Source organism: Anolis carolinensis, chromosome 2 (assembly GCF_035594765.1).
Source record: "Anolis carolinensis isolate JA03-04 chromosome 2, rAnoCar3.1.pri, whole genome shotgun sequence".
Taxonomy (NCBI): Eukaryota; Metazoa; Chordata; class Lepidosauria; order Squamata; family Dactyloidae; genus Anolis; species Anolis carolinensis.
Window position 1 is genome coordinate 280,105,691 of NC_085842.1, and position 143,093 is coordinate 280,248,783.

Consider the following 143,093-nt stretch of genomic DNA (forward strand, 5'->3'; position numbering starts at 1 on the left):
AGTTTCAAAAACTTTTTTTGAGCAAGAAAAGAAGTTGCAAAAATTTCTCACTGCTATCTTTTAGAAAATAATAGATAGAGAATTATATCCTTATTTTGGGCCCTAGATTCATATGGATTTAAATTATTTATTTATTTATTTATTTCCAGAATTTATACCCCGCCCTTCTCACCCGGGGGGACTCAGGGCGGCTTACACAGTTGGCAACATTCAATGCCAAGAACACAACAATAAAACAAAAACAGTACACACAATCAATTAAAACTATAAAAATGCATCATTAAAATACATTATAAAAATTAAAACATATGTAAATTAGTTCCAATTGTCTAAAAACCTCATGCTTCAGCCTTCAATCGGAACATGTCGTCGTTATCATATTACTCGTTAAAAGCTTGTGCGCACAGCCATGTTTTCACAGCCTTTCTGAAACCCAGAAGAGTTGGGGCTTGTCGGATATTTGTGGGGAGGGTGTTCCACAGCCGGGGAGCCACCACCGAGATTCACATTGGAATCATATAACACAGTGGGTCCTTAGATGTTTTGGCTTTCAACTCCCAGAATTCCTAACAGCTGGTAAACTGGGTGGGATTTCTGGGAGTTGTAGGCCAAAACACCTGGGGACCCACAGATTGAGAACCACTGATATAACAAGACTAGGAGAAATTCAAAACCAGAACTTACAAAGAATCCGGGGCCAAAAAAGTCATGCAAGCAGCGTTAGCAGTTTCCATGTAATAAGGGGACGACTATACTCTGCGATTTAGTCTAAACTTTAAAGGTACAGAACCTGTTTTGTCAATAGGGCTGAATACTTTAGTTAGCACCTTATAAACACCATCTAAAATCTGTTTTGATTTCTCCATTGGTCTTTCTCTCATATGACTGGGTCAAGTAGATATTCTACTAATGAAAAGAGTATAGATCTTTACTAAGGAGGATTTTCTCAGCAAGCAGGTCCTCTTTCAGTGCCCACTAGCTTATATCCAGTGTTTTGAGTTGATCCCCGAAGTTTTGATTATGATTCTGGCAGGGTAATATACTAACCAACTCTCCAAGTACTGGCTGATGGATAGCTATCTCTTGAGATTGGATTGTGTATTCCTGCAGGAGGTTAGACTGGATGGTCTATGGAGTCTCTTCCAACTCTATGATTCTGTAATTCATACACAATTTTCTTAGGTGGTTTTTAGATCTTTCAATCCAGCCTGAAGCTCTAGATTATATGATGAGAAGGCTTCCTAGGCTTGTGACAGGGAAGTATTACCAATATTTTGCTCTGGAGTCAATCATGCCATCATCATCGGCGATCACTCATGTCTGAGTAGGATGGACTTGTAGCTCAGCAGTCACAACAGTCAGGGGCTGATGGGTTCACTGATGACTTAGATTCAGAAGGGATTTTGGGCTTTCCTGGGATTCAAAGTGATGCAGACCAAGGTCAGTCACAGGAGTCAAGTGAAGAATTAACAGAAAGTTCTCATGAGAAAACACCTGGAGGTATGCAGCTGAGCAACGATCTTTGAAGATTATGACAGAGGACCAGCTCTGTAGATCAACACAGTTCCATGGGAAACAGATAGAGAAGGTCCATGGGAAGTGTCATGAATTCATGTCTGCTTATTATCAGCCAGTTGTTTATCCTAAATTCAGTTCAGGCAACATTGGTGCTCGAGAGAAAATCTAGGCCTGAGTTCTTGTGTCAAGCCAAGCCCTGTTTTTGAATTTAAGTATTTTGGAAGGTTTTTGTATTCTTGTTTCATGATTCTTGCTCAAGTTTTCTAAGGAGATCTGTCACTTACGGCTTTATGCTGCATTTGTGATTTTTTTTTTCTATTCTTGGACTGCGTGATCTTTGGACTTTCATGAGACATTTAAATTCCTGTATGGATATCGCTTCCTATTAAACCTGTTTTGGATTATTCCTTTTCTATCTTTACTCCTTTTTTCATATATTTATGTGTGTTTTTACAATAAACTGTTTGATTATATTTGGACTTCTGTGTGGTGCTGAGGTCATAGGCTCCAGGCCTGGAGTGCAACAGACAGCCTTCCAAGTGTAGGGTCTTGGTGGTCAGTCTGTAGGTGACTGTGGAGACCTATTATTGACCCGCATGTTCTTCCATAGTGAGGTTATCAATTTCCAGATGAGAGGCGGTCCTGGTCAGGGTTGCCGTGATGTGCTTTCCTCTTGACACATTTCTCTCTTTTGCCCTCCATTTGTGCCTCTTCGAATTCCACAGCACTGTTGTTGTTGTTGTTGTTGTTATTATTATTATTATTAACTTAATTTCTATCCCACTCTTCTCACCCCGAAGGAGACTCAGAGCAGCTTACAACATACATTTAGGCAAAAATTCAAAGCCTCATTATACAAAGCAAATAAAACATAACATAAAATCAATAGAAACAATCAACATATTAATACAATCTAAAACCATTAACATTAAGATATTAAAACATAAAACAGCATGTAGATACACCCTACTAGACCCTCCCCCCTTCATGATCTTAAGGTCTTCTTTGGCTCTCTTGAATGGTGCTGGGTGACTGGGCCCGTGCCAGCATCCTCCTTTTATGTCCCAGCCTCTGGAGGCAGCAGGTGTTTATGCTGGGCCTTGCTTCAGCCAGGCAGTCAGGGCCTGAGTCTGCAAGGAGCCAGTCACCAGGAGCTGAGGTCAAAGGCAGCCTGTAGCAGAAAAACACTGCCCGTTCCTCCAAGCTCCCTGTTGCTGATGTTCTTTGGCTCCCTGTTGGTAACAGCTGACCTCCAGTTAGAGTGCTCAAGGGCCAGGACTTCCCAGTTCTCGGTTTCTATTCCATAGTTTTTAAGGTTGGCTTTGAGCCCATATTTAAATCTCTTTTCCTGTCCACCAACCTCCCATTTTCCGTTCTTCAGTTGAGAGATGGTTGGGCATTTGGACAATGTGGCCAGTCCAGTGGAGTTGATAGGGGAGGATCATCGCTTCAATGCTGGTGGCTTTTGCTTCTTCCAGCATGCTTGTTGTGGCCCAGCCTCCATCTGAGCTGTCAGGTGAGCCTGAGGTTGGGCCTGTTCAGCCAGTGATTGTCCCTGTACTTGCCTCCTCTGAAGTGCAGCCAGAGTTTGTTCCTGCACCTGCCTTGCCAGGGGACTCTGGGTTTGGGCCTGAGATGCAGCCGCATTTTGTCCCAGTGGATTCTGGGACCAGAGACAGAATGGTTGCAAATAGGTAGTTTAAACCACATTCCTCAAAGCAGTCAAGGTTGATTCTCCTGGCACCAGCTGGACATTCTAGTTTGGATAAGGTGGATAGGGCTAATGAGCTTGACAGGAGGAAAGTGATAACTCAGCAGAGAAAAGAAAAGGAGTATGTTAGGAAAAGTAGATGTTTGCTTTTGAAACAAAATAATGAGCAACCTTCTCATGGGAAGGGACCTTGAATTCTCCTTAAAAAGGGTTGCTTTCTCTGACATAGTCAGAGGTGGCAACTTTGCTAATCCAAGAGAGGAAGATCTTTGCTTCATGTTCTTGTGACTTTGTATCTTGAATCGAGTTCCAGCCTCGTGTTTGTTCCTGTGTATTCAGTTGAATGTTGCAGTAATTTTGCAGTTTGGATTTCTGTTCCAGCCAAGACCTTTGCCTTGTGTTCCAGCCAAGACCCTTGCTTTGTGTTCCAGCTTGGACTCTGTACAGTGGACTAAACTTGGAGTTTTGTTCCTGCATTCCAGTGTTGCTTCCTGTGTTTTCAGCTTGATTCATGCCTTGGATTAATCCTTGAAATCTTGTTCGGACTATTCATGATATCTTTCGAAGGACTTACTTTGATATCCAGTTTAGACTATGGTTTTTGGGTGACTTTATAGACTCTTGCTTCAAGATTTTCAAGTACTTTGTTCTTATGGATTTAAACCCATTTTATTGATTTTGAACTGTAATTTGCTATTGCTTGCATATAATTTTTAATAAATAGCTTGCTTGCTTATATTCTGGGGCTTCAGTGTGGTTCTGAGGTGCCTACGCAGCCTAGAGGTGCAACAATGCTGACATTTGTCCACCTGTCTTCCCAAGAGATTTGTAGGATTTTTTTGGAGACAGCGCTGATGGAATTGTTCCAGGAGTTTAATGTAACATCTGTAGACAGTCCACGATTCACAGGCATATAACAGGGTTGGAAGGACAACAGCTTTATAAACAAGTATCTTTGTCTCCCTACAAATGTCCTGATCCTCAAACACTCTCTGCTTCATTCGGAAGAATGCTGCACTCGCAGAGCTCAGATGGTGTTGTATTTCTGTGTCGATGTTGATTTTCATGGAGGTAGCAGAAATGGTTAACATTTTCTAACATTACACCATTAAGTTGTATTTCTGGCATTGCAGAAGGATTGGCTGGTGCCTGCTGAAAGAGTACTTTGGTTTTCTCGATGTTCAGTGAGAGACCAAGCTTTTTGTATGCTTCTGGAAAGGGGTTTAGACTGACTTGAAGGTCTTCTTCTGAATGGGCACAAATCACATTATCATCAGCATATTGGAATTCTATAACATGTTGTTGTGACCTTGGTTTTGGCTTTCAGTCTGCTTTTCAATATGCTTTCAGTATTAATCTCCTACCTTCTACCTCATTTTATAATCCGCAGTAGAACGACATTTAAAATACTGCATCAGATTTTATTTTCTTCTTCCTTTAAGGTATACATTTTGAGAAAAAGATATTTTTTGAAATTCAAATTTCTATTGATTTCCTGCATGTTTATTCATATAGGTAGGAAGAAGGAGAACTTGGACATCCTCCTTTTCTCAAAAATGAGGATGAACAAGCAGGACTTTGTGGTTTCATTCTCTCATGAAATCGAGAAGGCATTGAGATCTCTGTGGCATGCTTAATAGACTGCATGGCTGAATTTCACATCTTTTATTAACAAGTGCAGTGGAGATGTCCAAATATAGCCCATCAACTTCTGATCTACAATCTACTCTCATCTTCAGCCTAGAACTGCCCTTTATAGAAACACTAGCCTTCACTGCCAAGTTTTCTTCCCTTGGAGATTCACACAGAAGTAGTCTGTGTTCCTTAATGTAAAACAGGTGTCATTTATGGAAAACTGCCAGCTATGTGAACCTCAACATCAGGACTTAAGACCTCAATAATTTCTGTACCAGTGGGACCTCTAGCATTTTCTTTTTACAGATACAGCTATACTATTAGTATTCAAAAGGCAGTACATACTGTCCAATTAGAATGTCTCCTGTATATATCATCTTGAATGGGACTTGTGCAAAAATACAGCTTTTCAAAATTTCCTATTCATTTCAGAATATTTAGAACAGAAGGCATTCATGGTGTATTACCTCCAGTGAGATCCAAAAGGGGTGGGGGAATGAAAATGGCACTAATAGCAGAATAAAATAGCATGTTCATGAGCTTTCCATAGCTGTTCTGGTTCCACTACTATTTCAGCCACCCATTTTTACAAAAAAAAAAAGGAAAAAAAAAGAAAAAGGAAAAAAAAAGAAAAAAAAGAACTGAAAAGTGGCAAAACTTAAAGTATCTTTATTCCTCACTCCCACAAAGTTGCTTATGAATCTTTTTGTCCTTCACCACACAGGGTGCATCTACACCAGGCATGGACAAATTTCAGCCCTCCTGGTGTTTTGACATTAAACTCCCAAAAACCCCAGCCAGCTTACTGGCTATTAGGAATTTTGGGAACTGAAGTCCAAAACATCCAGAGGACCAAAGATTCCCCATGCCTAAATCTAAACTGTAGAATGAATGCAGTATGAATCAGTTAAATATGGCATACTGTATGTAGTGCACCCACCCCCTACATGCTATAGAATAGGCCAATTGAAACACCCAGATTTATATAATTGATGATTTACTATTTTGCAGTTAATTCAATGTCTCCAATTTACTTGGAACTTGCAATTGGATTTTGGTCATCCCTTGTAACCCTCTCATGCTGATTAGCGTATGTTTGCATGCCTGTTTGAAGTGCACACACTATCTACATACACGTAGAAATTTGCAAATCTTCGCAAGGATATTTTCTAAACTCCTGAAATGTGTGAATTTTTGAACTCAAAGTGTATCTCATTATTTCTGGGTGGGGTTGAGTGTGGGAGCTCATATAAAAGATAAACTATGCAAAATCATTACACATCTTTATCCATCGGATCCATAATGCTGAGTAGGTTTTATTCTCTTTGTCAACCAGTAGGGTTTTTCGTCTCTAGAATTCTCCCTTTGTAAACAACAATTCTGTCTAAATTTAAGATAACGAAGGCTTACCTTAGGATAAGATGCATTTTATTTACTTGAAATTTACTTTTGTTTTTTTAAAGCAAGTACTTATATCTTGTGTGCTTTATATTATACTGAAGCAAAGTACATAAGAGTAAATGTGTTATGAACCTAGCCATTTCCAAAGTCTTCTCCAATAAGTTTGTTAAACATCACAATAAACACTGTCTGCACATAAAAACACTGTTAAATATCTACTTCATACAATATTACAAGCTCTTACACGTTATTACTAGTGGTTCAAATTTAAATGTACAAATTCCCCAATCTTCTTGCAGAATAATGATAATAATAAAATACTTAATATGGGCAAAGCTGCCAATATACATAACTTTCACAGGAAGCATCTCAAGTTTATAAAACATAAATATGCTTATGGAGAAATAATACAATATACATTTGCCAAATTCTCATTGTGTCTGGGATGTTTCCAGAGCTACCAATAAAAACTGGCCACAATGAAGAATCCCATTCATGCTTCTATGTTGAATTTGAATTTCTGAATGGAAGCACATTCTGTTCATGTCAGTAGAAAGATTTAGAACTTAAAAGCATCTCAATTAAAAATATAGAGTTGTTGTATCAACTGAAGTCAAGGAGAGATACTTTTGAGCAGGATGGTCATGTGCCATAGTAGAACAAACAGGGTCCTTGATTGGACAGAGCTTTAAAAACAAGGCTATAGATAGAATTCTCACTATTACCGAATGATGTATCACAAGACTGTATATGATCACTTTAAGATATCATAGTATTATCATGATATCACATTGCTGTGCTTGTGTAGTGTGAATATATCTTTTCCAATCATGCCATTTCACTCATGCTGTGTTACGAGTCAGACGCCAGCCAATATAAACAACTCAGTTTATTGAAAAAACAACACAAAGAAGCCTAAGAAACAACCAAAAGGAGGCTCAAAACACTTTCTCTTCAGTGTGAGGTAACAATGTCCAAAAAGAACTCAAAAGACCCAAACTTGGGATATAATCTGGATTATCCTGGGAAATAATCCAGATTAAAACAAATTTAGTTGAAAAGGCTGGAAACTCGCTCCACCTGCTGGTTGGAGCTAAACAACCACATGAAAGCTACCAGCAGTAACCCACAGTGACCAATGGCCACACAATGCCACAAAACATTGCTAAAGCAAAACCACGTTGTAAAAGAGAAGTCACAGCTGCCACGTCCGGTCCGCGTCATTAGGGAGAAGTCACAGGCGTCGAGTTCCAGTCCAAGTCATTAGGGAGAAGTCACAGTCACCGAATTCCAGTCCAGGTTGTCAGGAAGAAGTCACAGTCACCGAATTCCAGTCCAAGGTAAACACAAAGAGCCAAAGTGACAGAGGCAAGCCGGCAGGTCCCAAAGAAGTCTTCCAAACACGTCTTCTGAAACAGAGATCCCGAAAAGTGCCCAACATAACACCTTGCCATTTGCAAAGTTACATTAGCAACAAAATTACTTTTATCTACAAGTCCTCCTCTGAACTTGAGCCAGCCAAAGCCCCATCCACAGCTGGTTGCTGCAAATCCTCATCAGAGCTGGAGTCACCCAATGCCCCACCTCCAACTGCAGCCCTTCTACGATCTCTCCAGCCAGACCACCTTCTATCCAAACCCATAACTCCCCAGGATCCATCTGTATCTTCTCTGTGCCATCCCTCAAATGTACCACTGCTTGTGGGCTCCTCAAGAATCTCCCGGATCTCCTGAACCTTAGTCCAATCCATCACCTCACTCCCAGAGTCTGACATCCCATCCTCCTGACTTCCAGTCCCACAATCCCCTTCAAAACCCTCAAAAGTATCATCGAGGGCTACATAAGTATTTCCCGGATTCTCTTCCTTTGTTGCTCCTCATCAGAGACTTGCTCACGAGCAGTCTTCCTGCCTCTTCTAATACAACTAGTAGTATCTCTACTTGAAGACTCCATCACAACATGCTGTGATGAAACATTATGCTCCTTCTTTAACAGAAGCCTCATCTAGTGGAAAAGTTACTTCTGAGGCCACAACTTCTATGTCATCTGCATGGAGGTTATAGTCCAAAAAAGGACTTTTTCCAGGCATTTGACCTCAAAACCATTTGGGATTACTAGAGAAAAAACTAGCCCTATATGTTTTTGACCCACATAATCTATAATAAGAGAATGGTGTCACATTTACATCCTTGATACTGCTAATTAGGAGGCTCTAGTCAAAGATGATTTCTGTCTGAGACCCTGGATCAACTTGAATTGATAATGATGGAATAACATTTATTACTTATTTAATAAACAAATTAATAGTTCCACCAAGAACCCATTCACACACAGAATTATAGCATAGTTATTCTGCTTTACACTGCACAATGTCATTTTTTTCTTGGTCTCTTGGTTTTTATGTCTATTCCTGGGGTTATCTGAGGGTGCTAATTCAGAAAATTACATCAGCTCTAGTTTCTTAGATATAGTTATCATGATTTTCTATGAGCAAGCAGATGAAGACTGGTATATCACATATATTGTGCATCTCAAAAACTAGAGCTGATAGGGGGAAACAGGTGCAATTTTTGGAACCAGCATATCAAATATACCAGAAAACAGGGTTAACCAAAATGTGTGTTGGCCAGTATTGTCATAGTTCCAGTTCATGCAATACTGCGATTCACAGTTTAGGAAGGATCACTTAGATTTCTCTGCTAGAGCACTCTGGTGCCTAGGCAAACTACAAACCCTAGGTTTTCATAGGATGGAAACATGTCAGTTAGTGAAATAATAGTCCTGTAATTGTGTGCTGTGAAAAGACCACTGGTAAATGGAAAAACATCTTATTTTTAGAACATATGTATTCTATTTTCCAGGGGTCACATACTATAGAGCCTTATTTCAAGGATTCCTGGTAAGCCTCAGTAATTTCCCAGGTTGTAGTTGATGCTCACTGAAAATAACAGAAGACCCAGGAACAACAGGAACTTCCATACAAACCAATACTAAAGACAAAATAACATTTTCAGAATTTGTGTCAAAGTCACTGTCCAGTACAGTATGAAGAAAGAGCTGGCTGTTGACAAAGCATGGACATGGTTTGAATGAAATTATTCTGTCATATAATTTTGTGAAAATAATACAGTGCTGAAAATATAAACACAATGGGTAGAACCTGGCTTTTGTTGCACCTTATCTCCTGCACACAAACCGAGCAAAGTAAAATATACAAAAGGCTGGGTCTCCTAATATACAAGCCAGGAGGGATGATTACACAATTGCAAACCAAAGCCTGATTAGGCAAGTACTAAAGGTATCAGTAATTGCTAACTACGACATACTGAGGCAGAACTGATTGCCTATGAAAAAGAACACATTGATGACAGGAATAGCTTTATTTTGCACTAGTGGAGGGGAATGCCGCACGTTAAATGAAAGAGCTTGAGACATATCTCTAGATAAAGAGATAACTTTTAAAAAAATGAACTGTGTTCAGATTACCTGTGAAGCTGCATACATGACAAACAGTTGATGCAGGCTTTATTAACATAGTCCCCTATGTACATGACGACTGCCTGACCTTTAAAGAGTAAAATGGAAAATGTATACAAATATTTGGCTTTAGCTCAAAACAGACAAAGAATTCACTTTGGAAATGGGAATAGAATATAAGCAAGTTTCCCTTTATTTCTTTCTCGTATGCAGTTTTTATTGAGAAGGGGCAATATAAATTGTTGGTGAAATCACCGGTGGGGTTTTGTAATTTTAGACTGTGAAAATAATGGAGATATAATGTACATTCAGTGTATTCAAAATGTAATAAGATAGTATCACTGAACAGTATGGACAGGGTGAGGATCCACTATGCCTCATAGCACTTGCAGCTGATAGCCTCTATGTAGTGGATCCAGGTTTTAGTCTGAACTTTAAAGGAGCTATTATAATTTGGTGGCTTATTTTCTTTGCTGCTTTACATCTTTAATATGGAATCATTGCCTGCCACTAGCCCGGAAGTAAGAGAGTGGGAGAGTTGTTGCATACTGCTGGAGTTGAGATATTAAATCGTTATGGGATTTAGCTGTAGAGGAAAAAATGACATTTAACATAAGGAAGGGTGCCTTCATTCCGCCATGATGGAATAATTATAGCTTTTACTCTGCAAAGAAATACAAACTTTCCAGGTTTCCTTTTCCACCTGCAAACCTTAACGAATTGGATAATTCTTCTAAATCACAAGCAAACCTTAGCAAGGTTTGTGTCAGATAGGTGAAATTAAATAATTGAATAATTAAATAAAATAAATATATTTCTTCAGTAAAAATATGATGTTGTGTGACTGCCAGTCATTAGGAGTTATGGCTACCCTGAGCCAATCTTAGTATGGGTTTTGCTTGACAGAAATTGTTCAGTGAACTTGCCTTTGCTCTCCTTTCAAGGGTACGCAACTTCCTCAAGGTCATCCAGTGGGTTTCTATGGCTGAGTAGGGATTTGAACCCTGGTCTTCCACTGTCCTAACCCAACACTTAAGGTTCTCAAAGATAACATACAGATTAAAAATAACATATTTTAAATGGAGAACGTGAATGGAGAGATTATTTTTCATTTTGGAATTAAGATTTTCATAAAATGTACATGGAAAAAGCAAATAACCTGTGAAAAAAGAGTGCAAATATCTGTTGGATATGCAGAAACATACCCCTTGCTTGCATGTTCAATAGGTAACATACCCCTTGCTTGCATGTTTTATGGCCCAGTCATCTGAGCTGTGCCTCCATTTTCCTGGTCCATAAGAAACTGGTCCATAAGAAACAGATGCTTGCTTTTCTAAAATGTCGCTTTGCATCTTTCTTCTATAACTCTTGCTCGACAGTATAGTATATCAATATGCCCCTTTAGTAATTCATATTCATGTATTGTACTCTGTCTTGCTTCCTGATGATATGTTTTTTTTTGTGTGTGTGGAAAGAACTTTGAATATTTTTTCTTTCTGCTGTGGCTTTACTGTGGCCCAGTAGCAGCCCTTGGATGTGTGAACACAGCCCACACTGTTGTCAACAGGAGCTGAACATCAGAGCAGAATGTAACCATGTTTTTGAAAAGAAGCTACAGATTCTTGCATTGTGCCAACAAAACTGTCATAAGCCACAAAATATTGAGGCTTCAAAATTTTAGGCAAGGAGATTAATATCATTCTTCCACCACCACCACTGCCAATTGACATATGTTCACTATTCCAGAACTGAGAATGTGTAAAACATGTCTCTGAATAAGACCCTGAATTTTGTATCTCTTTCCACAAACACTTGTCTTTAGGGTATGTTTGCAAGCTGTGCATTAAAGAACTGTTCGCATAAATCATTTTTTTATATATACAGTCCTGCCCATCATAGAATAAGCACTTATATGAAAAATACAAAATGTGTACTTGACAACTATAGATGGAATTGGAAAAATTTCCAGTGATTGTGACTAGTTAAAAAACTGAACTAGTGCTATTGTTCTAACACCTCTTAAGTCTGAGGTATTTTTATGCACACACTTGCTGATCAAACATGGAATACCAAAGAAAGACACAGATAACTGTTCTGAACAAGGACTACTTAATTTAATTTAGAACCTACTTAGCATGTGTTGAACCTAGAAAGGAGCAAGAAGGGAGAAACCTAGGATGAATCTACACTTACTGATCCTCTGGGCGCGATCTGGTATGTCTTCTGGTTGTGGTTTGTTGCTGCTGGACAAGCACCTTAACTCTCTCCATGTTGTGATGGTCTCAACCTGTGCAATGGGTTCTCCCTGTTTGCTACTGTCCACAGTGGTGTTAGTTGAGGCAATGGGATGAGAGGGGAGAGGAGGAATCCCCCTCATCTTCCCTCTTCCTTCCCAGAACTCCCCATTGCCCCGGTCCAACATTACTACGGGCAACAGCTGGTAGATAAAACCTGTGTTGTGGCTGGAGATCACTGCAATATGAAGGGCAGGAGTGGATGGTAACTGCTATCCCATGTGGGGCAAGGCTGCATTAAGGTGGTCTTGCCCTGCGTTACCCCAGATCAGTTCTGTACAGTGTTTGGATGCCATGAAGGTGACCTGGCCCTGCACCTCAGTGGTCACTATAGATGTACCCCCAAGTGGTCAGTATAGATATACCCCTAGTGGGCTGCCCAAGCTCATGTTTCCCAAGCTTGGTAAACTCAGGGACATGGGATAGCAGTGGGAACAGATAAGGCCATTTCCATTCTGGAATCAGCCCAGCTGTTCAAACATGCTCAAAGTCAGGGGATCGGAAATTCTGGCCCAGAATTGGACTATCCCTCAACTTTGGTTAATGCAAGGCAAAATCCTGGAACAGCTCCATGTGGCATTTGGTTGTCATAGAAGTGATCCAGCCCTACACATCCAAGAGAGCCAATCATTAATGCAATAACTAATGGTGGGAGGACTTAAACGGGACTATGTTTTAACTGGATTTTTGCCTTTAACCAGACTAGAATGTTTTAATTGTTCTACATAAGATAATCACTGTTCCTTTGCACTTTATGAAGGAAGTTTTCTGTTTATTTGTTATATTGTTGTTGGCTTGTATTGATTAGTATTGTTTGTTGATTTAATTTGTTTCTGTTGTTACGTAATGATTTTGTTTATTGCCTCCACTGTTATTGTGTGTAAACCACTCCGAGTCCCTCAGGGGAGATGGTGGTGGGATACAAATAAAGTATTAATACTATTACTATTACTACTACTACTACTACTACTACTAATATTTTATTGAGATATGAGGCAGAAAAAAAACAGGGCCAATGATATGTACATGTATTGGTAGGTTGCTTTGGGAAAATCTAGTCCACATTTCCCTAATTGTCCCTTTCCTCCTCATTACTGTGACCCCCTCTACACTGCAATATAAAATCCAGATTATCTGCTCTGAACTGGATTATATGCCAGTGCAGAATCATATAATGTAACTCAAAACAGATAATGTGGATTACCTGTTTTGATAATCTGGATTATATGGCAGTGTAGAAGTGGCCTGTATTTAAAAGAATAATTATGATATAGCTATATTCTAAGTGTTGCATAAAGTTAAATAACAGACAACAGTTAGTGGCTGTAGGCTGGTCTACACTGTCCTAGATCCCAGGATCTCATCCCAGATTATCTTCTTATCCTAGATTATATGGCAGTGTACAATCATATAATCCAGTTCAAAGTTGATAATCTGGGATGAGATCTGGGGATACAGGACAGTGTAGATCCAGCCATAGAGAACTGTGTTGGAGGAGTAAGATTTTCAGTACTGACTCTCTTGCTTTTATATGAAAATATGTCTATTACTTCTTAAGGGAATTACCTTCTCTTCCTCAGTGAGGAGTCTAGTACTTTATATCTTAGTGCTATACCAACACATTTTAATATGGCAGTGCTTACACAGTATCCAATTTTCTTTTTCTTAGTAAGAGCTAGTTAGTATCTTTGGGGAATATTTTGTAATGCAAAATCTGATAAAAGAACAGCGGTCCCAATGGGGATTGATAATACCAGGTATGTTAAACCTCTAGAGTTCTTATCTTTAGTGCAGCTCTTTGTGTTGAGAAAAAAGTGTTGATTTTCAAGCAGATTTGTATTAAGAATTTTATTTCAAGAAACCAGTAAGTTTACATCTATGATTTCACGAATAGACAAATCCTTTGAATAGCATCATATAAAGGTGCTGAAAGATTTCCATTGGAAGGCAAAAGCAAATTCACATTCAAAATGTAGGGCAAACTGCAAATAAATGAGGGAGATGGGATAGATGCCTGCCTACTCATGTTTTTAATACTTATGAAGAAGAAATAAATATCACTAATTGAGGTTTCAATCCACATAGGTTTTTGAAGAAGAGTTCCATTGTTGTTTCAGTTCTGCAAAAATATCAGTCAACTGGAAGAATTGCAGTACTAAGATATGTTGCATAATGCTGTGAAATAGCTCCAAAGATGTGGAACACAGTACTCTGTATATGATTTGATGTTTTTAAGGATTACATCACAATAACAACAACAACAACAACAACAACAACAACAACAACAACAACAACAACAACAAACTAGAGCTGACAGCTGGCACAACAAAACATTGCATGGAAAGTTCCTTGACAAAATTGAAGGAAAAGCTGATAAGGAGAAGACCTGGCTGTGGCTCACGAATGGGACCCTGAAGAAGGAGTCAGAAGGCCAGATCCTTGCAGCCCAGGAGCAAGACATCAGAACAAATGCAATTAAGGCCAAGATCGAAAAATCAGCTGATGACCCAAAATGCAGACTGTGCAAGGAAACCGATGAAACCATTGATCATATCCTCAGCTGCTGTAAGAAAATTGCACAAACAGACTACAAACAGAGGCACAACTATGTGGCCCAAATGATTCATTGGAACTTATGCCTCAAGTACCACCTCCCAGCAGCAAAGAACTGGTGGGATCACAAACCTGCAAAAGTATTGGAAAATGAGCACGCAAAAATACTGTGGGACTTTCGAATCCAGACTGACAAAGTTCTGGAACACAACACACCAGACATCACAGTTGTGGAAAAGAAAAAGGTTTGGATCATTGATGTCGCCATCCCAGGTGACAGTCGCATTGCCAGCTGCAAAAGGCCACCCTGCTGGGATCTGCGCGCATCATCCGAAAATACATCACACAGTCCTAGACACTTGGGAAGTGTTCGACTTGTGATTTTGTGATATGAAATCCAGCATATCTATCTTGTTTGCTGTGTCATAATAAAATAATAATAATAATAATAATAATCACTTGTTATTCATATTTCACCTTTTCCCCCAAACTAGGACTCAGCACATCATCACAAGGAGTTGGAGGGAAAACGAGAGAAAGCAGGAGAAAGGGTGGAGTTTGATGGGGTTCTGCCTTTAAAGAAGACAAAGAATTTACTCACTCCCATCACATAAGATCGCCTCCTCCAGCTTCTAACTCAACTGTCTGCTTAATTCTCATCACATGAGCAGGCGATAACTCCTCTCATTTCAAGGATACTAGAACACTTTTTAAAACAGGCACCCTTCCACTGAAGCAGATTTAAGACATCTTTCTTAAGGTGGCACTTTCCATGGGGTCGTTTGCACTCATGACCCTTCCACTGAAATAGAAGCACCTTTCATAAGACGGCACTTTCCTTGGGTTGTTTGCACTGAGATTTGTTCCCTCCCATTGTCCCCCCCCCCTTTTTTTTAAAAAAAAAAAATCACTCTGGATCATAGGAAGTGGTTTTAAATTAACCCTGATCTTTCCCCAAGTGTCTGCATTGGCATTCTGTGGAAATGTGCATGTTGGCTCTACCCACACACAGCATCATTGTTTTATTTATAAGCAGGCAACAGGAATTGACATCACATAGGGAAATTGGCCATTTTGCCTGTCTTTATGCGGGGAATTTAAAAATAAGTAAATTGCTAACTGGCTTAGGAATCATTGGATAAACCAATACTTTAGAAATAACAAAATACCTCAACCCTACAGTTGAAGCTTGTGTTGTGGGAAGAGCACCATGGGTTTCCATTTCTTAAATGTGTAGAAATGCTGATTTTCTGCATGTGATGAAATCATCAAAGAAATTTACAAATTAAAATGAGTACAATATAATTAATAAACACACAAGAATCAACATTAAAACAGAATCAAACTGTTAACCATATTAAAACAATTTATAACATACACTTTCAATGTATTTAAAAATACAATAAATATGATACATTTTTAAAGAACACGGCACATTTTGATATTTCCACCTTTCTGCATGGGATGATGCCGTTCTCCTGCCTAATATGGCATACAACAATGCAGAAATCCACAAAAATGCATTATATCTGAAGGAATTGGTTGTATGTGTCTATTAAGAAACTGAAAGCACACATGAGCATATTAGAAAAAAGTCTCCAAGAATGCATGTGCATTTCCTGTTAACTTTCTTTTATAGGAATAGAACAAAAAGAACTTAAAGTTGCAAATGCGAGGAATTAAGTGAAATACAGACCTGATTCTTGCCATTCTTTTTCTGATTCAAATCCCTTCCAATGACAGCTACAATAGACCCTACAATTATAGTATTCCTGACCTACATCTCTCTCTTGCTCATATTGAATCAGGCAACCTGAGCAGAGAGACGAAAATGTTCACCTCATATCCCTTTCTTGTTGGTTTAGCTCCACCTTTCCTCATTAAAACAGTTGAACTTTCTATCTCAAATGAAACTTTTTCAAAGGCCAGAGAGAAGGAAGATGTGGAAGTCCAATGCTATCAAATGGGAATGCAATCTTTTTACTGAGAGCATTGATTTATAAAGCCAACCTCCAGAGGTTCAGACAGGTTTATCATTCTGCTCTAAATGTCTGAATGCATAATGGAATGCAAGGCCTAATTTCTGTAATGTGTTTGGATGATGCATTGCCCATCAGGAGCCACAGATGAAGCCAAAGAGGAAAGCTCAAATATATTCTTTTGAAACTTTGGGCATCTAATGCATTATTAAGTATTTTAGATAAAAAAAGAAGAAAATGCTAAACAAACTTGCTCAATGGACAAAGGGTTCACATGTTAGCATTTGACTGTAGTTTAATCTATATGAATGATTCCTTGGCTTCTGAACATTTGCAAATGTACCAGAAACACACAGCCCCAAATTTAACATTGGATCCAGCCTTTACCAAGAGACATGAAGAATGGATTATTACGGTGTTTTACAATTTTCTAAGAACACATATAGATCCTACTGTGATCTTAGCAAAGATAACATTTGAAATTCCTATTCTAATGATTAATGCAATTGATTACCCTGAAGTCCACATTTACCAGTGTAGCTCTTTTAGATAGTTGACTTTATATACATGCACATATAGTTAGTTAAGTCTAATCTGGAAAACTCTTTAGTTTGGAGGGAGACAGCACAATATTATGAAAAATATTCAATCAAATAAATGTGTGAAAGGGGGAAAACATTTCACTGTCCAAATAACATTTTCAAGATGGTAAAATTATCTTGTTTCAAATCCTGTCAAGCGTTATTACCGATTTATTTTATTTTTTTAAATGTGTTGTGGAAATGTTACCCCCTCAAATGTGCATTTTTCTTAAAATGAAGGAATGGATATTGGAGACTGACATACTTCAGTCTACTATGCTATCTCATGAAGTTTCTGCTTATGTATGTCTTATCAAAATAGAGTTAAATCTATCACTTTCATTATCTTTTCTCATTTATGTTGGCTCAAATAACAACAACAACAACAACAACAACAACAACAACAACAACAACAAAAACAATTTTATTTCTTACCAAGTCTCTTCGTGGCTCGTGGCAGGCTACAACATCATTAAAACATATAAATATTGTTAAAATTCTATATATATACATATTAAAGTGTATTTCTATAAATGTACATAATAAAATGTATTTCCATAAAATACGTATTAAAATACATGGAACAGAGATTAAACACAAGACTTGAGTTTAAAATTCATGCTTAAAACCAGTTGGATAGGCCTATCAGAAGGGATAGGTCTTTAAATGGTTTTAAAATTCTGACAGCTGATTTAGCTGTTGGAGTTCTGACAGGTTGCTCCAAAGTCTTGGGATGGCTGATGGAAAGGTCCTCTGGGTGACGATCACCAGTCAGGTTCAGGCAGGCTGAGAAAGATGCCCCCCAGAGAACTTCAGTGTGAGGGGTGGGTTGTACGGAAGAAGGGGATCCTTTAGGTAACCTGGACACAAACCACATAGGGCTTTAAAGATCAAAGCTAAGCACACAGATGTCTATTATACACAGCAAAAAAAAAAAAAAAAAGGAAAAGTATGGTATATAATACAAAGTAAGTTATGTTGTTGTTATACACTTCTATTGTAATGTAATCACTTATATGTTGCGTTTGTAACATCAACTATTATATAAAATACTGTATAGATGAATAACTACTGTTTTAAACCATCTCGGGTCTGAATTGGGTTTAAATTAACCCGGTAATTGACCTTAACTCCATTCCTGTCGTTAATCCAAATAATCTTAAACTTAATAATGCTATCGATACAAGCAAAGTATAATACAGTATAGGTAACCTGTATATATAGTGTCCAGGTGGATTTATTCAACCCTCAGACTGTATATATACAATATAGTAATAACGAATAGTGTTAACATCACATTGGATTTGAATTCGGATTAAAGCCAATTCAGTCTTTAGTCTTAAATCCAGTATAAACTCATATATTTGTTGGAGCCCCTGGTGGCATAGTGGATTAAAGCCTTGTGACTTGAAGGTTGGGTTGCTGACCTGAAGGCTGCCAGGTTCAAATCCAACCCGGGAAGAGCGGGGATGACCTCCCTCTATCAGCTCCAGCTCCATGCAGGGACATGAGAGAAGCCTCCCACAAGGATGGAAAAACATCAAAACATCCGGGCGTCCCCTGGGCAACGTGCTTGCAGACGGCCAATTCTCTCACACCATAAGCGACTTGCAGTTACTCAAGTCACTCCTGACACGAAAAAAAAAGTTTATTATCGAAACAGTCCAATCGTTATCTTGATAATATTCTCAAGATCTGTAGTAGTATTGTTCAAGGTGAAATCATTCAGGGTAAATAAAATACAGTATAAATTCCTCGTATAAATGATAACAAAGTGGATTTACTCCATGATGGAGGGAGCTCACTGGTAGATTCCAGAGTTTGTATAGTCGATCATTCTTCCTTAATGGTGAAACATTCACTGGTGAGTACCAGAGATAATATGGTCAGTTGTGGGTCCCGGAGATGGTGTGGTCAATACAATATGGTCGATTACGACTGGTTTCCTGGGTATATGTCCAGTTTCGATGGATCTTCCTCAGGTAATATATGTCGTATCTTTAGGTTTCCTTTGTTTACTTGGGGCAGGTTGTAGTATTGCTCTGCTTTCTCATTTCTTATTATAAAAATAAAGAGAAAAAACTTTCTAGTATTTTTAATAGGACCATAATAATATAAACCATACTGAAAATAGACATGTTAAAAATACCCCAACACTGTCTTATATACAATATATATACAAACTCAAAATAATATGAATTAAATGAGTTTAGAACTTACATGTCTGTGGAGGATCCCTACGTATTCTATTTTATCTTGGGTATTTTCTCTTTTATCCAGATCCTCTGTGTTGGTTAGGATCAGATCCAGAATAGCAGATCCCCTTATTACCTCTTCTATCTTCTGGACAATAAAATTGTTTGCAAGGCAAGTGAGGAACTTGTTGAATTTTGTACGCTTGGCAAAGTTTGCTTTCTAACAAATATCAGAGTAGTTAAAATCCCCCATTACTACTATATCTTTTCTTCATGTTTGGTCATCTGGTCAAGGAAGGCTTCATCCAGTTCTTCTGTCTTGCTTGGATATCTGTAGTTGACCCCCACAACTACATCTTTTTCAGTCCTTCTTCCCTTAATTCTTATCCAGATGCTCTCAATCTGGTTTGCAGGATTGAAGTCTTGCATCTCTTCATAGGTGTACATATTTTTGACATGTAATGCTACTCTACCCGTCTCCTGTTTAGTCTATTTCTATGAAATAAGTTATCCCTCTCAGTGCTACATTCCAATTATAGGACTTGTCCCACCAGGTTTCAGTTATGTGTAACTGTTTGTCATGCTAAGAGTTCCAGCTCATCTTGTTTATTTCCCATGCTCTGGGCATTAAAGAAATCTAAGCTTGTGGGACATTTGCCTTAGCTGTTAATTTGAGATTATTGCCCTCTTGCTGCTTGGTACTTGTTGTATTTGTCCAAACCTCTCTTTAGCCTTTTGGCTGTTCACTCTGGGCCTTGATAAACTACTGTTCCCAATGATATTGTCACCCTCCCCCACACAACTGCTTTAATGTTTGCAACTCAATGATTTCTATATTTTTCCTAACATTAGTAGGCTTAATGTGACACCACTATACTTTGTGGACATAAGGACATAAGATGAGCATGTTAGATCAGATGAACAGTCTATCCAGTCCAATCTTTTGTACACATAGTATATAATATATTGCCTATGTGAAGCCCACTAGAAAGACATCTTGAAATCTTCAGAACTGATATACAAAACACACTGCTCTGATACTTAAGATGTTACATAACTAGTCTGAATATTAGGAATTGATGAAAAGGAATTGCTCTTTCGTTCACTTGAAAATCTTATCCTTAACAGCACTTTTCACTTAACAAAACTTTAAGCTAAAAGGCCTTTGGCTTCCTGGATTTCTTTAATAAACAAACAAATAGGTGTTATGTTAATCATGCTCTGAATCAGGGGAGATGTGATTTATCTAAGTAGAAGATAAGGAATTTCACATTTGTGCTCTTTAAGAACTATTGGGTAAATGTCATCTGGACCTGATGATCTGTATGCTTGTAATTTGGCAATGAGATCTTGAAACCTCTGTCTTATCATGGCTATTTGCCTTGCACTTTCCTGTCCCCACTTAACATTTTTCATCAGTGCACATGGATTTCCCCTTTATTTTCACCAATAAAGACAGATGAAAAGAATTCAAGAGTTTCTCAACAGTGTCTTCATAATTTCTTTAAATCCATTGATATTCAAAGATTTAACTGTCTCATTGGCAGTATTTGTGCTTGTGGTGTATTTAAAGAATTATTTATTGTTGATTGTGGAGCTATTAGCAATATATTCCTCAAAAGCATTTTGTGCATTTTGTGCATTTCTTCTCTGGTAAGTTCACTTGATTTCAGGAAGACTTCCAGTTTTAAAAGAAACCTTTTTAAAGCCCCCACCCTGGTAGCATTCAGAAAGAGCTTGAAAATCTGGCTCTTCACTCAGGCCTTTGGATAAAGATTGTTCATACCCATAACAATCCTGTACCTGTGACCATCCTTGTACCAGTTTGCACTTTTTTTTACCTTTGTCAACTTGATATAGACACAGGGTCTACTCCCATCTCAATTTGCACTTCCAAGAATTTGCAGCACTTTATCAGTCTCCTCAAGTTTATAATATTTATATGGTGCACCTTACCCAGTCTACTTTTACAACCTCTCCATTTTAATCCATGTTTTTATTAGTTCTTGTCATTTGTTTTTTATTGGGTAATGTTTAAATTTTTATAATTGTGCATGTCTCTTGTCTATTGTTGTGTTTTATATTGCTATTGTTTTTATTCTGGCTTGACCCCATGTAAGCCGCCCTGAGTCCCCTTTGGGAGATAGAGGTGGGGTATAAAAATAAAATTATTAAGTTATAAACCTCTAATAGCTTATTTCACACTATTCATGGCACTTGGACATTTCACATCCTGTTTAGACCTGTGGTATACATGATATCTGAGCCTCTCTTAATGTGGTTTTGAGTAGGCCCATGCAAGATAGAAATAAATTTGATAGCATTGTAGTCAATTTTATGAGCAGTGGTTTTGAGACACAGTCACCTCACATATTGGGACATTTTACTTCTTGGTTGTAACTGGGATACTTTGTCAGCTTTGTCAGTTTTTTCATATTTCATAAAAGCAATCTATTTCCATCTTGATTTATTTGGAGCCCATCTCCTTTTTTACAGGTCTGCACAGCCTCATAGGACCTAAAGAATCTTTAGTGCTGCCTAAACCATCTTCTCGTCATAAAGAGCTACCTTTATGTTGAGCTAAATGTTTATCAGGCACATAACAAGCCTTCCCATGTTCTCATTGAAAAGAATGAAAGGGGGCGGGGCGGACTGGATGGCAATGCTTCCCCTTCCAGGTAAGGGGTTATGTGAGCGATGTAGGTGATGTGGGGCTTGGGCCGACAGGTTTTCGACGCTGCCTGCTGGATTTGCCACGATGCATGGCGAATCTCCCTGCTTTCGTCCACCATGTAGACCTCAATATGATGACATCCCTTGTCTTCTTCAGTTCAATTACCTTAGCTGTAAAGCAGGAGTGAAGGAAGTTTGTCTGGTAAACTTCATGCAACCCCTAGCCCTTTTGCAGCTCGACAAAACCATAAAATTACCTTTTAAAAAGTTGGTTAGTTTGCCTGCAAAAACCAGAACACTTTCACTGATTATCCATCACTTAGTTGCACAATATATATGAATGATTAACCTACGTGGATGCTGACTTCTTCATCAGCTAATATTTCAACTCTGGGGTTAAGATCTTTCATTATTTGTGGAGTAAATAAGAAGTTGCAGTAACTTAGTAAACACATTTAGGATCGCAATGTATGACTGCACATCTTATAGCCCCTCACCCATTTTATTTATACATCTGCAATCACTCTGCAATCCTGTATCTTATTTATAGAATTTCAGATAATCTTTGACTTTATACCATGTTTGTGAATAATATTGCATTGTCTCAGTGCTTGAGTATTTGATATAATAACTGAGTAGAAAGGGAACAATGGTGCTCATTCTGGTAGAAACTAAATGCTCAGCCTTTAAACATGATTTCATATCTGGCATAAAATGAGATCGCTGTAAAAGTGATATAGTTATGGAGGTAATGCAGAGTAGATCTTTTGGACAATTATTATAGACAATGGTTATACAATTCATGGCACAAGAACAACATCTATTCCAAGTTAGACTGTTAATAGTCTCCAGGAAGGAAATATAGCACTTAGCACCACTTCCAGAGAGAGGTCAAAGGGTATGAGAGCAAAACATGCTGGAATGGCAAATACCTTATTTATTTGTTGAGCAGATTTATAGCTATTGGTTATCAGATGCTGAGTTGTTCTGTGTGCTTGTAAGAAAAATGGATTCTGTTTTAATGGATTTCTTACTGTGAAGTGGAATGCCTTGGGATACAAGGCATGGAAAAGTACCACACTCCTGAAGTACAGTAGCTTCTTTTTCAGCCAAACAGAGAAGGGAGAGAATGACTAGACAACAGGTCTTTGTATCATGCCAGAATTAAGTCTGTACAAAGAAGCAGGCATAGAAATTTAAAGTTTATCTATCAGAAAAATATGCCTTTTTGAGCTTTTATATTAGCTGGAGGACTTGGGGAAAAAAGCCAGTGTTCTGGCTGTACATATTATTTATGTATTTAACATGGCACCACCTATATATAAGCTGGTCTCTCTAGACTTGTGAAGAAAGTTACTCAAGAGCTGCAAAACTACAAAATTATTTTTAGAACAAAACCTTAAGAGAGGATTCTCAATAACCGTTAAATGGTTTTATTAGTTTGTTTTAATGGTTTTTTTGCTGGATCTATTTTAATGATCCTATGAGCCAAATAAAATAACATTTTAAAGTTTTAATTTATTTATAATAAATAAATTATACAAATCACACACAACTAACATTAACACAAAACATTCAATAAATCAGTTAAACAATTAATTATATACTGTATACATTTAATCGTTATGTGCACCAGCCACCCATGGGACATTTATTCATCCTTAATATTAATAATTCTTATACTGACCTCTTCTCAAAATGCTAATATATGTTAATTTGGTTTTATTCCTTTTTTGACAAATAGATATTCCAAGAATTCACCCTATATTGTCTCAAAATCATTTCTTTTCATTAATTCCTTTTTGCATTTTATTTCACTAGTCAGTGTGATGTTCCTCACATCTTTGTATCAATCATCAATTTTATATTAATAATTTCCTTTCAAATTTTTGGCTATAAACAATCTTAGACCAGTAACAAAAATTACTATTAATTCTTTCTTTTGCCATTTTGATCTTATATCTCTAAAATCTAATAGAAGTGCTATATTTGGATTTTTGTGTAGATTAATTGACAGTATGACATCAATTTCAACAAATACTTTCCCCAATTTTTAAATCTTTTCACATGTCCATCATAAATGTATATAAGTTCCAGTTTCCTTACTGCACCTCCAACAATTTTATGGATTGTTTCTATTATAATAACTTTATTGGAGTCATTTACCATTTACAAATTGTTTTGTAACAATTCTCTTTTAATTCTCACAGTCATATTTTTTATAATTCTTTGTTTCTAAATATTTAACCATTCTGTAATATTGATTTCCCATTTTTTTTGTTCAGAATTGTATTGGATCACTTTCTATCATTATTTTATAAATTTTACTTATTAGTTCTTTTGTTACTTCATCTGTTTTAACTGTATTACTAGTTCTTCAAATTCTGTTAATTGCCTGCATTTTATTTATTGCTTTATCAACTTTTTTTCTTCCAGGAAAAATATTCAGAGATAGCCATGTTGGCCATGCATCAAAAGAAACAAATACCTCAAAAGAGTCATAACTTCATTGGGCAACCAAACTGCACAAAACACATGATACAAGCTTTCAAGGCTCTATCAGCTTCTTCATCAGAAACAGGTCTACATTTTGTCTTGGACATTGCTTATGTTCAGTGGAGAAATCTCATGCCTTAGAAAGAAGCCCGTGACTTCGCAAAAGGACAAGGGTGTTGTCAGGGATAAATCGTCGCCCTGACTTATTGATGGGTCAGGTCTCACCTTCTTCTCATCAGTCAGACCACTTAAGCATCGGCAAAGTGACACCAACAAATGACAGCTCAGTCGTAAATTATCTGCTGATCCCAGCAGTACTATACGTTTATTTACTGACTATATACAATACTAAATGCCATCACTCTCTGGACCTTTCCTCGGCAAGGGCAAAGCATGGCGCATCCTCAGTTAGCCGAGTCTGTTATCAGTGCTAGCAGGCACCTCCCAACATTCCACAGTTCATGATGAATGTTCCGTCCACACAGTTGAAATGGAAGTCTTGACCCATTGGCCCTGCAGGCAATCAATCAGGGCTGGCATGTAATTAACTCCTGTGTTGTTGGAAAGCTTGCCGGAACACATAGACACAATCCAACAGCAACAATTGATTGAACCTTTCACACTATAACAACAAAAACACTGACAGGTGTTGCACCGCTAGGCTGCAGGGCACCTTAAAACCACATTGAGCCACAGAGTATAAGCAAGCAAGCTGTTTATTGAAGATTATATGCAAGCAATAGCAATTCAAAGTTCAAAGTCATTAAAATGAGGTTTAAATCCACAAGAACAAAGTACTTGAGAATCTTGGAGCAAGAATCTATAAGAGTCACTGAAAGAACAGAGTCCAAACAGGATATCAAAGTTAGTCCCATTAGAGGTATCAAGATAGTCCAGGCAAGATATCAAGGATTAGTCCAAGGCACAGTATCAAACTGGAACGCAGAAGGTAAGGCTGGAATACACAGAATCAGACTGTAACACAAGAGGCATGACTCCAAGATTAGTCCGAGGCACAGGATCAATATTGGAACACAAGGCAAGGGTCTTGGCTGGAGAAGAAATCCATACTGCAAGATTACTGGAACACCAGTTGGATACACTAAAATCCATGAAAGCAAGACAAGACTGTATCAAGAATCAAGTTACAAAGCTGCAGGAAATAACATGGAATCCACAGAACAAAGAGCAGAGTTCCCTCTTTCATTATTTAGCAAAGTTAACACCTCTGAATCTTTCAGAGAAAGCAGCCCTTCTTATGGGAAACTCAAGGTCTCTTCCCATGAGAAGCCTGCTCATTATTTTGTTTCAATAATAAATGGTTGCTACATCTCAAACACTCCCTTTCTCTCCTCTGCTGATTAATCACTCTCTTCCTGTCAAACTCATTAACGTTATCACTTCCAGAATCCGAACTAGATTATCCATCTGGCAAAAGAAGGTCCAACCTTGACTTCTTTGAGGAATGCAGTTCAAGCTGTCTGCTTGAAACCATTATGTCTCTGGTCCCAGAATCCACTGGGACAAACTCTGGCTGCATAGGAACATGAATCTCAGGCCCAAACCCAGAGTCCTCTGACAAGCCAGGTGCAGGGACAATCACAGGCTGAACAGGCCCAACCTCAGGCTCACCTGACAGCTCAGATGGAGACTGGGCTACAACAAGGGGCATCCTAGATCCCAAGATGGGCTGCTTTACTAATGAGAAATAAGTTAATATTTACTGCTTTTTATCTTGTTCCCCACATGGCCAAAATGTGGTAGCAGCTTCTGACTGCATAGATATCACACAGTAACTATACACTAAGTCTTTGTGTTAATTTAAAATGATCCACACAATTTGTATACACTGGAGCCTTTCTTATCTGCCAAAAGCGGGAGAGACAGAAGGGCCTAGATGGGTCATGTGACAAGGTTCTTAGAGTTTTTGATTCATCTCTCTCTTGGACTAATTATATTCCTGACTTCCACTTTCTCCACATTTCTCTTGGTTCTTTTGGATAGTACATGTGGTTGCATGATGACTAAGGGTTTGTTTACATATGTATATTAATCCCTCAGTTTTCCTTCCATTCTTAAATTTTCTTAAATTTTCTTCCTCTAACAGCTCACTGGAATTCCAGGTATTTGTGTTCTAGGAATTTCTAGGTATTTGTGTTCATTCTAGAGCTTTTCATCCCAGAAAGCTATGAAAGGAATTGTGAATGTGCGGCTACCATTTTGTGACTGAACCAAAATTATAGTTCTAAGTGTCAATGCACACTCTATTTCAGTTTTGATCTGATAACACTTAGAGAACAATATAAGTTACAAAGTACAGGCAGCTCTTCATATTCCATTTTATAGCCCAAATTGATACAAAGAAGAACACTACCAGTTCAAATGCATGTTCCCAAGAACTCTCTAAAATATAAAGGAAAAACAGCACAAACAAGTCCAAGTAGACTGTTTATATAGCTCTAGAGATTCTGATAAAGAAAAACAAACATAATCTTTTCAGCTGTTCCTCACAAGGGAAAAAGAAAATGAAACATTTGATTATAATTGTTTTAATGAGCTGTGATTCCAAATGAAGTCGTAATGGTCTGGCTAAAAAATATTCTGTTAATGAGCTTATACTTCTATCAAAATGTGTGAGATATAAAATTCTCTGAGGATAAAGTTAAGCAGCAAGGAATCTTTAATTGCTGGAAGGAAAACCTGGATATTATACTAGTGCTAATAATAATACCAAAGTTCCAGTACTTATGCAACAGCCTTTAGTAACTTTCATTCTCTGTGACTCTAACAATGAAAAGTTTCCATGGACTGCATAACAATTTGTGCAACCATTTCTTTAACATGTAAAATACGGTGTTTTTGTTTTTGTAAGGAATGATTTACTAGAATAGCCTTCTCGACAGGACTCAAAATGGTGGGGGAAATAGGGGAACAATAGCTTGTTTGTGACAGCTCTTAAGATCTGAGAGGATGGGCCAGAATAATATGGTATGACTTGACAAGGCTGATGATCAAAATGGTTTTGAAAGAATCCTATAGCCAGCCACCAATACTACCAATACAACAATTTCAAATCTATTGGTAAAAGTAAAGAGATGAACACGTATCATTGATTTTTTTTGTATCCTCAATTCAATGTACTGGTGCGATGATAAAGTTATCTCTCGACTCACTTGTATGACCATCTGAAGTTCCAATTTTTAGCCCAACAAACAAAGACCTGAGACCTGTTTACATTATACACAATTACAGCACTATTATAACACGATTATTCCACTTTAATTCCAATGGAATCCTGACCTTTGCAGTTTGGTGAGGAACTGAATCTCTCTAGCTCATAACTCAAAATGCTCCTCTCTAAACTGCAATTCCCATAGGGTAGAACCATGGCAGTTGAAATGGAATGATATCACTATAATACTGTATTCTTCTGCTCAGCTTGACTTACACAACAGATTTCAAATTCTTACACCACTAACATCTGATCAGGAAACACATCTTGTGGAGGACCACAGTTACTTAGATACCACTCAGTGGGCCACTCTTGATCAATGCATGAGGGATAGCCCTGATGGGGATGATGCATTTCCACATTCACACTTACACAATGTTCCATCCCCAATCGTAGACCAGGAGCAACAGGAACACCCTTGGGAGAGGGATGGGCTCTTTGACGCATCTCAATGGATTGTCATTGACGAATGCACTGGGGATGTCGAAGAGGAGGACAACACTTTACATTTACACAATCCACTTCAACAGGAACACTTTTCAGCTGGCCTACACACTATCTTGCACAAAAGAGACCCTGTCAATCCTCAAAGGAAACAGGTCTTGGTAGTAGGCAACTCCCTTCTTAGAAGAAAAGAAGCCATCATTTCCAGACAGGATGGGATGGTTCGAGAAACATGCTGCCTCCCGGGGGCAAAAATGCACCATGTCACTCAGAGGCTCACCAGGCTCCTAAAGCCCCATCATCCTTCCCCCTCATGTTGATTCATGTAGGGACCAATGATATGGCTAGGCATACCTTTCAAAAGATCACAAATGATTTTCGAGCTCTTGGAACAAAGCTAAAACAAAGTAATGTACATGTGGTCTTTTCATCCCTTCTCCCCACTGTATGATGTAGCCTTGCGAGGGCCAGAAAAATAGTACAGGTCAATAACTGGCTCAGAAAATGGTGTCAGGAGGAACGCTTTGGCTTCCTCGACCATGGCGTGCTTTTCGAGGAGGAAGGCCTACTGGCAAGGGGTGGGGTGTATCTCGCACAAGTAGGAAAACACCTTTTTGCTCACAGACTAGCAAACTTCATCAGGCGCACTTTAAACTAGGTCAGCTGGGGGAGGGGGACAATAGCCTTGCAAACAGTATTTTACCCATGACCACAGGGAATCGCCATAAGGCTAAATGGAGGGTTGCACAAACACAACAAGGACCAATTACCAAGAACACAATAATCCCAAAGGAACAGCTCAGGGGAAGGTCCCAGGGGCTTACATGTCTTTACACTAATGCACAGAGCATGGGGAATAAACAAGACAAACTCCAACTTTTAGCATAACACCACACTTACGATGTCATAGGCATCACTGAAACGTGGTGGGATGACTCCCATCACTGGAATGTAGCCATTGAAGGCTATTACCTCTTTCACAGAAACAGAACAAAGGGGAGAGGAGGGGGAGTAGTCCTATATGTCAAAAACATATGGAATACTGGAATACTGTGTCCAATTCTGGGCACCACAGTTGAAGGGAGATGATGACAAGCTGGAAAGTGTCCAGAGGAGGGTGACTAAAATGATCAAGGGTCTGGAGAACAAGCCCTATGAGGAGCGGCTTAAAGAGCTGGGTATGTTTAGCCTGCAGAAGAGAAGGCTGAGAGGAGACATGATAGCCATGTACAAATATGTGAGGGGAAGTCATAGGGAGGAGGGAGCAAGCTTGTTTTCTGCTGCCCTGCAGACTAGGAACAATGGCTTCAAACTACGAGAAAGGAGATTCCACCTGAACATCAGGAAGAACTTCCTCACTGTGAGAGCTGTTCAGCAGTGGAACTCTCTCCCCCAGACTGTGGGGGAGGCTCCTTCTTTGGAGGCTTTTAAGCAGAGGCTGGATGGCCATCTGTCGGAGGTGCTTTGAAAGAGATTTTCCTGCTTCTTGCAGGGGGTTGGACTGGATGGCCCGTGAGGTCTCTTCCAACTCTATGATTCTATGATTCTATGAGTGGAAGATTAATACCGTGTTTCCCCGAAAATAAGACCTCCCCAAAGAATAAAACCTAGCAGGGGTTTGGGGGGATTGCCAAATATAAGGCCTCCCCTGAAAGTAAGACCTAGCAACTAAGGCTGCAGCAGAGTTCCATTGGGAAGCATGGCTGCAGGGCTAAAGCAGCACTCATTCATACACACCGGAGGGAGGGAGGGAGGGAGGGAGGGAGGGAGGGGAAGTGCTTGCTTTCTGTGCCTCCCTCCCTCCCTCCCTCCCTGCCTTGCCTTGCCTGTCCCCCAGCCGAGGCTTGAAAAACCTTCCGTGGCTGCTACTGCGCTGCCGTTTCTTCCTTCGGAGACAAGGCCATGCTGACCATGCTCCCTTGCTTCCCAGAGGCTTCTGATTGGCTCCTGGAGCCAGGGCAAGGGAGGGTGGGAGGGAGGGAAGGAAGAGGTCTTTCGTCCTGCTGCTTTTGCTCCTTAAAAGTACAGGACGCATTGGGATTCTCCTCTCATCTTCCTAACCTATGCCATGAAACTGATTATTTTATACTATTATTCTATTGCCATATTATTATCATCATATTCTGTTACTATTATTATATCCCATTATTATATTATCCTATTAATATATTTTAAATCATTATATTATATTTTTCTATTATTATTATTATATCATTATATTATTATTCTATTATATTTTCATATTATTATATTATTATTCTGTTATTATTAAATTCCATTTTATATTACCCTATTAATATATTTTATATCATTACATTCTATACTATTATTCTATTATATTATCATATTATTATTTTATTATTATTAGCATATTCTGTTATTATTATTATATTCCATTTTATATTATCCTATTAATATATTTTATATCATTCTATTCTATTCTATTATTCTATTATATTATCTTATTATTATTATATTATTATGCTATTCTGTTATTATATCCCATTATTATATTATCCTATTAATACCATATTATTATCATTTTCTGTTATTATTATATCCTATATTATATTATCTCATTAATATATTGTATATAATTATATTATTATTATATTATCATATTATTATAGTATATTATGTTATTCATCATTCATGACTACATTGAAACTAGAATAGAGAGAAATCAGCGTGGAAACCTTGTGAAACCTAAATTGCAAGAGGTACCATAGATTGTTGTACATGTAAATAATGGTAGTAACAAGAAATTCTTGATAGGATTCATAGTTTGTCTGGTTATGCTGGTTTGTGATGACAACTACTTTACAGTATATAATAAATGTCCATTTTGTTGTTCAACAATAAATGTGAGCTCTTTTTCATAGAAAAATAAGACATCCCCTGAAAATAAGACCTAGTGCATCTTTGGGAGCAAAAATTAATATAAGACCCTGTCTTATTTTCGGGGAAACAGGGTAAGTACCAGGGGAAGGGCCTTCGGGTTGAAGAATTCTTGTTTATAGAATTTCTTCCCAGAGAGCTACATCACCCCTCTTTCTTTCCACCTTTAGGTAGGCTTTGAAAACTACACTACAGTGTGAAGAATATATTGTTCTTTTATATTTTACATTAGCAATATCTTTTGAACTCTGTGATATTTGGAAAGAAAAAGGAAGAGAGGCGACCAAGGGCAAGATGGATGGTTGATATCCTTGAAATGACTGGTTTGACCTTGAAGGAGCTTGGGGGGGGGGCATGGCCGACAGGGAACTCTGGCGTCGACTGGTCTATGAGGTCACGAAGAGTCGGAAATGACTAAGTGAATGAAGAAGAAGAAGAAGAAGAAGAAGATACTCTTTTCCTTGCAGTTTTATTATGGTATTTGTTATTTTTACTCAGTGTGTCCCTTGGAGATGTATCTAATTATTTATTTCAATCATGGCTTACATGATCACAATTGAAATACAGTTTTAAACTGAAAATATATGCCATGACTACAAAATACTAAGCATATTTTAAAAGAGGATTTCATGGAAGCAGTGACACCTTTTTGCATCCAACTTGGAAGGAAGTTCATGTTTTCAGCTGGGCTTTCTGAGAACCTGCTGGGCTTGAGTCATTCTAGTCTTAATTATTATCTTTTGTGGGGTCTGTGGCTCATTTGCTCCTTTGCTCCTTTAACATCTCTGCCTCTCTTTCTTTTTTTAAAATAGATACTAGAATGTCAGCTGCACTTTCCCCTCCTTCTCTCCTTGTTGAGAACTATTTATGGGTCCCCTTTCACCCATCCGGAAAGTAAAGAACAAAATGTTCCCTGAATTGTAATTTTACTTGGTGTTGGACAGATTCTGAAAAGCCTAAATCCTGAAGGTGCGTGTGATGGTCTACAGGTTGCCATGGTTACATTCTTCTGTGGCTCAGATGGGGATGGGACCAATTATCAAGTTTTGTTTGCTTGAATTTAAGTAGTTTGTTACCTGGATACTCAACAACCAGGAAAACGGAAAAGACCACTTGTTTTCTTTCTTAACTGAAGAAAAGAGGAAGCAGTCATACTTGTTGTTTTTTAAAGCCCACAATATTTCTTGGCTACTCGGTGACTATTTAGCTGAGATGCAGACTTTGTGAAATGTTGGCTTCCCTTAAGGCTGGGGAGAGATTTCGAATTGAGGTAGGAAGAAACTGCTGTGGGAATGAATTTTTGGCTAAATCAGTTGTCAAGTGTTAACAATAGTTGAATCTCCTCCTCCTTCTCTTCTGCTTCTCACCTTCCTACCATTCTAATATGACAGTTGCATTTTAATACATAATTTAGCAAAAAATGATACCACTTGTCATTTTGTATGAATAGGGAGGGAGAACAGTTATACCAGGGAGGAATATTGTTAAACAGAACATTTCCATCCTACTGTATCACTTGTAATAAATAGATATTCATCTGATTACCAGAGAAATGTGCCTGTTACACGTGTGAAATCTTTTCCTGTGTTCCTTTGTATCAAAATGGTAAGTGGACTTTGAATGAGGAACCAGGAAAACCTAAGACTTTTGTGGGGGTGTCAAATTTCACATGGCCTGTAAATCTAAAAATATGTTGCCAATTCCAATTTCTACTACCGCAACCTTATTTAAATCAAGAGAATGAGATAGATTCTGGATGCTTTGTTTTCAATAATGGTGCTAACGTGCTGCATAATTGTTCATCAAGCTGTCTCAGTACAAACAATGGAGTGTATCAAGCATAACATGACACTACAAATCCATCTCATATCTCAGCTCTCAACTGAATGGCATGCCACACTAAAGTCATTCAAAAGTACACCCAGCTGTTCCCAAAGAGCCTATAAAAATGCCTGAGAGTACCACACGGCTTCTGATTTTAATATTTTATATGACCAAGGGCATATAATCTGTTAAACATTCATTTGATTGTAATTCAGCAAGGTAATTCCAAATCCTAAATGTAGTTAGGCAGCAGATAAACATTCAAAATATGAACTGATCCTCAATTTTAAACTTAATAAAGAAAACATTAAAAATAATATTTGTTTAAAAAACTATTAATCACTATTTGATAGTAAAAAAAACCAGGCACCACATTGGCACAATGGGTTAAACCCTTGTGCTGGCTGAACTGCTGACCTGAAAGCAGTTTGAATCCCTGAGATGGGGTGAGCTGCCATATGTCAGCCCCATCTTCCTATCCAGGGACATGAGAGAAGCCTCCCACAGGATGGTAACACATCCAGGCATCCCCTGAGCAATGTCTTTGTAGACAGCCGATTCTCTCACATCAGAAGAAACTTGCAGTATGTTCTCAATTAGCTTCTGACATGATTTTTTAAAAAGTAAAAAAGCAGAAAAATTAAAAGCAAGGCTTTAAAAGAAGAAATTTCCATAATAATAGTCTCCCCAAGTGAGCCTCAAAGACAAGAAGAACTTATAAAAACACCCCTTGTTGAATAAATGGAACTTGTATGTATCTTGCAAGAATCTAAAGAGTAAGTTGTCAAAAATGAGTCATCAAAAGGTGGGGGAAACCTGTAATAGAATGACTGACTTTTATTTTTTTCATATATCTTCTACTACAACTGTTTCTTGATGTCAAGACAAGCCTCAGTCTATAATGCAGGCAAGAACGAATTCTGACATTTGCAAAGTACAGGAAGTTTACAGTATGGTACAAAATTTCCCATCCTAAAGCAGAAGCTATAGCATGCAAAGATGCCACTAGATCAGGGGTTTTCAAACTTTTTCAGCTGCGGAGCCCTTTTTGAAGCAAAGGTTTCTCATGGAGACCCAAGAAATGTGCGCACACACATACACATTATATTATATATTATATATAATGTATCTATATTAGGCATGCACAAACTTTTTGATCCATTGGATTTTAAAATTTGAAAGACAGGGCCAGTGGCAAATGGATGGAAAATGTTTATGTGAATTAATTTTAAAAAAATCCTATGCATACTGCACATATCTCATTTGTAGTGCAAAAAAAAATAAAAAAGGGAAAAGGGGAAAAGGAAAGGAAGGGAAAAATATAATATTTAAAATACAGAACAATTTTAACCAACATAAACTTAACAATATTTCAGTGGAAGACCCCAGGAGTCATCTAGTCCAACCCCCTTCTGCCATACAGAAAAAGCATAATCAAAGCATCTCAACAGATGGCCACCCAGACATTGTAATAATAATAATAACAACAACAACAACAACAACAACAACAACAGGTGACAGTCGAATTGATGAAAAACAAAAGGAAAAACTCAGCCGCTATCAGGACCTCAAGATCAAATTGCAAAGACTCTGGCAGAAACCAGTACAGGTGGTCCCGGTGGTAATTGGCACACTGGGGTGCTGTGCCAAAAGATCTCAGCCGGCATTTGGAAACAATAAACATTGACAAAATTATGATCTGTCAACTGCAAAAGGCCACCTTACTGGGATCTGCACGCATCATCTGAAAATACATCACACAGTCCTAAACGCTTGGGAAGTGTTCGACTTGTGATTTTGTGACATGAAATCCAGCATATCTATTTTGTTTGCTATGTCATACTATGTTGTTGTGTCAATAATAATAATAATATCAATAATAACAACAACAATAACAACAATAAAAATGTGAACAACCCCAGTGTTCATCCAATCCAACCCCCTTCTACCATGCTGTAAAAGCACAATCAAAGCACCCCCACCAAAGGACACTCAGTCTTTGTAATAACAACAACAACAACAACATCAGCAGCAGCAGCAGCAACAGCAGCAGCAGCAGCAGCAACAGAAACCCAGGGGCCATCTAGTTCAACTCCCTTCTGCCATGCAGGAAAAGAACATTCAAAGCACCCCCTGAGTGGTGGGAGGGAAACAGGGTTTTGGAAGCAAGTAGTGAGAGGGGGAAAAGATCTGGGTGATGGAGAAGGTGAGGAAAAAAGGGATTTTGGTGATGAGGGAGGTGGAGGAAAAGACTTTTTGGCAGTGAGGGTGGTAAAGAAAAAAGGCTTTTGGTGGCAAGGGGGAAGGACATGATTTTTGGTGGTGGGGAAGAAGAATTTTGATGAAGAGAGAAGTGAGGAAAAAAGGCTTTTTAGCAGCGAGGGAGGTGGGGAAAAGGCTTTTGGCGGTAAGGGAGGCGATGAAAAAGCCTTTTGGCAATAAGAGTGGTGAGGAAAAAAGGCTTTTGGCAGTGAGGGAGGCAGGAGAAAGGGCTTTTGGTGGTGAGGGAGAGCACATTTTAAGAACTGCTGCAATAAGGAACAAAATATGCAGCACCAAGATAGAGTATGGAAAAAGAAGAACAGTTTTGCACACATTGGCTATAGCTTGCCCAGTATTAAACTATCTTTACTCTAAGGATCTTGGGATCTCTGAATCCTGAGGAGGGAAATTTGAAGTTCAGTTTTTTCAAGTTCCTGTATAACATGACTTAATCTTGAAGTCATGCAGAAACTGGAATTTAGCTATTCATCAGATTGAACATTTCAATGCAGTTCTCAGCAGTTTAAATTTATCAAAGTATGCACGTTAAATATGTATTTTGAAATAAAATAGACATTTAAATATGTATTCTAAGGGAAGAGAATATTTAAATATGCATTAAAATTAATATTGAAATATACATTTTGAGATTTATTTTTAAAAAATGTAGTTTAGTGCAGAAAAGGGACACATTATGGATAAAAACATGTAAAATGATATAGACTAGACATAAGCATATCATCTAACCTCCAGGGCAGGATAAGAGCAGAATGTACTGTAGCTACCTTGCCAAAACTGGTAATTGTTTGTAGTTAATCCAGCTAACAGTGATTTACTACTAACAAACCATCTCTTTACCAATAACAGTTAATTTATGGCAGGGTGGGTAGAAGGTAGATTATTATGTCTATACTGTTGGTGAAAACCCATGGAGCAAGGAAGCAAGAAGCTGCAGAACCAAGGATAGTTTGGCCTTGATTCAACAATGCCTCGAACTGAACTGACTCCACTTACACTGCTGGCCCAGGGTTATATCCCTCCATATAGTTTCACTGTTTCTTACCAAATAGACAACTTGAGAATCAGGGTGGGATTTATGTGGCCCTCTGGATGTAGCAGTTCCTAACATTCCTCACTGTTTCCTATGCTGCCTGAGTGAGAAGGAGGTTCTGTCTGTAGGAATATTTGGTTTCTGTCTCAAGCTGAGTGCAGCATAGATGCTGCAATATGAGTTTATGGTAGAAAACCAGTAGAGAAATACTTTTAAGATTAAAAATGTTTAAAAATATTGTTTCAGGAAATTCATTTTTTCTTGCAGTCTCATGTGTGACTGCAAGGTATCCTGAAGCAGGGGCCACGTGGATCCACCCTCCCAAGACAAAGGAACATAAAAAGATGAACTAACCTTTAAGGGAGAAGTGGCCTCTGTAGGTAGGCAAGGTGTTAGGTCTTGTTGTCTCAGGACTCTCTACTTCTGGAATGTCAGTTCTCAGAGACTGTATCAAAGAGAGGTGTCAGGTCTGTATTTCGTTTTCTCTTCCAAACCACTGTTGGACTTCAGGATCTCAGATTGTGTTGCTAGAGAAAACTAGGGAAGACACCTGTAACTTTAATCATTGTGTGAAAGAGGAAATTTCAGCAGATGTTGGTTTTATTTGGTGACAAACAATACCTGTTGAGATTCCATCTTCTAAACAACCAAAAAGGGATTACAACCTGCTCCAATCATAGTATCAGAGTGAGTTTGGCAGGGATTGCCCTCTCCACCTTTAGTTATGCTACTAAACTGGAGGAAATGTAGGTTCCTTGGTTTAATTATTGGAATCAGAAATATTTAATTTGAAATGTATAATCAGTGTACTAGATCTTGAAGTTTCTAAAATAAACCAAAATGAACAAGAAACAGGAAAAGCAATAACAATAAAAACAGTTGCACCATGGCCACCAAGTTAGTTCCACAAACCTGAGATCTGCCTACTTCTCCTTTATTGGGGTCAAAGTAACATCTTATTTAAATGTGATGCTGGACGTGGAAGAAAAGTTATTCAAGCAATGTGCCATTGTTAATTGGGCTTTTTAGCCATTACTCAAGGCCTATACGTACAAGCTATACAGTTTTCGTTGGCTTACTTTGATAAAGCTGCAATGTTCTGATATATGGATTGCGAAAACGTTTACCAATTTTTAGCAAGTTGGTCAAACTACACAACAAGTAAAGTGCAAGGACAATGAGGTGCCCAAGGGAGGAAGGCACTGTGGCAAAAATTGCCCTTTCATTCGTCCCTTGCCTGTTCCTGGGCTAAACTATTACTTTGTTATTTAAGTTCCTTCTCAACTTTGTTTTTGATTGTACAAAACAATCTGGCATTTTTATACAACTGCTTCCATCAAAAGCATCCTGCCAGAGAAGACAATGACAAACAATATATTTTTAAATCTTATATCAGTGGTAATAATTTACATGGCTATTGCTACACGTTAACAAGATTATTGCTACCTAATTATTTTTCCTATGGTTTAATTAGAAGGAGGAATACTTCGAATCTTGGGCAAGTTGATGTCCATTGTTTTTAATAGCTGCCTGTTTCAGGTAATATTTGCTCAGAGTGTCTATTTTTTTCAAAGGTTCACAATAGGCTACACAGTTTATTCATTTTAAAATGAATTGGACAATATGGCTGTTCTTTCCCACTGACCTGGGCCTAAACCACATACTCATATGCATTACAGATCTTCTTGTCTATGACCAATACTTTAGGGTTTTTGGGTGTTTGGCAAGAGTCATTTTGTTTACTGCATTCATTAATTCTGTTTGGCAACTTTACAAATGATACCTTGGAGAAGGAAGGTCCAATGTAACCTAGAGCTGAACTGAAAATAAAATATAATTTTGACCTATGTTTACAGACAGTTCTTTCCCTACCAATTGAGCATACCACAAAGAGCAGAATTGTAACCTTGTTACTTCACTTTCTTTCCAAATGCTAAATACAACTTTTTGTGCAAAATTAGCTTTAAACATCATTGAGAATACAAGCATGTCTCACTACCTGGATTTCAAAAGCTCACTGGAACAAAACACCTTTGTAACAGAAAATGATTGTAACTTTTAAACTTAATATGACCTAAGAATGTAGCATCAATCCTCCAAAAAGTCTTCGCACAAGATATAGATATTTATGGCAATTCTAAACAGTTTGAGGGAGACATCTGCATATCACTGGGAGACTAATTTCACTTTCTAATTAGTTCTTACAGATCTGTTCCCTAAATTTCAGCATTAAAGTTAACTTTTCATCTTACAGTTTCAAAGGTCCCTCAATTTCTTAGCTGAGCAGATGATACGCATGTTGTAAACTGGGTCCAAAAATGGTGCTCAGTTGGTGGCCTGTAGAAGAGTTGTATGGTGTGGAAGTTGTCTATATGGGACAGAAGGTTTTTATAGTGATTGGTAATAGTTTAAAATGATTGCTACAATTTCCAAATATTAATGAGATTATATTTTTGTGTGTACTTGCCCTCATCACTACTGCTGTAGGAGTTATGTATCATAAATAGGAAATATAAAAGCAGAATACTGCAAGCATATAAAAGTCCTCCTCATAAAGGTGTTGTTTTTTTGTTGTTGGTTAGTTAGTTTTGCTTTGTTTTACATTATGTGACCAAGGTACTCTGATACAGTGATTAGAAAAATGTAAGATACAAAATGTTGAAAACCACTGGTCTACAAACTTTCAGGTAAATAAGTTCATATCTGATATCATACTCGGGCAGTGGTAGAGTTTTGCCATGAATGGTCCATTAAACAAATGAGAGAATAGAAAAACATGCACCAGCGGAGAGGAGGGAAACAGAACAGACAAATGGGCAAGGGTTTTCTGGGGCTGAGTGAATGTGGCTCAAAGTCACCCAGAGGGTTTCCATGGCCATTGGCTATCCTAGTCTCCAATGCTCAAACCACTATTCTACACCGGCTCTCTTTGAATGCTTGATTCTTAAAGGTCTGGGTCGGAATACTTGCCTATTCAGCCATGTTATAATAACTTACTTCATAGAATCTGAAGAGTCTGATGGAAAAAATCAGATTCTTTACAAAGCTTTCTGGTTCCAGATGATGATAACTTCACCCGACCATGAATCTGAGCAATTAATATCTGGTACAGCTGATGAAGAACTTCAACAGAGTAGTTCTCCACCTTGACTGTAGTTACAGTACATAGAGGACATGCCTCTATCGTTTATGAAATGACATCAGGACAGGGAAATGGACTGAAGAAGCCAATGCCTCTTAACTAAGAAATGTTGAGCAACAAAGCACCTACTGTCTCAAGGTCAAGTGGCAATAATGTTCAAATCTGCGATATAGTGAAAAAGAAAAAAAATCTTAATATGAACTAAGATCTTGTCCATGTTATGCCTGCTCCTTAGAAACCTCTTCTTCTGTATTTTCTTATAGCTGTCAGCAGTGCAAAGAGCATCTCAGCACACATGGACATTGTTATATATCATCTCACCCATTTTTAAATGAACAGGTAATGGAAGGAAGCACTACCAGTCTTAGCCTTTGCTGCATAAGGAATCCATACAGAATAGGACAGAATCACATGGGGGAAGGACTGCACCTTATGGTCAATACCCACAGTAACGGGCAGGGCCGGCCCTAGGTAATTTTAAAGTGTAAGCAAACAGAATTTTGGTCCCCCCCCCCAAAAAAAAACAATCACTGAAAAATAAAAGCATTGGATAAGCAAAAATGTTGGATAATAAGGAGGGATTAAGGAAAAGCCTATTAAACATCAAATTACATTATGATTTTACAAATTAAGCACCAAAACATCATGTTTTACAATAAATCAACAGAAAAAGCAGTTCAATACATGGTAATGTTATGTAGGAATTACTATTTTTGCGAATTTAACACCAAACATTGAACTGGGATATAGGGCAGTGTGGACTCAGATAACCCAGTTCAAAGCAGATATTGTGAGTTATTCTGTTTTGATATTCTGGATTATATGGCTGTGTGGAAGAGCCCTAAGGGTCCTTAGGAATCCATAGGAATTAAAAGGACACCGAAAGGGAATCTGGCCCCCGGTATTAAAAAAAAAACTCTAAAATCAAGACAGTAAATAAAGAACAACACTCTGAAAACAGGGGAAATTCAGACAGGAAACAATCAGAGCCAGCTAACACCTCCCAACCAAGGATGCCCCCAGGGAGGAAGCAGCCAGGCTTTGAATCTGCAAGGCCATTAAATGCTAATCAAGCTGGCCAATTGCAATATTCACACTAGCCTCAAACAGACAAGAGCTCTTTCTCAACCCTGGACTTTGCACAGATATATAAACCCCACTTACCTAGCTTCCAACAGACCTCACAACATCCTTCCTATTCTGACTCCAAAGGGCTCCCCACCCCCTTTTCCCTGCTGACACACACGGTGAAGTGGTGTGATGTCCCCTGAACCCTTGGGCCATGATCCTGCCTCCATTATGGACCAAAGTGACGAGGAAATGGGCTTTGTGCCGATTCAGCAAGATTCTGCCCCTTTCCAGATGCTTCCTATTGACAATTCTAGCCCACAGCTCATTAAAAAGGCCCTTGAAACGGAGCCTTCTCCCACCAGTTCCCCTCCCTTTGATAGACTGATGTTTTGGAAAACTAGTAGGTTTGAGAAAGCTGGCAGAAGAAGGAGCACGCGATTAGCAGCTAGAGAATCTGCTGATTAACCTGTTTTCCCCTGAGAATTCTCAGGGAGGATCGCATCTGGTTGAAGATGTTGTTCATTTGGACACCTGCTCTGTGGAAAGATTTGAAGTTCCTTAAAAGTTCTGTGCGCTGGCTAGCCAGCGTGGAGTCAACGTGTCAGTTGAAGGATCAACTTCACTTCCAGCCAAGTGTGGACCACGTTTGGATCCACTACCTTCCAGCCTAGCCGTGCCTTGCCTAGCCGTGTTTCCTTGCCTTGCCTTGCCGTGATTTCAGCCTTGCCTTGTCGTGCCGTGAATCCAGTCTTGTCTTCAATTCCTTGCCTTGGACTTGCTTTGGAACTCTAGCAAAAGACTTGGATGTTTTCCCCACTCAAACTGCTTGGAAGTTTGAGTGCGTTTCAGTTTTGTGGATTTCAAACTTTAAACTCTAATATTGGACATTGGACAATATATTACTGGACTATATTTACCTTTCCTAAAAGGTCTATTGATGAACTTTACCTTCTGCTTGTTTTTGTTTTATTTCTTTAATTCTTTAATAAAGATATTAGATTGTTTATTGGCCTCAGTGTATTGTTTTCCAGTGCTCTCGCAGCCAGGGGTGTCACAAGTGGTAGACGAAGCACTTCCACCCGGTGAGTCTCTTGAGGAAGTTGTAGACCCACCCTTGGATGTGGCTACGGCTGAGGAGTGGGCGCCGGGTGCTGTAGATGGAGACGTGTGGGTCCAGGTTGAGCAAGGGGTGCGGGAAGTCAGTGTTCATCACCACCTGTGCCACCGCCGCCTCTTCACCTCCTCCCCTGCTGGGCGCCGAGAGCAAGAAAGGCACGTAGCGGGCGTTGGGGGTGTTCTCAGCCAGCTCCAGTGCAGCAGGCTTGAGACTGCCTTTTTTGGAGAGGACGGAGAAGTGCACCATGGTCCAGTGCTGCCGTTTCACCTTCAGGGAGGAAGGGGAAGACGAAGGCGAAGGTGGTGGGGAAGCAGGCATTGTGGGCAGGCATTGTGGCCAGGCAAGAGGCCACCAAGGCCGGTGAGGCTGGTGAGAGGTTGCAGGCCTGGGAGGAGGTGGGGGTGTGCAGGTCAGCGGCAAGAACAGGAACACAGCGAGAACAGGAAGCTAGTGCAGCTGACCTGCGTGCCCCTTGCCTTCCTGCACAAAGAGAAGAGGGAGGTGAGAGGTGTGAACAAAAAGCTGGCTTTAGGGCACTTGGAGGCGCCTCAAGAGATGCCTCAACTGCATCCCCCAGACGATGACACCTTAAGCAACTTCCTAAATTGCCTTACAGTGGAACCACTCCTGGTAACAGGAGAGGTTACCTTTGCTCAAAAATGGTCTAATGTCCTTAAATCTATCTGTGAAATCTATTATTCATTTCCTGTGAGCACTCTTTCTCTCCCTTTCTCAGCCCATCTACATAGGTCAAATGAGGTGTGCTGGGGTGAAAGGACTTTGTGATAGCCAATTTGCTATTTAATTTGTGTTTCCCCATGTTATCCAAAGTTGAAAAGGCTCTGGATCTTCCCTGTACTTTGAGACAGTGTAAACATTTGAGCCAGTAATCATAGAGCACAGAATTGCTCATGGCTAAGAATTGATCATTGGAGGAGGAAGGTGCTAGTGTCAAACCCAGTTTGGTACTTCTGGGCAGTGTAGATTCCTTCCTACCACTGAGGTGGACTCCCCTGGGGTTGACTGGAGTGCTCCACTCTGAATCAGCTCTGGGGTAAGTGGTCCATGTGGATATGACCACATTATCTGTGTTTGTCCCTTCACACATTTTTTAAAAAGCATCCATAAAGCTTATACAGAACAGGAAGTGACTCCTCATTAGATGGAAGGTGTAGGGCTACTGTAAAAAAGATCCCAGAGCCACATGTGGTCCACTGGTTTCACACTATCCATTTTTAATCTACAATATACAGAATAGACTGAGAAGGATATGTTGGTGTTTACCAATTGAATGGTTGACTGCAGACTTTTACTATCCTGCTATGTCAAATCTGTCCTTCACTTCTATGGCAAACTGTCATAAATGCTGACTTCAACTGCAAGATATTTTGGTTAATACTGCCCTCCTCTACACATTTAAGACAACATATAATTGTAGCTTAAATGTACATAGATATCCAGAGGAGGTCCAAGATAGTTTTCAAGTGTAGGCGAACAGAAAATTTGGTGCCCCCCTCCCCAAAAAAACCCCCAATCACTGAAATATAAAAGCGTTGATTCTGGTCATGACAACACACAAATTATTATTATTATTATTATTATTATTATTATTATTGTTATTATTATTATTATTATTATTATTTTATTATGACACAGCAAACTAGATAGAAATGCTGAATTTCGTATCAAAAAATCACAAGTCGAACACATTATTATTAGTAGTATTATTATTAAGATCCAAAGGAGCAGGGTGTGAAAATAGTTCACATTCTAGGATCCCATCCCAGGCTTTTTATATTTAAATGGATTATATGAGTCCGCACTGCCAGATAATCTGGGATAAACAGAAAATTTCTGATTGGATCCTGGGATATAGGTCCTATCTGGAAGGGCCCTAAGTGGCATATAAACGTTAGCAAGCTGGGCATTCCTTCTGCATGCTACAGCAGGCAGAAATGCAAATCATGGGTCAGTTGAGCAACATGACAAAGAGGCAAAGAGAGAGGGCCCTTGCACACAGCCATATAACCCAGAATATCTGCTCTGAACTGATTTATCTGAGTCCACATTGCAAGATAATCCAGCTCAAAGCAGAAAATGTGGGATTTTATTCAGCTATGTGTGGAAGGGGCCAGAGGGAGGACCCTCCCAGAGCACTGTATCCCACAATATCTGCTTTAAACTGGATTATCTGAGTCCACACTGCCAGATATTCCAGCTCAAAGCAGAAAATGTGGGATTTTATTCAGCTATGTGTGGAAGGGGCCAGAGGGAGGACCCTCCCAGAGCCCTGTATCCCACAATATCTGCTTTGAACTGTATTATCTATACTGCCAGATATTCCAGCTCAAAGCAGAAAATGTGGGATTTTATTCAGCTATGTGTGGAAGGGGCCAGAGGGAGGACCCTCCCAGAGCCCTGTATCCCACAATATCTGCTTTGAACTGGATTATCTGAGTCTATAATGCCAGATATTTCAGCTCAAAGCAGAAAATGTGGGATTTTATTCAGCTATGTGTGGAAGGGGCTACAGGGTGGACCCTCCCAGAGCCCTGTATCCTACAATATCTGCTTTAAACTGGATTATCTGAGTCTATACTGCCAGATATTCCAGCTCAAAGCAGAAAATGTGGGATTTTATTCAGCTATGTGTGGAAGGGGCTACAGGGTGGACCCTCCCAGAGCCCTGTATCCTACAATATCTGCTTTAAACTGGATTATCTGAGTCCACACTGCCAGATATTCCAGCTCAAAGCAGAAAATGTGGGATTTTATTCAGCTATAAGTGGAAGGGGCCAGAGGGAGGACCCTCCCAGAGCCCTGTATCCCACAATATCTGCTTTGAGCTGGATTATCTGAGTCCACACTGCCAGATATTCCAGCTCAAAGCAGAAAATGTGGGATTTTATTCAGCTATAAGTGGAAGGGGCCAGAGGGAGGACCCTCCCAGAGCCCTGTATCCCACAATATCTGCTTTGAGCTGGATTATCTGAGTCCACACTGCCAGATATTTCAGCTCAAAGCAGAAAATGTGGGATTTTATTCATCTTGAACCTGCCAGAAAGCAAACCTTTCCCAGGGTCGCGAAGGACAACTCTTTCCTTGCTGAGGATCTCCCGTTGCATTTCATTCCGAGAGAGAGAAAAGGAAGTAAACGGGAGGGCAGAGGAGGAGGAAGAGGAGGAGGAGGAGGAGGAGGAGGAGGAGGGGAAGGGAGACGTCTTCCTCCTTGCTCCCTCCAGCATCTGAGTATCCAATGCTGGCTTAGCCTGCTCCTGCTTGTCTGATTAAGTGGCAGCAAAGGAGGAAGAACCCTGCCTCCTGAGACCGAGGCTGCCAAATCAAAGCGCTGAAGAGGGAAGGCAAGCAAGCACCTCATTGGTGTGAGAAACAAATATGCATGCACAGATCCCCTTTGATTTACCTGGATCCATTGCCCAGCTTTGGCCATGGCTGGCTCCGGACCCGTGGGGCCCTAGCCAGGTCTACAACCGGCAGGCTGGCCATTGGCAAAGGTCCTTCCCTGCGATGGCAGATGCAGCAGCAGCCCAAGGGGAGAAGCCGAAGGCTGAGTTTCCCTGCAGCAAGTGCAGGAGGAGGAGGAGGAGGAGGCAGCTTGAGTTATGGGGGCGAAGAGGCCTTGCGAGGCTGTCCTGGAGGCTTCGCTAAGAAGGCGTTTGGCAGATTGGGGAGTGAGAACGAAGGCATTTGGGGTTTGCGGAGCAGAGAAATGCCGCTTCTCTGCTCCCCGAACCACCAAACGCCTTCCTGGTGAAGTCTCCTGGAAGGCCTTACGAGGAGGCGAGGCCTCATGAGGCTTCTTTGCCCACATAACTCACCGGCCTTGTTTTTTGCCCGGGAAACTTTGCCCCAAACCAGCCAGACTGCTGAAGCCCCGAGGAGGCAAGACTCCTTGGCTGGGCCCCTCGAAAAGCAGGGCTCCGATTCGCTCCGGTCCGGAAAAGCAAGCTCCTGCTTCTGGCAAGAGCTCCCCTAGTGGCCGTGGCCGGGAACGCGGAATTGGGGTTTTCGCCATGTTTTCAAGCCCAGGCCCCGCCCACTGCCCCACCGCCGGCGCCATCTTGCTTTGGGGAGCTTCTCTCGGCTCCTTCCTGTCGCAGGAGACAGGCATTGCCTCAATGGCGCCCCCAACAACATGGCGCCACCGGCAAATGTCTACTTTGCCTGACGGTAGAACCGCCTCTGTAGATATCTCTTCTGTATACTATAGCAGCATTAAATTTTAAATACTCATGCTATTCAAAAGTCACTGTCTAGCAAAGAATCTCCAAATTTTGGGGGAATGCAGGGACAGAGAGAGCTCAAGAGAGCATTAAGCAATTGTCTGTTAGAATGAAATCTCTGGGCATAAAAATGAGTAAATGACACTGAGCATTAGCTAAGTGATGATGCTAGTAGGCTATTCCAAAAGAATTTTAATTGTACAATGAATCTAGGCTGCATCAATATTGAGCGGTGTAATGGTACCACATTATTGTGCTGTAGTGAGACCTCACCTTGAATACTGTGTCCAATTCAAGAAGGATATTGACAAGCTGAAACATATACAGAGAAGGCAATTCAAAATAGTTACAGTTTTGGAAACCACAGCCCTATGAGGAGTAGCTTACGGAAATGAATATGTTTAGCCTGGAGAAGATAAGGTTAAGAGGTGACCTGATACCTTATTTAAAGGATGTAATATTTAAGAGGGAGCAAGCTTGTTTTCTGCTGCTCCAGGGACTATAACACAGGGCAATGGATTCAAACTACAGGAAAAAGTAATTCCACCTAAACATTAGGAAAACTTCCTGAAATGAGTATTGTTTGGCAGTGGAATACATTGCTTCAGAGTGTGGCGGAGGCTCCTTTTCTGAAGGTTTTTGAATATAGGCCCTGTCTACACAGACACTAAAATCCAATTTGAAGTCAGCTCAAAGTTGGGGTGTCTACAAAATGTACACCCCCAATGTGAATTGCAGCACACATTCATCAGGAAATAGTGTATTAAAAAAACTCACTGAAAATTCTAGATCAAGCCATATAATCTACTGAAGCATATCCAATGTAGAGTAGGAATCCAAGACCAAAATGTGCTTGTGAGGACAGAGCTGACGCTGAAGCATTCAGAGGAAGAAATGAGACACACAGCTTGGCTGGAAGGTAAACAAAGACCTCACCTTGGAGAGGAAAGCACAACATTCCCATGGGGATGCTTGCTTTCACTTTTTGCTTTGCTCTGCTTCAGTCCAATGCTGATTCTCATTGGTCAGGCTGATTCTTATCAATGCATCTTATCAAACAGAGTAGGGAAAAATTATTCATTGGATTGGATCGATCCACAACTAGCGGATCTTTGTGGCCACCATCCCATCCCTGTGTAGACACTCTACAGCGAACTGGTTCTCTTTAATCCACATCCGGACTTGGATCAAATAGCTGTGTAGAAGCAGACACAGTCTGTATGGTCATTTTTGGAAGAGCTTTTATATTTTATTCTTGCATGACAGAATGGGGTTAGACTGGATGGCCCCTGTGGGCTCTTACAATTGTGTTCTTTTATGAATCCATAGAAGTCGATAATGGGAAAAAAGCCTTGTGTCATCTGACATATTATAAACTTTTCTGGGCTGCTTTAAAGAACCAATCCAAGATGCTGAACCCTATCCCCAAATAGTTTCAATTTCTTGGATAGTCTTTTAAAGTTTAGAGTAAAGTCCAGAATGGATCCAATATTTCTTTTACAAGGAAGACACCAGCTGCTACTAGTACTGGAGTCATATGATTATTGCTTTGGCATACCTTCAAAATACCAAGCATGTCTCTTTAAGGAGAGTGCAATTGGCATAAGTAAGTTATTGTGCTAATGAATTTCTCAAGTCACAAGAATAATGGCCTTTTTAATCTTAGTAAGAGTAATTAAAGAGACATTTGTTATTAATGATGTTGTTAATGGCAGCAGATATTATACTGTAGATATGTTAGAATAGTCTGCTTTTCAATTAAAAAAAACTATTTAGGCCAAGTTCAGTTACAGAGTAGATCTAAAATATGCCCAGCATCTTTTTTCTTCTTGTAGCTGAAGCAATTGATGTGTGTTTGTGTGTGTGTGTGTGCGCGCGCGTGTGTGTGCGTGTGCTCGCATGTTGTATGCATTAGAGCAACATCTTTCTTTCTCCCATATTCTTACTGGGCTCCAGTTGTCTTTTAAATAACAAGTTACCTTAGGATAGCTTGAACCTTGTCCTTTCGCAGGCTGTAAGCATTGCCACTGTGTTGTTGATAAAGCTTTGTTGACAAACAAACAAAGAAACAAGCTCCTTGCTGTTGCATTACTTCTTCCTTTTCTTGTTAAATCTCCTCTGTTTACAGGTCACCAAGATAGGACCTAAGGTCAACTCAGCTGCTGGAAACCTAAATGTAGAGCATGTTGTGTGACCACAAGGTTAGCCACAGCTCTCTGTGGCTTTGTGTTATCACCATAGATGAAGATAGTACAAAGTTACTGCAGGAACAAGTTGACATGGAAACATAGGGTTCTAAGCTTTATATTTCTCAGGCCTGCTGGTTTATTGTACAAATGTTGTTTCTTAAAGTTTGGGTACATTTCAATATTTCAAAAAGCAATGTCTTTGTTCTACAGTACAATACTAATGAAGCCATCCTTAGAAGCTTTGGAGAACATATTGGAATATCTACATGTGGTTATAGTTTCAGTTGGTAACTTCTTGAGGTGTCCTGTGCGCAAGAAGGGAGAGAGTGGCTATGCATGCATACCACTACCCAGAGCTTAAAAAATGTCCTTTTTAAAAACTGCAACTCTGCTAATCCCACAGGAGAATTCTAGAAAACTTGTCCAAGCATTACTTTTCCAACTTTGTCATTAACATTCTCATTGCTATCTTATGTGAAGAGAGCAATTGTTTATTCCTAATGTTTCTATATGTAATTTATAACACTAGAAATTTAGACTTCTAAAACATGTAGAAAGCTTCCATGATCAGAGTGATGTTACCCTCTACACAGAGAGGCTGAAGAGGCAGTCCATAAATCTAGAATGTCATCCCCACCCTTGATCCTCATGTTTGGGGGCTAGGTGCTTTAGGAATGCTAGAACACAGCTCCAGGAACAATCCCTTGTAAAACCTGAAGCCAAAGGATGGATTTGAAATAGCCAAACTACAGTAATGAAACATTTTCTGCCCATATGATACACTTTAAAAAAATCATGGCAATTCTGGCTTTTTTCCTCTTGGATTTTACATCTTATTTAATCAGAGCTGCAGTGCTGCCTTATGTAAGTAAATTCTGCTGCAATGCCTACATTTATTGGATTGTAACTATTTGTCTTTAAGAGTGAAGTCAGAAGACCTAGAATGAGGACTTCATGTGACTGATACTGAACATGTCTGTACGAACAGCTGAACTTTCATAACATTTTCTCTTTCTCTATTTGCCTCCTGCATTTTCTCCCTTTTTGAAGCTGGTCATATGCAAGATTTAACAAGAAGTTTGAGTGCACTTCCATTTTTTGTCCTCTCTCTCCTCCTCTTCCTTCCCTTGTGTTCTGCATGAGAGGGAAAGCAGATGATACTTGGAAAGCCCATTGGAGCCTCTTGCTGTTGCTGCTTCTTCTTTCCTCTTATTATCATAATACCACCACTGGAACCTCATCCATTACCTGAGGCTTGATCAGAAGCCCTTCGGTCAGTGTTTCAATAATGGATACTTCAGGCTGGCCCCAAGGCCAGTGTACTCTGGTCATGTGTGTAGAGCAAGGTGGAGGAAATACCCCAATAGTCAAAAATCAATTTCAGATATGTTCTCAGGAGCTTTATTCCAATGGTGGATAAAACCCCAGAAAAAACCAGTGGGATCAAAAATACCAGCATCATGTGGATTAAAGTTTTTAGTGCCAGTAATTAAACTTTAGAAAAGACATTTGAGCCTCTTAGAAAGAGAAAAACCTCTACAAAACCCAAGAAAGCTACAAATATTCTTATCATCAGGAAAGGAATATGGCCCTCGGGGGACAGGAAGCACATATTCTCCACTCCTGGCCTAGTTATGCCACTAACTCAAGATAATTATCAACTGAATTGTGACCTCCCCCACACATTTTCCAATGTAGTGCTTGTCCAACATTTTCTCTCAAAATTATAATACCTAATTTTTAGAAGATGACTGGCTCATTCTGCTGTTCTCATATATCCAAGATAGATATCTGGTGAATTCCAGTGTGTTCATTTTAGAAAGGGGTGAGTGTGTGTGTGCGCGGGGGGGGGGGGGGGGGGGGTTGACCATTCTGGCATATTCTGTGTCTACATATTTAATAATAATAATAATCATCATCATCATCATCATCATCATCATCATCTTTATTTGTATACTGCCCTATCTCCCTGAAGGGACTCAGGGCGGTTTCCAACATGTAAGGAAAACATTCAATTGCTGGAAAGAAATAGACACATACCACAATATAGCACAATCTAATTAACTTAACAACCAAAATATCATCATTAAATACCAAAACCTTATGAAAAACACACTAAAAGTAAAAAACATATTAAAAATCCATTTCATTTTAGCTATATATTTCTTATAGAAATTACGCTATTTAGGGATAAGTCTTTCTTTGCCTTTCTAAATCTTGTGAAATCTTTTTTGGCTCATCCTGCCTTTTGAAACATTAGTTCCACTGAAAAATGTTTTGCTTCTTGCTTCTTTTGGGACACTGTGTGTTAGTGTAACTTCCATGCTCTCAAGCTTTTCCAACTCACACCTTTTCAGAATTGTTCACTCTGACTTTGCATTTTCTTGGGAAGATCTTACTATTCTTGTTTTGCGCCTGCTATCATTCCACTTCCCTTTTATTGTTATCCCTAGGAGATTTCATAAAATAACAGCATTACACTACTATCTCTCCCCCCACCCCCCAACCTGGAATTGGTTGCTAATTTTTCTTGTTCTGTCAAGATTAGGCAAGTGGCTCAATGTAAGCCTGCTTTGTTTTCTCAAGGGAGTATGTCTGAAATTATCCAGTGTTTATTTTTATTCAAATTCTCACAGTACTACAAGGTTTCTCTGACTTCCTGGGATGTTTCTAGTTTTTTTCCAGCAGGCCAAAAGGCTATTCTCAGAGGTAGCTCCTTCATGTAAACCTAAAAATGGAACTTTCCCACATTACAGTTTATTGGGGAGTTTAAAGTTCACTTGTCTGTCTCTCAGGAAAATGAAGCAAAATGCATACAGGCAGTTCCCATTCTGCTTTCTAATGAAATTGGTGGCTTAGTCATCCCAACTAGAATATGAAGTGGCTGGTTGGAATGATAGCTTTTACAGCCCTCCAGAATAGAATATTTCTGCATGCAAACACACATATATATACAGAAACATGCACAAGAACTTACTCATACTTTTGTACTCTGTCAAAGGCTTGATTCTATAGGGTCAAAAGAAATGAACACTCATACACTCCTGTCCGCCCTGCTGGAAAGTCCTCTTTTATCCTACCTACACCAGTGGAAACCATAGATTATGGGTGGAGCAGAGATTATAGGAATATCTTTCTTTGCAGTGCTTCTCTGATTGTGGAATGCCCTCCCCAAGAAAATGCAATTGGGACTCATAACAGTGACCTCATATTGGCACCAAACTTGGCTTCTCATCAAGTTTTGGAATTCAGGAGTTACCCCCTGACCAGGTGATGACATGACAATGTAGCATACATTATTTTAAACAGTTTAATTTGGATTTTAGATGCTTATTTTGTTTTCTGTATTTACTCCAAGAGCCTTCAAGATCACATGTGCACACCCTCAAACATTTCACAGAAGAAAACTAGGACATATGTTCTACCAATGTCAGAGTCATTCCTGCTGAGTGCAAACTGCTTTTGAATTTTAATCAGTCTGTAGAAAATGAAGTAAGCTGAGAACAAAGGGAAAAAGTAGAAAGGGGGGGAGAGAAAAACTGGGAAATTTTAAATGCATTTGAAAATGGGATGGCAGAGCATTAATCAGGAATGTTTTTGCCAAATTTGGACAGTTAAGATATAAAAAATTTATTATTAAAATAAAATTCATTTTCCCTTAATGACCTATGTGATCTGTGCATCCTCAGTATAATATTTGAACTCGATGAATAATACTGTTTCCATATGTAGGGACAAGACTGCATGTTACATGGCTGTGTTTCTCCACAATTGACTTTCCATGTAAAAACCAGTGCCTAGGAACAACAAGGGGCACATTTGTAGGAGGGAGTCAGTGGGGTGGGTGGAGTATTTAACCTTTCCTATTGATTCTGCCTTAAAATCTTCTGGATTTATTCCTTCCAAATATACCTACTGCCCTGTTGTCCAAAATTTTGGGTTCTTCCTAGTTTACATCAACTCCTAATCCGGCCAATGAGATTCACATATCAGGAGTTGAACTCAGGACAAAAAACAATTTTATTCACCTCTGTAATATAGATATTACAATAAAATACCCAGAAAGATAAGGGGGGGGGGGCAATGAGTTAATACACTTTTGTACATTCCAGATATATATTCTGCTTTCTATATCTTTATGGACATTTTTGAAGTTGTTAAGGAAATCGAACAAATAAGAAAATTAACATGGCACTACGGAGAAAAGCCCATCTACATGAGCAGAAAGGAAGAATCTAACTTCATGGAGCTGGTATTTCCACAGGTAGAACATGAAACAATTGGGTTTATAGTCTGTAGAAATATGCCACAAACATATTGAGTTTTCTCCTGCCTTATATATCTAAAGACATATGCTTCAAATCTGACAACCACATTTGGATGTAGCAACGAGACATGGCAACACTTGCAAACAATATTATAAAGGGAGTAGTAGAGAAAGAGAACTGAAGTATGGAGGAGGAAGAGAAACTTCAGCCAGGTTAAGATGAAATGAAGGGCTCTGTAATGTTAATAGAAAGGCAGGAAAACTAGTGTGCTGGTGAGGCCAAGGAAACAGCAGTGGAAGGAAGTTAAATTTCACACATTGATTGGATGTAGCCAGCCAAAATTTTGGCTGCAAGTCTCCAATATTATTTCAGTTAGGCAATGGACCACATAAATCTTAGTTTCCCCAAGATTGTGTTTCTTATTTCCATTAATGTTGATGCCTACTATGTAAATGCAGTGAGGTAATGTGGTCTTCCAGCTTTCCAGTGTGTGTGTGTGCGCCTGTAATTTCCTTCCCTCAGCTCTTTTTTTCTTGGCACTTGTTTATATATCATAACTTCAGCCAAAGACATTTTCAGTGTCCGTAAAGGAATAGCCAAAAAGTGCAAATCCAACTCTTGTGTTTCCACCTGACCAAAACAGAACTGTTCATCTGGTATAAACCATACTGTAATTTTGTTGGAGGCTGCCAGAGGGGGAGTGAAGAATAACAACAACAAAAAATCTGGAATGGAAGTCAAGTGTCTAATTTCTCTCAGATCCAAATGTGAGCCTATAAACTGAAAGAAGCCCCACTGCCTTAGAAATGGAGGGAAAATGAGCCATTTCCAATTGTTCCCTTTGGCAGGAATTGAGATCAGTAATTTCCTGAAAGATAATTATGAATAAATTCAAAGGTAATTATAGCCGAAACCTTCTCTTCAAGCATAAGCAGTTGTTTATAATCATTTGATTCAACTTGCATCAGTCACAGAGGAAACAAGCATATGCACTCCACTTGGCACAGTGTCGCTATTAAACAATGCAAAAAGAGCCACGGCTCCAACATCCATGCCCAAACCTCTCCGTATTTCTTTCCCCCAGGGCTCTAAAGCCAGATTGGAACCCCATGTTGGATACATTAAAAGGTCTGGCAGTAGCTGCCGATGTAATGAGTCCTTTGCTCAACATCTTATAGTGGAAATTGCACGATGTATTCCTTTCTTCTGTGAGGGGCACCAGTCCAGTTTGGAATAACACAGAACTGAAAACACTATAAAGACCATGATGAAAGTCATATCAACTCCACATGTGACTGACAACAAGGACCTACGTAACTGAAAACCAATGTGTAGCTTGTCTCTCCATGGGACAGGGAGGCAGACCAAGTGGGATGTGTGGATGGTTGTCATATTCTGCTGTTTAGGATTGAGTAATGGTGTCTTCTGTGATTTCAGGAAGATGCAAAGTAGATTGGGCCTGTGGGATCCAGACCTCAGTATCCAAAATAATGATTTCCCCCCAGGTACAAATGGAGGCTTTATTCAGAAAGGACACAGTGTCTTTGTTTGGGTCCAGATTAGGTAATGGATCATTTCTTTCCACACTTTCTGCTAGTAGAAAAAAATTATCTCTGTATCCCACTGTGGAAGAAGCATGGCTGACTGTAAATGGGCCATCTTTATCACAGTACTCAAAGTGTGGAACAGCTTGCTCTGAGGCTTTCTTTTTTATGCCATTTGGTCAATACTATATATATGTGATCGATGAAAAAAATCCTTCAAAACTCATTACAAAATTAGGAGGCACTGGCATCTCATTTCTAAAGTGTTTATAAAGTGTAGTTAGTAAAAATTCTGTTACTATAACAAGAGCAATGAAATTTAGTTACTTTTTCATTATAGTAATTGCACAAGTGGGGAACCTTCAGGGGCTCCTTTCTCCCTTATTTCTACAGCTATTGAGGTGAAACTTGCTACAATGGTAGAACACATCTAGCACTTCCAAGATTTACAACATTCAAGCAAAAAAGTACAGGATAAGTTTTGACTGTTAAGTTTTTGGCACGGGCCATGCTCATGTGTCTGATCGTAAGTAAGAATTTAACAAATTTGATATGACTTACAATGACTACCAAAAAATTGCACCCCCTAATAGATATACATGCATATACATGTATGTATGCATGTATTGCCAGATTTTGCCTTGCTTGGTGAACCATGTTTCTGTCTGGTATTTTCCTGATATACCTGTCTCTTATATTGGCCTTTGTTATAATGTATGTGAAGTTGTTATTTCATTGTAAATTTTTAATTTTATTTGTGGTAAAGCTTTCCTGAATGATGTGTCACTTTGAAAGGACATAGTAGAAATGCCTATATAAACATGTGAACATGTTTTGGGTGAAACAGAGAGAGCAAGAATGATGTTTTGGTTAGAGCAGAGGCTGTATCTTCGAGAGTTCTTGGAGAACAGGAGAAGTCCCAGAAGATTGGAGGAGGGCAAATGTGGTCCCTATCTTCAAGAAGGGAAAAAAGAACGAGCCAAACAATTACCGTCCGGTTAGCCTCACGTTGATACGAGGCAAGATTCTGGAAAAGATCATAAAGGAAGTGGTCTGCGAACACTTAGAAACAAATGCGGTCATTGCTAATAGTCAACACGGATTTACCAAAAACCAGTCATGCCAGACTAATCTGATCTCTTTTTTTGATAGAGTTACGAGTTGGGTCGATACAGGGAATGCTGTGGATGTAGCCTACCTGGATTTCAGTAAGGCCTTCAACAAAGTCCCCCACGACCTTCTGGCAAACAAACTAGTAAAATGTGGGCTAGACAAAACTATGGTTAGATGGATCTGTAATTGGCTAAGTGAACGAACCCAAAGGGTGCTCACCAATGCGTCGTCTTCATCATGGAAAGAAGTGACAAGTGGAGTGCCGCAGGGCTCCGTCCTGGGCCCGGTTCTGTTCAACATCTTTATTAATGACTTAGACGAAGGGTTAGAAGGCACGATCATCAAGTTTGCAGACGACACCAAACTGGGAGGGATAGTTAACACTCCAGAAGACAGGAGCAGAATTCAAAACGATCTTGACAGACTAGAGAGATGGGCCGAAACTAACAAAATAAAGTTCAAAAGGGACAAATGCAAGATACTTCACTTTGGCAGAAAAAATGGAATGCAAAGATACAGAATGGGGTATGCCTGGCTAGACAGCAGTACGTGTGAAATAGACCTTGGAGTCGTTGTGGACAACAAGTTAAACATGAGCCTACAATGGGTCTTCTTGGGTCTGTGAGGGCGACCACTTGCGCTCTGGATCCTTGTCCCTCTTGGCTGGTTAAACTGGCCAAAGATGGGTTGTTGGAGTGGTTTGTGGCTATAATAAATGCCTCCTTGGGTCAGGGGTCATTTCCATCCTGTTTTAAACAAGCGGTGGTAAAACCGCTGCTAAAAAAATCCTCGTTAGACCCATCGGTTTGTGACAATTACAGACCAATCTCCAACCTCCCATTCTTGGGCAAGGTGCTGGAGCGGGTGGTTGCCACGCAGCTCCAGGGGTTTCTCGATGACACCGATTTTCTGGACTGCTCGCAGTCTGGCTTCAGGCCAGGGCACAGTACCGAGACGGCTCTGGTCACCTTGGTGGATGACCTCCGCAGGGAGCTGGACAGGGGGAGTGTGACCCTGCTGGTTCTCCTGGATATCTCAGCGGCTTTCGATACCATCGACCATGGTATCCTTCTGGGGCGGCTCTCTGGGATGGGGCTTGGTAGCACAGTTTTGCAGTGGCTCCAGTCCTTCCTGGAGGGCTGTTCCCAGATGGTGAAGCTGGGGGACACCTGCTCGGACCCCTGGCCATTGACCTGTGGGGTTCCGCAGGGGTCTATCTTATCCCCCATGCTATTTAACATCTACATGAAACCGCTGGGAGAGGTCATCCGGAGTTTTGGAGGGCGTTACCATCTCTACGCAGATGACACGCAAATCCACTACTCATTTCCATCTGATTCCAAGGAAGCCCCTCGGATGCTAAACCAGTGCCTGGCTGCTGTGGCGGACTGGATGAAGAGGAACAAGCTGAGAATCAATCCCGACAAGACAGAGGCCCTCCTGGTCAGTCGTGCGGCAGATCGGGGTATTGGGTGGCAACCTGTGCTGGACGGGGTTGCACTCCCCCTGAAATCACAGGTCCGCAGTTTGGGGGTCCTCCTGGATTCAGCGCTGACGCTTGAAGCACAGGTGTTGGCGGTGGCCGGGAGGGCCTTTGCACAACTCAAACTTGTGCGCCAACTGCGACCATACCTTGTGAAGTCTGACTTGATCACGGTGGTCCATGCCTTAGTTACCTCTAGACTGGACTACTGTAATGCACTCTACGTGGGGCTTCCCTTGAAGACGGCCCGGAAATTACAATTGGTCCAACGCTCGGCTGCCAGATTAATAACAGGGGCAAGTTACAGGGAGAGATCCACTCCCTTGTTTAAGGAGCTCCACTGGCTGCCGTTCATCTTCCGGTCCCAATTCAAGGTGCAGACCATCATCTATAAAGCCCTAAACGGTTTGGGACCCACCTACCTCCGTGACCGTATCTCCTTCCATAAACCTGCCCGTTCTTTGCGATCATCCGGGGAGGCCCTGTTATCACCATTGTCTATATCCCAGGCCCACCTTGTAAGTACAAGGGAGAGGGCCTTTTCTGCTGTGGCCCCCCGACTGTGGAACTCACTACCTACTGAAATTAGGCAAGCTCCCACTCTGTTAGCTTTTAGGAAAGAATTGAAAACATGGCTCTTCCGCTGTGCTTTCGGTGAGTAATTTCTGTTATATATCTCCGTGTTACTCCCCTCCGAACATCTACCCTCTAGATTACCCCACTTCCAAATGTCCCTGCCCATAGTGGAGTACCCCTCTGTCCCTCTCACTCTGTGTTCACGTGGCCTGCCCTTGTTTTATTGTTTTTTGATTTCTTGATGTTCTGTTTATTATTATTTATTGTATTTTGAATGGTGCTATGATATGTTGTTTTTATATTTTATTATATTGTATTGCTCTGGGCATGGCCCCATGTTAGCCGCCCCGAGTCCCCATTGGGGCCAATTCCCAGAGCTGAGTCTGCAAGCTCTGGAATTGGAGCCATAACAAAGAGCACTCCTCGACGGCTCATGAAAACACCTGGCAGCAGAGCATGGGAACTTGTGGAGTGAAAATCAAAACAATTATAATGAGTAGTTTGTGTGGAAATGGTAGAAATGTGATATGGGGGGTGGGGTTTGGTGATGATATTTACGTGTGATGTGACGTAGTAGCAAAGGTAATAAAATTGATTGTATGTAAACATTATGTCATTCTCGACTTTTCCCAAGTCGTGTATTCTTCAATAAAGATTGGTTTTGATAGCAGCTGTCTTTGATCTGCGTTCATGCTGATCGTTTGAAGTGAGCGTGACATTAAGTCGAGAATCCCATTCTCACCCTCCTGCGAAGTCGCAGTGAAGTGACAATGAGTGGAGGGGGCGATCGGAGCCCGAAGGGGGCAGAGGGGCCACTACCAGATGTTCGACCGCTGGGAGAGGAAACGCTACAGGCCATCGCTTCCTCTACTGGCTACCCCAGACCGAACAGAGTAACCCAGCGGATCCCCAGAGGAGGAAGAGGTGTCTCAGCGGCTGCAGAGACCAGTTGGGGGTCCGGAGGGAGCATGCCGGAGACCGTGGCCCTACGGTTGTCCATCTTGGAGACCAACTTGTCCAGGCTGTCGGAAACCGTGGGTAGATTGGTGCCGTTGTTGGAGGAGAATCTCCAGAGGGAGCCCACTCGATACGGTGCCAAAAGAGAGCCGAGTAAGGACGAGGCTTGGAGCCAAAGGGGCCAGCGCGCATCGACGCAGAGCCCAGCGGCGGCAGGCGGCGACAGAGATGAGGAGTACTGGCAGGAGCTGGAGTTCCGAGAAAGGATGGCGCGCGAGGTGGATCGCCAGCAAGCCTTGGGAACTCTGAGGCCGCCAACTCCAACAGGACTCCCAACCCCCCGAATGGGTGTCGGGGTGGAAAGACCGCTGGGACCAGGGATCGGGTCCAGTGGGTTGGTGGAGGAAGGCGAAGAGGAGCCGGAGATCCACGGAGATGGGGAGGATGCACCGTACGACGAAGGAGGGCGACGCGTGGGGGCTACAGCAAGGCCTGCATTCAGATGGGTGGAAGGGCCGACGGCAGCGGCAGAATTTCGAGGGCCGCGGGGAACAACCGCCGGGCTGGGGCGCGGCGTAGTCAAAGGGTCAGCTCAAGGGAACCCGATGCAACCCCTCCCCAGACCACCCATGCAGAGGCAACGAGCCACAGAATGGATGCCTAGGAGAGAGGAGCTCAAACTGGAATACGGAGGGGAATCATCCGAGCTGAACTTTTTCCTCATTGGCATCAGAGGATATATGGAGGACAATGCGCACACATTCCCCTCCGAAGGAAGCATGATTCGGGCCATTGGTAATACCCTGAAAAGGGGGGCGGCCAGCTGGTATGTGCAATTACATGCCAGATGCGACCCGTGCTTGAGGTCAGTGCCCCAATTTTTAGCCGCACTGGAGAACCGATTTAGAGACCCGCTGGAGCAATTAAGGGCTCGCGACCAACTAAAAGGAATAAAGCAGAGGGACAAGACGGTACCTGAGTACGCAGAATTCCTCCATCTTGCGGAAAGGGTACCAGAGTGGTCCGAAGTGACCAAAGTGGAGATATTCAAAGAAGGACTGCGCCCCGAGGTATTTAGTTGGGCGGCGCACAGAGATGACCCAGAAACGCTACAGGGTTGGATTCAACTGGCAGGGCGCGTCGAATCCACCCTATCCCAAGTAAAGCGCTTTCGGAGCGGCGGCAGCAGCGCCCAGCAGAGACCGGCAGCGAGGGGCCGGGGAGAAACGAGGAAGCAGGAGCGACCCGGAGGGAGGCCCGGGATCCCCTTCAAAGGAGAAGACAACAGACCTAAGCCGGGATGCTTTGTATGTGGGAAGACGGGCCATCGGGCGGCGGAATGTTGGGCCCGGAAGGGAGAACCGCCCAAAGCCACAAAACCCACGCCAGCAGCCGGGAGACGAGCGGAGGAGGAGGTGCGAGCCCCAGAACCTCCGGAGTGGCTGGTGAGTCAAGACAAACGCATGCTGGTAGTGCCAATCTGCTTGTCGGGGGTAGAGAATTGGGCCACCTGTAGAGCATTCGTGGATTGCGGTTGCTCTAGGAACATTATAACTCCGGAATTAGCGGAGGCGCTAAAATGCCAGCAGACAGTGCTTAAAGCCCCAATTGCATTTTCGCAGTTGGATGGATCGGTTGCTGCTGGGGAAGTATCCACGAAGGAAATACAGGGGATCCCATGTGAAATAGGCAAATGGGAAGGAAGGATATCCTTTGTAATAGCCCCTATCGCCACGTACAATGTCATACTGGGGATCCCATGGCTAGAACAGGCGAACCCCGAAGTAGATTGGAGGGTAAAGAGCATGTCATTTAAAGAGCAGCAAACACAATGGGAGATAAGCAAGATAGCAGAAGAAGAGAGCGAGGGAGATGAACCGGAGGAAGTAAACCAAGAACTATTGCCCCCTGAATACAGAGACTTTGTGGATGTGTTCAATCAGAAAGAAGCAAGTAAATTACCTCCCAAAAGGAATATAGAAGTGGAAATCGAAATAACCCCAGGGGCAAACTTACCAAAGCCAAAGGTTTACCCCATGTCTGTTCAGGAGAAGGAGGAATTGAGGAAATATATTGATAAAAACCTGGCGCGGGGCTTCATTAAGCCATCCAGCTCCCCTTTAGGAGCCCCCGTGTTATTTAGGAGAAAGAAAGACAACTCTTTAAGACTGTGCATTGACTATCGAAATTTAAATGCAATTACAAAGGACAAGAAATACCCTATGCCATTAGTAAAGGATCTGATTACCGTGTTAAAGAAAGGGAGCATATTTACCAAACTGGATTTAATCGAAGCTTATCATAAATTAAGAATCAAACCCGAGGATACTTGGAAAACTGCATTTTCCTGCGCATTCGGACTTTTTGAATATTTAATTTTGCCTTTTGGATTAAAAAATGGCGGCTCTTGCTTTATGCAGCTTATAAATGAAATCTTGCACCCACTGTTGTACCGAGGAGTATTCATATTTTTAGATGATATCCTTATCGTGAGCAAGAACAGAGAGCAACACGTTGAACTGGTCCGGGAAGTTTTGCAAAAACTAAGAGAAGCAAAACTGTATGCAAAACTTTCCAAATGTGAATTCAACAAGACACAAATTGACTTTTTGGGATATCGAATATCTCCGGTGGGGTTAGCTATGGACCCATCTAAAGTATCGGACGTAAGGGAATGGGGAGTACCTCAAACGAGGAGACAATTGCAATCGTTTCTAGGATTTGCGAATTTTTATAGATCGTTCATAAAGGGCTTTGCACAAATAACCGCACCCCTTACAGAACTCTTAAAAACAAAGGGGAAAGGGGAGACAGCGAAAGTGAAAGCCCCTGGCGCCAAATTGAGTTGGACGCCAGAATGCCAAAAGGCTTTTGAAACCCTAAAAGAACGCTTTACGGAGGAACCTGTCCTAAAGCATCCCGACATCCAGAGTCCTTTCATAATACATTGTGATGCTTCGGATTGTGCATATGGGGCAGTGTTATTGCAAAAGGATCAAAATGGGAATTTGAAACCTTGTGGATATTTATCACGAAAGTTTAGCGAAACTGAGAAATGCTGGCCCATATGGGAAAAAGAAGCATTAGCTATATTAAAAGCCTTGGAATGCTGGCGGCACTTCCTTGAAGGAAGCGAAATCCCATTTGAAGTCTGGTCTGATCATAAGAACCTCCAGTACTTAAAGTCCCCACGAAAATTATCCCCCAAACAAATTAGATGGGCACAATACTTCAGCAGGTTCAATTTCCAATTGAAGTTTTTCCAAGGAAAGCAGAATGTTTTGGCCAATGCCCTTTCACGCATGCCTCAACACGAGGATGTAGCCGCAGCAAAGGAAGGAACTTTGTTTTCCGAAAAACAATGGGGTTTAGCTGTCAGTACAAGGGCGCAAACTCAAAGGGAGAGCACGGCCGCTGTCAAATTTGACGAAGGTGATAGTTGGGAAAAGGAGCTGATACAGTCATATGAAAGGGACCAGTGGATTTTATCTAACGCAGAAAAAGGGGAGCAGAAGGGGGGATTTTGGTTTGTGAAAAAGAAACTGTACATTCCAGCAATATTGAGGACTAAGATTTTGCATCGTTTTCATAACAACCAGAGCGCTGGTCATATGGGGATTACAAAGACGACGAAGGCGATAGCGAAACACTGTTGGTGGCCAGGGATGAGAAAGGACATAAGAAATTATGTTACCCAATGTGATGATTGTGCCATGAATAAATCGAGGGGAGGGAAGCCAATGGGGCTATTACAACCGGTGGCAGAACCTACCAAGCCTTGGGAATGTGTAGCCATGGACTTTGTGGGGGAATTGCCTGTCAGCAAGGGACATCGCTATATATGGACAGTGTTAGACCTGTTTTCCAAACAGGCTCACTTCATAGCACTTGCGAAATTACCATCAGCAGAGAAACTGGCTGAATTATACATAAACCATATTTACAAACTTCATGGATGTCCTAGTAGGGTGGTCAGTGATAGAGGTGTTCAATTTACAGCAAAATTCTGGGGGAAATTCTTGGAAATGCTAGGAGCAGAAAGGAGCCTAAGTTCTGCTTTCCACCCCATGACAAATGGGGCGGTAGAATGTACCCAACAGACACTTGGGCAGTTCCTTCGCATATACTCTAATATGAGGCAAAACGATTGGTCTAAGTGGCTAGCCTTCGCTGAACTAGCCTTTAATTCTACTATCCATTCTGCAACAAATAAAACCCCATTCGAAGTAGTTTATGGATATGAGATCCAGCCTCTACCCCAATTGCCAAGGTGGGCAGAGAATGAAGAAGCAGGGGCAGGGAAATGGAAAGCACAAATGCTAGAATGTTGGGGTCAGGTGACTGCCTCCTTAAAGGAAGCGCACAAAAAATATAAAACATTCGCAGACAAGAAAAGGATGGAAGGCGATAAACTGGAGGAGGGGGATTTGGTGTGGCTAAGCACGCAGAACATCAAGCTGGGTCTACCTTCAAGAAAGCTGGGCCCCAAGTTTATTGGACCCTTCAGAATACAGAAAGTCATAAACGAAGTGACTTTCCAGTTATTCTTGCCGAAAAGTCTGGGGAAAATACATCCTGTATTCCATCGCAGCTTGTTAAAAAAGTATATGGGTACTTTAGATAAAATGGATACATAGTGTTCATGTTTGATTTGTTTCAGAGTCGTGACGGGGGAAGCACTGAAGAAGAGGTCGGCGAAAGGGGGCGCGCCATGTCATGGGGCCAATTCCCAGAGCTGAGTCTGCAAGCTCTGGAATTGGAGCCATAACAAAGAGCACTCCTCGATGGCTCATGAAAACACCTGGCAGCAGAGCATGGGAACTTGTGGAGTGAAAATCAAAACAATTATAATGAGTAGTTTGTGTGGAAATGGTAGAAATGTGATATGGGGGGTGGGGTTTGGTGATGATATTTACGTGTGATGTGACGTAGTAGCAAAGGTAATAAAATTGATTGTATGTAAACATTATGTCATTCTCGACTTTTCCCAAGTCGTGTATTCTTCAATAAAGATTGGTTTTGATAGCAGCTGTCTTTGATCTGCGTTCATGCTGATCGTTTGAAGTGAGCGTGACAGCAGGGTATAAATAAAGTTTTATTATTATTATTATTATTATTATTATTATTATTATTATTATTATTATTACAATGTGATGCGGCAGCTAAAAAAGCCAACGGGATTCTGGCCTGCATCAATAGGAGTATAGTGTCTAGATCCAGGGAAGTCATGCTCCCCCTCTATTCTGCCTTGGTCAGACCACACCTGGAATACTGTGTCCAATTTTGGGCACCGCAGTTGAAGGGAGATGTTGACAAGCTGGAAAGCGTCCAGAGGAGGGTGACTAAAATGATTAAGGGTCTGGAGAACAAGCCCTATGAGGAGTGGCTTAAAGAGCTGGGCATGTTTAGCCTGCAAAAGAAAAGGCTGAGAGGAGACATGATAGCTATGTCAAATATGTGAGGGGAAGTCATAGGGAGGAGGGAGCAAGCTTGTTTTCTGCTGCCCTGCAGACCAGGACACAGAACAATGGCTTCAAACTACAGGAAAGGAGATTCCACCTGAACATCAGGAAGAACATCACTGTGAGAGCTGTTCGACAGTGGAACTCTCTCCCCCAGGCCGTGGTGGAGGCTCCTTCTTTGGAGGCTTTTAAGCAGAGGCTGGATGGCCATATGTCGGGGGTGCTTTGAATGCGATTTCCTGCTTCTTAGTGGGGGGTTGGACTGGATGGCCCATGAGGTCTCTTCCAACTCTACTATTCTATGATTCTATGATTCTATGGCCACAGGTAGCCTGCAGACCACTTGCAGGTCCTATTTTTGCAGTTTGTAGAACCCCATAGCCATCAACAGCAGTGTTCTGTCACACCTCTTCCTTCATGGTTAAAGGAGAGGATCTATCCTAGAAGTTATGTTGTTGAAGGTTTTCATGGCCAGAATCACAGGGTTGTTGTGTGTTTTCTGGGTTGTACGGCCATGTTCAAGAAGTATTCTCTCCTGATGTTTCACCCACATCTATGTCAGGCATCCTCAGAGGTTGTGAGGTATACACAACCCTATCCCAGAAGTTACATGTGGCTATAAAAATGTTCTTAAGCTTTATGGCATATGAATAGATTCATTCTGGATTACCTTTGTAATTGCTTATAGTAGGGGTGGAATCATGCCTCTCAAGCTGGGTAGGGTTCGCAACCAGATGTGACTATTCTCTGAATATCCCCTTGTCTGAGGAGATAAATCACTGGTCAGAATTTGCCTCCAAATAGGTGATTGCATTGGTGCCACTCTCTCTTTCATGGAGCTCTGTGGAAGAGGTGTCAGTCAGCCATCTCCATCCCTGGAAACCCCTTTGTCTATACTCAACATACAAGTGTTTCTGCAGCCAGGTGGGAAGGATCCACTGCCCAGGTGGGAAGGATTTATGTATACATATGATTGAAGACTTCTATTTTGTTGCATTTTTCACCTAGTTTGTTTTGCCATATTTATTCTTAGGCTGTGAGACTTTTTCCTTTTCTTGATTTTGAAATTCATACATATCGAGGTTGTGTACATTAAATTAGTTATCACTGAAAAAGAAAAAAGGGGAGAGGGTTCTGGTGCTTGTCTTTTTATACAATGGCTGGAAATTGAAAAATAGGGACACACTTTTTCCTAACACTTTGAAGGGCATGATTGGACAAATTTATTTTAAATGTTTAAAATGATTAAACAATTTCTTTTCTCTTCAGAAGTATGACTATAGAAAGCGGGTTTGAGAGCATTGCTTTACGAAATGAGAATTACGTATATCCCAATGCAATTTTCATTGATACCCAAATCCTGGCATTACAGAGAGTGAGACAATGAAAATTGTTTACACTTAAAACTCTTATATTTGTCATGATCACAGTCTCTTGGTATCTTTTCCTGCCTCTTATTGGGAGGCCCTAACTACATTTCTAAATTCAAAGCTAGAGATTTGAGGATTAAAAGATGATTTGACTGGGAGGTCAATTGCCTGATTTTGCTCCACTCCCTTATAACTATACCTTATTTCCATCTCCAACAAATAGTCTCATTTGAATCTCTATCAGGTTAAAAGTATTCAGTTAGGCTTGATAGAAAGTGCTTTTAATGAGGAAGAAAGAATTGAAAGACCGATGCCAGACATCAAGACAAACATTTTAAAACTTTATGTTAATGAGTAAACAGATGATCACCTCTAACACATGTGACCAAAAATATATACCTGATTAGTGGTGTCAAGTAGGATTTCTGTATAGAAACTCTGCTCCAGTGGATAAGCCATTGAAGATAGATCCGTGCATATGAAAAGAAGGAGCTGGATTGCTTTGTTCATTTCTTTTAAGAGAAAAAATCCAGATGATACCAATAGGTATCATCTGGAGCACATGAGAGTGCAAGTTTTTTGGTCAGAGGGAGCTTCTGTGTATTTAGTTGGTTTCTCACTGGCAAAAATTCAGTGGATAAAGAAGTCTTAGATGCAAGTGCTCAAAAATATTCACTTGCTGGCATCATACATCTCTTAAAGGCATAGGAGATCTGCCAAGAATAAGAAGGGAGGGAGGGGGGGGGGAGAGAGAGAGGGAGAGAGAGATCTGGCAACCTTCCAGAATATCTTTCCCCATTTCCCCCTCGATGCCTGAAAATAACAGCTCAGTAATTACTGAACTAATGTTATCAATTCCAACAGATATCACATTTATTAAATAGAAAATGCTAGATTGCTGTTCATCAGTTCACAATGTGTATAATTGAAACTTGAATATGATGCCTGTAAGAATATATGTGATTCATCATGGATCCCGTAAGCTGTGCACACACTTTCTCCTGTTCTTAATTAAACTGTCAAATGGAAACCTGATAATTAATGCAACAGCATATTTTTTCCTTGCTTCCCTATAACATACTGCACAAATGTCAGAGGATTTTCCATACACCGTTTGTATACTAACTAGAGATGTAAAATTTCCAAAAGCATGGGAAAGGCTGAGCATATATTTATTTATTTGTCTCTTTGCTTATTTAATTCATTGAAGGGGACAGAAAAATGTGGAGTATTTACTTTGCCATAAGTTTCAATTACATTATTTGAAGTGACAATGCCATATAAAATGAGGTGTGGATGTGATTATGATTATCCAATACAGGAAGAAAGGTGCTTTGTACACAGGCATAAACTACTAACTACAGTCATATCCATAGATTTTGCACCCACTGATACATCCATCCACTGATTGGAAATATTCAAAATAGATTCCGAAAAAGAAGCCTTGATTTTGCCATCGTATATTAAGGTGACTGTTTTACCATGCCATTTTTTATATTGGGACTTATATTAGTATCCATGGGTAGTTTTGGGACCAAAACTCAGTCCACTATACCACTTTCGCAATTGAAAGGAAATTCTTCAGCTAAGATATAGTGACCTTAGACTTGCAGTAAGTCTTAAACCAGGGTTGCCATCCAGATGTTGTTGGATCACAATTCTCATCAGCCTTGGTCTGCATACTAAGTAGTGAAGAATGATGGGATCTGCAATCCAACTATGTGTGGGGGCACAGTTGCATATTCCCAATCATTGCCTCAAACATGCCTAAAACATCAAATCCAGAAAGCATAAATACTACTGTGGATATCCCAGAGCATTGAAGGATATGGCTCTGAAAGGAGTACAGGTTTATTTCCTATTTAGAAAGTGCTCCAACCATATGCAAATACTTATAACTTCCTGGATCACATGAAAAGTCATTTAGAATAATCTTCAATAGTCCTGGGTATGTTGTGAATTCCATTGAGATCAGCCTTGTTCAAAGCATGCAGCAATCAAGAATAAGATATATCTTGAATACAGGAAGTTCATTTGTTGCTAATGTGAACAGTACTACTTCTTGGCAGATTAACTGTTCATTAAACTTTTTAAATAAACCTAAGGGGGATTTTTTTTTTGAAAAGCTGTTTGTTTGTTTGTTTGTTTTACCTAACATGACCACATCCACCCATTCACCCCTCATACCTTAGGAGTTGAGTCCTTCTCTGGGTAACACCCACAGAATGAAGTGTGGTGATTGGTTAATAAATAGAGGGACATGTTGATAGAGAGAGCTCTCTGAATGAAAAAAAAATGGGTAGATACCACACATTTATATCTGCTAACAAATATGCTTTCAGTGTTACTCAAGCAACAAAAAAGATTAACTAAGAGAGATAGCTGGAACATTTACAAGAAAAAATGTGTACATTACAAAAGCACACTGTACTTAATGTGCACATTTCAAAGAAAGGGAACAAAATGCACACATTTAGGAAAATCTACACAAGGTTATGTAGAAATTACCCTTCAAAAGAAAAAAAAACCAATTCAATTTGATATGAATGAACTGTGTCAGAATAAACTTCAAGGTGGAAACCAGAGAACCTTGATGAGCTCAAACGTCACTAGTTTGTACATCTCTTTTTCCATTGTGATTGCACTTTGGGTGTGGAATGCCCTTGTTAGACTGGGTCACTTTGCACCCACCTGCAACAATTTACTACACAATGTTGGAAAAGTAAATAATCCCCATAGCTTTCAATCTTACTGTGCACTATTGCGTACACTATTGTGCACTATTTGTTTTTAATTTGTTATCGTGCTGTTTCTTGTTTTATTCTGCTTTAGAGGTCATTTTTGCTGTAAATGTAAACTGTCTCTAGACATGGCATGCTGTAGTCGTTTGAAAGCTGGGCTATGACTCTGTAGACTAGGGTTTGAATCCCTACGTGGCCACAAAAAGCCACAGAAAGGGTGACCTTTGGTACTAACACTCTCTCAGCCTCAGAGGAAGGCAAATACAACTCCCTCTGACAAATCAACTTCATCAGAAGTTGGTAGACAATCTGATGGCAAACAACAACAAAATTCTCCAGATAATTTTTATTATTGGTTGGAAGATTATGAGAATGATAGTTTTATATCCCACATTTTCCCCAGCCTTGGGATCTAAAATAAGTTAATATATGGATGCAGGTAAATATTGATCTGTATTTCCCTAAATTGAAATATTTCAAATTTACAATATTCCCTCAGCAATAAGCAAATAAATAAAGAACCCATACTCAATGAATAATTCTCCCACTGAGCATGTGTATTTGAGTGAGGTGAGAGGACAAGGGAACAAGGTGGGTGAGACTGTTTAGAATTTGGCATGCAGATTGGAGGGGTAAGAAGATATGATTGGACTGTGTTTCTTCTATCTACTTGGCTTGGGGAAATAGAGACAAAGAAAAGGAACTGGAGTCTTGAAATCCTATCATACTACATCTTATAGTGCCATCATTCTCCTCTAACTGCCATAACAACATCATATGAAATGGCGGGATTCGCAATTTAGGAAGGGGGATTTAGAGTTCTCAGCCAAAGAGTTTTTGGACTTCATTAAAGTACAATTTCCAGAATTCCACTGGGTGCAGCCAATGCAGTTAAAGTGGAATAACAGCACTATAACAATGTAATGAGATAGGGTGCATGGTGGGACTGGAACGGCTTACCTTTGCCTGCTTAGAAGAAAGGGTGAGGAGGAGGAAGGCAGACATTTGGAGTAAAGCATTTCCTTTGCTTGCTTCGACAGGAGAAACATGAGAGGGAGGAAATAACTGGATTCTTGGGTTTGGGGTGTAACTGGGAGGGGTTCCCTCTGCAACTGGAGTGCCTGCTGGAGTGGACAGAACAGGCGATATGTTTCTTCTCCTGTTGTGCTCTCTGCACTTGCTATGGGAGATATAGGAGGGGATATGATGCCTCTATTTTTCCTGATGTGCCTTCTCCACTTTGGAAGTCAGCTGGAGAAGGCACATCAAAAAAACTCAGTTCTTATCAGTTACTCCTTGTTTATGTGGTCTTCTGAAGAGGAGCTATCGCTCAATGACAAACCCACTTACCTAATCCAACCCCGTGGGATTATTGGTTGCTTCTTTTTCCAGTCTGTCTAAAAACATCTGGAAATTTCTCTAGCCATAAAATATAAACTCTGATGTTGTATATTTTAAACTCTTTTAAAAATTGGTAACTTTTTGTTTCATTGAAACGTATCTCCCTGCTCTCCAATGAGCGTGACGGCTCTTATGGAATTTATTCTTTCAATTGACATCATTCTCAATTGACATTAGTTGCTTTCACAATTCTATAAATGGAATTTCAATGTAATTTGATTCTTTCCTATACTGGGCTGTACTCCCAAATTATCATCATCATCATCATCATTTAATTACTTATTAATCGCCCTCCATCCAAGATGCTCTAGGCGATTTACAAGATAAAATTGTAAAGGATAAAAATACATACATACAAATATTGTTAAAATTAACATAGATTAAAATGTCTAGTAAAGAGCCAGGTCTTAAGTGCTAGGGTAAAAGGCCCTAACTCATGCATGGCTCTCATATAGGGCGGCAAGGCATTCCATAAGACAGGGGCAGAAATAGAAAAAGCTCTGCGTCTGGTCCTTTCCAAGTGCACTTCTCCAGGACCTGGTATGTAAAGTAAGTTGCGTTGGGATGGTTGTTGCGACCCCCGATGATGGGAGAAGGAGAGGCGGTCCCTAAGGTACGATGGGCCCTGGCCGTAAAGAGTTTTGAAGGTCAGAACTAGTATCTTATATAGACCACGGTAATCAGTTAGAAGCCAATGCAGATGCTGCAGCACTGGTGCTATGTGGCATTTCATGGGTGTTCTTGTGAGTAGCCTGGCTGCCGTATTCTGAACAATACGGAGCTTTCGGGTCGTGGACATCGGAAGGCCAACATACAGGGCGTTGCAATAGTCCAGCCTAGACGTGACAGTGGCATGGATGACTGTTGCCAGAGCCTCATCAGATAGATAGGGTGCCAGTTGCCTCGCTTGTCGTAGATGGAAAAAGGCCTGTTTGCTAGCAGCAGCGACCTGAGCTTCCATTGTCAGCTGCAAATCCAAAACAACACCCAGGCTCTTAACGGTAGGCGAAGAAGATAGGGCAGCACCATCGAAGGTGGGTAGCAGATGGGTCAGACCAGTTGAGCGGCCATGCCAGAGAACCTCAGTCTTCACCGGGTTCACCTTCAGTCTACTAGCACGTAACCAGTTCAACAGAGCCTCCAGACATAAGGTGAAATTGTCTGGAGCAAGCGCAGAAGGAGTTGGATCAGATTGTGGAAGAAATGGATAAGTCAAGGACTGCAAGGAGAAAGTAGAAATACTTTTTAACAGTGATGTCCATGAAGTTAGTGTTTGAATATAACTAGATACAACACATTGTCAAATTACCCATACTATCTACTACCACTGGGAAACTCTCCACTATTTCAAATGCCTTCCTTAGACCCATTATTAAAGTAAAGATAAAGGTTTTCCCCTGACATTAAGTCCAGTCATGTCCAACTCTGGGTGTTGGTGCTCATCTTCATTTCTAAGCTGAAGATCTGGCGTTGTTCGTAGACGACTCCAAGATCATGTGGAGAGCATGACTGCATGGAGTGCCGTTACCTTCCCGCTGGAGCAGCACCTATTGATCTACTCATGAGGTTGGCAGAAGCTGGGGCTAACAGTGGGAGCTCCCCAGGATTCAAACCAGCAACCTTTCGGTCAGTACGTTCAGCAGCTCAGTGGTTTTACCCACAGTGCCACCGCTGTCCCATTAAACCTCCAATCCCATTATACCTGAAAGTTACAAATCAGAAATTACAGGGATTGCCTAAAGAACGTTGAATCTGCGGAAAACACATTCTAAAGTTAAGACAGAGGAGATGGAGAAAGTATTGTAATATTCTAAATGTCAAACCTTGCCTACAAATACTGTGTGGTCACTCCTGGTCTTTTGACATGAAATAAATAAATAACTCCTGGTCATCATTATGTTAACTCATTTTATCTATGAAAGGGCAGTTGCACAAAATGCCAGTTTTATTTCAGGAAAGTAAAGCACGTAGTATAAGAATGGCCTCTTCTGGGGAGGGGGGAAAAGACCATCCAATTCTTTGGCACCCGGGTGGCCACAAGATTTCCATCTGCCTTTTTACACCTCACATCAGATTACAACTGTTCCATTTTTGTGCCAAAAGAAATACCTAAATAGCAGACAGAGGGAGGCACTGGGGTTTGTGGGCACTTGTAGCTGCCAAATGGAGCAGCTGTATTGCTGCGGGTGCTTGAGAAACCAATTAAAAACACATGGGGTGACCAAAATTCAAAAAAGGAAGGGAAGAAGCACATAACATAAGATTAGTACAGTAAATGTTGTCACTCTCTGTGAAACCAGCAGTGGCTGAATGGCACCAGGAATTTAACAGAGGCAAAAAAAGTATTCATGGTGCCCTAGAGACAAACTGAAAATTATTGTCTTAACTATGGTTGTGGTCCCAGCACAAAGGGCAAAGTGCTAATCATCATAAAGTCCAATTGCTACTGAGTTTTATATGATTTTCTTATTTTATGGTGTTTCGATAATTGTAACATTCAGAAGCAGAGATCACCAAACCTATTTGCACTCCGATTTTCCAGCCAACATGGCTACTGGCCATTATGGCTCAGGATTTAGATAGGTGTACATGAAAATGTAACTTTCCTGAGCACTGTTCAAAATTCACTAATGTTTGGCAAAAAAAGGATCATTATTATTAGTATTAAGGGGTGTGTATATTACTTCTGTCCCCACCATCATGTTCCTGCTGCCCTGCTGTGTTGCCTTCCAGAAATGCTGGAGATGTTCCTTGTGAAGGATCCTTGTATATTGTAGTTACGTGGATAATCATGGAAGGTGCCTCAATGAAGGCCCCCCATGGAAGATCTTCATCTTCCAGTACATGGAGGCTGATCGGCCCAGGTGACAGTGATATGACAAGGGTGCTGCACTGGTTAATGTGCTTCTGCTCTCTCCCAATTGTATGCATAGGTCTCTAATTCCAGTGAAAAGCTGTTTCCTGGAATGTGGAATCCACATGTGCATAATATATGGAAATATTGTACAAATCATGTTCTGATAACATCTAGGATTGACTAATATAATATGTTGTTTTTGCACTGTCTTTGAAGAAAGTTCAGAAACAGCTTCATTCAAAATATAGTGCAACCCCCATATTCATGGGGGATACATTCCTGAAGTTGGCAAAGATACATAAAACCAAAAATAATAGCAAAGAACCTATTAAAATGAAAAACTTTAGGCTCAAGAATATCATGCTGAAGGACCTTGAAAATGGCTAGAAATAAAATATTTTTGTCAGATGTGGATAAATGAAATTAGGGACACCACTCCTTCAGATATGAGGATTATGCTTCACAGCCACCAGATTAGTAGAGAAAGAATGACTTTGGCTTTAAAAATCAACTGTTAAAGGATCTCTTCACAAGCCCAAAGGGGTTGTGCCATTTTGCTGGCAAAGGGGAAGGCGTGTGAGGCGGTTTGTGGTGCCCTGAGCACCCTCACTCCTCCCCTCATCACATGGAGGGTGGGAGAGGGTGCTTTGGCATGCTTTCCCTCCCCTCCATCAGATAGCAAAAAAGGGCAGCAATAAGAGCAACGCATATTGTCCCATCTCCCTTTCTACCATCCCATGGGCTTTTTAGCCTCAAAAGGCAAGTAGGTCCATTGGAGCTACCCAAAACACGCTTACCTTCTCATAGTTGGGAGAAAGCACCTTTTGGTACTTCCCCCTGACTCTGGGAGGAAAAGAGGATGGGGCCTGCCACGTGTCGTCTGATGATGCCTGTCAGGCCCCGTCAAAGGACCCCCTTTGCCATGCTTAAGAGTGGCAAAATGGGGCTAAAAAGCCCCGTATGAAGAGATCCAAAGGAATCTCTAATAACTTGCTCATCTATTCAGGTCATCTGCTCTCATACTGACCCACAAATATATTGAATCATTTCAAGAAAATATTCTCTTAATGGATGGTGAACATAGGGATTACCTTCAAGCTGTTTATTGAGCTGGAAGATCTACCAATATCTATTACACACAAACACACAAACACACACACACACACGCACGTGTGTGTGCGCGCGCACACACACACACACACACACACACACACACACACACACATATATATATTCCTTTGCATATGCGTATATGCTTCCACATGATCAGGAGCCTCAATAAAGTAGAACATCCCATCAGGCAAGGTTTCGATTTACATTCAAGTGAAGTAGTATATGGCAGCCATCTCAGGCCACAGTTGCAGAAGAAAAGAACTGACAGGATAGAAGATAGACTTGCATGTGGCATTTGGACTTATACCTCTTCAACCTGGTGATTCTGGGAGGTCTTTGAGCAAGATTAACTGGCTATTCAACATGTTGACCTTGGTCTACACACTCTCCAACCCCGGGTCCTATGATACACTGAAGTACAAGTCTTTACCTATCTTTTAATTGATTATGTCTACCACGTAGCTCTGATTACTGATTTGGACTCCTTCATGTTGATTGGTACTGTAACTGTGTGCATTTTAGATTGAACTGTTTTTACTGCTGTTTTATGATATTGTTTTTATTATGTTTATTCATTCATACAGTTGTATGTTGTTTTCACAACTGACTGTTTTGTACATGCTAGAAACCACCCAGAGTCCTCTCGAGGAGATGAAGTGGTACATAAATAAAGGATTATTATTATTATTATTATCATTATCATTAAGTCCCAGATGCTCTCAGGTATATAAAGGATGACATGTGCTAGTTCAATTTTGCCAGTGCTAAAGATTCAGTCTCCAGTCCTGTCAGTTTCTGTGTATAATAATAACTTTATATTTATATCCCGCCTCCATCTCCCCGAAGGGACTCGGGGTGGCTCACATGAGGACAAGCCCAACAACACAAGTTAAAACACAGAACAATAAATTAAAAGCATTATAACTACATAAAACAATAAAACACATCAACAGAATTAAAACCAGGACAATAATAATAACTAAACATTCAGAGGGTGAAATTGTGTAGAACTCTGAATAGGGCTCCTAGGAGGTATAAGCACAATCAAACAAAGGGGCGAAGGAGCAATCTCAGGAAACACAAGAACCATAAAGGGTTAGCAACAGTGATAAAGTGTAATAACTGATAATGACTTGGACTCTCATAAATGTAAATGTATATTTTATGATTGTTTTAATGTAACCAAATTTTTAAAACTGAATTGAAATGTTACTCTAATTTGTATATGTTTGTTCATACTGTAAGCTGCCCTGAGTCCCCTATTGGGTAAGAAGGTAGAATTACTGTAATAAATAAATAAATAAATAAATAAATAAATAAATGAGTGGGCTGAATATTTGAAATTCAGTCCTATCTTATCTTTTACTTTCTGGTAGAGATGGAATGGAAATTCAACAATTTCCTTATTAGAGTAGAATTTTGAATTGCCAAGCACTTGAGAGGGAATTAAAATGGCATGTTGAAACCTAATGCAATTTTGCATGTTTTTTGCAAAATTTTTGTCACAATGTAAATTGCAGTTTTTCTCTGCAGTAAATTATGCTCACAATCCTTTCATTACATACAGAAAGCTGCACAGCTTTCTTGAGCCCACTCCCACCTATTTACATTATTTCACTATACTTGGCACAGTGATCAAAATGCCAAACTAAATTTCACACTATATCCTGATGCAAACAACATGGTAAAAGTTTTAAAATCATGGCTCCAGCTTTTGCTGGTTTGAATGGTGCCCAATCCAAAAAGCATAAAGCAGGAAAACAAACTCAGAATGACTAAAATTATAACTTTTGATTGTTTAAACATTGCTCAGTTTCCTTTCTGTGCCAAAAACTGCACAGTTGTCAGGAAAAGCGACATACTTTTCAGGAAAAGCGGTGTGGTTTTCAGAAAACTATACTGTTCTGGGCAATATGTGCCCAGACAGTCTTTTATAGATATTTCTGGAACATATGGATGATGGATGATAGCAGTTATAGACATACAAAAATGGTGATGATAGGTCTGGGCCATTCTTCCACTCGCATGATTACAATTGTTTAGAGGAAAATGACTGAACAGGGCTTATGTGTACCCTAGAGCAGTGGTTCTCAGCCTGTGGGTCCCCAGGTGTTTTGGTCTACAACTCCCAGAAATCCCAGCCAGTTTACCAGCTGTTAGGATTTCTGGAAGTTGAAGGCCAAAACATCTGGGGACCTACAGGTTGAGAACCACTGCCCTAGAGGATTTCCTTATTTCCACCATTCTCTGCAACATCCTTAAATAGACAGATAGATGTTTGAGAGTTGGAATTTTGACTCATGGGCCAGGAATTACATTCAATGAGAACTTCTTTGGCCATTTCCTGTCTGGGTGTTACAAGTTTGAAGAAGTTAACTGAAAAACTTCTCATTAACTCACTAACAGGTTTTCCTGAGCTGGAGATACAGAAACATAGATTTTGCTGACAGTAGCCTGATGTTTGTAGAGCAACAATTACATTGGATTAAATGCCAATGTAATCTTGCAATATGTTTACTTGGCTGCATGGCAAAAATGCAAGTCACAGAAAACAGATTGTGCAGTGGACTAACAAGAGTGGCAGAAGAGGAAATATTTGAAAGGAAGCACAGATACACATTATTATTGAATGCTGTAATGGTTATAAGAGACCTATGAACTTGGCAAATTTGATTTAGATTTCCTCCATTCCCTCTTCAGTAATTTCGTGAACACTTTGTACCTCTTTCAACAAATTGTGTTGCTTCAGAAATGGATTGCATCTGTTTGTTTAAACAAATTGTAGTAGGCAACTGTTATCTTCAAAGGGAGAAAAAAATTGAACATCCTACAGGGCAAATTGTATGTACCATTTAGTAGGATTAAAGCCATTGTATTGTGACCTTCCTTAGTTTAGATTAATAACTTAGTCAGATTAATAACTAGAGTGGCATACAGGGAGCATACCACCCCCTGCTAAGCTAGCTCCACTGGCTGCCAATATGCTATCAAGCCCAATTCAAAGTGCTGGACTTGACCTATAAAGCCCTAAACGGTTCTGGCCCAAACCACTTGTCCGAACGTATCTCCTCCTATGAACCTACTAGGTTGTTAAGATCATCTGGAGAGGCCCTGCTTTCGGTCCCACCTGCCTCGCAGGCGCGGCTGGTGGGAACGAGGGACAGGGCCTTCTCGGTGGTGGCTCCCCGGCTGTGGAATGCCCTCCCCAGTAGTGTTCGATAAGCTCCGACTCTCCTAGGTTTCAGGAAAGCCGAGAAGACATAGCTATGTACTCAAGCATTCGAGGGGTAACATCTGAGGTCAATATGACATGAATCAAGGTGCACATGAAGGTGTTAGTGGGTGAATTTAACAATACATGCATTTTAAATTTTATAATTCATGGTTTAATAGAGTCTAATTAGAGTTTTAATTGATGTGGTACTGTTTTATTGTTTATTAATATGTCGTTGTTTTATTGAATGTATTTTGGGCAAAGTAATTGTTGTAAGCCGCCCTGAGTCTCTCCGGGTGAGAAGGGTGGGGTAAAAATGATGTAAATAAATAAATAGTTACATCAGGGTTACTTTCCTCATTGGCTCATAGCTTTTACTTTGGTGTTTTAGCATAGTTGACTTTCTTTCCTCATTGGCTAATTCTCAACTAAATTAAATATATTCATGCCTAGCACTGATTCACAAACAGGAAGGGAGGAAATGTTAATTTTTGTATCAAGTCTTCACTGTATTTAAATATGGTGTTTGTCAAAATGTAAGCTTTGCTCACTGGCATGTAGTGAAAAAATAACACTTTCAAATCAGAGTTTCGAAAGGAAACTGCTTCTGGAATGTATTGACCTGAGTAAGGATGTGTAACCAAACAGTGCTTCCATTTCTCTTTCTCTTTTCTATTAACAACATGGGAAGGTGAGGTATAGAAGAGGTAGGGGAGAACATGCATTCCCTGTTCCCTCTCTGCTTACCACAAATACCTCATTTTATCTGACACGAATACAGCTTTATGAGGGAAATTAATTGTGTCATCATTCAGTTAGTATGTATGTTTAGTCACATAGAAATCATTTCACCATATTAACTATTTGACCATATGTTTAAGCAATTTGCAAAAATATTTTGGACTATAATCCCCAGAATTCTCTAGTTAACATGGTCAGAAGCTGTGATGTCTGGGAGATTTGGGGAGTTGTCATCTAAAAAGAAACTTTTCCAAGTTTAGGTGCTATCTACAGCCATTTTTCTTCATTTATATTTATAACAAGAATCACATCTGAAACTTCAAGCCTCTGCCCCAACTGTATATCCAAGGATTCCATGGGGCGTTGTCATGGCAATTAGAATGAAATATAGTGCTATAACTATCTAGTGTGAATGGGTATCAAGACTCACTTAAGAACAAAGCTATCGCTTTTCTTAGAGGTGCTCAGATAGCATAGTAGATCAGGGGAAATTGTATTATCACCAATTACTGCTATTGTGTTGTGCATATATTTTAGCTTTTGCTGGAAGTTCCAGACTGCATCTCCAGTGTTTCATAGCCTTTTGCCCTCTAAAGTTTTCTCTTTTTGTCGGTCTGTATCCATGTTTATATACATTTGCCAACTGAAGATAACACTTCATGCATTTGATGAAATGGTTTTGGTCCACAAAAGGTTATGCCTCAGTAAACATGTTCCTTTTTAAAGTAGCACTAGACTCTGCGTATGTGTGTGTGCATACGTATGTGTGCTTATTGCAGTAGAATAACATGGCTACCGCATTGGAATTTGTATAATAAAGTTCAAAAATCTGTTTCCATGAGTTTTGACTTCTTCTTTAAACTCAAAATAGCAGAAGAGGTGTTTCTAACCTCCTGCACCCGTGCCCAAGCCTTCATTTCCATTTATTGAGGCTGCTACTGAAGTGAGAATGTGTCTGTCTGTTTTATGCATTATTTTTGTATCCTGACATCTATGTGCTGTAGAACTTGCTCCAAAACCTGCTCTCTGAGTAACAGCTCAGATGGAAAGATCAAGGGTGCCTTGCTTTGCTGGCATGGCTGCAGAGCGAACAACACTTTGCCAGCCTGTCACATTCTGGTGCCAGATTTTCAAAATGAATTTGGAAATTTAATGCAAATTTCTAGCTCCCTCCATTTAAAAGGGTTTGGGTTTAGATGGGATTCCTCTTTCCTTTATCCCCAAATTAGCTCCCCCCCCCACACACATGGGTCAGACATGAAATCTATTTCTGAACCTGGAAACTGAATGCAAAAAAACCCTGGCATTTAGGTTGGCAATCTTATGCTTGGCTAAGCCGAAGCCACAAATCCAACACTTCCAGGCACATTCAAGGTTAAATGAATTCCGGATCCAAATTTCCATCTTACTTATGCTGAGGATATGGAAGATTCATTGAGGAAATGCCCAGTGAATTAGTTTTCCTATAGTACCAGAGTTGTGATTCTAATACTGGAAAATATGCCCCCTAATGATGCCAATGCCATTACTATTTTTTATCTGAACTGAATTCCTTCTCTACATCATTCTGTTTTTCCTAAACCAAACGCCTCTATTTTACAGAACAGTTAAAATGATCTTTTTTTTTTGCAACAGAGAATGCCAATGTTGTTATTAGAGAATGCAATACTTCCTGCACAATGTTATATTTGTAAGTGATTTACAATTGTAAGGAGGGGTATAATAAGTAACACATTCTGTAGTTTTCTAAGAGGATTTCCTAGACTGAGTTAAAATTCTATATTTTTATAACTATCTTGTCAAGATATTTCATCAAGTATCGATATGCTTCTGCCAACCCAACAGTTCAAAAACATGCAAAAGTGAGTAGATCAATAGATGCCGCTTTGGTGGGAAGGTAATGATGCTCTATGCAGTCATGCCAGCAACATTACCTTGAAGGCGTCTATGGACAATGCCAACTCTTCGGCTTAGAAATGGAGATGAGCACCAACGCCCAGAGTCAGACACAACTAGACTTAATGCCAGGGGAAAACCTTTACCTAACCTATCAATGCGCAGAATATTACTACATTTAAAAGCACAAACTTACACATATTTACTCAGAGAAAAATACTAGTGTATTCAATAGGTTTAACTCCCAGGTAATTTTGCACAGAACTCCAGCTTACATGCAATACATGTTCAGGTCCCATTGTGTTTAACAGATATATTTCTATCCACTTGCATACAGGGTTAAATTTTAAACATGTTTATATAATATAACAAACCTTTATTTAATGTTCAGAAGCAATTTAATAATACACACATGTTTGCCTATTCTAAGTGGGAAGAGGACTTATCAAGAAAGTGGTAAACTGATGTGGAAGTTTTTACATTTGAGCCATTTTTGTGAAGAAATGTTTTGCACAAAAATCATTTTGGGAACAAAAAACCCCACATTTTTACATAAACATATTTTTGCTTGATTTTGGTTTTGCCAAAAAAAATCTACAAAGTGTAAAAAAGTCACAAGGAAACTGCAAAACCTGTTAAACTTCCATGTAGTAGGGAGAAAATATTTGTGATCTTTCATTCTTGCATGCAAGAATTAAACAAAGTTTTGTATCCCTAGTATCCAGTCATGAAGTTATAATGTTCATTAATCTGGATTCATTTAACTTTCATTCTCTTCCAAGCTCATGCCTCTTTTGACTCACTGACCCCACTGTAATTTTCTAGGCCCTCTATGTAGCTAAATGAAACAAAGCTAGCCTTCGAGGCACTGTCTGATTAATGTACTTCTGTATGTGAAACCTGTACATTCTCCTGCTTCTTGCTCTTTTAGGACAGTTATTGCAACTCTACATTGACAGCAGTAGCCTAATATTGGAAAATCCTTCTGCTATGTTACTTAAAAAAAAAAAAACCAGGGACTTCATTAGGGTCTAGACTAGTCACCTTCAACCATCTCAATCTAAGAGTAGTCCAAAAATGCATCAGGGCCTATATTTTTGTTTTAAAAATATGGAGTTATCATATCTCTGCATTCATTTTTTTGTAAAGGAAAATTACAATCATATTTGATATTCTTTCTTGCTATGTCATTTACATTTATCACAAAGAAGTATATTGAATCTATGCATCCAACACATCCTTTTGTATGACAATGCATAAAACATGCTAAGATTTTTTTTGTAAGTTAGTAATATTTTCCCTCTATGTTCAGCTGCAAAAGTGTTTGGGGATTTCCACCTGCGTCTCTTTAAGCCCAAGAGTTTAACTGTGAATAATGACCATGGCTCTTCTTCATTGACTGATCTGTCTAATAAATACCCAAAGCCATCCTGGGACAAGGCAGAGAAAGTGCCATAAATTTACTCCTGAGTCAGCTTGCAGGGAAAGAGCTACAGCTAAAGAATAACAGCTGCCTCTTGGCTGTGGGAAACAGTTCAGGGATCATTAGGATTGGTTATTCCCATGAACTTGAAGTTTGCAATAGGGTAGCATAGGAGGTGACACTGGAGTTCATCCATGTCTTAAATCCCCAAGGATTATAGATTGCCCACAGATTATCAACAGGTTCATTTTTCAGAAGAAATGTATTTCTGACACAGAGGTAGATTCCATGGACTCCTCTCAGCAACGACAGAGAGGTAAGTTACAAACAAAGCTAGTATAAATAAATAGTTAGCAGGGTAAACCTGGTTAAATTATCTTAAAGGGAAAAACCCGGTGTTACCCAGTCTTAAAAGTGTGTTCTGCCGTATTTGCTGGGTGTCACTGCCTTGCTATGTCTACAATTGTAAATGCATATCATATGCAACAAGCTTTCTTTGTTGGTTTGTTTCTGCAAAGAAACTCAAAAAAGCTGACACATACAAGGTGCTATTCAAAATCCCATGGCACCCAGACAATATTTGTGTGCTCTAGTTTAATAACTGCCTTGTCCCAGGAATCCAAACACTAGAAACCTAAAAGAAAGTATTCCTAAGTGCTCTTCCTAGCATACTGAGGCTGGATCTACACTATATCCCAGGATCTGATCCCAGATTATCTTCTTATCCCAGATTATCTGGCAGTCAGGGCCATATCCAGAATAAAAATTCGGGGGGGGGGGGGCAAACACAAAATAATGTAGAAATCAGGCTCCATTTATAAACTTCACAGGACACCCATGAGGATTTGGTTAACCAGTTAAAATTCATGAGTAAACCAGTGTTTTTAAAAACCTGAAAAAATTCGGGGGGGGGGGGTGAACCCCTACCCCCCCCCCCCATGGCCCTTGGCTACAGCCCTGCTGGCAGTGTAGATTCATATAACCAAGTTCAAAGCAGGTAATTTGAGATCAGATCATGGAATATAGGACAGTATAGATCCAGCCTGACTCTGTCACCTGGTCCTCAATGGTATGCTACAGTAGTGGTATAGGCTGAAAGGCCAGAGGAGTTTTGACTTCAAGCCCTGCTGTGACATCAGAGCAGGTCTTGAAATTGAAAATACTCCTGACTTTTCAGATCTTCGTTATTTGGTTGGAAGCAATACTGGAAGACTAATTTCTCCAATGGTCATAAAGAGAGTAACAATAACATAACCCTATTTGGAAAAAAAAACTGTATTATAAACTCATTGTGTAGTGATTTAAATGGCGAATATGATTCTGAGAGACCAGGGTTGAAACCTTTTTCAATCCTGGAAACCCACTGGGTGATCTGGAGAATGTCATGTCCTCTCAGCCTCAAGGGAAAGCAATGTAAACCTTTTCTGAACAAATCTTGCCCAAAGAACTAATGTGATAGTCTTGATTTATAGTCACCATAAGTTGGGAATGATTTAAGAGCACACAAACACACACACACACACACACACGCCTGCTCAATCCAAGCTTTGAGTTCACAGAATCCAAACTGAATGTTTGGAAGCCTTTATTGCAAAAATATACTCCTGTATCAAGCAAATTATGGATAAATCACTGTTTAGTCAATGATACAGCTTCTCATTGTCCTATCTGTACTCTCTCACACATCAGGACATTTATTATACACATAGTCAGCCCTCTATATCCATGGGTTCTGCATCCATCTATTCAACCAGCCATGGCTCAAAATATTTTTAAGAAATCCAGAAAGCAAACCTTGATTTTGGTATATGTCAAGCACTATGCTGATATAAGGGCACACCCTGCTATAGCCTCCTGGCATTTCAGCAATCCTCAGGCTCTCTATAGCACTCTTTTCATTTGCTCACAATTTTATATAAGAAATATCATTTTACTACATCTTTGTATAAATGAGGCTTGAGCATCCATTGATTTTGATATCCATGGGGGTGGGGTCTTGGAATCAAATTTAGTGGATATCAAGAATCCATTGTAAGTAACCCTGTTAGCACTTTATTTTTTGTTTCTAAAATTACTGTACATTTAGTTTAATATTGGGCAGTAATTCCAAAATTATAGATTGCCTCATGCAAATATTTTGATACAATTGTGTGTGTGTGTGGTTTTTTTTTTAAAAAAAAAGGTGTGTTAATTGTGCTTTTATAGTTTTATAATCTGAAATCTTTTAGAAAAGAAACTATATTCTTTGTGGGGAGAATGGTGGGGAACTAATTAGGAAAAAATGTACAACAGCAAGAAACCAATCCATATGAAATATTTGACCCATGCTATTTCTCAGCTCTAATGGTTTTTTGTTACTGACATTTTGACTTCATTTTGGAGACTGTTGCTGCAGGTATACTGCAGCTGAGTAAGAGATGGTCTTGGTGATCTTCTTTACAAGTCTGATTGTAATCAATAGTAGCCAACAGGGTTGCTGTTAGCTGGGAGTAGAAACACTACTTCAATAAGAACAGTGTTTTCTGATGACAAAGATAATAATGTAACTCCAGAGAGCTTCGTGGATCTAGCTGTGACATCAAAAAAACCCCTTCTGGATGATTGATTTCACTATTATCTCAGTAAAGGGAAAGCTTGTAACCACACATTTTACTTTAGGAGAAACAGGAAAGATATGGGCTCGATATTGACCATAAAAAGGTTACAATTAATGTGGTATGTATGTGTGCAACAGGAAGAGAGTGAAAAGACATGCCATGTTACTAACTGACAAGAAATCTTTCAAAATTGCTAAGCCCTGTGAAGAGAATCATGTGGTCTTTGTTGTCAGTATCAAGATGTCATATTCTACTCTGCCATTCTCATTGACACTGCAAACTTCTTATTTACTATTTTTCCTCAACATTTAACAGTGTGATCCAATAGATGTCTATGCAGAAATAAATCTCCAAAGTGAATGTGTATTAGATTGCATTATATTCAAATTTATTAAAAGGTGAGCCCCACTATCATCAATGTAGGTTACTTCCAATCAGAGAGCATACATTAAGAAGGAGAAAACTGGAAACAGACAAGGAAGATAAGTAATTCTCTTATTTTTGATGCCATAAGAAAAAAGAATCCCCCTTCCCATCCAGGTTAACATAATGAATGGACAGACTTCAGCCTCTCACTTTAAATCACTGCTTCTTAAACTGTGAGTCCCTACACCAAATGGGGTCCTCTTAGCTCCAAAAAAATTGGGAAAAACTTTCTGAACACAACCTAGTGACTGTTTTAGACATTGCAAGAATCCGTTAGCAACAATGTGCAGCATTTACAGTGGATTCTGCAGAAAATGCTTCAGCTCTACTGCATAAAAAGGAAAATCAGCCTTTTTAGCCTTGCAAATGCTGATTTATTATCAATAAATGTTCAGTTTTTATATTTTATATATCTATGTACCTGGGGTCATGTAAAAATGTCTTGGAAGAATAGTGGGTGTTACTGGAAAAGTATGAGAAGCCCTGCTTTAGATTTTACTCCCTTACTTTAGCTACCCCACCTCTATTGATAAACATGTGTGATCCATTAAAAATGATTCTAAAGTACTTACAAAACTAGGAAGCGCTAGCGCTTGGTTCTAAATTTTGGGAGATCAAAACTTCAGAACTCTAACGAAACATATGAATCTTCATAATTACAGTAGAGTCTCACTTATCCAAGACTCGCTTATCCAAGGTTCTGGATTATCCAATGCATTTTTGTAGTCAATGTTTTCAATATATCATATTTTGTTGCTAAATTTGTAAATACAGTAATTAAAACATAACATTACTGCGTATTGAACTACTTTTTCTGTCAAGTTTGTTATATAACATGATGTTTTGGTGCTTAATTTGTAAAATCATAACCTAATTTGATGTTTAATAGGCTTTTCCTTAATCCCTCCTTATTATCCAAGATTGCTTATCCTAGTTTTTGCCGGCCCGTTTAGTTTGGATAAGTGAGACTCTACTGTACTTCGTTAATGGCGGTCACAATTGTGCAATAGGGAAAACATCACTATCAGTGGGGAAACTTGAGGGGCTTCTCTCCCCCTAATTTTTGAACTACCTTGATGAACCTTGCTACAATGGTAAAACACATTTACCACTGTTAGCTCACCAAATTTCAGAACATTTGACTTGTTCATGGATTTTTGGCAAATTTTCAAAGTTTTTATAAATAATAATAATAATAAAGAAAATATTTCCCTGGTTTGAAAGTGTTATTTCCTGTTTTATTGTGTGGTCTGTACTTTGAAAGTAGTTGTTCTACTTCAGAAACTTTGTATTTGTGGCAGAAACTGTGTTAAATTGGTGGAGACTCAACAAAGGAATATATGCTATAGGGCGATGTCCCTTCTGCAAATACAAAGTTTTTGCAATGTAATAAACTTTCACCATGTTTTTATGACAGAACTAATTGGGAAATGACATTTATAACCCAGGAACAGAAATCATAGTACAGACACCATCAAGGGACATCTAGACTGACCCTCTTCTTCCGAGCAGAAAGGCACCATCCAAACTTTCCTGACATCCATCTGCTTTTCCTATTGAGTTGGAGGGAATCCTCAAGACAGATCCATATAGGTAATTACTAGGCTTGCTCAAATAATTCGATTTCCCCGTTAACCGTTATTAATTCGTTATTTTCGTTAGTTTTGAAGCAATATACGGCATTGGTTGTCCACACGTCTGGATATCGCGGTTTCGAACCGCGACTGGCCGTTTTTAGTTATATCGTCGTTTTTTTTCGTTTTTAAAAAAACCTTTTGCAAATCACCCAAACTTGTTTAAGTGCACTGGGGCAACCTAGCGTGTTGTTTGCACCTTGTGGCCAATCAGAGAGCACGTTTAACCAGGGGGAGGGGCTGGTAGGACGTCCTGAATGAAAAGAGCGAGCACAGGGAGCCTCGTGGCTCATTTGCACAGGGAATCTGGAGAGGGTGGAAGGGAGATTCTGGGCAGGCAGGCAGGCAGGCAGGCAGGCAAGATTGCTGCGTCACAGCCTCCTTGGCTGTGTCTGAGCTAGAGCTAGGCTACAGAAGACCTGGAGAAAAGGTTGGGTGGGTGAGTTTCGGAGGTGTGGGTTTGGAAACTGTTGGGTGTTGCTTTTTTAATTTTTTGCAAAGGGCCTGTGGGTGTTTTTTCCTCACCAGATTGGCGTTTTCCATTTTCCCACCCGGCCAGCAATTTTTCTGCTGCGCCATTTTTTCTGTTGCGGTGGGCTTTCTTCTTTCTTTTTTAAATGCAAAAGGGTTTTTGGAAACAAGGGAGCCAGTTTTGCCCCTTGCCTGCTCAAGCAGGGCTGTTTGTCCGTGCCAGGGATGCTGTCTGTGAATCAAAAGCCAAGTTTGGCCAAAGGATTGCACCTCCCATTGTCCTTTGTAGAACTAAACCTCCATTTTAGAAAACAAGGGAGCCTGATTTGCCCCTTGCCTGCTCAAGCAGGGCTGTTTGTCCGTGCCAGGGTCGCTTTCTGTGAATCAAAAGCCAACTTTGGCCAAAGGATTGCACCTCCCATTGTCCTTTGTAGAACTAAACTTCCTTTTTGGGAAACAAGGGAGCCAGTTTTGCCCCTTGCCTGCTCAAGCAGGGCTGTTTGTCCGTGCCAGGGTCGCTGTCTGTGAATCAAAAGCCAACTTTGGCCAAAGGATTGCACCTCCCATTGTCCTTTGTAGAACTAAACCTCCTTTTTGGGAAACAAGGGAGCCAGTTTTGCCCCTTGCCTGCTCAAGCAGGGCTGTTTGTCCGTGCCAGGGACGCTGTCTGTGAATCAAAAGTCAAGTTTGGCCAAAGGATTGCACCTCCCATACTCCTTTGTAGAACTGGAAAGTACAGGTATCCCCTTGTAAAAGAATAAAAATAACTAAAACAGAAATAGACGGTTTTGCGGCAGTTAATATACCCTAAACAGAACACGTTGCCAATCAAGAAACAAGAAATATTTTCCACCACTTACACGACACCTTTCCATCCCCCCATCTGTCTCCTGAAAACACTCCTGTTATCATGAAGCGTTCAGCTGTACGCGGGTCTGGGGGAGCAAGTCCTGCTAGTGGTAAAGCCACAGCCAGGACACTGTGGGGGGCCAAAAAAGTTAGGGTGGGTCCCATCCGTCTGGAACGCCGAACTATGGGAGTGGGTGGACTTGATGAAGAAGCCGGCTGTTTGCATGCAGAAAGTTCACAGCCCTCCACACCGAGCCAGTTGTCTTATGGAGCTGAGACCACAGGACGATCAATGGAACATACAGGTGTAGCCGTCCTGGAACTACAGGTGGTGGATAGTGAGGATATAGATAACCCCACCCCTCCACCCGCTACTGACAGTGAGGAGGAGGTAGAGGAGGTTGTACCATCCAATCAAAAACTTTCTCTAGCTGACGAAAGGGTGCCCACGACTCCTATCTCAGTGGGCGTCGCCACAGTGGCTGTGGGGAGGCCTAGGTCTTATATTTGGGACCATTTCCATGTCCACTCTCAGTGTGCTACTTTGGCAGTTTGTAGGCACTGTGGGGCAAATATCAGCAGAGGCAGAGACCTGAGACATCTTGCGACCTCGGGGTTGAGTTCTCACTTGAAGCGACACCATCCCTCCATATCGGTAGGAGGGGGAACTGCAAGCCCTTCCAGTGGCAGCCTTAGCACACAAAGTTCTCCTGGTGAAGATGGTGGAAGGCAGACACAGTCCACCTTGGAGGATTGGGCCATTCCATTACCCAGAAAGAAAACGGGGGAAACATTACTCACACCCCAGCAGATAACCCAAAGTGTGGGAGAGATGATTGCCCTTGATCACCATCCCTTCCGCCTGGTTGAACAAGAAGGCTTCGTACGCCTTATGAAACGACTGTGCCCCCGATACAAAATCCCCTCCCGTCACACCTTTTCCAGAAAAGTTATTCCCGGCTTGTACGAGGGCTGTAAGGAACGCATTACCCAGATGTTGCGTAGCGCCATGGGAGGACACATCCATTTTACCTCTGACATTTGGTCAAGCTTGGGAGGAGGCCATTCCTACCTCTCTCTCACGGCACATTGGTGGGAGAAGGAAGGCAGTATGGATACATCCCATCGTTGGGCACTCCTCGCGTTGGAGGTAGTTGATCGTGATCACAAGGCAGAGACCATCTGCAGCTATCTGGAAAACATTATGGGGGAGTGGATGCAGTGTAGGCCGGAAGAAATGAGGAGGGGCTTTATGGTGACTGACACTGGGAAAAATATGATCAAAGCGGTTGAAAGTGCCAGATTTCAGAATGTGTCCTGCATGGCCCACATGCTTCACAATACCGTCAAGGAAGGTTTAAAGAGCCCGGAAGAGCAGCCAGCCAGCAACGCAAACATCGCCCTGCTGATCGAGCGCTGTAGAAAGATCGCGGGCTACTTCCACAGGAGCATCAAGGCAGCCCGGCAGCTGAGAGAGAGGCAGAGCCTTGAAGGCCTCCCGCAGCACAAGCTGCTCCAGGACGTCTCAACTTGGTGGAATTCAACCTTTAAAATGCTTGAACGCATGGTCGAGCAGCAGAAGGCGGTACACGGCATCTCCCTCACATTGGTTGCGCCAGTTAGCAAACTTGTTCCAAATAAGCAAGAGTGGGACACCATCTCCCAGCTAGTAGACATACTAAAGCCATTTAAACATGCCACTGAGACCCTTTCGGAATCAAAAGCCCTTCTTAGCCAGGCAGTGCCCATGGTCTTGAGGCTAAGGAGGCACATAGAAAGGCTTGGGGCCGGTCGAACACTGGACTCCCTGGCTGGACCGCTGACACCGCCGGCCCAGGAGGTGGTGAGGAGGTTGTCCTTTGCTGTATGGAAACGCCTTGAGCCACTTCTTTCCAGCAAGGTCCATATGCTGGCGGCCTTGTGTGATCCCCGGCTAAAGTACAACGTCTGCCCAAAAGACTTTACCGTGTGGAAGGCCCAACTAGTTAACCTTGTAAGGGAGGTCTTTGCTGCCAGGGTGGAGGAAACGGGCACAGCGGCCCCTCTTCCGGAAATGCCTGTCACCCCCAGCACTAGCGCTAGTGGCGAGACTGAAAGTCCCGGGGAGCCGGTAGGGGTTTGCCGTAGGGATACGGATCTCCAGCAGCAACCAGGAAACTTTTTTTTGCAGAGACGGTGGCCATACTAGCCTGCTCTGAAGAATCATCTTTGCTGGCTTCTGCTCAAAAGGTAGACTCGGCCGAATGCTCGGTCAACAGGTACTTTGAGGAGCCTCCTGAGATAATATCTTGTGATCCATTGGCCTATTGGGCTTCACGCGAACACATGTGGCGGGATCTGTCACACGTAGTCCGCCAGTTCCTCAGCTGTCCTCCCACGAGCGTGCAGAGTGAAAGGGTCTTCAGCCTAGCGGGAGATGTAGTCACGCCCCACCGCAGCTTGCTGGACCCGCAAACAGTTGAGAAACTGGTTTTCCTGAAGGCCAACCTTCCCGTGTTGAATTTCCCAGATTTGGATTTTGACACCGACGGCTCATAGAGCAATAGTTCTCCTTTAATCAGCTATGATTCAGAGTAACTTTGGCTAATTTTGTGGGTGGCCAGGGGGGGGGGGTTGTCCCTTTGGACTCTGTCCAACAACTCTCTCCTCTAACCTACAATGCTTTCCTCTCTCTTTTCCCTTCCTTTCTCGTCTTTATCATCACTCACCGTTGCCCACTGTTGTTTTTGGGTTCATCAATCACAAGGGGCCGTTTCCCGAATCATTGAATCATGGAATCATAGAAAAGTAGAGTTGGAATAGAACTCATGGGCCATCGAGTTCTCCCCCATCAAAAACGCAGGAAGTTTCATTCAAAGCATCCCCGACAGATGGCCATCGAGCCTATGCTTAAAAGCTTCAAAAGAAGGAGCCCCCAACACAGTCCGGGGGAGACAGTTCCACCGGCTTGAGCGGGTGTGGTCGACGCAGTGGCCGCGGGACGCCCGCCTTTGGTTCCCTTTTCCCTCTGGCCGCGCACGCGGACGGCGGCGTTTGCCCGTCAGGGCGTGTGCCTTTGCGGCTGCTTTCGAGGTGTGGCCGCAGGTTACATCGAGTGCGAACCGCTTCTTGCTGGCTTGTTGGTATAACTCAGAGGGTCGAATCATCAAAGACAGTGGAACACCTTCGATTTTGCCCAAATTACTCCAAATGCAAACCTTGTGTCCCATCACCCTGAAAGGCTGTGATTGACGCTGTTGCTGCGGAACGGCCGCCTTTGGTTGTTCTTGCCCTCTGGCTGCGCACGCGGACGGTGGCGTTTGCCCGTCAGGGCGTGTGCCTTTGCGGCTGCTTTCGAGGTGTGGCCGCAGGTTCCGTCTCGTGGGAACTGTTTTTTGCTGGCCTGTTGGTATAACAATAGAAGAGGGTGGAATGTTCAAAGACGGTGGGACAGTGTCCCATTCACCTATAAAGGCAGTGTACTCAACGTTGTGGCCGCAGAACGGCTGCCTTTGGGTCCCCTTGCCCTCTGGCCGCGCACGCGGACGGTGGCATTTGCCCGTCAGGGCGTGTGCCTTTGCGGCTGCTTTCGAGGTGTGGGCGCAGGTTCCGTCTCGTGGGAATGGTTTTTTGCTGGCCTGAGGGTATAATGATAGAAGATGGTGGAATCACTTTAAAAATTGGGACACCTAGGCCTTTACCACTTCTCAAAATTGTCTTCTTTCACTGTACCATTGCCTTGAGCGGGTGTAGTCGACAGTATTTGATGAAAATCTTCCGCAGACTCATAAGGAGAGAATCAATCCACTCAGAAACTCTGTTTTGCTATTAAAAACAATTACTTATGTCTTCATGTTCCCTTTTGAATCAACATTAGTGCTTTGTTTCTACTTTGGATTCATTACTACTCCATTACACACAATATCTTTCATTATTGTACTTCCTCAACTTTACTTTAACTGTATACCAACAGAAGTCATTTCCCTCTATCCAGCTCATCTGCTGGAGAACTGTAATAACACCAGAAATACACACAAGTCTTCCCTGAAGTGCAACTCCATGGAAACATGAACCCATCATCAGAGCCTTAAAACCTTCCTCTTCCAAAAAGCCTTAGAGGTCTGTGTGCTCGTTCGTTGCCTTGAATTGCTTGCCAGGCCAATAGTAATTCGCACTGCATTGTTTTTTAACTGTCAAACTACCTCCTCTCTATTCAGCCCTCGGACCCGTGCCGTGTTTTTACACCAATGTTTTTTAAGCTGGTAATGCTGTATGCTGACTGTGACTTCAGTTATATTTTATGTCTCATTGACCCAACATTTCCTTGAATACAGAAGAGTCTCACTGATCAAAGCTGAACGGGCCTACCTAAGCTTCAATAAGGAAATATCTTGGATTGGACTGGTAGAAGTGAAGCGTATTACACATCATTATGATTTTCCTAATAAAGCACCAAAAATTCATGTTATTCAACCAATGTGACAGAAGAAGTCGTTCAATATGCAGTAATGTTATGTTGTTATTGCTTAATTTATGAATTTGGCTGCAAAATATCACGATATAATGGAATTGTTGACTAAATAAATGGCTAGTTTTTTCCAGAGGCTAGACGGTTTGCTGTCATGGAGTGTGTCTTTGTGTCATGGGTTGTGGGGAGTGGGCGTGGGGCCGGCCAACGGTGGCTGGCCCCCCTGGTCTAAGGGGATCGGGCCCACATTTCAAAAGCATACGTAATGAAAGCATGCCCTTCCCCATGTGGGGTCTGTGGTGTGTGTGTGGGGCCGGCCAACGGTGGCCGGCACCCCTGGTCTGATGGGCTTGGGCCCACATTTTGAAAGCAGACGGAAAGTAAGCATGCCCTTCCCCGTGGGTTGTGGGGTGTGGGCGTGGGGCCGGCCAACGGTGGCCGGCCCCCCGGGTCTGAGGGGCTTGGGCCCACATTTCGAAAGCAGACGGGAAGAAAGCATGCCCTTCCCCATGGCTTGTGGGGTGTGGGCGTGGGGCCGGCCAACGGTGGCCGGCCCCCCGGGTCTGAGGGGCTTGGGCCCACATTTCCTGGTTTTTTTCTTCTCTCTCTGTCTCTGGGATGCGTGCCGGCCAACTGTGGCCGGCCTAGTATTTCAAAGTGTGGTCCTTGCCGGCTGTGGCTTTTTCTTTTCTTTTCTTTTGTCTTTACTGCCTGTCGGCCTTCGTGGTTGTTTTTCGCACGTTGCGCCGCATCTCTCTTCTCTCGCGGCTGTTTTTCTTTACCCCTTGGTGCGATTTTGCACAGAAGCCTCCTTTGTGGCGGCCACTTTTTTTTCCTTTTTGGGAAGCGTGCCGGCCAACTGTGGCCGGCCTAGTATTTTAAGGTGTGGTCCTTGCCGGCTGTGGCTTTTTCTTTTCTTTTCTTTTGTCTTTGCTGCCTGTCGGCCTTCGTGGTTGTTTTTCGCACGTTGCGCCGCATCTCTCTTCTCTCGCGGCTGTTTTTCTTTACCCCTTGGTGTGATTTTGCACAGAAGCCTCCTTTGGGGCGGCCACTCTTTTTTCCTTTTTGGGAAGCGTGCCGGCCAACTGTGGCTGGCCTAGTATTTTAAGGTGTGGGCCTTGCCGGCTGTGGCTTTTTCTTTTCTTTTCTTTTGTCTTTGCTGCCTGTCGGCCTTCATGGTCGTTTTTCCCACGTTGCGCCGCATCTCTCTTCTCTCGCGGATGTCTTTCTTTACCCCTTGGTGCGATATTGCACAGAAGCCTCCTTTGGGGCGGCCACTCTTTTTTCCTTTTTGGGAAGCGTGCCGGCCAACTGTGGCCGGCCTAGTATTTTAAGGTGTGGGCCTTGCCGGCTGTGGCTTTTTCTTTCTTTTCTTTTGTCTTTGCTGCCTGTCGGCCTTCGTGGTCGTGTTTCCCACGTTGCGCCGCATCTCTCTTCTCTCGCGGCTGTCTTTCTTTACCCCTTGGTGCGATTTTGCACAGAAGCCTCCTTTGGGGCGGCCACTCTTTTTTCGTTTTTGGGAAGCGTGCCGGCCAACTGTGGCCGGCCTAGTATTTTAAGGTGTGGGCCTTGCCGGCTGTGGCTTTTTCTTTTCTTTTCTTTTCTTTTGTCTTTGCTGCCTGTTGGCCTTCGTGGTCGTTTTTCCCACGTTGCGCCGCATCTCTCTTCTCTCGCGGCTGTCTTTCTTTACCCCTTGGTGCGATATTGCACAGAAGCCTCCTTTGGGGCGGCCACTCTTTTTTCCTTTTTGGGAAGCGTGCCGGCCAACTGTGGCCGGCCTAGTATTTCAAAGTGTGGGCCTTGCCGGCTGTGGCTTTTTCTTTCTTTTCTTTTGTCTTTGCTGCCTGTCGGCCTTCGTGGTCGTGTTTCCCACGTTGCGCCGCATCTCTCTTCTCTCGCGGCTGTCTTTCTTTACCCCTTGGTGCGATTTTGCACAGAAGCCTCCTTTGGGGCGGCCACTCTTTTTTCCTTTTTGGGAAGCGTGCCGGCCAACTGTGGCCGGCCTAGTATTTTAAGGTGTGGGCCTTGCCGGCTGTGGCTTTTTCTTTCTTTTCTTTTGTCTTTGCTGCCTGTCGGCCTTCGTGCTTGTTCTTCCCACGTTGCGCCGCATCTCTCTTCTCTCACGGCTGTCTTTCTTTACCCCTTGGTGCGATTTTGCACAGAAGCCTCCTTTGGGGCGGCCACTCTTTTTTCCTTTTTGGGAAGCGTGCCGGCCAACTGTGGCCGGCCTAGTATTTTAAGGTATGGGCCTTGCCGGCTGTGGCTTTTTCTTTATTTTCTTTTCTTTTGTTTTTGCTGCCTGTCGGCCTACGTGTTCTTGTTTCCCACGTTGCACCGCATCTCTTTTCTCTCGCGGCTGTCGTTCTTTACCCCTTGGTGCGATTTTGCACAGAAGCCTCCTTTGGGGCGGCCACTCTTTTTTCCTTTTTGGGAAGCGTGCCGGCCAACTGTGGCCGGCCTAGTATTTCAAAGTGTGGGCCTTGTCGGCTGTGGCTTTTTCTTTCTTTTCTTTTGTCTTTGCTGCCTGTCGGCCTTCGTGGTCGTGTTTCCCACGTTGCGCCACATCTCTCTTCTCTCACGGCTGTCTTTCTTTACCCCTTGGTGCGATTTTGCACAGAAGCCTCCTTTGGGGCGGCCACTCTTTTTTCCTTTTTGGGAAGCGTGCCGGCCAACTGTGGCCGGCCTAGTATTTTAAGGTGTGGGCCTTGCCGGCTGTGGCTTTTTCTTTCTTTTCTTTTCTTTTTGCTGCCTGTTGGCCTTCGTACTTGTTCTTCCCACGTTGCGCCGCATCTCTCTTCTCTCACGGCTGTCTTTCTTTACCCCTTGGTGCGATTTTGCACAGAAGCCTCCTTTGGGGCGGCCACTCTTTTTTCCTTTTTGGGAAGCGTGCCGGCCAACTGTGGCCGCCCTAGTATTTTAAGGTGTGGGCCTTGCCGGCTGTGGCTTTTTCTTTCTTTTCTTTTCTTTTTGCTGCCTGTCGGCCTTCGTGGTTGTTCTTCCCACGTTGCGCCGCATCTCTCTTCTCTCACGGCTGTCTTTCTTTACTCCTGGGTGCGATTTTGCACAGAAGCCTCCTTTGGGGCGGCCACTCTTTTTTCCTTTTTGGGAAGCGTGCCGGCCAACTGTGGCCGGCCTAGTATTTTAAGGTGTGGGCCTTGCCGGCTGTGGCTTTTTCTTTCTTTTCTTTTGTCTTTGCTGCCTGTCGGCCTTCGTGGTCGTGTTTCCCACGTTGCGCCGCATCTCTCTTCTCTCGCGGCTGTCTTTCTTTACCCCTTGGAGCGATTTTGCACAGAAGCCTCCTTTGGGGCGGCCACTCTTTTTTCCTTTTTGGGAAGCGTACCGGCCAACTGTGGCCGGCCTAGTATTTTAAGGTGTGGGCCTTGCCGGCTGTGGCCTTTTCTTTCTTTTCTTTTGTCTTTGCTGCCTGTCGGCCTTCGTGGTCGTTTTTCCCACGTTGCATCGCATCTCTCTTCTCTCGCGGCTGTCTTTCTTTACCCCTTGGTGCGATATTGCACAGAAGCCTCCTTTGGGGCGGCCACTCTTTTTTCCTTTTTGGGAAGCGTGCCGGCCAACTGTGGCCGGCCTAGTATTTCAAAGTGTGGGCCTTGCCGGCTGTGGCTTTTTCTTTCTTTTCTTTTGTCTTTGCTGCCTGTCGGCCTTCGTGGTCGTGTTTCCCACAATGCGCCGCATCTCTCTTCTCTCGCGGCTGTCTTTCTTTACCCCTTGGTGCGATTTTGCACAGAAGCCTCCCTTGGGGCGGCCATTCTCTTTTCCTTTTTGGGAAGCGTGCCGGCCAACTGTGGCCGGCCTAGTATTTTAAGGTGTGGGCCTTGCCGGCTGTGACTTTTTCTTTCTTTTCTTTTCTTTTTGCTGCCTGTCGGCCTTCGTGGTTGTTCTTCCCACGTTGCACCGCATCTCTCTTCTCTCACGGCTGTCTTTCTTTACCCCTTGGTGCGATTTTGCACAGAAGCCTCCTTTGGGGCGGCCACTCTTTTTTCCTTTTTGGGAAGCGTGCCGGCCAACTGTGGCCGGCCTAGTATTTGAAGGTATGGGCCTTGCCGGCTGTGGCTTTTTCTTTATTTTCTTTTGTTTTTGCTGCCTGTCGGCCTTCGTGGTCGTGTTTCCCACGTAGCACCGCATCTCTCTTCTCTCGCAGCTGTCCCTCTGTACATCTTTAGGCAATTATGCTAAGATCCTTCCTTTGTGGCGGGCCACTCTTTTTTCCTCTCTGGGATGCATGCCGGCCAACTGTGGCCGGCCTAGTATTTTAAGGTATGGGCCTTGCCGGCTGTGGCTTTTTCTTTCTTTTCTTTTCTTTTGTTTTTGCTGCCTGTCGGCCTACGTGTTCGTGTTTCCCACGTTGCACCGCATCTCTCTTCTCTCCCGGCTGTCGTTCTTTACCCCTTGGTGCGATTTTGCAGAGAAGCCTCCTTTGGGGCGGCCACTCTTTTTTCCTTTTTGGGAAGCGTGCCGGCCAACTGTGGCCGGCCTAGTATTTTAAGGTGTGGGCCTTGCCGGCTGTGGCTTTTTCTTTCTTTTCTTTTGTCTTTGCTGCCTGTCGGCCTTCGTGGTCGTGTTTCCCACGTTGCGCCGCATCTCTCTTCTCTCGCGGCTGTCTTTCTTTACCCCTTGGTGCGATTTTGCACAGAAGCCTCCTTTGGGGCGGCCACTCTTTTTTCCTTTTTGGGAAGCGTGCCGGCCAACTGTGGCCGGCCTAGTATTTTAAAGTGTGGGCCTTGCCGGCTGTGGCTTTTTCTTTTCTTTTCTTTTCTTTTGTCTTTGCTGCCTGTCGGCCTTCATGGTTGTTTTTCCCACGTTGCGCCGCATCTCTCTTCTCTCGCGGCTGTCTTTCTTTACCCCTTGGTGCGATATTGCACAGAAGCCTCCTTTGGGGCGGCCACTCTTTTTTCCTTTTTGGGAAGCGTGCCGGCCAACTGTGGCCGGCCTAGTATTTCAAAGTGTGGGCCTTGTCGGCTGTGGCTTTTTCTTTCTTTTCTTTTGTCTTTGCTGCCTGTCGGCCTTCGTGGTCGTGTTTCCCACGTTGCGCCGCATCTCTCTTCTCTCGCGGCTGTCTTTCTTTACCCCTTGGTGCGATTTTGCACAGAAGCCTCCTTTGGGGCGGCCACTCTTTTTTCCTTTTTGGGAAGCGTGCCGGCCAACTGTGGCCGGCCTAGTATTTTAAGGTGTGGGCCTTGCCGGCTGTGGCTTTTTCTTTTCTTTTCTTTTCTTTTCTTTTGTCTTTGCTGCCTGTCGGCCTTCATGGTCGTTTTTCCCACGTTGTGCCGCATCTCTCTTCTCTCGCGGCTGTCTTTCTTTACCCCTTGGTGCGATATTGCACGGAAGCCTCCTTTGGGGCGGCCACTCTTTTTTCCTTTTTGGGAAGCGTGCCGGCCAACTGTGGCCGGCCTAGTATTTCAAAGTGTGGGCCTTGCCGGCTGTGGCTTTTTCTTTCTTTTCTTTTGTCTTTGCTGCCTGTCGGCCTTCGTGGTCGTGTTTCCCACGTTGCGCCGCATCTCTCTTCTCTCGCGGCTGTCTTTCTTTACCCCTTGGTGCGATTTTGCACAGAAGCCTCCTTTGGGGCGGCCACTCTTTTTTCCTTTTTGGGAAGCGTGCCCGCCAACTGTGGCCGGCCTAGTATTTTAAGGTATGGGCCTTGTCGGCTGTGGCTTTTTCTTTCTTTTCTTTTGTCTTTGCTGCCTGTCGGCCTTCGTGGTCGTGTTTCCCACGTTGCGCCGCATCTCTCTTCTCTCGCGGCTGTCTTTCTTTACCCCTTGGTGCGATTTTGCACAGAAGCCTCCTTTGGGGCGGCCACTCTTTTTTCCTTTTTGGGAAGCGTGCCGGCCAACTGTGGCCGGCCTAGTATTTCAAAGTGTGGGCCTTGCCGGCTGTGGCCTTTTCTTTCTTTTCTTTTGTCTTTGCTGCCTGTCGGCCTTCGTGGTCGTTTTTCCCACGTTGCATCGCATCTCTCTTCTCTCGCGGCTGTCTTTCTTTACCCCTTGGTGCGATATTGCACAGAAGCCTCCTTTGGGGCGGCCACTCTTTTTTCCTTTTTGGGAAGCGTGCCGGCCAACTGTGGCCGGCCTAGTATTTCAAAGTGTGGGCCTTGCCGGCTGTGGCTTTTTCTTTCTTTTCTTTTGTCTTTGCTGCCTGTCGGCCTTCGTGGTCGTGTTTCCCACAATGCGCCGCATCTCTCTTCTCTCGCGGCTGTCTTTCTTTACCCCTTGGTGCGATTTTGCACAGAAGCCTCCCTTGGGGCGGCCATTCTCTTTTCCTTTTTGGGAAGCGTGCCGGCCAACTGTGGCCGGCCTAGTATTTTAAGGTGTGGGCCTTGCCGGCTGTGACTTTTTCTTTCTTTTCTTTTCTTTTTGCTGCCTGTCGGCCTTCGTGGTTGTTCTTCCCACGTTGCACCGCATCTCTCTTCTCTCACGGCTGTCTTTCTTTACCCCTTGGTGCGATTTTGCACAGAAGCCTCCTTTGGGGCGGCCACTCTTTTTTCCTTTTTGGGAAGCGTGCCGGCCAACTGTGGCCGGCCTAGTATTTTAAGGTATGGGCCTTGCCGGCTGTGGCTTTTTCTTTATTTTCTTTTGTTTTTGCTGCCTGTCGGCCTTCGTGGTCGTGTTTCCCACGTAGCACCGCATCTCTCTTCTCTCGCAGCTGTCCCTCTGTACATCTTTAGGCAATTATGCTAAGATCCTTCCTTTGTGGCGGGCCACTCTTTTTTCCTCTCTGGGATGCATGCCGGCCAACTGTGGCCGGCCTAGTATTTTAAGGTATGGGCCTTGCCGGCTGTGGCTTTTTCTTTCTTTTCTTTTCTTTTGTTTTTGCTGCCTGTCGGCCTACGTGTTCGTGTTTCCCACGTTGCACCGCATCTCTCTTCTCTCCCGGCTGTCGTTCTTTACCCCTTGGTGCGATTTTGCAGAGAAGCCTCCTTTGGGGCGGCCACTCTTTTTTCCTTTTTGGGAAGCGTGCCGGCCAACTGTGGCCGGCCTAGTATTTTAAGGTGTGGGCCTTGCCGGCTGTGGCTTTTTCTTTCTTTTCTTTTGTCTTTGCTGCCTGTCGGCCTTCGTGGTCGTGTTTCCCACGTTGCGCCGCATCTCTCTTCTCTCGCGGCTGTCTTTCTTTACCCCTTGGTGCGATTTTGCACAGAAGCCTCCTTTGGGGCGGCCACTCTTTTTTCCTTTTTGGGAAGCGTGCCGGCCAACTGTGGCCGGCCTAGTATTTTAAAGTGTGGGCCTTGCCGGCTGTGGCTTTTTCTTTTCTTTTCTTTTCTTTTGTCTTTGCTGCCTGTCGGCCTTCATGGTCGTTTTTCCCACGTTGCGCCGCATCTCTCTTCTCTCGCGGCTGTCTTTCTTTACCCCTTGGTGCGATATTGCACAGAAGCCTCCTTTGGGGCGGCCACTCTTTTTTCCTTTTTGGGAAGCGTGCCGGCCAACTGTGGCCGGCCTAGTATTTCAAAGTGTGGGCCTTGTCGGCTGTGGCTTTTTCTTTCTTTTCTTTTGTCTTTGCTGCCTGTCGGCCTTCGTGGTCGTGTTTCCCACGTTGCGCCGCATCTCTCTTCTCTCGCGGCTGTCTTTCTTTACCCCTTGGTGCGATTTTGCACAGAAGCCTCCTTTGGGGCGGCCACTCTTTTTTCCTTTTTGGGAAGCGTGCCGGCCAACTGTGGCCGGCCTAGTATTTTAAGGTGTGGGCCTTGCCGGCTGTGGCTTTTTCTTTTCTTTTCTTTTCTTTTCTTTTGTCTTTGCTGCCTGTCGGCCTTCATGGTCGTTTTTCCCACGTTGTGCCGCATCTCTCTTCTCTCGCGGCTGTCTTTCTTTACCCCTTGGTGCGATATTGCACGGAAGCCTCCTTTGGGGCGGCCACTCTTTTTTCCTTTTTGGGAAGCGTGCCGGCCAACTGTGGCCGGCCTAGTATTTCAAAGTGTGGGCCTTGCCGGCTGTGGCTTTTTCTTTCTTTTCTTTTGTCTTTGCTGCCTGTCGGCCTTCGTGGTCGTGTTTCCCACGTTGCGCCGCATCTCTCTTCTCTCGCGGCTGTCTTTCTTTACCCCTTGGTGCGATTTTGCACAGAAGCCTCCTTTGGGGCGGCCACTCTTTTTTCCTTTTTGGGAAGCGTGCCCGCCAACTGTGGCCGGCCTAGTATTTTAAGGTATGGGCCTTGTCGGCTGTGGCTTTTTCTTTCTTTTCTTTTGTCTTTGCTGCCTGTCGGCCTTCGTGGTCGTGTTTCCCACGTTGCGCCGCATCTCTCTTCTCTCGCGGCTGTCTTTCTTTACCCCTTGGTGCGATTTTGCACAGAAGCCTCCTTTGGGGCGGCCACTCTTTTTTCCTTTTTGGGAAGCGTGCCGGCCAACTGTGGCCGGCCTAGTATTTTAAGGTGTGGGCCTTGCCGGCTGTGGCTTTTTCTTTCTTTTCTTTTGTCTTTGCTGCCTGTCGGCCTTCGTGGTCGTGTTTCCCACATTGCGCCGCATCTCTCTTCTCTCGCGGCTATCTTTCTTTACCCCTTGGTGCGATTTTGCACAGAAGCCTCCTTTGGGGCGGCCACTCTTTTTTCCTTTTTGGGAAGCGTGCCGGCCAACTGTGGCCGGCCTAGTATTTTAAGGTGTGGGCCTTGCCGGCTGTGGCTTTTTCTTTTCTTTTCTTTTGTCTTTGCTGCCTGTCGGCCTTCGTGGTCGTGTTTCCCACGTTGCGCCGCATCTCTCTTCTCTCGCGGCTGTCTTTCTTTACCCCTTGGTGCGATTTTGCACAGAAGCCTCCTTTGGGGCGGCCACTCTTTTTTCCTTTTTGGGAAGCGTGCCCGCCAACTGTGGCCGGCCTAGTATTTTAAGGTGTGGGCCTTGCCGGCTGTGGCTTTTTCTTTCTTTTCTTTTGTCTTTGCTGCCTGTCGGCCTTCGTGGTCGTGTTTCCCACATTGCGCCGCATCTCTCTTCTCTCGCGGCTATCTTTCTTTACCCCTTGGTGCGATTTTGCACAGAAGCCTCCTTTGCGGCGGCCACTCTTTTTTCCTTTTTGGGAATCGTGCCGGCCAACTGTGGCCGGCCTAGTATTTTAAGGTGTGGGCCTTGCCGGCTGTGGCTTTTTCTTTTCTTTTCTTTTGTCTTTGCTGCCTGTCGGCCTTCGTGGTCGTGTTTCCCACGTTGCGCCGCATCTCTCTTCTCTCGCGGCTGTCTTTCTTTACCCCTTGGTGCGATTTTGCACAGAAGCCTCCTTTGGGGCGGCCACTCTTTTTTCCTTTTTGGGAAGCGTGCCCGCCAACTGTGGCCGGCCTAGTATTTTAAGGTATGGGCCTTGTCGGCTGTGGCTTTTTCTTTCTTTTCTTTTGTCTTTGCTGCCTGTCGGCCTTCGTGGTCGTGTTTCCCACGTTGCGCCGCATCTCTCTTCTCTCGCGGCTGTCTTTCTTTACCCCTTGGTGCGATTTTGCACAGAAGCCTCCTTTGGGGCGGCCACTCTTTTTTCCTTTTTGGGAAGCGTGCCGGCCAACTGTGGCCGGCCTAGTATTTTAAGGTGTGGGCCTTGCCGGCTGTGGCTTTTTCTTTCTTTTCTTTTGTCTTTGCTGCCTGTCGGCCTTCGTGGTCGTGTTTCCCACATTGCGCCGCATCTCTCTTCTCTCGCGGCTATCTTTCTTTACCCCTTGGTGCGATTTTGCACAGAAGCCTCCTTTGGGGCGGCCACTCTTTTTTCCTTTTTGGGAAGCGTGCCGGCCAACTGTGGCCGGCCTAGTATTTTAAGGTGTGGGCCTTGCCGGCTGTGGCTTTTTCTTTTCTTTTCTTTTGTCTTTGCTGCCTGTCGGCCTTCGTGGTCGTGTTTCCCACGTTGCGCCGCATCTCTCTTCTCTCGCGGTTGTCTTTCTTTACCCCTTGGTGCGATATTGCACAGAAGCCTCCTTTGGGGCGGCCACTCTTTTTTCCTTTTTGGGAAGCATGCCGGCCAACTGTGGCCGGCCTAGTATTTCAAAGTGTGGGCCTTGTCGGCTGTGGCTTTTTCTTTCTTTTCTTTTGTCTTTGCTGCCTGTCGGCCTTCGTGGTCGTGTTTCCCACGTTGCGCCGCATCTCTCTTCTCTCGCGGCTGTCTTTCTTTACCCCTTGGTGCGATTTTGCACAGAAGCCTCCTTTGGGGCGGCCACTCTTTTTTCCTTTTTGGGAAGCGTGCCGGCCAACTGTGGCCGGCCTAGTATTTTAAGGTGTGGGCCTTGCCGGCTGTGGCTTTTTCTTTTCTTTTCTTTTCTTTTCTTTTCTTTTGTCTTTGCTGCCTGTCGGCCTTCATGGTCGTTTTTCCCACGTTGTGCCGCATCTCTCTTCTCTCGCGGCTGTCTTTCTTTACCCCTTGGTGCGATATTGCACAGAAGCCTCCTTTGGGGCGGCCACTCTTTTTTCCTTTTTGGGAAGCGTGCCGTCCAACTGTGGCCGGCCTAGTATTTCAAAGTGTGGGCCTTGCCGGCTGTGGCTTTTTTTTCCTTTTCTTTTGTCTTTGCTGCCTGTCGGCCTTCGTGGTCGTGTTTCCCACGTTGCGCCGCATCTCTCTTCTCTCGCGGCTGTCTTTCTTTACCCCTTGGTGCGATTTTGCACAGAAGCCTCCTTTGGGGCGGCCACTCTTTTTTCCTTTTTGGGAAGCGTGCCCGCCAACTGTGGCCGGCCTAGTATTTTAAGGTATGGGCCTTGTTGGCTGTGGCTTTTTCTTTCTTTTCTTTTGTCTTTGCTGCCTGTCGGCCTTCGCTGTCGTGTTTCCCACGTTGCGCCGCATCTCTCTTCTCTCGCGGCTGTCTTTCTTTACCCCTTGGTGCGATTTTGCACAGAAGCCTCCTTTGGGGCGGCCACTCTTTTTTCCTTTTTGGGAAGCGTGCCGGCCAACTGTGGCCGGCCTAGTATTTTAAGGTGTGGGCCTTGCCGGCTGTGCCTTTTTCTTTCTTTTCTTTTGTCTTTGCTGCCTGTCGGCCTTCGTGGTCGTGTTTCCCACATTGCGCCGCATCTCTCTTCTCTCGCGGCTATCTTTCTTTACCCCTTGGTGCGATTTTGCACAGAAGCCTCCTTTGGGGCGGCCACTCTTTTTTCCTTTTTGGGAAGCGTGCCGGCCAACTGTGGCCGGCCTAGTATTTTAAGGTGTGGGCCTTGCCGGCTGTGGCTTTTTATTTTCTTTTCTTTTGTCTTTGCTGCCTGTCGGCCTTCGTGGTCGTGTTTCCCACGTTGCGCCGCATCTCTCTTCTCTCGCGGCTGTCTTTCTTTACCCCTTGGTGCGATATTGCACAGAAGCCTCCTTTGGGGCGGCCACTCTTTTTTCCTTTTTGGGAAGCGTGCCGGCCAACTGTGGCCGGCCTAGTATTTTAAGGTATGGGCCTTGCCGGCTGTGGCTTTTTCTTTCTTTTCTTTTCTTTTGTTTTTGCTGCCTGTCGGCCTACCTGTTCGTGTTTCCCACGTTGCGCCGCATCCCTCTTCTCTCGCGGCTGTCTTTCTTTACCCCTTGGTGCGATTTTGCACAGAAGCCTCCTTTGGGGCGGCCACTCTTTTTTCCTTTTTGGGAAGCGTGCCGGCCAACTGTGGCCGGCCTAGTATTTCAAAGTGTGGGCCTTGCCGGCTGTGGCCTTTTCTTTCTTTTCTTTTGTCTTTGCTGCCTGTCGGCCTTCGTGGTCGTTTTTCCCACGTTGCGCCGCATCTCTCTTCTCTCGCGGCTGTCTTTCTTTACCCCTTGGTGCGATATTGCACAGAAGCCTCCTTTGGGGCGGCCACTCTTTTTTCCTTTTTGGGAAGCGTGCCGGCCAACTGTGGCCGGCCTAGTATTTCAAAGTGTGGGCCTTGCCGGCTGTGGCTTTTTCTTTCTTTTCTTTTGTCTTTGCTGCCTGTCGGCCTTCGTGGTCGTGTTTCCCACAATGCGCCGCATCTCTCTTCTCTCGCGGCTGTCTTTCTTTACCCCTTGGTGCGATTTTGCACAGAAGCCTCCCTTGGGGCGGCCATTCTTTTTTCCTTTTTGGGAAGCGTGCCGGCCAACTGTGGCCGGCCTAGTATTTTAAGGTGTGGGCCTTGCCGGCTGTGACTTTTTCTTTCTTTTCTTTTCTTTTTGCTGCCTGTCGGCCTTCGTGGTTGTTCTTCCCACGTTGCACCGCATCTCTCTTCTCTCACGGCTGTCTTTCTTTACCCCTTGGTGCGATTTTGCACAGAAGCCTCCTTTGGGGCGGCCACTCTTTTTTCCTTTTTGGGAAGCGTGCCGGCCAACTGTGGCCGGCCTAGTATTTTAAGGTATGGGCCTTGCCGGCTGTGGCTTTTTCTTTATTTTCTTTTGTTTTTGCTGCCTGTCGGCCTTCGTGGTCGTGTTTCCCACGTAGCACCGCATCTCTCTTCTCTCGCAGCTGTCCCTCTGTACATCTTTAGGCAATTATGCTAAGATCCTTCCTTTGTGGCGGGCCACTCTTTTTTCCTCTCTGGGATGCATGCCGGCCAACTGTGGCCGGCCTAGTATTTTAAGGTATGGGCCTTGCCGGCTGTGGCTTTTTCTTTCTTTTCTTTTCTTTTGTTTTTGCTGCCTGTCGGCCTACGTGTTCGTGTTTCCCACGTTGCACCGCATCTCTCTTCTCTCCCGGCTGTCGTTCTTTACCCCTTGGTGCGATTTTGCAGAGAAGCCTCCTTTGGGGCGGCCACTCTTTTTTCCTTTTTGGGAAGCGTGCCGGCCAACTGTGGCCGGCCTAGTATTTTAAGGTGTGGGCCTTGCCGGCTGTGGCTTTTTCTTTCTTTTCTTTTGTCTTTGCTGCCTGTCGGCCTTCGTGGTCGTGTTTCCCACGTTGCGCCGCATCTCTCTTCTCTCGCGGCTGTCTTTCTTTACCCCTTGGTGCGATTTTGCACAGAAGCCTCCTTTGGGGCGGCCACTCTTTTTTCCTTTTTGGGAAGCGTGCCGGCCAACTGTGGCCGGCCTAGTATTTTAAAGTGTGGGCCTTGCCGGCTGTGGCTTTTTCTTTTCTTTTCTTTTCTTTTGTCTTTGCTGCCTGTCGGCCTTCATGGTCGTTTTTCCCACGTTGCGCCGCATCTCTCTTCTCTCGCGGCTGTCTTTCTTTACCCCTTGGTGCGATATTGCACAGAAGCCTCCTTTGGGGCGGCCACTCTTTTTTCCTTTTTGGGAAGCGTGCCGGCCAACTGTGGCCGGCCTAGTATTTCAAAGTGTGGGCCTTGTCGGCTGTGGCTTTTTCTTTCTTTTCTTTTGTCTTTGCTGCCTGTCGGCCTTCATGGTCGTTTTTCCCACGTTGCGCCGCATCTCTCTTCTCTCGCGGCTGTCTTTCTTTACCCCTTGGTGCGATATTGCACAGAAGCCTCCTTTGGGGCGGCCACTCTTTTTTCCTTTTTGGGAAGCGTGCCGGCCAACTGTGGCCGGCCTAGTATTTTAAGGTATGGGCCTTGCCGGCTGTGGCTTTTTCTTTCTTTTCTTTTCTTTTGTTTTTGCTGCCTGTCGGCCTACCTGTTCGTGTTTCCCACGTTGCGCCGCATCCCTCTTCTCTCGCGGCTGTCTTTCTTTACCCCTTGGTGCGATTTTGCACAGAAGCCTCCTTTGGGGCGGCCACTCTTTTTTCCTTTTTGGGAAGCGTGCCGGCCAACTGTGGCCGGCCTAGTATTTCAAAGTGTGGGCCTTGCCGGCTGTGGCCTTTTCTTTCTTTTCTTTTGTCTTTGCTGCCTGTCGGCCTTCGTGGTCGTTTTTCCCACGTTGCATCGCATCTCTCTTCTCTCGCGGCTGTCTTTCTTTACCCCTTGGTGCGATATTGCACAGAAGCCTCCTTTGGGGCGGCCACTCTTTTTTCCTTTTTGGGAAGCGTGCCGGCCAACTGTGGCCGGCCTAGTATTTCAAAGTGTGGGCCTTGCCGGCTGTGGCTTTTTCTTTCTTTTCTTTTGTCTTTGCTGCCTGTCGGCCTTCGTGGTCGTGTTTCCCACAATGCGCCGCATCTCTCTTCTCTCGCGGCTGTCTTTCTTTACCCCTTGGTGCGATTTTGCACAGAAGCCTCCCTTGGGGCGGCCATTCTCTTTTCCTTTTTGGGAAGCGTGCCGGCCAACTGTGGCCGGCCTAGTATTTTAAGGTGTGGGCCTTGCCGGCTGTGACTTTTTCTTTCTTTTCTTTTCTTTTTGCTGCCTGTCGGCCTTCGTGGTTGTTCTTCCCACGTTGCACCGCATCTCTCTTCTCTCACGGCTGTCTTTCTTTACCCCTTGGTGCGATTTTGCACAGAAGCCTCCTTTGGGGCGGCCACTCTTTTTTCCTTTTTGGGAAGCGTGCCGGCCAACTGTGGCCGGCCTAGTATTTGAAGGTATGGGCCTTGCCGGCTGTGGCTTTTTCTTTATTTTCTTTTGTTTTTGCTGCCTGTCGGCCTTCGTGGTCGTGTTTCCCACGTAGCACCGCATCTCTCTTCTCTCGCAGCTGTCCCTCTGTACATCTTTAGGCAATTATGCTAAGATCCTTCCTTTGTGGCGGGCCACTCTTTTTTCCTCTCTGGGATGCATGCCGGCCAACTGTGGCCGGCCTAGTATTTTAAGGTATGGGCCTTGCCGGCTGTGGCTTTTTCTTTCTTTTCTTTTCTTTTGTTTTTGCTGCCTGTCGGCCTACGTGTTCGTGTTTCCCACGTTGCACCGCATCTCTCTTCTCTCCCGGCTGTCGTTCTTTACCCCTTGGTGCGATTTTGCAGAGAAGCCTCCTTTGGGGCGGCCACTCTTTTTTCCTTTTTGGGAAGCGTGCCGGCCAACTGTGGCCGGCCTAGTATTTTAAGGTGTGGGCCTTGCCGGCTGTGGCTTTTTCTTTCTTTTCTTTTGTCTTTGCTGCCTGTCGGCCTTCGTGGTCGTGTTTCCCACGTTGCGCCGCATCTCTCTTCTCTCGCGGCTGTCTTTCTTTACCCCTTGGTGCGATTTTGCACAGAAGCCTCCTTTGGGGCGGCCACTCTTTTTTCCTTTTTGGGAAGCGTGCCGGCCAACTGTGGCCGGCCTAGTATTTTAAAGTGTGGGCCTTGCCGGCTGTGGCTTTTTCTTTTCTTTTCTTTTCTTTTGTCTTTGCTGCCTGTCGGCCTTCATGGTCGTTTTTCCCACGTTGCGCCGCATCTCTCTTCTCTCGCGGCTGTCTTTCTTTACCCCTTGGTGCGATATTGCACAGAAGCCTCCTTTGGGGCGGCCACTCTTTTTTCCTTTTTGGGAAGCGTGCCGGCCAACTGTGGCCGGCCTAGTATTTCAAAGTGTGGGCCTTGTCGGCTGTGGCTTTTTCTTTCTTTTCTTTTGTCTTTGCTGCCTGTCGGCCTTCGTGGTCGTGTTTCCCACGTTGCGCCGCATCTCTCTTCTCTCGCAGCTGTCTTTCTTTACCCCTTGGTGCGATTTTGCACAGAAGCCTCCTTTGGGGCGGCCACTCTTTTTTCCTTTTTGGGAAGCGTGCCGGCCAACTGTGGCCGGCCTAGTATTTTAAGGTGTGGGCCTTGCCGGCTGTGGCTTTTTCTTTTCTTTTCTTTTCTTTTCTTTTGTCTTTGCTGCCTGTCGGCCTTCATGGTCGTTTTTCCCACGTTGTGCCGCATCTCTCTTCTCTCGCGGCTGTCTTTCTTTACCCCTTGGTGCGATTTTGCACAGAAGCCTCCTTTGGGGCGGCCACTCTTTTTTCCTTTTTGGGAAGCGTGCCGGCCAACTGTGGCCGGCCTAGTATTTCAAAGTGTGGGCCTTGCTGGCTGTGGCTTTTTCTTTCTTTTCTTTTGTCTTTGCTGCCTGTCGGCCTTCGTGGTCGTGTTTCCCACGTTGCGCCGCATCTCTCTTCTCTCGCGGCTGTCTTTCTTTACCCCTTGGTGCGATTTTGCACAGAAGCCTCCTTTGGGGCGGCCACTCTTTTTTCCTTTTTGGGAAGCGTGCCCGCCAACTGTGGCCGGCCTAGTATTTTAAGGTATGGGCCTTGTCGGCTGTGGCTTTTTCTTTCTTTTCTTTTGTCTTTGCTGCCTGTCGGCCTTCGTGGTCGTGTTTCCCACGTTGCGCCGCATCTCTCTTCTCTCGCGGCTGTCTTTCTTTACCCCTTGGTGCGATTTTGCACAGAAGCCTCCTTTGGGGCGGCCACTCTTTTTTCCTTTTTGGGAAGCGTGCCGGCCAACTGTGGCCGGCCTAGTATTTTAAGGTGTGGGCCTTGCCGGCTGTGGCTTTTTCTTTCTTTTCTTTTGTCTTTGCTGCCTGTCGGCCTTCGTGGTCGTGTTTCCCACATTGCGCCGCATCTCTCTTCTCTCGCGGCTATCTTTCTTTACCCCTTGGTGCGATTTTGCACAGAAGCCTCCTTTGGGGCGGCCACTCTTTTTTCCTTTTTGGGAAGCGTGCCGGCCAACTGTGGCCGGCCTAGTATTTTAAGGTGTGGGCCTTGCCGGCTGTGGCTTTTTCTTTTCTTTTCTTTTGTCTTTGCTGCCTGTCGGCCTTCGTGGTCGTGTTTCCCACGTTGCGCCGCATCTCTCTTCTCTCGCGGCTGTCTTTCTTTACCCCTTGGTGCGATTTTGCACAGAAGCCTCCTTTGGGGCGGCCACTCTTTTTTCCTTTTTGGGAAGCGTGCCGGCCAACTGTGGCCGGCCTAGTATTTTAAGGTGTGGGCCTTGCCGGCTGTGGCTTTTTCTTTTCTTTTCTTTTCTTTTCTTTTGTCTTTGCTGCCTGTCGGCCTTCATGGTCGTTTTTCCCACGTTGTGCCGCATCTCTCTTCTCTCGCGGCTGTCTTTCTTTACCCCTTGGTGCGATTTTGCACAGAAGCCTCCTTTGGGGCGGCCACTCTTTTTTCCTTTTTGGGAAGCGTGCCGGCCAACTGTGGCCGGCCTAGTATTTCAAAGTGTGGGCCTTGCTGGCTGTGGCTTTTTCTTTCTTTTCTTTTGTCTTTGCTGCCTGTCGGCCTTCGTGGTCGTGTTTCCCACGTTGCGCCGCATCTCTCTTCTCTCGCGGCTGTCTTTCTTTACCCCTTGGTGCGATTTTGCACAGAAGCCTCCTTTGGGGCGGCCACTCTTTTTTCCTTTTTGGGAAGCGTGCCCGCCAACTGTGGCCGGCCTAGTATTTTAAGGTATGGGCCTTGTCGGCTGTGGCTTTTTCTTTCTTTTCTTTTGTCTTTGCTGCCTGTCGGCCTTCGTGGTCGTGTTTCCCACGTTGCGCCGCATCTCTCTTCTCTCGCGGCTGTCTTTCTTTACCCCTTGGTGCGATTTTGCACAGAAGCCTCCTTTGGGGCGGCCACTCTTTTTTCCTTTTTGGGAAGCGTGCCGGCCAACTGTGGCCGGCCTAGTATTTTAAGGTGTGGGCCTTGCCGGCTGTGGCTTTTTCTTTCTTTTCTTTTGTCTTTGCTGCCTGTCGGCCTTCGTGGTCGTGTTTCCCACATTGCGCCGCATCTCTCTTCTCTCGCGGCTATCTTTCTTTACCCCTTGGTGCGATTTTGCACAGAAGCCTCCTTTGGGGCGGCCACTCTTTTTTCCTTTTTGGGAAGCGTGCCGGCCAACTGTGGCCGGCCTAGTATTTTAAGGTGTGGGCCTTGCCGGCTGTGGCTTTTTCTTTTCTTTTCTTTTGTCTTTGCTGCCTGTCGGCCTTCGTGGTCGTGTTTCCCACGTTGCGCCGCATCTCTCTTCTCTCGCGGCTGTCTTTCTTTACCCCTTGGTGCGATTTTGCACAGAAGCCTCCTTTGGGGCGGCCACTCTTTTTTCCTTTTTGGGAAGCGTGCCCGCCAACTGTGGCCGGCCTAGTATTTTAAGGTGTGGGCCTTGCCGGCTGTGGCTTTTTCTTTCTTTTCTTTTGTCTTTGCTGCCTGTCGGCCTTCGTGGTCGTGTTTCCCACATTGCGCCGCATCTCTCTTCTCTCGCGGCTATCTTTCTTTACCCCTTGGTGCGATTTTGCACAGAAGCCTCCTTTGGGGCGGCCACTCTTTTTTCCTTTTTGGGAATCGTGCCGGCCAACTGTGGCCGGCCTAGTATTTTAAGGTGTGGGCCTTGCCGGCTGTGGCTTTTTCTTTTCTTTTCTTTTGTCTTTGCTGCCTGTCGGCCTTCGTGGTCGTGTTTCCCACGTTGCGCCACATCTCTCTTCTCTCGCGGCTGTCTTTCCTTACCCCTTGGTGCGATTTTGCACAGAAGCCTCCTTTGGGGCGGCCACTCTTTTTTCCTTTTTGGGAAGCGTGCCCGCCAACTGTGGCCGGCCTAGTATTTTAAGGTATGGGCCTTGTCGGCTGTGGCTTTTTCTTTCTTTTCTTTTGTCTTTGCTGCCTGTCGGCCTTCGTGGTCGTGTTTCCCACGTTGCGCCGCATCTCTCTTCTCTCGCGGCTGTCTTTCTTTACCCCTTGGTGCGATTTTGCACAGAAGCCTCCTTTGGGGCGGCCACTCTTTTTTCCTTTTTGGGAAGCGTGCCGGCCAACTGTGGCCGGCCTAGTATTTTAAGGTGTGGGCCTTGCCGGCTGTGGCTTTTTCTTTCTTTTCTTTTGTCTTTGCTGCCTGTCGGCCTTCGTGGTCGTGTTTCCCACATTGCGCCGCATCTCTCTTCTCTCGCGGCTATCTTTCTTTACCCCTTGGTGCGATTTTGCACAGAAGCCTCCTTTGGGGCGGCCACTCTTTTTTCCTTTTTGGGAAGCGTGCCGGCCAACTGTGGCCGGCGTAGTATTTTAAGGTGTGGGCCTTGCCGGCTGTGGCTTTTTCTTTTCTTTTCTTTTGTCTTTGCTGCCTGTCGGCCTTCGTGGTCGTGTTTCCCACGTTGCGCCGCATCTCTCTTCTCTCGCGGTTGTCTTTCTTTACCCCTTGGTGCGATATTGCACAGAAGCCTCCTTTGGGGCGGCCACTCTTTTTTCCTTTTTGGGAAGCATGCCGGCCAACTGTGGCCGGCCTAGTATTTCAAAGTGTGGGCCTTGCCGGCTGTGGCTTTTTCTTTCTTTTCTTTTGTCTTTGCTGCCGGTCGGCCTTCGTGGTCATGTTTCCCACGTTGCGCCGCATCTCTCTTCTCTCGCGGCTGTCTTTCTTTACCCCTTGGTGCGATTTTGCACAGAAGCCTCCTTTGGGGCGGCCACTCTTTTTTCCTTTTTGGGAAGCGTGCCGGCCAACTGTGGCCGGCCTAGTATTTCAAAGTGTGGGCCTTGTCGGCTGTGGCTTTTTCTTTCTTTTCTTTTGTCTTTGCTGCCTGTCGGCCTTCGTGGTCGTGTTTCCCACGTTGCGCCGCATCTCTCTTCTCTCGCGGCTGTCTTTCTTTACCCCTTGGTGCGATTTTGCACAGAAGCCTCCTTTGGGGCGGCCACTCTTTTTTCCTTTTTGGGAAGCGTGCCGGCAAACTGTGGCCGGCCTAGTATTTTAAGGTGTGGGCCTTGCCGGCTGTGGCTTTTTCTTTTCTTTTCTTTTCTTTTCTTTTCTTTTCTTTTGTCTTTGCTGCCTGTCGGCCTTCATGGTCGTTTTTCCCACGTTGTGCCGCATCTCTCTTCTCTCGCGGCTGTCTTTCTTTACCCCTTGGTGCGATATTGCACAGAAGCCTCCTTTGGGGCGGCCACTCTTTTTTCCTTTTTTGGAAGCGTGCCGGCCAACTGTGGCCGGCCTAGTATTTCAAAGTGTGGGCCTTGCCGGCTGTGGCTTTTTTTTCCTTTTCTTTTGTCTTTGCTGCCTGTCGGCCTTCGTGGTCGTGTTTCCCACGTTGCGCCGCATCTCTCTTCTCTCGCGGCTGTCTTTCTTTACCCCTTGGTGCGATTTTGCACAGAAGCCTCCTTTGGGGCGGCCACTCTTTTTTCCTTTTTGGGAAGCGTGCCCGCCAACTGTGGCCGGCCTAGTATTTTAAGGTATGGGCCTTGTTGGCTGTGGCTTTTTCTTTCTTTTCTTTTGTCTTTGCTGCCTGTCGGCCTTCGTGGTCGTGTTTCCCACATTGCGCCGCATCTCTCTTCTCTCGCGGCTGTCTTTCTTTACCCCTTGGTGCGATTTTGCACAGAAGCCTCCTTTGGGGCGGCCACTCTTTTTTCCTTTTTGGGAAGCGTGCCGGCCAACTGTGGCCGGCCTAGTATTTTAAGGTGTGGGCCTTGCCGGCTGTGCCTTTTTCTTTCTTTTCTTTTGTCTTTGCTGCCTGTCGGCCTTCGTGGTCGTGTTTCCCACATTGCGCCGCATCTCTCTTCTCTCGCGGCTATCTTTCTTTACCCCTTGGTGCGATTTTGCACAGAAGCCTCCTTTGGGGCGGCCACTCTTTTTTCCTTTTTGGGAAGCGTGCCGGCCAACTGTGGCCGGCCTAGTATTTTAAGGTGTGGGCCTTGCCGGCTGTGGCTTTTTCTTTTCTTTTCTTTTCTCTTTGCTGCCTGTCGGCCTTCGTGGTCGTGTTTCCCACGTTGCGCCGCATCTCTCTTCTCTCGCGGCTGTCTTTCTTTACCCCTTGGTGCGATATTGCACAGAAGCCTCCTTTGGGGCGGCCACTCTTTTTTCCTTTTTGGGAAGCATGCCGGCCAACTGTGGCCGGCCTAGTATTTCAAAGTGTGGGCCTTGCCGGCTGTGGCTTTTTCTTTCTTTTCTTTTGTCTTTGCTGCCTGTCGGCCTTCGTGGTCGTGTTTCCCACGTTGCGCCGCATCTCTCTTCTCTCGCGGCTGTCTTTCTTTACCCCTTGGTGCGATTTTGCACAGAAGCCTCCTTTGGGGCGGCCACTCTTTTTTCCTTTTTGGGAAGCGTGCCGGCCAACTGTGGCCGGCCTAGTATTTTAAGGTGTGGGCCTTGCCGGCTGTGGCTTTTTCTTTTCTTTTCTTTTGTCTTTGCTGCCTGTCGGCCTTCGTGGTCGTGTTTCCCACGTTGCGCCGCATCTCTCTTCTCTCGCGGCTGTCTTTCTTTACCCCTTGGTGCGATTTTGCACAGAAGCCTCCTTTGGGGCGGCCACTCTTTTTTCCTTTTTGGGAAGCGTGCCGGCCAACTGTGGCCGGCCTAGTATTTTAAGGTGTGGGCCTTGCCGGCTGTGGCTTTTTCTTTTCTTTTCTTTTCTTTTGTCTTTGCTGCCTGTTGGCCTTCGTGGTCGTTTTTCCCACGTTGCGCCGCATCTCTCTTCTCTCGCGGCTGTCTTTCTTTACCCCTTGGTGCGATTTTGCACAGAAGCCTCCTTTGGGGCGGCCACTCTTTTTTCCTTTTTGGGAAGCGTGCCGGCCAACTGTGGCCGGCCTAGTATTTTAAGGTGTGGGCCTTACCGGCTGTGGCTTTTTCTTTCTTTTCTTTTGTCTTTGCTGCCTGTCGGCCTTCGTGGTCGTGTTTCCCACGTTGCGCCGCATCTCTCTTCTCTCGCGGCTGTCTTTCTTTACCCCTTGGTGCGATTTTGCACAGAAGCCTCCTTTGGGGCGGCCACTCTTTTTTCCTTTTTGGGAAGCGTGCCGGCCAACTGTGGCCGGCCTAGTATTTTAAGGTGTGGGCCTTGCCGGCTGTGGCTTTTTCTTTTCTTTTCTTTTCTTTTCTTTTGTCTTTGCTGCCTGTCGGCCTTCGTGTTCGTTTTTCCCACGTTGCGCCGCATCTCTCTTCTCTCGCGGCTGTCCTTCTTTACCCCTTGGTGCGATATTGCACAGAAGCCTCCTTTGGGGCGGCCACTCTTTTTTCCTTTTTGGGAAGCGTGCCGGCCAACTGTGGCCGGCCTAGTATTTCAAAGTGTGGGCCTTGCCGGCTGTGGCTTTTTCTTTCTTTTCTTTTGTCTTTGCTGCCTGTCGGCCTTCGTGGTCGTGTTTCCCACGTTGCGCCGCATCTCTCTTCTCTCGCGGCTGTCTTTCTTTACCCCTTGGTGCGATTTTGCACAGAAGCCTCCTTTGGGGCGGCCACTCTTTTTTCCTTTTTGGGAAGCGTGCCGGCCAACTGTGGCCGGCCTAGTATTTCAAAGTGTGGGCCTTGTCGGCTGTGGCTTTTTCTTTCTTTTCTTTTGTCTTTGCTGCCTGTCGGCCTTCGTGGTCGTGTTTCCCACGTTGCGCCGCATCTCTCTTCTCTCACGGCTGTCTTTCTTTACTCCTGGGTGCGATTTTGCACAGAAGCCTCCTTTGGGGCGGCCACTCTTTTTTCCTTTTTGGGAAGCGTGCCGGCCAACTGTGGCCGGCCTAGTATTTTAAGGTGTGGGCCTTGCCGGCTGTGGCTTTTTCTTTCTTTTCTTTTGTCTTTGCTGCCTGTCGGCCTTCGTGGTCGTGTTTCCCACGTTGCGCCGCATCTCTCTTCTCTCGCGGCTGTCTTTCTTTACCCCTTGGTGCGATTTTGCACAGAAGCCTCCTTTGGGGCGGCCACTCTTTTTTCCTTTTTGGGAAGCGTGCCGGCCAACTGTGGCCGGCCTAGTATTTCAAAGTGTGGGCCTTGCCGGCTGTGGCTTTTTCTTTCTTTTCTTTTGTCTTTGCTGCCTGTCGGCCTTCGTGGTCGTGTTTCCCACGTTGCGCCGCATCTCTCTTCTCTCGCGGCTGTCTTTCTTTACCCCTTGGTGCGATTTTGCACAGAAGCCTCCTTTGGGGCGGCCACTCTTTTTTCCTTTTTGGGAAGCGTGCCGGCCAACTGTGGCCGGCCTAGTATTTCAAAGTGTGGGCCTTGTCGGCTGTGGCTTTTTCTTTCTTTTCTTTTGTCTTTGCTGCCTGTCGGCCTTCGTGGTCGTGTTTCCCACGTTGCGCCGCATCTCTCTTCTCTCGCGGCTGTCTTTCTTTACCCCTTGGTGCGATTTTGCACAGAAGCCTCCTTTGGGGCGGCCACTCTTTTTTCCTTTTTGGGAAGCGTGCCGGCCAACTGTGGCCGGCCTAGTATTTTAAGGTGTGGGCCTTGCCGGCTGTGGCTTTTTCTTTTCTTTTCTTTTCTTTACTTTTGTCTTTGCTGCCTGTCGGCCTTCGTGTTCGTTTTTCCCACGTTGCGCCGCATCTCTCTTCTCTCGCGGCTGTCTTTCTTTACCCCTTGGTGCGATATTGCACAGAAGCCTCCTTTGGGGCGGCCACTCTTTTTTCCTTTTTGGGAAGCGTGCCGGCCAACTGTGGCCGGCCTAGTATTTCAAAGTGTGGGCCTTGCCGGCTGTGGCTTTTTCTTTCTTTTCTTTTGTCTTTGCTGCCTGTCGGCCTTCGTGGTCATGTTTCCCACGTTGCGCCGCATCTCTCTTCTCTCGCGGCTGTCTTTCTTTACCCCTTGGTGCGATTTTGCACAGAAGCCTCCTTTGGGGCGGCCACTCTTTTTTCCTTTTTGGGAAGCGTGCCGGCCAACTGTGGCCGGCCTAGTATTTCAAAGTGTGGGCCTTGCCGGCTGTGGCTTTTTCTTTCTTTTCTTTTCTTTTTGCTGCCTGTTGGCCTTCGTACTTGTTCTTCCCACGTTGCGCCGCATCTCTCTTCTCTCACGGCTGTCTTTCTTTACCCCTTGGTGCGATTTTGCACAGAAGCCTCCTTTGGGGCGGCCACTCTTTTTTCCTTTTTGGGAAGCGTGCCGGCCAACTGTGGCCGCCCTAGTATTTTAAGGTGTGGGCCTTGCCGGCTGTGGCTTTTTCTTTCTTTTCTTTTCTTTTTGCTGCCTGTCGGCCTTCGTGGTTGTTCTTCCCACGTTGCGCCGCATCTCTCTTCTCTCACGGCTGTCTTTCTTTACTCCTGGGTGCGATTTTGCACAGAAGCCTCCTTTGGGGCGGCCACTCTTTTTTCCTTTTTGGGAAGCGTGCCGGCCAACTGTGGCCGGCCTAGTATTTTAAGGTGTGGGCCTTGCCGGCTGTGGCTTTTTCTTTCTTTTCTTTTGTCTTTGCTGCCTGTCGGCCTTCGTGGTCGTGTTTCCCACGTTGCGCCGCATCTCTCTTCTCTCGCGGCTGTCTTTCTTTACCCCTTGGAGCGATTTTGCACAGAAGCCTCCTTTGGGGCGGCCACTCTTTTTTCCTTTTTGGGAAGCGTGCCGGCCAACTGTGGCCGGCCTAGTATTTTAAGGTGTGGGCCTTGCCGGCTGTGCCTTTTTCTTTCTTTTCTTTTGTCTTTGCTGCCTGTCGGCCTTCGTGGTCGTGTTTCCCACATTGCGCCGCATCTCTCTTCTCTCGCGGCTATCTTTCTTTACCCCTTGGTGCGATTTTGCACAGAAGCCTCCTTTGGGGCGGCCACTCTTTTTTCCTTTTTGGGAAGCGTGCCGGCCAACTGTGGCCGGCCTAGTATTTTAAGGTGTGGGCCTTGCCGGCTGTGGCTTTTTCTTTTCTTTTCTTTTCTCTTTGCTGCCTGTCGGCCTTCGTGGTCGTGTTTCCCACGTTGCGCCGCATCTCTCTTCTCTCGCGGCTGTCTTTCTTTACCCCTTGGTGCGATATTGCACAGAAGCCTCCTTTGGGGCGGCCACTCTTTTTTCCTTTTTGGGAAGCATGCCGGCCAACTGTGGCCGGCCTAGTATTTCAAAGTGTGGGCCTTGCCGGCTGTGGCTTTTTCTTTCTTTTCTTTTGTCTTTGCTGCCTGTCGGCCTTCGTGGTCGTGTTTCCCACGTTGCGCCGCATCTCTCTTTTCTCGCGGCTGTCTTTCTTTACCCCTTGGTGCGATTTTGCACAGAAGCCTCCTTTGGGGCGGCCACTCTTTTTTCCTTTTTGGGAAGCGTGCCGGCCAACTGTGGCCGGCCTAGTATTTTAAGGTGTGGGCCTTGCCGGCTGTGGCTTTTTCTTTTCTTTTCTTTTGTCTTTGCTGCCTGTCGGCCTTCGTGGTCGTGTTTCCCACGTTGCGCCGCATCTCTCTTCTCTCGCGGCTGTCTTTCTTTACCCCTTGGTGCGATTTTGCACAGAAGCCTCCTTTGGGGCGGCCACTCTTTTTTCCTTTTTGGGAAGCGTGCCGGCCAACTGTGGCTGGCCTAGTATTTTAAGGTGTGGGCCTTGCCGGCTGTGGCTTTTTCTTTTCTTTTCTTTTCTTTTGTCTTTGCTGCCTGTTGGCCTTCGTGGTCGTTTTTCCCACGTTGCGCCGCATCTCTCTTCTCTCGCGGCTGTCTTTCTTTACCCCTTGGTGCGATTTTGCACAGAAGCCTCCTTTGGGGCGGCCACTCTTTTTTCCTTTTTGGGAAGCGTGCCGGCCAACTGTGGCCGGCCTAGTATTTTAAGGTGTGGGCCTTACCGGCTGTGGCTTTTTCTTTCTTTTCTTTTGTCTTTGCTGCCTGTCGGCCTTCGTGGTCGTGTTTCCCACGTTGCGCCGCATCTCTCTTCTCTCGCGGCTGTCTTTCTTTACCCCTTGGTGCGATTTTGCACAGAAGCCTCCTTTGGGGCGGCCACTCTTTTTTCCTTTTTGGGAAGCGTGCCGGCCAACTGTGGCCGGCCTAGTATTTTAAGGTGTGGGCCTTGCCGGCTGTGGCTTTTTCTTTTCTTTTCTTTTCTTTTCTTTTGTCTTTGCTGCCTGTCGGCCTTCGTGTTCGTTTTTCCCACGTTGCGCCGCATCTCTCTTCTCTCGCGGCTGTCTTTCTTTACCCCTTGGTGCGATATTGCACAGAAGCCTCCTTTGGGGCGGCCACTCTTTTTTCCTTTTTGGGAAGCGTGCCGGCCAACTGTGGCCGGCCTAGTATTTTAAGGTGTGGGCCTTGCCGGCTGTGGCTTTTTCTTTCTTTTCTTTTGTCTTTGCTGCCTGTCGGCCTTCGTGGTCGTGTTTCCCACGCTGCGCCGCATCTCTCTTCTCTCGCGGCTGTCTTTCTTTACCCCTTGGTGCGATTTTGCACAGAAGCCTCCTTTGGGGCGGCCACTCTTTTTTCCTTTTTGGGAAGCGTGCCGGCCAACTGTGGCCGGCCTAGTATTTTAAGGTGTGGGCCTTGCCGGCTGTGGCTTTTTCTTTTCTTTTCTTTTCTTTTCTTTTGTCTTTGCTGCCTGTCGGCCTTCGTGTTCGTTTTTCCCACGTTGCGCCGCATCTCTCTTCTCTCGCGGCTGTCTTTCTTTACCCCTTGGTGCGATATTGCACAGAAGCCTCCTTTGGGGCGGCCACTCTTTTTTCCTTTTTGGGAAGCGTGCCGGCCAACTGTGGCCGGCCTAGTATTTCAAAGTGTGGGCCTTGCCGGCTGTGGCTTTTTCTTTCTTTTCTTTTGTCTTTGCTGCCTGTCGGCCTTCGTGGTCGTGTTTCCCACGTTGCGCCGCATCTCTCTTCTCTCGCGGCTGTCTTTCTTTACCCCTTGGTGCGATTTTGCACAGAAGCCTCCTTTGGGGCGGCCACTCTTTTTTCCTTTTTGGGAAGCGTGCCGGCCAACTGTGGCCGGCCTAGTATTTCAAAGTGTGGGCCTTGCCGGCTGTGGCTTTTTCTTTCTTTTCTTTTCTTTTTGCTGCCTGTTGGCCTTCGTACTTGTTCTTCCCACGTTGCGCCGCATCTCTCTTCTCTCACGGCTGTCTTTCTTTACCCCTTGGTGCGATTTTGCACAGAAGCCTCCTTTGGGGCGGCCACTCTTTTTTCCTTTTTGGGAAGCGTGCCGGCCAACTGTGGCCGCCCTAGTATTTTAAGGTGTGGGCCTTGCCGGCTGTGGCTTTTTCTTTCTTTTCTTTTCTTTTTGCTGCCTGTCGGCCTTCGTGGTTGTTCTTCCCACGTTGCGCCGCATCTCTCTTCTCTCACGGCTGTCTTTCTTTACTCCTGGGTGCGATTTTGCACAGAAGCCTCCTTTGGGGCGGCCACTCTTTTTTCCTTTTTGGGAAGCGTGCCGGCCAACTGTGGCCGGCCTAGTATTTTAAGGTGTGGGCCTTGCCGGCTGTGGCTTTTTCTTTCTTTTCTTTTGTCTTTGCTGCCTGTCGGCCTTCGTGGTCGTGTTTCCCACGTTGCGCCGCATCTCTCTTCTCTCGCGGCTGTCTTTCTTTACCCCTTGGAGCGATTTTGCACAGAAGCCTCCTTTGGGGCGGCCACTCTTTTTTCCTTTTTGGGAAGCGTGCCGGCCAACTGTGGCCGGCCTAGTATTTTAAGGTATGGGCCTTGCCGGCTGTGGCTTTTTCTTTCTTTTCTTTTCTTTTGTTTTTGCTGCCTGTCGGCCTACCTGTTCGTGTTTCCCACGTTGCGCCGCATCTCTCTTCTCTCGCGGCTGTCTTTCTTTACCCCTTGGTGCGATTTTGCACAGAAGCCTCCTTTGGGGCGGCCACTCTTTTTTCCTTTTTGGGAAGCGTGCCGGCCAACTGTGGCCGGCCTAGTATTTCAAAGTGTGGGCCTTGCCGGCTGTGGCCTTTTCTTTCTTTTCTTTTGTCTTTGCTGCCTGTCGGCCTTCGTGGTCGTTTTTCCCACGTTGCATCGCATCTCTCTTCTCTCGCGGCTATCTTTCTTTACCCCTTGGTGCGATTTTGCACAGAAGCCTCCTTTGGGGCGGCCACTCTTTTTTCCTTTTTGGGAAGCGTGCCGGCCAACTGTGGCCGGCCTAGTATTTCAAAGTGTGGGCCTTGCCGGCTGTGGCTTTTTCTTTCTTTTCTTTTGTCTTTGCTGCCTGTCGGCCTTCGTGGTCGTGTTTCCCACAATGCGCCGCATCTCTCTTCTCTCGCGGCTGTCTTTCTTTACCCCTTGGTGCGATTTTGCACAGAAGCCTCCCTTGGGGCGGCCATTCTTTTTTCCTTTTTGGGAAGCGTGCCGGCCAACTGTGGCCGGCCTAGTATTTTAAGGTGTGGGCCTTGCCGGCTGTGACTTTTTCTTTCTTTTCTTTTCTTTTTGCTGCCTGTCGGCCTTCGTGGTTGTTCTTCCCACGTTGCACCGCATCTCTCTTCTCTCACGGCTGTCTTTCTTTACCCCTTGGTGCGATTTTGCACAGAAGCCTCCTTTGGGGCGGCCACTCTTTTTTCCTTTTTGGGAAGCGTGCCGGCCAACTGTGGCCGGCCTAGTATTTTAAGGTATGGGCCTTGCCGGCTGTGGCTTTTTCTTTATTTTCTTTTGTTTTTGCTGCCTGTCGGACTTCGTGGTCGTGTTTCCCACGTAGCACCGCATCTCTCTTCTCTCGCAGCTGTCCCTCTGTACATCTTTAGGCAATTATGCTAAGATCCTTCCTTTGTGGCGGGCCACTCTTTTTTCCTCTCTGGGATGCATGCCGGCCAACTGTGGCCGGCCTAGTATTTTAAGGTATGGGCCTTGCCGGCTGTGGCTTTTTCTTTCTTTTCTTTTCTTTTGTTTTTGCTGCCTGTCGGCCTACGTGTTAGTGTTTCCCACGTTGCACCGCATCTCTCTTCTCTCCCGGCTGTCGTTCTTTACCCCTTGGTGCGATTTTGCAGAGAAGCCTCCTTTGGGGCGGCCACTCTTTTTTCCTTTTTGGGAAGCGTGCCGGCCAACTGTGGCCGGCCTAGTATTTTAAGGTGTGGGCCTTGCCGGCTGTGGCTTTTTCTTTTCTTTTCTTTTGTCTTTGCTGCCTGTCGGCCTTCATGGTCGTTTTTCCCACGTTGCGCCGCATCTCTCTTCTCTCGCGGCTGTCTTTCTTTACCCCTTGGTGCGATATTGCACAGAAGCCTCCTTTGGGGCGGCCACTCTTTTTTCCTTTTTGGGAAGCGTGCCGGCCAACTGTGGCCGGCCTAGTATTTTAAGGTGTGGGCCTTGCCGGCTGTGGCTTTTTCTTTCTTTTCTTTTGTCTTTGCTGCCTGTCGGCCTTCGTGGTCGTGTTTCCCACGTTGCGCCGCATCTCTCTTCTCTCGCGGCTGTCTTTCTTTACCCCTTGGTGCGATTTTGCACAGAAGCCTCCTTTGGGGCGGGCACTCTTTTTTCCTTTTTGGGAAGCGTGCCGGCCAACTGTGGCCGGCCTAGTATTTTAAAGTGTGGGCCTTGCCGGCTGTGGCTTTTTCTTTTCTTTTCTTTTCTTTTGTCTTTGCTGCCTGTCGGCCTTCATGGTCGTTTTTCCCACGTTGCGCCGCATCTCTCTTCTCTCGCGGCTGTCTTTCTTTACCCCTTGGTGCGATATTGCACAGAAGCCTCCTTTGGGGCGGCCACTCTTTTTTCCTTTTTGGTAAGCGTGCCGGCCAACTGTGGCCGGCCTAGTATTTCAAAGTGTGGGCCTTGTCGGCTGTGGCTTTTTCTTTCTTTTCTTTTGTCTTTGCTGCCTGTCGGCCTTCGTGGTCGTGTTTCCCACGTTGCGCCGCATCTCTCTTCTCTCGCGGCTGTCTTTCTTTACCCATTGGTGCGATTTTGCACAGAAGCCTCCTTTGGGGCGGCCACTCTTTTTTCCTTTTTGGGAAGCGTGCCGGCCAACTGTGGCCGGCCTAGTATTTTAAGGTGTGGGCCTTGCCGGCTGTGGCTTTTTCTTTTCTTTTCTTTTCTTTTCTTTTGTCTTTGCTGCCTGTCGGCCTTCATGGTCGTTTTTCCCACGTTGTGCCGCATCTCTCTTCTCTCGCGGCTGTCTTTCTTTACCCCTTGGTGCGATATTGCACAGAAGCCTCCTTTGGGGCGGCCACTCTTTTTTCCTTTTTGGGAAGCGTGCCGGCCAACTGTGGCCGGCCTAGTATTTCAAAGTGTGGGCCTTGCCGGCTGTGGCTTTTTCTTTCTTTTCTTTTGTCTTTGCTGCCTGTCGGCCTTCGTGGTCGTGTTTCCCACGTTGCGCCGCATCTCTCTTCTCTCGCGGCTGTCTTTCTTTACCCCTTGGTGCGATTTTGCACAGAAGCCTCCTTTGGGGCGGCCACTCTTTTTTCCTTTTTGGGAAGCGTGCCCGCCAACTGTGGCCGGCCTAGTATTTTAAGGTATGGGCCTTGTCGGCTGTGGCTTTTTCTTTCTTTTCTTTTGTCTTTGCTGCCTGTCGGCCTTCGTGGTAGTGTTTCCCACGTTGCGCCGCATCTCTCTTCTCTCGCGGCTGTCTTTCTTTACCCCTTGGTGCGATTTTGCACAGAAGCCTCCTTTGGGGCGGCCACTCTTTTTTCCTTTTTGGGAAGCGTGCCGGCCAACTGTGGCCGGCCTAGTATTTTAAGGTGTGGGCTTTGCCGGCTGTGGCTTTTTCTTTCTTTTCTTTTGTCTTTGCTGCCTGTCGGCCTTCGTGGTCGTGTTTCCCACATTGCGCCGCATCTCTCTTCTCTCGCGGCTATCTTTCTTTACCCCTTGGTGCGATTTTGCACAGAAGCCTCCTTTGGGGCGGCCACTCTTTTTTCCTTTTTGGGAAGCGTGCCGGCCAACTGTGGCCGGCCTAGTATTTTAAGGTGTGGGCCTTGCCGGCTGTGGCTTTTTCTTTTCTTTTCTTTTGTCTTTGCTGCCTGTCGGCCTTCGTGGTCGTGTTTCCCACGTGCGATTTTGCACAGAAGCCTCCTTTGGGGCGGCCACTCTTTTTTCCTTTTTGGGAAGCGTGCCGGCCAACTGTGGCCGGCCTAGTATTTTAAGGTGTGGGCCTTGCCGGCTGTGGCTTTTTCTTTTCTTTTCTTTTGTCTTTGCTGCCTGTCGGCCTTCGTGGTCGTGTTTCCCACGTTGCGCCGCATCTCTCTTCTCTCGCGGCTGTCTTTCTTTACCCCTTGGTGCGATTTTGCACAGAAGCCTCCTTTGGGGCGGCCACTCTTTTTTCCTTTTTGGGAAGCGTGCCGGCCAACTGTGGCCGGCCTAGTATTTTAAGGTGTGGGCCTTGCCGGCTGTGGCTTTTTCTTTCTTTTCTTTTGTCTTTGCTGCCTGTCGGCCTTCGTGGTCGTGTTTCCCACATTGCGCCGCATCTCTCTTCTCTCGCGGCTATCTTTCTTTACCCCTTGGTGTGATTTTGCACAGAAGCCTCCTTTGGGGCGGCCACTCTTTTTTCCTTTTTGGGAAGCGTGCCGGCCAACTGTGGCCGGCCTAGTATTTTAAAGTGTGGGCCTTGCCGGCTGTGGCTTTTTCTTTTCTTTTCTTTTCTTTTGTCTTTGCTGCCTGTCGGCCTTCATGGTCGTTTTTCCCACGTTGCGCCGCATCTCTCTTCTCTCGCGGCTGTCTTTCTTTACCCCTTGGTGCGATATTGCACAGAAGCCTCCTTTGGGGCGGCCACTCTTTTTTCCTTTTTGGTAAGCGTGCCGGCCAACTGTGGCCGGCCTAGTATTTCAAAGTGTGGGCCTTGTCGGCTGTGGCTTTTTCTTTCTTTTCTTTTGTCTTTGCTGCCTGTCGGCCTTCGTGGTCGTGTTTCCCACGTTGCGCCGCATCTCTCTTCTCTCGCGGCTGTCTTTCTTTACCCATTGGTGCGATTTTGCACAGAAGCCTCCTTTGGGGCGGCCACTCTTTTTTCCTTTTTGGGAAGCGTGCCGGCCAACTGTGGCCGGCCTAGTATTTTAAGGTGTGGGCCTTGCCGGCTGTGGCTTTTTCTTTTCTTTTCTTTTCTTTTCTTTTGTCTTTGCTGCCTGTCGGCCTTCATGGTCGTTTTTCCCACGTTGTGCCGCATCTCTCTTCTCTCGCGGCTGTCTTTCTTTACCCCTTGGTGCGATATTGCACAGAAGCCTCCTTTGGGGCGGCCACTCTTTTTTCCTTTTTGGGAAGCGTGCCGGCCAACTGTGGCCGGCCTAGTATTTCAAAGTGTGGGCCTTGCCGGCTGTGGCTTTTTCTTTCTTTTCTTTTGTCTTTGCTGCCTGTCGGCCTTCGTGGTCGTGTTTCCCACGTTGCGCCGCATCTCTCTTCTCTCGCGGCTGTCTTTCTTTACCCCTTGGTGCGATTTTGCACAGAAGCCTCCTTTGGGGCGGCCACTCTTTTTTCCTTTTTGGGAAGCGTGCCCGCCAACTGTGGCCGGCCTAGTATTTTAAGGTATGGGCCTTGTCGGCTGTGGCTTTTTCTTTCTTTTCTTTTGTCTTTGCTGCCTGTCGGCCTTCGTGGTAGTGTTTCCCACGTTGCGCCGCATCTCTCTTCTCTCGCGGCTGTCTTTCTTTACCCCTTGGTGCGATTTTGCACAGAAGCCTCCTTTGGGGCGGCCACTCTTTTTTCCTTTTTGGGAAGCGTGCCGGCCAACTGTGGCCGGCCTAGTATTTTAAGGTGTGGGCTTTGCCGGCTGTGGCTTTTTCTTTCTTTTCTTTTGTCTTTGCTGCCTGTCGGCCTTCGTGGTCGTGTTTCCCACATTGCGCCGCATCTCTCTTCTCTCGCGGCTATCTTTCTTTACCCCTTGGTGCGATTTTGCACAGAAGCCTCCTTTGGGGCGGCCACTCTTTTTTCCTTTTTGGGAAGCGTGCCGGCCAACTGTGGCCGGCCTAGTATTTTAAGGTGTGGGCCTTGCCGGCTGTGGCTTTTTCTTTTCTTTTCTTTTGTCTTTGCTGCCTGTCGGCCTTCGTGGTCGTGTTTCCCACGTGCGATTTTGCACAGAAGCCTCCTTTGGGGCGGCCACTCTTTTTTCCTTTTTGGGAAGCGTGCCGGCCAACTGTGGCCGGCCTAGTATTTTAAGGTGTGGGCCTTGCCGGCTGTGGCTTTTTCTTTTCTTTTCTTTTGTCTTTGCTGCCTGTCGGCCTTCGTGGTCGTGTTTCCCACGTTGCGCCGCATCTCTCTTCTCTCGCGGCTGTCTTTCTTTACCCCTTGGTGCGATTTTGCACAGAAGCCTCCTTTGGGGCGGCCACTCTTTTTTCCTTTTTGGGAAGCGTGCCGGCCAACTGTGGCCGGCCTAGTATTTTAAGGTGTGGGCCTTGCCGGCTGTGGCTTTTTCTTTCTTTTCTTTTGTCTTTGCTGCCTGTCGGCCTTCGTGGTCGTGTTTCCCACATTGCGCCGCATCTCTCTTCTCTCGCGGCTATCTTTCTTTACCCCTTGGTGTGATTTTGCACAGAAGCCTCCTTTGGGGCGGCCACTCTTTTTTCCTTTTTGGGAAGCGTGCCGGCCAACTGTGGCCGGCCTAGTATTTTAAGGTGTGGACCTTGCCGGCTGTGGCTTTTTCTTTCTTTTCTTTTCTTTTTGCTGCCTGTCGGCCTTCGTGCTTGTTCTTCCCACGTTGCGCCGCATCTCTCTTCTCTCACGGCTGTCTTTCTTTACCCCTTGGTGCGATTTTGCACAGAAGCCTCCTTTGGGGCGGCCACTCTTTTTTCCTTTTTGGGAAGCGTGCCGGACAACTGTGGCCGGCCTAGTATTTTAAGGTATGGGCCTTGCCGGCTGTGGCTTTTTCTTTATTTTCTTTTCTTTTGTTTTTGCTGCCTGTCGGCCTACGTGTTCTTGTTTCCCACGTTGCACCGCATCTCTCTTCTCTCGCGGCTGTCGTTCTTTACCCCTTGGTGTGATTTTGCACAGAAGCCTCCTTTGGGGCGGCCACTCTTTTTTCCTTTTTGGGAAGCGTGCCGGCCAACTGTGGCCGGCCTAGTATTTTAAGGTGTGGGCCTTGCCGGCTGTGGCTTTTTCTTTCTTTTCTTTTCTTTTTGCTGCCTGTCGGCCTTTGTGGTTGTTCTTCCCACGTTGCGCCGCATCTCTCTTTTCTCACGGCTGTCTTTCTTTACCCCTTGGTGCGATTTTGCACAGAAGCCTCCTTTGGGGCGGCCACTCTTTTTTCCTTTTTGGGAAGCGTGCCGGCCAACTGTGGCCGGCCTAGTATTTTAAGGTGTGGGCCTTGCCGGCTGTGGCTTTTTCTTTTCTTTTCTTTTGTCTTTGCTGCCTGTCGGCCTTCGTGGTCGTGTTTCCCACGTTGCGCCGCATCTCTCTTCTCTCGCGGCTGTCTTTCTTTACCCCTTGGTGCGATATTGCACAGAAGCCTCCTTTGGGGCGGCCACTCTTTTTTCCTTTTTGGGAAGCGTGCCGGCCAACTGTGGCCGGCCTAGTATTTCAAAGTGTGGGCCTTGCCGGCTGTGGCTTTTTCTTTCTTTTCTTTTGTCTTTGCTGCCTGTCGGCCTTCGTGGTCGTGTTTCCCACGTTGCGCTGCATCTCTCTTCTCTCGCGGCTGTCTTTCTTTACCCCTTGGAGCGATTTTGCACAGAAGCCTCCTTTGGGGCGGCCACTCTTTTTTCCTTTTTGGGAAGCGTGCCGGCCAACTGTGGCCGGCCTAGTATTTTAAGGTGTGGGCCTTGCCGGCTGTGGCTTTTTCTTTCTTTTCTTTTGTCTTTGCTGCCTGTCGGCCTTCGTGGTCGTGTTTCCCACGTTGCGCCGCATCTCTCTTCTCTCGCGGCTGTCTTTCTTTACCCCTTGGTGCGATTTTGCACAGAAGCCTCCTTTGGGGCGGCCACTCTTTTTTCCTTTTTGGGAAGCGTGCCGGCCAACTGTGGCCGGCCTAGTATTTCTAAGTGTGGGCCTTGCCGGCTGTGGCTTTTTCTTTCTTTTCTTTTGTCTTTGATGCCTGTCGGCCTTCGTGGTCGTGTTTCCCACGTTGCGCCGCATCTCTCTTCTCTCGCGGCTGTCTTTCTTTACCCCTTGGTGCGATTTTGCACAGAAGCCTCCTTTGGGGCGGCCACGCTTTTTTCCTTTTTGGGAAGCGTGCCGGCCAACTGTGGCCGGCCTAGTATTTCAAAGTGTGGGCCTTGTCGGCTGTGGCTTTTTCTTTCTTTTCTTTTGTCTTTGCTGCCTGTCGGCCTTCGTGGTCGTGTTTCCCACGTTGCGCCGCATCTCTCTTCTCTCGCGGCTGTCTTTCTTTACCCCTTGGTGCGATTTTGCACAGAAGCCTCCTTTGGGGCAGCCACTCTTTTTTCCTTTTTGGGAAGCGTGCCGGCCAACTGTGGCCGGCCTAGTATTTTAAGGTATGGGCCTTGCCGGCTGTGACTTTTTCTTTCTTTTCTTTTGTCTTTGCTGCCTGTCGGCCTTCGTGGTCGTGTCTCCCACGTTGCGCCGCATCTCTCTTCTCTTGCGGCTGTCTTTCTTTACCCCTTGGTGCGATTTTGCACAGAAGCCTCCTTTGGGGCGGCCACTCTTTTTTCCTTTTTGGGAAGCGTGCCGGCCAACTGTGGCCGGCCTAGTATTTTAAGGTGTGGGCCTTGCCGGCTGTGGCTTTTTCTTTCTTTTCTTTTCTTTTTGCTGCCTGTCGGCCTTCGTGCTTGTTCTTCCCACGTTGCGCCGCATCTCTCTTCTCTCACGGCTGTCTTTCTTTACCCCTTGGTGCGATTTTGCACAGAAGCCTCCTTTGGGGCGGCCACTCTTTTTTCCTTTTTGGGAAGCGTGCCGGCCAACTGTGGCCGGCCTAGTATTTTAAGGTATGGGCCTTGCCGGCTGTGGCTTTTACTTTATTTTCTTTTCTTTTGTTTTTGCTGCCTGTCGGCCTACGTGTTCTTGTTTCCCACGTTGCACCGCATCTCTCTTCTCTCGCGGCTGTCGTTCTTTACCCCTTGGTGTGATTTTGCACAGAAGCCTCCTTTGGGGCGGCCACTCTTTTTTCCTTTTTGGGAAGCGTGCCGGCCAACTGTGGCCGGCCTAGTATTTTAAGGTGTGGGCCTTGCCGGCTGTGGCTTTTTCTTTCTTTTCTTTTCTTTTTGCTGCCTGTCGGCCTTTGTGGTTGTTCTTCCCACGTTGCGCCGCATCTCTCTTCTCTCACGGCTGTCTTTCTTTACCCCTTGGTGCGATTTTGCACAGAAGCCTCCTTTGGGGCGGCCACTCTTTTTTCCTTTTTGGGAAGCGTGCCGGCCAACTGTGGCCGGCCTAGTATTTTAAGGTGTGGGCCTTGCCGGCTGTGGCTTTTTCTTTCTTTTCTTTCGTCTTTGCTGCCTGTCGGCCTTTGTGGTCGTGTTTCCCACGTTGCGCCGCATCTCTCTTCTCTCGCGGCTGTCTTTCTTTACCCCTTGGAGCGATTTTGCACAGAAGCCTCCTTTGGGGCGGCCACTCTTTTTTCGTTTTTGGGAAGCGTGCCTGCCAACTGTGGCCGGCCTAGTATTTTAAGGTGTGGGCCTTGCCGGCTGTGGCTTTTTCTTTCTTTTCTTTTGTCTTTGCTGCCTGTCGGCCTTCGTGGTCGTGTTTCCCACGTTGCGCCGCATCTCTCTTCTCTCGCGGCTGTCTTTCTTTACCCCTTGGTGCGATTTTGCAGAGAAGCCTCCTTTGGGGCGGCCACTCTTTTTTCCTTTTTGGGAAGCGTGCCGGCCAACTGTGGCCGGCCCAGTATTTTAAGGTGTGGGCCTTGCCGGCTGTGGCTTTTTCTTTTCTTTTCTTTTGTCTTTGCTGCCTGTCGGCCTTCGTGGTCGTGTTTCCCACGTTGCGCCGCATCTCTCTTCTCTCGCGGCTGTCTTTCTTTACCCCTTGGTGCGATATTGCACAGAAGCCTCCTTTGGGGCGGCCACTCTTTTTTCCTTTTTGGGAAGCATGCCGGCCAACTGTGGCCGGCCTAGTATTTCAAAGTGTGGGCCTTGCCGGCTGTGGCTTTTTCTTTCTTTTCTTTTGTCTTTGCTGCCTGTCGGCCTTCGTGGTCGTGTTTCCCACGTTGGGCCGCATCTCTCTTCTCTCGCGGCTGTCTTTCTTTACCCCTTGGTGCGATTTTGCACAGAAGCCTCCTTTGGGGCGGCCACTCTTTTTTCCTTTTTGGGAAGCGTGCCGGCCAACTGTTGCCGGCCTAGTATTTCAAAGTGTGGGCCTTGTCGGCTGTGGCTTTTTCTTTCTTTTCTTTTGTCTTTGCTGCCTGTCGGCCTTCGTGGTCGTGTTTCCCACGTTGCGCCGCATCTCTCTTCTCTCGCGGCTGTCTTTCTTTACCCCTTGGTGCGATTTTGCACAGAAGCCTCCTTTGGGGCGGCCACTCTTTTTTCCTTTTTGGGAAGCGTGCCGGCCAACTGTGGCCGGCCTAGTATTTTAAGGTGTGGGCCTTGCCGGCTGTGGCTTTTTCTTTTCTTTTCTTTTCTTTTCTTTTGTCTTTGCTGCCTGTCGGCCTTCGTGTTCGTTTTTCCCACGTTGCGCCGCATCTCTCTTCTCTCGCGGCTGTCTTTCTTTACCCCTTGGTGCGATATTGCACAGAAGCCTCCTTTGGGGCGGCCACTCTTTTTTCCTTTTTGGGAAGCGTGCCGGCCAACTGTGGCCGGCCTAGTATTTCAAAGTGTGGGCCTTGCCGGCTGTGGCTTTTTCTTTCTTTTCTTTTGTCTTTGCTGCCTGTCGGCCTTCGTGGTCGTGTTTCCCACGTTGCGCCGCATCTCTCTTCTCTCGCGGCTGTCTTTCTTTACCCCTTGGTGCGATTTTGCACAGAAGCCTCCTTTGGGGCGGCCACTCTTTTTTCCTTTTTGGGAAGCGTGCCGGCCAACTGTGGCCGGCCTAGTATTTCAAATTGTGGGCCTTGCCGGCTGTGGCTTTTTCTTTCTTTTCTTTTCTTTTTGCTGCCTGTTGGCCTTCGTACTTGTTCTTCCCACGTTGCGCCGCATCTCTCTTCTCTCACGGCTGTCTTTCTTTACCCCTTGGTGCGATTTTGCACAGAAGCCTCCTTTGGGGCGGCCACTCTTTTTTCCTTTTTGGGAAGCGTGCTGGCCAACTGTGGCCGCCCTAGTATTTTAAGGTGTGGGCCTTGCCGGCTGTGGCTTTTTCTTTCTTTTCTTTTCTTTTTGCTGCCTGTCGGCCTTCGTGGTTGTTCTTCCCACGTTGCGCCGCATCTCTCTTCTCTCACGGCTGTCTTTCTTTACTCCTGGGTGCGATTTTGCACAGAAGCCTCCTTTGGGGCGGCCACTCTTTTTTCCTTTTTGGGAAGCGTGCCGGCCAACTGTGGCCGGCCTAGTATTTTAAGGTGTGGGCCTTGCCGGCTGTGGCTTTTTCTTTCTTTTCTTTTGTCTTTGCTGCCTGTCGGCCTTCGTGGTCGTGTTTCCCACGTTGCGCCGCATCTCTCTTCTCTCGCGGCTGTCTTTCTTTACCCCTTGGAGCGATTTTGCACAGAAGCCTCCTTTGGGGCGGCCACTCTTTTTTCCTTTTTGGGAAGCGTGCCGGCCAACTGTGGCCGGCCTAGTATTTTAAGGTATGGGCCTTGCCGGCTGTGGCTTTTTCTTTCTTTTCTTTTCTTTTGTTTTTGCTGCCTGTCGGCCTACCTGTTCGTGTTTCCCACGTTGCGCCGCATCTCTCTTCTCTCGCGGCTGTCTTTCTTTACCCCTTGGTGCGATTTTGCACAGAAGCCTCCTTTGGGGCGGCCACTCTTTTTTCCTTTTTGGGAAGCGTGCCGGCCAACTGTGGCCGGCCTAGTATTTCAAAGTGTGGGCCTTGCCGGCTGTGGCCTTTTCTTTCTTTTCTTTTGTCTTTGCTGCCTGTCGGCCTTCGTGGTCGTTTTTCCCACGTTGCATCGCATCTCTCTTCTCTCGCGGCTATCTTTCTTTACCCCTTGGTGCGATATTGCACAGAAGCCTCCTTTGGGGCGGCCACTCTTTTTTCCTTTTTGGGAAGCGTGCCGGCCAACTGTGGCCGGCCTAGTATTTCAAAGTGTGGGCCTTGCCGGCTGTGGCTTTTTCTTTCTTTTCTTTTGTCTTTGCTGCCTGTCGGCCTTCGTGGTCGTGTTTCCCACAATGCGCCGCATCTCTCTTCTCTCGCGGCTGTCTTTCTTTACCCCTTGGTGCGATTTTGCACAGAAGCCTCCCTTGGGGCGGCCATTCTTTTTTCCTTTTTGGGAAGCGTGCCGGCCAACTGTGGCCGGCCTAGTATTTTAAGGTGTGGGCCTTGCCGGCTGTGACTTTTTCTTTCTTTTCTTTTCTTTTTGCTGCCTGTCGGCCTTCGTGGTTGTTCTTCCCACGTTGCACCGCATCTCTCTTCTCTCACGGCTGTCTTTCTTTACCCCTTGGTGCGATTTTGCACAGAAGCCTCCTTTGGGGCGGCCACTCTTTTTTCCTTTTTGGGAAGCGTGCCGGCCAACTGTGGCCGGCCTAGTATTTTAAGGTATGGGCCTTGCCGGCTGTGGCTTTTTCTTTATTTTCTTTTGTTTTTGCTGCCTGTCGGACTTCGTGGTCGTGTTTCCCACGTAGCACCGCATCTCTCTTCTCTCGCAGCTGTCCCTCTGTACATCTTTAGGCAATTATGCTAAGATCCTTCCTTTGTGGCGGGCCACTCTTTTTTCCTCTCTGGGATGCATGCCGGCCAACTGTGGCCGGCCTAGTATTTTAAGGTATGGGCCTTGCCGGCTGTGGCTTTTTCTTTCTTTTCTTTTCTTTTGTTTTTGCTGCCTGTCGGCCTACGTGTTAGTGTTTCCCACGTTGCACCGCATCTCTCTTCTCTCCCGGCTGTCGTTCTTTACCCCTTGGTGCGATTTTGCAGAGAAGCCTCCTTTGGGGCGGCCACTCTTTTTTCCTTTTTGGGAAGCGTGCCGGCCAACTGTGGCCGGCCTAGTATTTTAAGGTGTGGGCCTTGCCGGCTGTGGCTTTTTCTTTTCTTTTCTTTTGTCTTTGCTGCCTGTCGGCCTTCATGGTCGTTTTTCCCACGTTGCGCCGCATCTCTCTTCTCTCGCGGCTGTCTTTCTTTACCCCTTGGTGCGATATTGCACAGAAGCCTCCTTTGGGGCGGCCACTCTTTTTTCCTTTTTGGGAAGCGTGCCGGCCAACTGTGGCCGGCCTAGTATTTTAAGGTGTGGGCCTTGCCGGCTGTGGCTTTTTCTTTCTTTTCTTTTGTCTTTGCTGCCTGTCGGCCTTCGTGGTCGTGTTTCCCACGTTGCGCCGCATCTCTCTTCTCTCGCGGCTGTCTTTCTTTACCCCTTGGTGCGATTTTGCACAGAAGCCTCCTTTGGGGCGGGCACTCTTTTTTCCTTTTTGGGAAGCGTGCCGGCCAACTGTGGCCGGCCTAGTATTTTAAAGTGTGGGCCTTGCCGGCTGTGGCTTTTTCTTTTCTTTTCTTTTCTTTTGTCTTTGCTGCCTGTCGGCCTTAATGGTCGTTTTTCCCACGTTGCGCCGCATCTCTCTTCTCTCGCGGCTGTCTTTCTTTACCCCTTGGTGCGATATTGCACAGAAGCCTCCTTTGGGGCGGCCACTCTTTTTTCCTTTTTGGTAAGCGTGCCGGCCAACTGTGGCCGGCCTAGTATTTCAAAGTGTGGGCCTTGTCGGCTGTGGCTTTTTCTTTCTTTTCTTTTGTCTTTGCTGCCTGTCGGCCTTCGTGGTCGTGTTTCCCACGTTGCGCCGCATCTCTCTTCTCTCGCGGCTGTCTTTCTTTACCCATTGGTGCGATTTTGCACAGAAGCCTCCTTTGGGGCGGCCACTCTTTTTTCCTTTTTGGGAAGCGTGCCGGCCAACTGTGGCCGGCCTAGTATTTTAAGGTGTGGGCCTTGCCGGCTGTGGCTTTTTCTTTTCTTTTCTTTTCTTTTCTTTTCTTTTGTCTTTGCTGCCTGTCGGCCTTCATGGTCGTTTTTCCCACGTTGTGCCGCATCTCTCTTCTCTCGCGGCTGTCTTTCTTTACCCCTTGGTGCGATATTGCACAGAAGCCTCCTTTGGGGCGGCCACTCTTTTTTCCTTTTTGGGAAGCGTGCCGGCCAACTGTGGCCGGCCTAGTATTTCAAAGTGTGGGCCTTGCCGGCTGTGGCTTTTTCTTTCTTTTCTTTTGTCTTTGCTGCCTGTCGGCCTTCGTGGTCGTGTTTCCCACGTTGCGCCGCATCTCTCTTCTCTCGCGGCTGTCTTTCTTTACCCCTTGGTGCGATTTTGCGCAGAAGCCTCCTTTGGGGCGGCCACTCTTTTTTCCTTTTTGGGAAGCGTGCCCGCCAACTGTGGCCGGCCTAGTATTTTAAGGTATGGGCCTTGTCGGCTGTGGCTTTTTCTTTCTTTTCTTTTGTCTTTGCTGCCTGTCGGCCTTCGTGGTAGTGTTTCCCACGTTGCGCCGCATCTCTCTTCTCTCGCGGCTGTCTTTCTTTACCCCTTGGTGCGATTTTGCACAGAAGCCTCCTTTGGGGCGGCCACTCTTTTTTCCTTTTTGGGAAGCGTGCCGGCCAACTGTGGCCGGCCTAGTATTTTAAGGTGTGGGCTTTGCCGGCTGTGGCTTTTTCTTTCTTTTCTTTTGTCTTTGCTGCCTGTCGGCCTTCGTGGTCGTGTTTCCCACATTGCGCCGCATCTCTCTTCTCTCGCGGCTATCTTTCTTTACCCCTTGGTGCGATTTTGCACAGAAGCCTCCTTTGGGGCGGCCACTCTTTTTTCCTTTTTGGGAAGCGTGCCGGCCAACTGTGGCCGGCCTAGTATTTTAAGGTGTGGGCCTTGCCGGCTGTGGCTTTTTCTTTTCTTTTCTTTTGTCTTTGCTGCCTGTCGGCCTTCGTGGTCGTGTTTCCCACGTGCGATTTTGCACAGAAGCCTCCTTTGGGGCGGCCACTCTTTTTTCCTTTTTGGGAAGCGTGCCGGCCAACTGTGGCCGGCCTAGTATTTTAAGGTGTGGGCCTTGCCGGCTGTGGCTTTTTCTTTTCTTTTCTTTTGTCTTTGCTGCCTGTCGGCCTTCGTGGTCGTGTTTCCCACGTTGCGCCGCATCTCTCTTCTCTCGCGGCTGTCTTTCTTTACCCCTTGGTGCGATTTTGCACAGAAGCCTCCTTTGGGGCGGCCACTCTTTTTTCCTTTTTGGGAAGCGTGCCGGCCAACTGTGGCCGGCCTAGTATTTTAAGGTGTGGGCCTTGCCGGCTGTGGCTTTTTCTTTCTTTTCTTTTGTCTTTGCTGCCTGTCGGCCTTCGTGGTCGTGTTTCCCACATTGCGCCGCATCTCTCTTCTCTCGCGGCTATCTTTCTTTACCCCTTGGTGTGATTTTGCACAGAAGCCTCCTTTGGGGCGGCCACTCTTTTTTCCTTTTTGGGAAGCGTGCCGGCCAACTGTGGCCGGCCTAGTATTTTAAGGTGTGGGCCTTGCCGGCTGTGGCTTTTTCTTTTCTTTTCTTTTGTCTTTGCTGCCTGTCGGCCTTCGTGGTCGTGTTTCCCACGTTGCGCCGCATCTCTCTTCTCTCGCGGTTGTCTTTCTTTACCCCTTGGTGCGATATTGCACAGAAGCCTCCTTTGGGGCGGCCACTCTTTTTTCCTTTTTGGGAAGCATGCCGGCCAACTGTGGCCGGCCTAGTATTTCAAAGTGTGGGCCTTGCCGGCTGTGGCTTTTTCTTTCTTTTCTTTTGTCTTTGCTGCCTGTCGGCCTTCGTGGTCGTGTTTCCCACGTTGCGCCGCATCTCTCTTCTCTCGCGGCTGTCTTTCTTTACCCCTTGGTGCGAATTTGCACAGAAGCCTCCTTTGGGGCGGCCACTCTTTTTTCCTTTTTGGGAAGCGTGCCGGCCAACTGTGGCCGGCCTAGTATTTTAAGGTGTGGGCCTTGTCGGCTGTGGCTTTTTCTTTCTTTTCTTTTGTCTTTGCTGCCTGTCGGCCTTCGTGGTCGTGTTTCCCACGTTGCGCCGCATCTCTCTTCTCTCGCGGCTGTCTTTCTTTACCCCTTGGTGCGATTTTGCACAGAAGCCTCCTTTGGGGCGGCCACTCTTTTTTCCTTTTTGGGAAGCGTGCCGGCCAACTGTGGCCGGCCTAGTATTTTAAGGTGTGGACCTTGCCGGCTGTGGCTTTTTCTTTCTTTTCTTTTCTTTTTGCTGCCTGTCGGCCTTCGTGCTTGTTCTTCCCACGTTGCGCCGCATCTCTCTTCTCTCACGGCTGTCTTTCTTTACCCCTTGGTGCGATTTTGCACAGAAGCCTCCTTTGGGGCGGCCACTCTTTTTTCCTTTTTGGGAAGCGTGCCGGACAACTGTGGCCGGCCTAGTATTTTAAGGTATGGGCCTTGCCGGCTGTGGCTTTTTCTTTATTTTCTTTTCTTTTGTTTTTGCTGCCTGTCGGCCTACGTGTTCTTGTTTCCCACGTTGCACCGCATCTCTCTTCTCTCGCGGCTGTCGTTCTTTACCCCTTGGTGTGATTTTGCACAGAAGCCTCCTTTGGGGCGGCCACTCTTTTTTCCTTTTTGGGAAGCGTGCCGGCCAACTGTGGCCGGCCTAGTATTTTAAGGTGTGGGCCTTGCCGGCTGTGGCTTTTTCTTTCTTTTCTTTTCTTTTTGCTGCCTGTCGGCCTTTGTGGTTGTTCTTCCCACGTTGCGCCGCATCTCTCTTTTCTCACGGCTGTCTTTCTTTACCCCTTGGTGCGATTTTGCACAGAAGCCTCCTTTGGGGCGGCCACTCTTTTTTCCTTTTTGGGAAGCGTGCCGGCCAACTGTGGCCGGCCTAGTATTTTAAGGTGTGGGCCTTGCCGGCTGTGGCTTTTTCTTTTCTTTTCTTTTGTCTTTGCTGCCTGTCGGCCTTCGTGGTCGTGTTTCCCACGTTGCGCCGCATCTCTCTTCTCTCGCGGCTGTCTTTCTTTACCCCTTGGTGCGATATTGCACAGAAGCCTCCTTTGGGGCGGCCACTCTTTTTTCCTTTTTGGGAAGCGTGCCGGCCAACTGTGGCCGGCCTAGTATTTCAAAGTGTGGGCCTTGCCGGCTGTGGCTTTTTCTTTCTTTTCTTTTGTCTTTGCTGCCTGTCGGCCTTCGTGGTCGTGTTTCCCACGTTGCGCTGCATCTCTCTTCTCTCGCGGCTGTCTTTCTTTACCCCTTGGAGCGATTTTGCACAGAAGCCTCCTTTGGGGCGGCCACTCTTTTTTCCTTTTTGGGAAGCGTGCCGGCCAACTGTGGCCGGCCTAGTATTTTAAGGTGTGGGCCTTGCCGGCTGTGGCTTTTTCTTTCTTTTCTTTTGTCTTTGCTGCCTGTCGGCCTTCGTGGTCGTGTTTCCCACGTTGCGCCGCATCTCTCTTCTCTCGCGGCTGTCTTTCTTTACCCCTTGGTGCGATTTTGCACAGAAGCCTCCTTTGGGGCGGCCACTCTTTTTTCCTTTTTGGGAAGCGTGCCGGCCAACTGTGGCCGGCCTAGTATTTCTAAGTGTGGGCCTTGCCGGCTGTGGCTTTTTCTTTCTTTTCTTTTGTCTTTGATGCCTGTCGGCCTTCGTGGTCGTGTTTCCCACGTTGCGCCGCATCTCTCTTCTCTCGCGGCTGTCTTTCTTTACCCCTTGGTGCGATTTTGCACAGAAGCCTCCTTTGGGGCGGCCACGCTTTTTTCCTTTTTGGGAAGCGTGCCGGCCAACTGTGGCCGGCCTAGTATTTCAAAGTGTGGGCCTTGTCGGCTGTGGCTTTTTCTTTCTTTTCTTTTGTCTTTGCTGCCTGTCGGCCTTCGTGGTCGTGTTTCCCACGTTGCGCCGCATCTCTCTTCTCTCGCGGCTGTCTTTCTTTACCCCTTGGTGCGATTTTGCACAGAAGCCTCCTTTGGGGCAGCCACTCTTTTTTCCTTTTTGGGAAGCGTGCCGGCCAACTGTGGCCGGCCTAGTATTTTAAGGTATGGGCCTTGCCGGCTGTGACTTTTTCTTTCTTTTCTTTTGTCTTTGCTGCCTGTCGGCCTTCGTGGTCGTGTCTCCCACGTTGCGCCGCATCTCTCTTCTCTTGCGGCTGTCTTTCTTTACCCCTTGGTGCGATTTTGCACAGAAGCCTCCTTTGGGGCGGCCACTCTTTTTTCCTTTTTGGGAAGCGTGCCGGCCAACTGTGGCCGGCCTAGTATTTTAAGGTGTGGGCCTTGCCGGCTGTGGCTTTTTCTTTCTTTTCTTTTCTTTTTGCTGCCTGTCGGCCTTCGTGCTTGTTCTTCCCACGTTGCGCCGCATCTCTCTTCTCTCACGGCTGTCTTTCTTTACCCCTTGGTGCGATTTTGCACAGAAGCCTCCTTTGGGGCGGCCACTCTTTTTTCCTTTTTGGGAAGCGTGCCGGCCAACTGTGGCCGGCCTAGTATTTTAAGGTATGGGCCTTGCCGGCTGTGGCTTTTACTTTATTTTCTTTTCTTTTGTTTTTGCTGCCTGTCGGCCTACGTGTTCTTGTTTCCCACGTTGCACCGCATCTCTCTTCTCTCGCGGCTGTCGTTCTTTACCCCTTGGTGTGATTTTGCACAGAAGCCTCCTTTGGGGCGGCCACTCTTTTTTCCTTTTTGGGAAGCGTGCCGGCCAACTGTGGCCGGCCTAGTATTTTAAGGTGTGGGCCTTGCCGGCTGTGGCTTTTTCTTTCTTTTCTTTTCTTTTTGCTGCCTGTCGGCCTTTGTGGTTGTTCTTCCCACGTTGCGCCGCATCTCTCTTCTCTCACGGCTGTCTTTCTTTACCCCTTGGTGCGATTTTGCACAGAAGCCTCCTTTGGGGCGGCCACTCTTTTTTCCTTTTTGGGAAGCGTGCCGGCCAACTGTGGCCGGCCTAGTATTTTAAGGTGTGGGCCTTGCCGGCTGTGGCTTTTTCTTTCTTTTCTTTCGTCTTTGCTGCCTGTCGGCCTTTGTGGTCGTGTTTCCCACGTTGCGCCGCATCTCTCTTCTCTCGCGGCTGTCTTTCTTTACCCCTTGGAGCGATTTTGCACAGAAGCCTCCTTTGGGGCGGCCACTCTTTTTTCGTTTTTGGGAAGCGTGCCTGCCAACTGTGGCCGGCCTAGTATTTTAAGGTGTGGGCCTTGCCGGCTGTGGCTTTTTCTTTCTTTTCTTTTGTCTTTGCTGCCTGTCGGCCTTCGTGGTCGTGTTTCCCACGTTGCGCCGCATCTCTCTTCTCTCGCGGCTGTCTTTCTTTACCCCTTGGTGCGATTTTGCAGAGAAGCCTCCTTTGGGGCGGCCACTCTTTTTTCCTTTTTGGGAAGCGTGCCGGCCAACTGTGGCCGGCCCAGTATTTTAAGGTGTGGGCCTTGCCGGCTGTGGCTTTTTCTTTTCTTTTCTTTTGTCTTTGCTGCCTGTCGGCCTTCGTGGTCGTGTTTCCCACGTTGCGCCGCATCTCTCTTCTCTCGCGGCTGTCTTTCTTTACCCCTTGGTGCGATATTGCACAGAAGCCTCCTTTGGGGCGGCCACTCTTTTTTCCTTTTTGGGAAGCATGCCGGCCAACTGTGGCCGGCCTAGTATTTCAAAATGTGGGCCTTGCCGGCTGTGGCTTTTTCTTTCTTTTCTTTTGTCTTTGCTGCCTGTCGGCCTTCGTGGTCGTGTTTCCCACGTTGGGCCGCATCTCTCTTCTCTCGCGGCTGTCTTTCTTTACCCCTTGGTGCGATTTTGCACAGAAGCCTCCTTTGGGGCGGCCACTCTTTTTTCCTTTTTGGGAAGCGTGCCGGCCAACTGTTGCCGGCCTAGTATTTCAAAGTGTGGGCCTTGTCGGCTGTGGCTTTTTCTTTCTTTTCTTTTGTCTTTGCTGCCTGTCGGCCTTCGTGGTCGTGTTTCCCACGTTGCGCCGCATCTCTCTTCTCTCGCGGCTGTCTTTCTTTACCCCTTGGTGCGATTTTGCACAGAAGCCTCCTTTGGGGCGGCCACTCTTTTTTCCTTTTTGGGAAGCGTGCCGGCCAACTGTGGCCGGCCTAGTATTTTAAGGTGTGGGCCTTGCCGGCTGTGGCTTTTTCTTTCTTTTCTTTTCTTTTTGCTGCCTTTCGGCCTTTGTGCTTGTTCTTCCCACGTTGCGCCGCATCTCTCTTCTCTCACGGCTGTCTTTCTTTACCCCTTGGTGCGATTTTGCACAGAAGCCTCCTTTGGGGCGGCCACTCTTTTTTCCTTTTTGGGAAGCGTGCCGGCCAACTGTGGCCGGCCTAGTATTTTAAGGTATGGGCCTTGCCGGCTGTGGCTTTTTCTTTATTTTCTTTTCTTTTGTTTTTGCTGCCTGTCGGCCTACGTGTTCTTGTTTCCCACGTTGCACCGCATCTCTCTTCTCTCGCGGCTGTCGTTCTTTACCCCTTGGTGTGATTTTGCACAGAAGCCTCCTTTGGGTGGCCACTCTTTTTTCCTTTTTGGGAAGCGTTCCGGCCAACTGTGGCCGGCCTAGTATTTTAAGGTGTGGGCCTTGCCGGCTGTGGCTTTTTCTTTCTTTTCTTTTCTTTTTGCTGCCTGTCGGCCTTTGTGGTTGTTCTTCCCACGTTGCGCCGCACCTCTCTTCTCTCACGGCTGTCTTTCTTTACCCCTTGGTGCGATATTGCACAGAAGCCTCCTTTGGGGCGGCCACTCTTTTTTCCTTTTTGGGAAGCGTGCCGGCCAACTGTGGCCGGCCTAGTATTTTAAGGTGTGGGCCTTGCCGGCTGTGGCTTTTTCTTTCTTTTCTTTTGTCTTTGCTGCCTGTCGGCCTTCGTGGTCGTGTTTCCCACGTTGCGCCGCATCTCTCTTCTCTCGCGGCTGTCTTTCTTTACCCCTTGGAGCGATTTTGCACAGAAGCCTCCTTTGGGGCGGCCACTCTTTTTTCGTTTTTGGGAAGCGTGCCTGCCAACTGTGGCCGGCCTAGTATTTTAAGGTGTGGGCCTTGCCGGCTGTGGCTTTTTCTTTTCTTTTCTTTTGTCTTTGCTGCCTGTCGGCCTTCGTGGTCGTGTTTCCCACGTTGCGCCGCATCTCTCTTCTCTCGCGGCTGTCTTTCTTTACCCCTTGGTGCGATATTGCACAGAAGCCTCCTTTGGGGCGGCCACTCTTTTTTCCTTTTTGGGAAGCGTGCCGGCCAACTGTGGCCGGCCTAGTATTTCAAAGTGTGGGCCTTGCCGGCTGTGGCTTTTTCTTTCTTTTCTTTTGTCTTTGCTGCCTGTCGGCCTTCGTGGTCGTGTTTCCCACGTTGCGCCGCATCTCTCTTCTCTCGCGGCTGTCTTTCTTTACCCCTTGGAGCGATTTTGCACAGAAGCCTCCTTTGGGGCGGCCACTCTTTTTTCGTTTTTGGGAAGCGTGCCGGCCAACTGTGGCCGGCCTAGTATTTTAAGGTGTGGGCCTTGCCGGCTGTGGCTTTTTCTTTCTTTTCTTTTGTCTTTGCTGCCTGTCGGCCTTCGTGGTCGTGTTTCCCACGTTGCGCCGCATCTCTCTTCTCTCGCGGCTGTCTTTCTTTACCCCTTGGTGCGATTTTGCACAGAAGCCTCCTTTGGGGCGGCCACTCTTTTTTCCTTTTTGGGAAGCGTGCCGGCCAACTGTGGCCGGCCTAGTATTTTAAGGTGTGGGCCTTGCCGGCTGTGGCTTTTTCTTTTCTTTTCTTTTGTCTTTGCTGCCTGTCGGCCTTCGTGGTCGTGTTTCCCACGTTGCGCCGCATCTCTCTTCTCTCGCGGCTGTCTTTCTTTACCCCTTGGTGCGATATTGCACAGAAGTCTCCTTTGGGGCGGCCACTCTTTTTTCCTTTTTGGGAAGCATGCCGGCCAACTGTGGCCGGCCTAGTATTTCAAAGTGTGGGCCTTGCTGGCTGTGGCTTTTTCTTTCTTTTCTTTTGTCTTTGCTGCCTGTCGGCCTTCGTGGTCGTGTTTCCCACGTTGGGCCGCATCTCTCTTCTCTCGCGGCTGTCTTTCTTTACCCCTTGGTGCGATTTTGCACAGAAGCCTCCTTTGGGGCGGCCACTCTTTTTTCCTTTTTGGGAAGCGTGCCGGCCAACTGTGGCCGGCCTAGTATTTCAAAGTGTGGGCCTTGTCGGCTGTGGCTTTTTCTTTCTTTTCTTTTGTCTTTGCTGCCTGTCGGCCTTCGTGGTCGTGTTTCCCACGTTGCGCCGCATCTCTCTTCTCTCGCGGCTGTCTTTCTTTACCCCTTGGTGCGATTTTGCACAGAAGCCTCCTTTGGGGCGGCCACTCTTTTTTCCTTTTTGGGAAGCGTGCCGGCCAACTGTGGCCGGCCTAGTATTTTAAGGTGTGGGCCTTGCCGGCTGTGGCTTTTTCTTTCTTTTCTTTTCTTTTTGCTGCCTTTCGGCCTTCGTGCTTGTTCTTCCCACGTTGCGCCGCATCTCTCTTCTCTCACGGCTGTCTTTCTTTACCCCTTGGTGCGATTTTGCACAGAAGCCTCCTTTGGGGCGGCCACTCTTTTTTCCTTTTTGGGAAGCGTGCCGGCCAACTGTGGCCGGCCTAGTATTTTAAGGTATGGGCCTTGCCGGCTGTGGCTTTTTCTTTCTTTTCTTTTGTCTTTGCTGCCTGTCGGCCTTCGTGGTCGTATTTCCCACGTTGCGCCGCATCTCTCTTCTCTCGCGGCTGTCTTTCTTTACCGCTTGGAGCGATTTTGCACAGAAGCCTCCTTTGGGGCGGCCACTCTTTTTTCGTTTTTGGGAAGCGTGCCGGCCAACTGTGGCCGGCCTAGTATTTTAAGGTGTGGGCCTTGCCGGCTGTGGCTTTTTCTTTTCTTTTCTTTTGTCTTTGCTGCCTGTCGGCCTTCGTGGTCGTGTTTCCCACGTTGCGCCGCATCTCTCTTCTCTCGCGGCTGTCTTTCTTTACCCCTTGGAGCGATTTTGCACAGAAGCCTCCTTTGGGGCGGCCACTCTTTTTTCGTTTTTGGGAAGCGTGCCGGCCAACTGTGGCCGGCCTAGTATTTTAAGGTGTGGGCCTTGCCGGCTGTGGCTTTTTCTTTCTTTTCTTTTGTCTTTGCTGCCTGTCGGCCTTCGTGGTCGTGTTTCCCACGTTGCGCCGCATCTCTCTTCTCTCGCGGCTGTCTTTCTTTACCCCTTGGTGCGATTTTGCACAGAAGCCTCCTTTGGGGCGGCCACTCTTTTTTCCTTTTTGGGAAGCGTGCCGGCCAACTGTGGCTGGCCTAGTATTTTAAGGTATGGGCCTTGCCGGCTGTGGCTTTTTCTTTCTTTTCTTTTCTTTTGTTTTTGCTGCCTGTCGGCCTACGTGTTCGTGTTTCCCACGTTGCACCGCATCTCTCTTCTCTCGCGGCTGTCGTTCTTTACCCCTTGGTGCGATTTTGCACAGAAGCCTCCTTTGGGGCGGCCACTCTTTTTTCCTCTATGGGATGCATGCCGGCCAACTGTGGCCGGTCTAGTATTTTAAGGTGTGGGCCTTGCCGCCTGTGGCTTTTTCTTTCTTTTCTTTTCTTTTGTTTTTGCTGCCTCTCGGCCTACGTGGACGTGTTTCCCACGTTGCGCCGCATCTCTCTTCTCTCGCGGCTGTCTTTCTTTGCCCCTTGGTGCGATATTGCACAGAAGCCTCCTTTGGGGCGGCCACTCTTTTTTCCTTTTTGGGAAGCGTGCCGGCCAACTGTGGCCGGCCTAGTATTTTAAGGTGTGGGCCTTGCCGGCTGTGGCTTTTTCTTTCTTTTCTTTTCTTTTGTTTTTGCTGCCTCTCGGCCTACGTGGTCGTGTTTCCCACGTTGCGCCGCATCTCTCTCCTCTCGCGGCTGTCTTTCATTGCCCCTTGGTGCGATATTGCACAGAAGCCTCCTTTGGGGCGGCCACTCTTTTTTCCTTTTTGGGAAGCGTGCCGGCCAACTGTGGCTGGCCTAGTATTTTAAGGTGTGGGCCTTGCCGGCTGTGGCTTTTTCTTTCTTTTCTTTTGTATTTGCTGCCTGTCGGCCTTCGTGGTCGTGTCTCCCACTTTGCGCCGCATCTCTCTTCTCTCGCGGCTGTCTTTCTTTACCCCTTGGTGCGATATATTACAGAAGCCTCCTTTGGGGCGGCCACTCTTTTTTCCTTTTTGGGAAGCGTGCCGGCCAACTGTGGCCGGCCTAGTATTTCAAAGTGTGGGCCTTGCCGGCTGTGGCTTTTTCTTTCTTTTCTTTTGTCTTTGCTGCCTGTCGGCCTTCGTGGTCGTGTTTCCCACAATGCGCCGCATCTCTCTTCTCTCGCGGCTGTCTTTCTTTACCCCTTGGTGCGATTTTGCACAGAAGCCTCCTTTGGGGCGGCCACTCTTTTTTCCTTTTTGGGAAGCGTGCCGGCCAACTGTGGCCGGCCTAGTATTTTAAGGTGTGGGCCTTGCCGGCTGTGGCTTTTTCTTTCTTTTCTTTTCTTTTTGCTGCCTGTCGGCCTTCGTGGTTGTTCTTCCCACGTTGCGCCGCATCTCTCTTCTCTCACGGCTGTCTTTCTTTACCCCTTGGTGCGATTTTGCACAGAAGCCTCCTTTGGGGCGGCCACTCTTTTTTCCTTTTTGGGAAGCGTGCCGGCCAACTGTGGCCGGCCTAGTATTTTAAGGTATGGGCCTTGCCGGCTGTGGCTTTTTCTTTATTTTCTTTTGTTTTTGCTGCCTGTCGGCCTTCGTGGTCGTGTTTCCCACGTAGCACCGCATCTCTCTTCTCTCGCAGCTGTCCCTCTGTACATCTTTAGGCAATTATGCTAAGATCCTTCCTTTGTGGCGGGCCACTCTTTTTTCCACTCTGGGATGCATGCCGGCCAACTGTGGCCGGCCTAATATTTTAAGGTATGGGCCTTGCCGGCTGTGGCTTTTTCTTTCTTTTCTTTTCTTTTGTTTTTGCTGCCTGTTGGCCTACGTGTTCGTGTTTCCCACGTTGCACCGCATCTCTCTTCTCTCCCGGCTGTCGTTCTTTACCCCTTGGTGCGATTTTGCACAGAAGCCTTCTTTGGGGCGGCCACTCTTTTTTCCTTTTTGGGAAGCGTGCCGGCCAACTGTGGCCGGCCTAGTATTTTAAGGTGTGGGCCTTGCCGGCTGTGGCTTTTTCTTTCTTTTCTTTTCTTTTTGCTGCCTGTCGGCCTTCGTGGTTGTTCTTCCCATGTTGCGCCGCATCTCTCTTCTCTCGCGGCTGTCTTTCTTTACCCCTTGGTGCGATTTTGCACAGAAGCCTCCTTTGGGGCGGCCACTCTTTTTTCCTTTTTGGGAAGCGTGCCGGCCAACTGTGGCCGGCCTAGTATTTTAAGGTGTGGGCCTTGCCGGCTGTGGCTTTTTCTTTCTTTTCTTTTGTCTTTGCTGCCTGTCGGCCTTCGTGGTCGTGTCTCCCACGTTGCGCCGCATCTCTCTTCTCCCGCGGCTGTCTTTCTTTACCCCTTGGTGCGATTTTGCACAGAAGCCTCCTTTGGGGCGGCCACTCTTTTTTCCTTTTTGGGAAGCGTGCCGGCCAACTGTGGCCGGCCTAGTATTTCAAAGTGTGGGCCTTGCCGGCTGTGGCTTTTTCTTTCTTTTCTTTTGTCTTTGCTGCCTGTCGGCCTTCGTGGTCGTGTTTCCCACGTTGCGCCGCATCTCTCTTCTCTCGCGGCTGTCTTTCTTTACCCCTTGGTGCGATTTTGCACAGAAGCCTCTTTTGGGGCGGCCACTCTTTTTTCCTTTTTGGGAAGCGTGCCGGCCAACTGTGGCCGGCCTAGTATTTCAAAGTGTGGGCCTTGTCGGCTGTGGCTTTTTCTTTCTTTTCTTTTGTCTTTGCTGCCTGTCGGCCTTCGTGGTCGTGTTTCCCACGTTGCGCCGCATCTCCCTTCTCTCGCGGCTGTCTTTCTTTACCCCTTGGTGCGATTTTGCACAGAAGCCTCCTTTGGGGCGGCCACTCTTTTTTCCTTTTTGGGAAGCGTGCCGGCCAACTGTGGCCGGCCTAGTATTTTAAGGTGTGGGCCTTGCCGGCTGTGGCTTTTTCTTTCTTTTCTTTTCTTTTTGCTGCCTGTCGGCCTTCGTGGTTGTTCTTCCCACGTTGCGCCGCATCTCTCTTCTCTCACGGCTGTCTTTCTTTACCCCTTGGTGCGATTTTGCACAGAAGCCTCTTTTGGGGCGGCCACTCTTTTTTCCTTTTTGGGAAGCGTGCCGGCCAACTGTGGCCGGCCTAGTATTTTAAGGTATGGGCCTTGCCAGCTGTGGCTTTTTCTTTCTTTTCTTTTCTTTTGTTTTTGCTGCCTGTCGGCCTACGTGTTCGTGTTTCCCACCTTGCACCGCATCTCTCTTCTCTCGCGGCTGTCGTTCTTTACCCCTTGGTGCGATTTTGCACAGAAGCCTCCTTTGGGGCGGCCACTCTTTTTTCCTCTATGGGATGCATGCCGGCCAACTGTGGCCGGCCTTTTTTAATGTGTGGGCCTTGCCGCCTGTGGCTTTTTCTTTCTTTTCTTTTCTTTTGTTTTTGCTGCCTGTCGGCCTACGTGTTCGTGTTTCCCACGTTGCACCGCATCTCTCTTATCTCACGGCTGTCGTTCCGCACCCCTTTGGGCGATTTAGCACAGATGCCTCCTTAGGGGCGGCCACTCTTTTTTCCTCTCTGGGATGCGTGCCGGCCAACTGTGGCCGGCCTATTTTAATGTGTGGGCCTTGCCACCTGTGGCTTTTTCTTTCTTTTCTTTTCTTTTGTTTTTGCTGCCTCTCGGCCTACGTGGACGTGTTTCCCACGTTGCACCGCATCTCTCTTCTCT

The 143,093-nt window shown here is 45.2% G+C and overlaps 1 non-coding gene across 3 annotated transcripts; it reads right to left on the reverse strand.

The window, feature by feature from the left end:
* Positions 1–15,488: 15,488 nt before the first annotated feature.
* Positions 15,489–45,545, reverse strand: LOC103277619 (uncharacterized). Of its 3 annotated transcripts, XR_010003546.1 has the most exons (4): positions 44,625–44,971; positions 36,579–42,034; positions 18,577–25,615; positions 15,489–18,009 (listed from the first exon to the last, which is right to left on the reverse strand). It is a non-coding gene; the product is annotated as an uncharacterized LOC103277619 (transcript). The 3 variants fall into 3 exon arrangements; XR_010003545.1 differs by lacking the exon at positions 44,625–44,971 and adding an exon at positions 44,979–45,545 and having other exon boundaries at positions 15,489–25,615; XR_010003544.1 differs by having other exon boundaries at positions 15,489–25,615.
* Positions 45,546–143,093: the final 97,548 nt, after the last annotated feature.